The 134537-nt window shown below is 57.8% G+C and overlaps 2 protein-coding genes across 6 annotated transcripts; both read right to left on the reverse strand.

The window, feature by feature from the left end:
• Positions 1-9165: 9165 nt before the first annotated feature.
• MAFA (MAF bZIP transcription factor A) lies at positions 9166-12699 on the reverse strand. The gene has a single exon (XM_058565088.1). It carries the CDS (start codon positions 12648-12650, stop codon positions 11577-11579), a length of 1074 nt encoding a protein of 357 aa, XP_058421071.1. The 5' UTR covers positions 12651-12699; the 3' UTR covers positions 9166-11576.
• An 8727-nt stretch (positions 12700-21426) lies between these two features.
• On the reverse strand, positions 21427-121042 carry ZC3H3 (zinc finger CCCH-type containing 3). Of its 5 annotated transcripts, none has more exons than XM_058565045.1 (12): positions 120941-121042; positions 118194-119511; positions 116683-116879; positions 77784-77937; positions 49219-49406; positions 43202-43244; positions 42985-43126; positions 42787-42856; positions 40267-40398; positions 24895-25064; positions 23800-24197; positions 21427-21916 (listed from the first exon to the last, which is right to left on the reverse strand). In XM_058565045.1, the coding sequence occupies exons 1-12, from the start codon at positions 121026-121028 to the stop codon at positions 21592-21594; spliced, it is 3225 nt and encodes a 1074-aa protein (XP_058421028.1). In that variant the 5' UTR covers positions 121029-121042; the 3' UTR covers positions 21427-21591. The 5 variants fall into 5 exon arrangements, with proteins under 5 accessions (XP_058421028.1, XP_058421032.1, XP_058421033.1 ...); XM_058565049.1 differs by having other exon boundaries at positions 21643-21916; positions 23800-23866; positions 42968-43126; positions 120941-121041; XM_058565050.1 differs by having other exon boundaries at positions 21787-21916; positions 23800-23866; positions 120941-121041.
• Positions 121043-134537: the final 13495 nt, after the last annotated feature.

Below are 134537 nucleotides of genomic sequence, written 5' to 3' on the forward strand. Positions count from 1 at the left end.
CCCAAAAAGCCACCAAAATGACAGGGAAGGAATAGAGAGAGGTGCGGTCTGTGGGACAGAGAGCAGAGCAGAGCCGACAGAGAAGAGGATAGGGAAAAGGACACAGCAGTCAGTGTGTCTGTCCCAGCGAGCAGAAGAGGCTGCGATGGCTGACGGCTGACCCCTGGAGCCCTCAGAATCCAGAGGCTCAGCTGTGGGCCTGGTGGACAGGTGTCTGCAGTCAGAGCCACTGGCTCTCTCTCTGTGGCCTCTCCCAGCCACAGGGGACCAGAGATCTGCTGTCAGGGAAACTGGACCCAAGCCCAGCTCAGAGGAGGACTGGGAGGCCATGGCAAGAGCCTTGTGCCTACCCTCCCGCCATCTCTGTCAACACAAAGCGGTCAGTGTGCCCGTCTTGGCGAGCAGAAGAGACTGTGATGGGTGATGGCCATGGGGACCACCTGGGCCCAGGTGGTACCTGCAGGATGAAGGACCCCCCCAGTGGGCATGGAGCAGAGACCTGGTCAGTGGGGTTGTTGTCTGAGCCCCCACCAGTGTTCCAGGCCCTGGACCCGGCCGACTCTGGTGGCAGCAGGTGGAACACAGACTTCAGTCTTGGGGAGGGGCAGCGGTGGGCACGGGACTCAGAGGGACAGTGGCTCAGGGAGTCCTCAAGGGGCAGGGGAGGGTGGGGACAGAGAGGGAGGGTCTCAAGATGGCTTGAGCAACCCAGGCCTACCTGGAGGGAAATGGGAGCCGGAGACGGGCTGAGGGGAACAGGGGACTGCTGTGTGGGAAAAGGCTGCTGTGAGGACAAGGGACAGAGGCTGCAGGCAGGGGCTGGAGTGGCCAGCACAGGGTCAGCCATCTCTCCGCCCTTCTTCCCTTTGTTTTCCCCTTTCAATACCTATTTATTGAGTGCCTCCTTTGGGCCAGGTGCTGCCATGAGCTCTCAGGAACCATCAGGGAAGACACAGCCCCTGCCCTCCTGGAGCTGAGACAATGGAGTAGATAAACAAGTAAGGGTATTAGAAGGTGACAAGAGTCAGGAGAGAAGGGAGCATGGGGGAGGAGAGGAGCAATAGGGGCCCCATATGGTGATACAGGTTTTTGAAAGTGGGGGTGCAAGATTTGAGGAGGGCTTCTAAGAGAGGAGGGAAGGGGACAGATGTGAGAAGGCTCTGCTGTGTGAACCCTACTTTTGGAGTTGCCCCACAGCTTTCTACAGCATCTACCTACTCTCCACCCATCTGTCCATCCATCCACCTGTCCCGCCGTCCATCCATCCATCCACCCACCCACCTATCCATCTGTCCATCCATCCATCCATCCACTAATCCATCCGCCCACCCACCTATCCATCCATCCACCCACCTATCCATCCATCCATCCATCCATCTGTCCATCCATCCACCTATCCATCTATCCATCCATCCACCTATCCATCCATCCACCCATCTACCATCTATCCACTCACTCACCCACCCACCTATTCTCCCACCCATCCATCCATCCATGCATCCGTCCGTCCACTCATCCATCTGTCCATCCATCCATCCACCCACCCACCTATCCATCCATCCATCCATCCACCCACCCACCCACCATCCATTCGTCCATCCATTCCCCACCCATCCACTCATCTATCCATCCATCCATCTATTCTCCCATCTTTTCACCAGCCCATTTGTCCACCCATCATCAACCATCCATATATCCTTCTATCTAGCCACCATCCTCCCATCTTCCCACTCATCCTTCATCTTCCTATTCATCCATCCAGTTTTCTGTCTGTCCATCCAGCCAGTCCACTCATATTTATTGAATGTCTTCTTTATACCCTAGGTGGCCAATGCTGACCCTAGCTTCCAGCCGCTACCCCAGTACTGGTTTGGACTGTGGTGGTAGGAGTCTCGGGGTCTGGACCTGGCCCCTAGGCATGGATTGTGGGACAGTTGCTCAGGGCTAAAAGTCATGCTTTCCTGGATCATAATCTTGACTGGGCCCTAAGTGCCCTGTCCATGCCCCGGAGGTTCTGAACTCAGCTTAATTCAGCTCCCCAAACTCGGCAGAAGTGCTGAGGAATGGGAGCAGGCCTGTCGCCCGAGAATAACCCTGGTGCACAAGTCTGGGCAGGGACAGTGCAGGGACAGACCCAGAGTGGAGGTGGAGGCAATTCGAGGAGTGGAGGGCTGGGCAGCTCTGCGCACCCTCCTATGCCTCCTCCTTCCCTGCCCCCTCCTACCAAGACCAGGAGCCTGAGGTAAAGCTCCCACAGGTGATGGCTTCCACAAATGTGGCCAAGATTCTCAGGCCGTGGATTGAGGGGCAGCCCCCCAAACCCTGCACCAGTGCACCTGGAGAGACATGTCCTGCTCCATGCCCTCCCGTCCGTACAGAACCTCCTCTTCCAGGAAGCCTTCCCAGATTGACAAGGGACTTGCTTTTCTCATTTGTGCCTCACAGGGACCCTGTGTGGACAGGACGTGGGGAGTGGGCAGGGAGAGCTCAGTGTCATTTTTACAGATGAGGTGACTGAGCCCAGAGAAATCGGCTGGTGAGGGGCAGAGCTGGAGTGGAGAGGAGCCTGACTCCAGCCCAGTGAGATGCCCTGTCTGTCCACTGCCTTGGTGTGAGTGGGGTGGTAACTGGGGCGGGGAAGCCCTGGAAGCCAGGGTAGATGTCCCCCAACCAGACTAAGCCCCAGCCTCCGCTCACCCGGCGCTGCCATGACCCATCTCCGAGGCGTGGGCAGCCCCCACTGTGCTCCAGAGAAGGAGGCAGGTTCTGTCTCGCCCCCCCTAGGCAAAACTTTCCGCACCACCCCTGTGCTTCCTGAGCCCTCGGGGTGTCATGGTGCTGGCAGGGTGTCCCCAGCCACCCACAGAAGTGCCTGAGGGGCTGCCCTTTGAGGCACCCAGATCGGCCTCCTGCCTCAGCTCTGCTCCAGCCTGGGGGCTGGTGGGATGAGGACCAACCGAGCTGGTCACTGTGGTGGGGGAGGGGGAGGAGGAGGTGGGGAGGGGGGAGGAGGAAGCGGGGGGGGGGGGGGTTGGGGGGGTGGCACGCAGCTCTAGGGCCCAACTTAACCTCACGACACTCCTGGAGGACAGAATCTGTGTCACCTCCAGGCCACAGATGAGGAGACTGAGGCTAGACCGGGGCACACTTTGGCCCAGTCTCACCGCAAGCAGCGGGGCAGGGCATAAGGCTGCCCCTGGCATGGCACCCCGGGAACCCAGAGGGCTGAGGTGATCGTGGCCAGGGGACCCCGTGAGCACCTGACTTCAGTAGGAACAAGAGGGTGAGGGGCCAGGCCCACAGGTGTCTGGGTGCGCAACCCCACCCCCAGGCAGGGCACGGCTGTACCCCTGGCCCATTTCACCCCCGAGCACGCTGGGGTAGGTGCATTTACTTCCTCTGTTCCGGCTGGGAAACTGAGGGCTCGGGCTTGTCTACAGGGCAGGGGAGGGAGGGAGTTGCTGGCTCGCAGGCCTGGCCTGTCTCCTCCCTGCACCATGGCAGTGGCCTCCAGCTCAGTCTCCCACAATCTGTCTGCACAGAAGCAGGGGCCCCTGCACTGTTCCCACCCTTATTGGACCCCGTGACCTGCCCCATTTCCTCTCTGTCCTCTCCTGCCACCATCTCCCTGGGCCCCTCCGCTACAGCCACTTGGGCCCCACCTCCCCCTGCGTCCCACTCAGGCCAAACCATGCACCCCTGTACCTGGCACCTGCTGCTCCCTCCTCCTCCCTCCTCCCGCCTTCACTCCCCCGGCCCCTTCTCCCTCCCCCTGCACTCCCTGCCGCTTCTCCTTCCCTCTGCACTCCCGGCCCCTCCTCGCTCCCCCGACCCCTCCTCCCACCCCTTGCATCCCCTTCTTCCTGGTTTGTTCTGTCATTTACTGTTTGACTTGCCGACCAGTGGTCTCTCCAGCAGAGCTGAGATCCCGCGCCCGCCCGCAGTGCTGAGCGCTCACACCCACCCGCCCTGGAGTAACAGGTCCCAGCGCCATGCTTCCACCCTCCCGCAGAGCATCTCACACAGCCGACACACACGTCTGGAAGTGCCACCACTTGACACCCTCTGCCACTGGCATCCACAGAGTTTTGTGCCCCACCCTGGCAAGGCGCAGCCCCGGCCCTCAGCCACAGCAAATGAGGAAACCCTCAGGCCGGTGGGTGGCTCCCTGCTCTGACCAGCCTGCATTAGACAACGCCCCTCTGCCTTCTCCCACCTGCGGGAACCCCCAACCCACCAGCCACTGGCTCCCGTCTGGCCACCCACCCAAACCGTGGGGTCCCCCTGAGGACAGGGAGGTTACAGCTGTTTGTGGCCCCAGGCAGTGGGGGTGGAGCTCATCCATGTGTGTGCCTGGTGCCAGGTGGGGTCAGGAAAGGGCTGACATCGGGAGTGGGGTGGGAGTTAGCCAGGAGGGTGAGGCAGGAAGAACACATCTGGGAGAGGGAACAAAGGGCGCTAAAGCCACATGGGCAAGGGGGAGATCCCGCAGGAGTTTGGGCTTGAGGGCACTGGGGAGCCACAGGCAGTTCCTGCCTGGAGAGAGCAGCCCTCGGGGTTGAAGAGGATAAAGGAGAGGTGTCCAGAAGAAGCTGCGGTCTGGTCGGCAGGGCCTGGAGAGGAAGTCTGGGTGGGCCCAGCATGGCCGGTTGTGTTTAAAACCCCTCCTGTCTCAGGGCTATGCCCCCCAGGGCATCCGCTGCTCCCTGGGGCACCGTGGAGGACCCTTGAGGGGACCCACCTCTGCCCCTGGGCCGGCACAGCGGGAGAAGTGGTGCAGGAGCCCCCCATTAGAGGACCCCTGGATTGATGGGCCCACTGAGTGACCTCGGGGAAAGTCCTTGGTTTCCCGGAGCCCCAGCCTTTTGTCTGTAAAATGGGTCTTTGCCACCCCCAAGGCCATTCCCAGGAGGCCACCAGGTCACACAGGTCTGGCGTCTGGCACAAGCTGGACACTCCACCACGTCATTCCTCGCCCCTTTCTGAGGGCAGTGAGGGGAGGGCTCATGGGGGGGGAAGGGGAGGAGGAGAAAGGGTGAGTGCTCCCTGGCGTCGGGTGGGTGCTGTCTGGGGTTCCTCTGCGCTGCTCCCCTCCCCCCCACCGCGCCCACCCCAACCCCGTCCTCCTGCCGCAGGCTAATGGGCTATGACAGCTCGAGCCCTCAGCAGCTGAGCAGTGTCACTGCGAATTAGGCAGACGCTGAGTCCCCAATAGCAAACGACTCGTCACTGCTCTGCTGGTGCAGGGCCGTGAGTGCGCGTGCGCACGCGTGTGAGTGTGTGTGCACGTGAGTGTGTGTGCACACGTGTGCGAGCCGTGAAAGTGTGAGCCTTGTGAACGGGCACGTGTGTTGTGAGTGTGTGCGAGCCTGCGCGCTCTCCTCCCCTCCTCTCTGCATCCCCCCCAAACCCCTCACCTGACCACACCCCTCTGCCTCTGTCCCCCCACCTCCTCACCCTCCCGAGTCCAGCCTCCCACCTCTAGCCCTGTCCCCTCATTTAGCAAAACTTCTCCTGGAATGACCTGAGCTCACTGTCCCACTTCCTGGGCGCTGGCGCTGTCGGGTCACCAGGCGCAAACCCAGGACCCACCTCCACTCCTCCCCTCCACACTCACCCAATTTGGGCCCCGCTCCCCAGCCCTCCCTGGCTGGTCCCCAGAGAGGTGTCCTGTGGTCTGGGGCACAGGGCTGCGTCCTCACCCTCTCCCCATGGACCAAGGGGACACTGGCTTCTCTGCCTGATGACACTGCAGTCTGCACCCTCACCTTCCTTCCCGCTCAGAGCTCCTCCCTGCGGCTCTCCCTCCTCACCCCTCCCTCCCCCAGGTCCCACTCTGGAGGCTGCCTCCCTCCAGCATGGGACCCTGGTGGAGGGCTCTGTCTGCAAGTTCCCGGTGTCCCCACCTCCTAGGGGAGCCCTCGGCACACAGTAGGTGCTTACCCAATAGCTCTGAGTGAACGAGTGAGTCCCCTCCTGCCAGGCGGACTCTCCCTGGGCCCAGGCAGGGAGGTGGGGGTGAGGGTCCCTGTGGGGCCAGGCTGGGCTGGCCGTGAACCTGGGGGGCAGAGCCCCCAGGGCTCCCTTCCCTGCACCCTAGCAGGGCTTCCCTGGCCCGTGGCTGGACTCTGTGGCCTCAGGAACTGCTGACCATGCAGCTGGGCCCAGGGAGGTGACAGGGCTGGTCCTGCAGTCAGAGCAGCAAGCAAGGCTGAGGGCTGGGCATGGGGAGAGCTGTGCACCTCCCCAGGACTGGTGGCCCTTCCTGTCCCCCAACTGTACCCTTAACTTCTGGGGACAACCCAGCCTGTCACCTTCATGGCTGGCTCAAAGCTCCCACTTGTCTGCTTCCCAGAGTGATTGGAGGAGAGGAGACCCAGGCTCCGCTAGGTCTCAGTGATGCCCACTCTGTCCCAAGTCCCCAGGCCCTGGGCCAGAGAGTTGAATGGCCACGGCCAGGGGATGGCTTGACCCTTTCTTGGGGCCCAGGAGGCCGTGTCAGCCCCAGGCTGCCAGCCCTGCCTGGTGGGCAGGTCCTACAGCCCCGGCCCCAGCCCATTCCCCACAGGCCTGTCTGTAGGGCAGAATGTGTCACAGCTCCCTGCGCCCTCACAGGCCAGCACAGCACAGCAGTGGCTGAGGGCGGCACCTCCCTGGGGTGGCCGAGGTCAGAGTCCATGAGGCCACAGAGCTGGGACATGGGGTGAAAGGACTGGGACAGACAAAACCCACGGGGTCCCTGTGTGTGTCTGTGTGCAGGTTAGGTGTGTGCTGTCATATGCATGTGGATCTGTGTACTCCTCTGCATGCCCAGCCCTGTGTGTGTGGGGGAGCGGGGGGTGTCTGTGTGGTTGCACGTGTCTCAGCCCATGCGTCTGGCCGTGTCTACATGCACCTATGTGTCTGTGTGTGTCACTCGGTCTCCGCGTGTCTGTGTGTGTGCACCCATCCTCGAGAGGGAAGGCCGGGGAAGAGGACACCTTGGCCTTGCACTGGCCCCACCCTCAGAGCTGGTCATAAACAGGAGGGGAGGGGGCCCTGCAGACAGCCACCCTCTGTGGAGTAGGGGCTGGTGTGGCAGGGGAGAGAAGCTGGGGGCTGCAGGCTGCAGAGGGAGGTGGGGTGCCCTCAATACAGAGCAGCCTGGGGGCCCACTGAGGGCCAGCAGCTGGGGAAGGGGGCCGGGTCTTGGCTTGGTCACTTGGACTCCAGGTTCGGAGTTTTTCCTGGAGCCCTTAACCAACTGGGGGACGAGGGAGCAGCTGTGCTGTGTGCATGTGTTTGGGGGTGTAGAGACCCTCGCAGACTCAGAAGGTGAAGCCCAGCTGCGTGCTCTGTGTGTGGGGTGGGGGCCTGGAATGAGGCTGTCCCCAGAGACTGCTGGTGAGCCAGGCAGGGGTGGAGCAGGGGTGGGGCGGAGTGTGGGGTGCTGGGGGTGGTCTCAGCTCAGGCAGCTGCCCCAGGCTGGGAGCCGGGCGGTTGGTGCAGGGGTGGCCCTGGCCCAGCACCTGGGCATTGGAGGGGTACTGAGTTCAGCTGCGGGGGGTGCAGGCGTGGGAAAGGGCGCCGTGCAGGGCACAAGCGTGTGGAAACGCGTCGAGGGCACACATGTTCAGTGTGCATTGTGTGCGTGATGAGTGTGCTTGTGTCAAGCATGCGTCTGCAGCCCTGTCCTCCCTCGGACCCACTCTTCACAGGTCCACACACACAGCGCCCTGCCCCCACCACGAGGTCCTCATGCCACCCTCTAGGCTGCCCCAAATCTGCTGCGGAGCCCCCGCCCGCCCTGTCACATGCAAAGCTGAACCCCATCTCCTCCTTTCCTTCCCGGCGGGCGGGCGGGCAGGCACTCGGCCGTCTCACCAACTTACTGGTGGGTTTAGTTTCTATCTCCCTCTGGAGCTTGGGCCAGGGCTGTCCTTTTGGTCCCTGCTGTGGTCCCCACTGGGCCTGGCACAGAGAAAGGACTCAGACTGAATGAAGTAACAAAGGAATGAATGAATGAACCCCCTCTGAGAGGCGGAGGGCAGGTTCAGGGGAGGCCCAGGGTGGCTGGGGGCCCCAAGGCCACCATGTGCAGATTCCATCAGCAAGATGTTCCCCAGAGCCTCCTCGGGAAGGAAGAGGATGGACCCTGGGAGCTGACAGGGCCAAAGGCACTGGGGGACAGCCCCTCCTGAGTGACCGAAGCCCCCACCAAGAGTGTCATCATGCCCCCTGAACATCCAGGCAAGGGAGTCAGCTGCCCCTCCCAGAGTGGGCACAGGGCTCAGGGACCTGGGTGCTGAGCAGAAGCTGGTCCCGCAACCTGGACACTGTGGCCACCCCTGCCCCAGGCCCAGGACACTTGGCTGCCCTGCCAGCTCACCACCAGCTCTCTATGGATCAGGGGCTCCGAGCCCAGCATCCCGGTGCTCACTGCCTCCACACACCTCCAGGGACAGAGTGTACTTCACACACACATACACACACACACACACACACACCCGCGCACACACACACAGAGGCAGATACAGACAGTCGCATGGAGCACCCATTTGTTCACACTTCCTCGGCCCCTGCCCTAGCGGCCCCAGGCCCAGTGAGGTGGTTTCTGAGGCCCCAATTATCGCTCAGTCCCTCCCACCCAGGAACCTCCCTCTGCTGCCCCACTGCTGGTCCCCAGCCCCAGTCTGACTGCAGCAGTCCCTCCCCAGGGAGGACTGGTGGGGTGGGAGCCCTGCCCTGTGGGGGCGAGCGGAGGCTCATGCCCCCTGCACCCGCCAGGGCAGCCCTGCCAGAGGAGGGGCCGGCAGAGCCCAGCTGCCAGGGTGGAGCGTGTGGGGGCATCAGCTCTGCCGGCCGGGAAACAGGAGAACTCAGAGCCAGAGGCGCTTCCACAAATCCGCTGTTTTCCTGCAGGATCCCCAAATGCCCCAAATGCTTTTTGGAGAAGATCTGTCTCTAAACACAAAAATTAGTGCTCCTCCTGCCTCCCCCCCGTAGCTGCCGTGTTCTCCATGTTCATTTATCTGCTCTGTTTCATCCTGGGGGAACCGGATGAAAGAGGGAAGCGGGCCGGTGAGGAAGGAAAGAGAAAATAGAAGAAAGTGAAATCAACCCCTCGCCGCAGAGAAATCCCACGGCCTGGAGCAGACTGGATGGCAGGATGGCGGCTTGGGGGTGGCCCCGCTTCCCGAGCTCCCTCCCGGGCCCCAGCTCCCGGTCCATGCCCCAGAGTGCTGGGCTCTGGGAGACCTGGGGCACCAGAGGGAGGGGGGGAGCACAGCTCCCTGCCCACCATCCCTTCCCCAAAAAGACAGTCTCTGAGCCAGGCTGCCCGGCCCTCAGTCCTGCGTCCTCTGTCAGGAACAAGGCTCCTGAGCCTCCCCCCAGGTGGCCACAGCGAAAACTAAGGTGTCGTCAGAAACAAGCCAGCGGACCGCCAGCACATGCACCCAGGCTCTGTGGAAGGATGCCAGGCCGGTGGCGATCCTCGTGGTCTGAGCAGTGGTGGTCGGAGTGGTGGGGGCCCGCCGTCCTGAGGTTGGCTGGGACTTGCTGGGCCAGGATCCCTCTTGTCACACTGCAGCCTCCCGAATTAGTCCCTTTAACTCATCCTCCACCCCCACATTTCTGCTTGTCTCTGCACCTGCATTCGGCTGCAGAGACGCCAGGCAGCTCGCTCCCCTCCTGGGGGCTGGAGGTCTCAGCCCCAGGATTGGGGAGTTTTGCTCAAACCCCCTCCGAGACCCAACCTTCTGGCCATAAGTTTTACTCTAAAGCAAAGGAGAGGGGGCACTAAACAAACTCAGGGGATGCAGTCATGGGGAACTGCAGCTGTCCCAGCCCCAGGAACCTCTGCTGTCCCCAGATAGAGAAGCTGCACAGCCCTCTCCGCCAAGAAGAGCCGGGGGAGCCCTGACGAGGCCGGCCGAGCTCTTCTCAGCAAATGTGCAAACGATGGACCTTCACCGGACTCCAGCCCGTCATGAAGGGCAGTGACAGTCAGCTAGATCCTGCGACCACCTGGGCCCCTGTCAGGCGACGTATCCAGAGATGCCGCCCCTCCCGGGTGCCCCAAAGTCCAGAGACAGAGGCCACCCCTTCACATGGGAGACTGCGGGCTCAGAGGAGCTGGAGACAGTGTTTGCCACCAGGATGCAACGGCGCTGCACGTGGGGTCACCACCATGGACAGCCTCATGCCCTGTGCCCCCCATCCTGCCTTGGTGGGAGCCTGGGGCCACCCTGTGCCGCCCCTCCTCCCCGAGGAGCAGCCCTGGAAGGTAGCAGGGGTGCCCGCGGGGTCCGGCCAGCTGACAGCGGCCTCGTCTACAACGCTGGCCAGTTCTCCCGGTTGGCCCAGGAGGGTCCCGCAGAGCAAAGGAAGAGCCCAGTTGAGGGACCTCCTTTTCTTTCTATTCAGGGAGAAATATGGTAAAAACGAAAGCCACAGAAAAACCAGCCAGGTTCCAGTGACTTTTGCATCTAAACGGATTTATTTTGTTTACGTTTTTTTTCTTTCCTCAATTTTGCAGCAAATGAAAAAAGAACCCAACAAAACCCAACACAACAAAACTTTCAACAAGCTGCTGTCTCCTGCTCAGAGCGCTTAGCAGGAGCAGGGAGGGGGAATGCAGCCCTGCTGGAGCCTGGGGCCCTGGTGGGCTCGCAGCGGCCGGAGCACCGGCCTCTCACTGGCTTTCCCGGCTAGTCCAAAAAGCACTCAGGCTTTGAAAAAAGATTGCACAAACAAAACGAAACAATTTAAATTAAATTAAAAACACTTTCTTCACCCACCCCCATGCCAGGAGGTTCAAGCCAAAACCTCCTCTTAAATTTTTTTTTCTTTTTCTGCTAGAAATATTGTGCATTGCTTTTTTTTTCTTTCACTTTTCTTGAAGGTTAAAATAAGATATATTTCCCGGGGAGTCATAAATACGATCTGGTGCATAGAGAAATAGCAGCACGGGAGTCCCAACCGGCCCCCCCCTCCCCCCACGAGTACAGTAGAGCAGCAGGACTGAACTCAGCATAGATAATGTTCCTGGGCTTCGATCTCGGGGGGACGCCGGTGGCAGGGTGGGGGGCAGGCGGGCAGGAGGGCGGGCAGGGGCCGGGACATGCTGGGACACGCGACGTCCGAGGGCGACCCCGGCCAGGAAGGAGGGAGTTTCCTCCGGGGTTTTCTTTTCTAATCGCCGAGCAAAATAAATATAAATGCTTCGAAAATAAGACGGCTTTAAAAAGGAGGAGTAAAAACGGGCAAGGAAGGGAGGCAGAAAGAAAGGAAACCCAGGAGGGCGGGACGCGTCGGAGTCGGGAACCGCGTCCGACGTATGTACAAGCGGAGGCCGCAAGAAAGTTCGACCCGGCCCAGCTTTCCTGGAAGTCCCGCGCCCCGCGCAGAGGAGCCGCAGCGGCGGCAGGACGGGCTCGGGCCGGAGCGCGGAGACCGCGCCGCGGGAAGGGTCTCCAGTCTGGCGCCGGCAGACGCGGCAGCGGGGCGCGCAGGGCCGGCCCGGGCTTACGGCCTCGTCCTGGGCCGCGGAGTCCGAGCCTCCTCCCGGCGGCGGCGCGGGCTCGGTGCGGCGCTCACAGGAAGAAGTCGGGCGCGCCCTTGGCCCCGCCGGGGCCGACCTGCGGCGGCGAGGACTCCCGCGGGAAGCCGGCCCCGCCCGCGCCCCCGGGGCCACCCCGGCCCGCCAGCTTCTCGTATTTCTCCTTATACAGGTCCCGCTCCTTGGCCAGGCGCCCCACCTCCAGCTTCAGCTGCTCCACCTGGCTCTGGAGCTGGCACTTCTCGCTCTCCAGAATGTGCCGCTGCTGCACCCGCTTGAAGCGGCACGACTGCGCGTAGCCGCGGTTCTTGAGCGTGCGCCGCTTCTGCTTCAGCCGGATGACCTCCTCCTTACTGCAGCCGCGGAGCTGCCGGTTCAGCTCCCGCACCGACATGGACACCAGCTGGTCGTCGGAGAAGCGCTCCTCCAGGCGCACGTGGTGGCCCGCGCCGCCGCCGCCGTGGCCCGCGCCGCCGTGGTGGCCCCCGCCGCCGTGGTGGTGGTGGTGGTGGTGGTGGGCGGCATGGTGGTGGTGGGGGGCGTGGTGCGAGCCATGGTGGTGGCCGGCGCCCATGTCGTCCGCGCCGCCGCCGCCCGCAAAGCCCTGGCCCCGGAAGGCCTCGTAAGCCGCGGCGGCCGCCGGGTGGTGCGCGCCGTGATGCCCCGCGTGGTGGCCGCTGCCGATGAGCGCCTCCACCGCGTCCTCAGGCGTCAGGTTGAGCGCCTCCGGGTTCAGGTGGTGCTGGTAGCCGCTCATCCAGTACAAATCCTCCAGCGCCGGCTTCCCCGAGGCGCCCCCGATGGCACCGGGGCCCCCGCTCGCCGGCCCCGGGGGGACCCCGGTCTGCGCCGCGCCGCCGCCGCTCCCCGCGCCGCCGCCGCCGGTGCCCGGGCTGGGCGCGCAGAAGCTGGGCGAGGAGGGCACAGAGGAGCAGGGCGTGCTGAGCGGCGTCGAGGACAGCGAGCCGGGCGGCAGGCGGTGGCAGAAGCGCTCGGCCTCGGGCGGCTCCTTCTTCACCTCGAACTTCATCAGGTCGAAGTCGTTGACGTACTCTATGGCCAGCGGGCTGCTGGGCAGCTCGGCGCCCATCGCCAGCTCTGCGGCCATCGCCCGGGGCCCCGCCGCCGCGCCCGGCCGAGCCCCGACGGGAGGCGGGGGGGGGAGTGCGGGCCTCTCCCCCCCCTTCGCTCCCCACGGGGGGCGCCGGTTCCCGGCCGCTGCGCGCGGAGAAAAGTTTCGCGCAGTCAACTCAGCGGCGGCCGCTGGAGACGCCGCCGGTCGGGCCTCTCGGGCGGCCCCCGGCCGCACCCCGGCGCGAGCAGGCCGTTCGCTCCTCCCTATACCCGCGCCGGCGGCCGGAGGGGTGGCCGGGCGGGTGGCGACTGCTCGGGCGCCCCCAGCCCCGCCCGCGTCCGGCCGGCCCCGCCTCCACCGCCGAGCGCCGCGCCTTGCGGTCCCCTTTATAGAGCCGGGCGCTCGGGCCCGCCTCCCCGGGAGGGGCGTGCGCCCTCGGGCCAATCGGAGCCCCAGAGCCGCCGCCCTCATTTGCCTATCCCCATGGCAACCCGGAGCCCAGCTGTCAATCTCCTGCAAGGAACAGCTGTGGGAAGGGGTGGTGACCGGCCGCCTGCTAGAGGAGGGGGTAGGGCCCTCTGGTGGCCGCCGCGGGGGACTGCACAGGCAGCGGAAGAGGGGCGCGCCGGAGGCTGGGGGACTCGGAGCGCGGGGGTCGCGGGAGGCTCCGAGCACGGGAGGCGCGAGGGGCATCAGGAGCGAGGGGAGCTAGGGGCGCGGGGGGCAGAGGGGGTTCGGAGCGCGGGGCCCAGCCTGTGACCTCTGGGACCTCGCGTCTTCGACGGGGCGGCCGGAGAGTCTCGGGGGCAGAGGGGGCACCTGGGTGCCTTGGACTCCCGCCACGCCGCAGGCCCTGACCCCGCAGCTCCTTCCCCGGCTCTTCCCGCTCTTCACGGCCGGCGGGTAGGCCTCGTCCAGCCCCGCTAGCGTGGCGGCGCCGGGACCTTCCGGCCTCCAGACAAGGGTGACACTGCGCGGCCCGGCCGGGCGCTGCGCGGAGAGCGCCGGTTATTTTTAGCCCCGCGGTTCGGGCCGGTTCAGGAATTTAGTCAACAAAGTTGCTGGCACCTCCGTGCGGCGGGATCCACTGCGGGACGCGCGGCTCCGGAGGGAGACGCGCGCGCCGGTGGAGGGAGACGCCAGGCACCCGAGGGGCGCGGGGCAGGTGGGCATGAGGTGCAGGGTCGGAGGGACCCCGGGGTGGGAGGGGCGCGGGCTAGCTCGGGCCAGAGGGCGGCCAGGCCGGGCACCGCATTAGGAATCCCCAGCCCCAGCTGCCCGCCAGCCCGGGTCTGGCTGCCTGGCGGGGATTCGGGGCGCCATGCTCGGTCTGGCCGGCTGGTGGGGATTCAGGGCGCCCCCCCATGCATGGGGGTTGGAGGTGGGAAGCCTCCAGTGCGAGGAGAAGGCGCGAGGGCTCGGGCCGCACGGAGCGGAGGCGAGTCTGGTCGCCCAGGGCTCGATGACTAGGAAAAGGAGCTGTGGGTGCGCCTGGAGCAGGCAGAGGTCCCTGACACCGTACCTCTGGGGTCAGCGGAGGTGGGAGGGGCCGCACCTCTCTGCGGCATGACGCAGAGCGGTTCCCCTTCCCGAAGTTCTCTATACTGTTGTTACATGACTTTTACAATTACAAAATTCAATCTTAAATGTAATCATCTATGCATAGACAGAAAAATCGGGAAGGACACGGCCAAGAAGCCACCAGTCACCTAGCCATGTGCTGGGGCAATTATCTACCTGGACTTTTTCTCCCTGGCATGAATGTTTATTATTTTATAATAACAAAAATGGCATACAATTGGCAGTGAAATCCCACTTTCTAAGATGTCGTGGGGGTGGCCTCGCCCCACTGTGCCAGGTGGGCACCACTCACCCCTTCCTGCTGGCCCCCACGTTCCTCTGAGCGGGCCAGGTAGAGCATGAGGACTCGCCCCCACAGGGATGGCCCAGCAGGTGGCAGAACCAAGGCCCTGGCCGGGTGTTTGGGCTCCAGGCCCCGTGGGTTGCCTGATGCGTTTCCAGGTTTGGGGCTCCGTTTAAAGGCCCCAGTGTTCAGAGGGAGGCCCACAGCTCAGAGGACTGATGCGGCCCCGTGAGAGCTGGTGGTGTGTCTGCCCGTCTGAGGGGGAGAAAGTGCTTACATGGAGCTGCTGTGCCCGGCCTGGGCACCTGGCCTCTGCCCCTCGCACTGTGGCTCAAGCCAGGGCTCTGGACCAAGCAGGGGTTTGGTCCCAAGCCCAGGAGGGGGCTGGGCTGGAGCAGGAGCCCAACCCCAGGCTCGTGCTGGCAGGAGGCAGGGTCCAGCATGGGCCCTCCTCACAGCTCCTGGCCTCAGGCTGAGGGGCACCGGCCCACAGCCATGTCTGGGCACTGTGGCACCTCCAGTCCCGCCCCAGCGCCTCACCTTGTCCTGAGAGGTGCAGGAAGGCAGCTGAGGCCGGGGCAGCCTTGCAGATCAGCCCTGACCTGCCACCCTGAACCTCCTCCAAGCCCATGCTCAGCCACCACCAAGCCGGGGGACAGTTCCTCCCACATCCAGCCCCAAAATGTGATGTTTAAGGAGGCTAGGCCCTGCCCAGCCCAGAGCCAGCCACCCCTTCATTTGATCACATACACAGATTCATTCGCCCTCCCACATAGCATTCATTCATTTCCTCACTCATTCATTCATTCACTTCACTGGGGCAGAGGGACAGCTTGTCACAGCCTGCTGCGTGTGGTGACCAGCAACTGCATTCAGAACTGGGGGAGAGACACAGGAACTTTCAGGGCTCAAGGGCCCCCCACCCCAGAGCAACCTGGGAAGGAGGGGGCTGCCTGGGGCTGAGCAGGGCATCCACGTGCCTGATGGACTTCGGCAACGGGCAAGCTCCCATGGCCCTGGACTTGGCCTCGGGGTCAGACTGGCTTTCTAGAAGTTCTTGGGCCATCAGACCTGCCCTCAGCTCTTGGCCACCCCCTGGGGGTCCCAGGATACTCCCGGGCGCTTGCCAACCTCTCCATCTGCTACCTGGCCTCCATGTGGTCTCTGCTGAGCCCTCTTCTCGCCTGTTAGTCACAGCCCGGTGGGTGGGAAAGGGGCTTGGAGACCTGGGACACAGGCTTTGGAGGGCTCCCCAGCCCGACCATCCAGCAGGCCCCTGGCGGTGCCCTGCAGAGCGGGTGTGGCGGGCTCTCCTAGCCCAGGGAAGGTGCTGGCCTTCCCCGGCTCAAGTAGCAGGCGTCGAGCTCACTCCTTTCTCCTCAGAAACTCCTGTTTGCCACGTGCTGGCTGGGGGAAGTCCGAGGAGGCATCACAGCCGGATCTGGGGCACAGAGGGCATGAGGGCCCAGGTCTACCCTCCTATCTGCCAGGAGTGGGCAGTAGAAGGACCACATAAAAAGCAGACAGGTGTGCTGTGTGCGCTTGGCCACGGCTGGCCTCCAAAGCCACACTGTCCTCTCAGCTCATCAACTGTCTGTTTTGTAGCCGGGAGAGGAACAAGCCAATTCTGTGCTGCCCTGGAAAAGGCTCTTTTTCTTCTCGTCTAGCACCAGCACGCCCTCCTACGGCCTTTCACCCACCCACCAATCAGTGCTCTGAACCCACAGAATTCCACAGGGACCACCCATGTGGCTTGTCATGAAATATACCCTACCAATCTTTATTGAGCACCCACTATGTGCCAGGCTGCCTGCCCCGGGGGCACCTTCCATTAGGAAGGTGGCCCCAGGATCCTTGGTTGAAAACAAGTCTGCTGAAGCCCGATGGCATAATGTGGCATTTTGTTACGTTTGTGGGCTCTGTGGCTGACGGGTTGGTCCTGGGTGTGGTAGGATGGCTCGTCTCTGACCTTGACAGCTGGGAGGACTTGAAGGCCGGAGCGACTGGACAGCTGATGGCTGGTGCCATTGGCAGCGTTTTTAGGCCCACACCTGGCAGATGATGGTGGCTGTTGGCTGGAACGGCTCCATGCAGCGTGTCCACACGGTTGCTCACATGTGCTGGTTGGGCTTCCTGTGAGCATGGCGGCTGGTTCCCACAATGAGCGTCCAGGCGAGCCAGGAGGATGCGCCTGGCATTTTTGTGCGTCCCTTGGTGCTCGGTCTGCCCACGTCCAAGGGGAGGGCACAAACACCACCTCCTGTAGGTCACGTGGGGGAAGAACACTACACTATTGCAGCATCTTTGGAAAATACAGTCTGCCAGAGTGGGAGTCAGGGGGCAGAAAACAAACCATAACATAAAAAATAAGTAAATTATACAATGGGTCAGTTTCCTATTGCTACATCAAATTACCACAAGTCTAGCAACTTAAAACTATACACATTTGAGCCAGCCTTGATGGCCTAGCAGTTAAAAGTTCTGCACGCTCTGCTTCAGCGGCCCAGGTTTGATTCCCGGCACAGAACCATACCACTCGTCTGTCAGTAGCTAGGATGTGGCGGCTCACATAGAAGAACTAGAAAGACCTACAACTAGAATATACAACTATGTGCTGGGGCTTTGGGGAGGAAAAAGAAGAGAGGGAGATGGGCAACAGATGTTAGCTCAGAGCGAATCTTTCCCAGCAAAACCAAAAAAAAACACACATTTATCATCTCAGTGTCTGGTCAGGAGTCCCGCAGGGCTTGGGTGGGGCTTCTGCTCAGGGTCTCAAGGTGTTAGGGTCTCATCTGGAGGTTCCTCTGAGGTAGGACGCCTCCAAGCTCCCTCAGGTTCTTGGCAGGACCATTTCCTTGAGTCTGAGGAGCGGAGGCCCCGGCTTCTTGCGGCTGAGGGCTGGAGGCTGCCCTTGGCTTGTCACCATGGCTGCCCTAACAGGGCCGCTGACTGCATCCGGCCAGCGAGGAGAGCCTCTGGAGCGAGTAGCCGACTCTTATTATGTTACATTATTATCTTATTTTATTATCTTACAATATATTATCTTACTATCTCATAAGGTGACGGAATCATGCCAGCTTCCATGGTTGAAACAGGTCCCTGGTCCTGCCCACCCTCCCAGAGAGTAGGCCACTCAAGGGTGGGAGTATGGGGCGGGACCATGGGCTTGTCCCCAGTACAGCACCTGAGAAGGTGAAAGATCAGCGGGGAGCAGGAGGGGCCCTCAGAACCGCTGGGGCAGGTCAGGTGGAGGGGCCTGGCTGCTGTGGGGAGGGGTCAGGAGCTCGAGGTGGCCACACTGAGGTGGGACACCCACCGTGAGGGCCCCATGGCCACCTCTTCGGGACCATGGGACCACCCACGGATGGGCGCTCCGCTCTCAGCGGTTCCGCCACACGCGGGGACAGGCCCGGCGTCTGTTCTGCACCCATACAGCACATGGGTTTTCGGATCCGCTGTTAGCGCTCCGTCAGCAAATGCTGTGCTTCGCGAGGAGAGTGCAGCGTGTGGATGGCTTACTTTTGTCCCTGGGATGCAGCTACTGAGCTGGGGCGTGTGGTCACCCAGCCAGCCAGCTGCATGGAAGATAGGATGGGAAGCCGCAAAAATTCTTGCCCCACAGACGGCAAGCCCCACGCTCTGGAGTCAAAGGTCAAAGGTGCCGCAAACACCCCCACCCCTCCCCTGTGCTGCTGAAGGCCTCCCCTCAGCCCCACTCCCTCCCGCCAGGGATTTCTTCCTGTGCTCACTGGCCAATGTCCTCTCCACTTAGGGGGCTCATTTGCACTTAAAACGGGGAGCCAAGTATGCCAGGCACCAGTCTGGGGGGTGCATGCAGCCACCACGAGCGGGTGGAGAGCAGGAGGCGTTGCCTCTTTGGGGAAGGGCTCCAGGCTGCGGGGAGCACCCACTGTCCCACGGACACTCTCCCTTCTGGCTCCTCCCAGCTCCCAGGTGAGGCCAGGCTGCCCACCTGCCACGTCCTCAGCCAACGCCTGCTCCAGACCCACACCCAGAAGCCATCTGTGCACCCCCCGCCCAGGCCCATTGGTCCCCCCCTGCCAGGGCACCTCCAGTCTGCCCACTGCTCCCGCCTCAGGCACTTCACCTCTCCCTGAGACTAACGGCCCCAACAGACGCCCAAAGAGCCCCCAGCCTGGAGCTCAGATGGTGGACCATGGTTCTGTGGTCTCCCCCAAATGAAGCCTGCCTGCCGGTCCAAGGCCGCCCCTTGCCTCTAGCCTGGAGGGTCAGTGAAGGGCCCGCTCCTCCCTGCTGCATGGTCTCGGCCCATGCCACTCTGCTCATCACATGACTTCAGGTCTCTCCCCATCCTCATGGGTCCTTGTGGGGCTGTCATCTGAGAAGCTGCATGACCTGCCACACCCGGGCAGTGCAGGGGAGGGCACAGGCGCCAGGCAAGGATGGCGGGATCCAGGAGAGGGGGCTGTCCTTCCCGGGGCAGGGGAGTCGTGCTCTTGGCAAAGGCCTAGGCAGGAAAGAGCCTCCATGGAGGAGCCTGGAATCCACGTCACCCTCGGCCAACACCTCACTTAGTCTGGGTTGGTGCAGGCTGATGGCGACCTGCACCTTCATCCCCAAGGGTCTTCGTTGGCTGCCCCTTGGCGAGGAGCCCAGAGGGACACTCAACCCAGAGGAACTGCCCCCTTCCCCTGCCCAGGAGCAGGGAGTCTGACCAGACCATGCCCAAGGCTGACAATGTCCCCAAATGGGTCACAGGGAGTGATGGGGGCACTGGGCCCAGGCCCATGAGCACAGGGTAGCCAATGGCCTGGGCATCTCCTGCTTCCTGGAGCGCATAGCTCTTCCTGAGCCCTCCATGCTGGCCCTTGGCAGTCACACGGTGGGCTGCACCACGGGGCAGTGGCCTGAATCCAAGCCACTGCCACACTCCCCTTCCCACCGGGCAGCGCGGGGCCTGTGTGGGCCATGTGGCTCTGTGAGCACTCGGAAAGCCCTGGCCGCGCTGGAGGAGGGGCAGAGCAGCTCCCTAGTGAGTGTGGGGCCGGAGGGGCAGACCCTGGAGAGCAGCAGCTGTCCTAGCGAGCAGGGGTCCAGCAAGCAGTGGTCCAGCTGCCCACCTTGTGTCCAGCCAGCGCCCACCTCGCAGCCTGGGGTGCAAGCATGTGTCCCTTCATTTACTGTGGAGGAAGAACAGGGAGACAGGGAGGAGAGAAGGGTCTGAGCTGGCCGAAGCTTGGATCAGGCTGGACCAACAACCGTGTCTCTGTCCACCGTCCTTTCTGTCCAGGGAGAGGAGGGAGAATCTATTCCCCCGCCTCTCCCGTCGTCAAACATTTGCCCTTCTCGGGGAGCTCACGGTGGCCGTCAAGAGGGAGCCTGGGGCCTGCTCCCCCCTCGACTGACTTGGCCTTGGCTTCAGCCCCAGGGACACCCCACAGTTGCAGGCTGCAGTCCCCAGCTCCGTGGTCTCCCCTTTGATAGCCCCCAGCCCGGGATCCACAGCCCCACTACCCGTCCCAGGACCCGGGCTGAGGCTGGCACAGGGGGACCCAGAGGGGTGGCTGGGCGAGGATATGTGGCTTGCAAACATTGGCCCTGGGTGTGCCTGGCCAGAGCAGCCCTGGGGCCAGGCCCACAGTGGGGGCTCGCTAAGTTCATTGACAGGGTGGGCCCTTTCTTGCCAGGTCTAACTCCAGAATCACCATCCTGCCGAACCAGCTGCAGCAGGAGCCATGGGCACACGCTAGGCCCAGGGACAGTGGCGTGGGGTCTCAGGCAGTGGTACCAGCAACGATCACCACGACACGACTGCAATCACCTGCTCCGCCTGATTGGGTGTCTGCCATCACGGAAGCCAGGGAAGACCCTCACTGCGAATCAGCCCCAGTTCCCATCACCTTCGGGCTGGTGCAGGAACGTCCCATCTCACACACAGGGGCTGGGGGAGGACAGGACTCCACGAATCCTCACCATGGCCTCATGGGCGTGGAGCGTCCACCCTGCCCGAGCGTGGGCTGGGCCACAGGGCCTGCTTTGGTCAACGGGACCCTCACAGCTGTGGTGTGGGCAGAGGCCTGAGCTGTATCCACACAGGTGGCCCTCATACACTTCGGCCTGCACTGGACAGTGCTTCCCCTTCAACTGGGGCCCAGAAGGGGCAGGCGAAGGACTAGTGGTTGTGCAGCAGAGCCCCCTCCAGGCTGAGGCGCAGAGCTGCAGGCCGGGGAACGAGAGGCCCATAGCGCATGGATACTGTTATGCAGCGACACTGGGGCAGTAGCTGACTGATACAGAGATGGAGATGCAGGGCGGCCACCCCAGGAAGGAGGGTGCTGGCACACGCTCCCTTCTCTGGAGGTGAGGGGGTAAGTACCCTGAATGGCCCTCTGTCCCTCCAAGCCTTGGCTTTGGCCTCCCTGGGTCCCTCTGGAACTGGAGACACCTCCAGCATGGGAGTGTGCGAACCCCCTCCCTCAGGCTGCCTGGCCTGCCCTCTGTCCGCCACCCTGGCCCTGAGACACCGGGAAGAGAGGCTCCAGAGAGGACCTCAGCTTGGGGAACCCGGGCCCCAGCCTATCATGTCGAACATGCCCAGGGCCCTGACCTAGGCCTCTCCACCACAAATCATGCCAGCTTGGCCATGGGGGTGAGGCTGCCCTCACCCTCTGAGTCTCTCAGGGAGGCAGGGAAGTGGGCTGACATTCCTGCCCAGGGGCAGCAGGAGACTATGCCTTGGCCCGACCCAGCCCGTTCAGATCCAGGGCCAAGTGGGAGGATAATGTAGGGGCCACTGGAGGGGGCTCTGTAGCTCCCAGGGGTCTGTGGCCTGCCCCTCGCCTCCCCTGGGGCACCGCTTGATCTCAGGCCTCCAGGTCCCCCCGGGGGGGCACCTCTGGGGCCTGTGGGCAGTGTGTGTCCACCTGGGCGGTGGCGTGGTGGCAGTTAGGACAGCCAAGCAGACACACGACAGAACTTTTATTGCTGAACACAAAACCGCCAGGGATGCCTGGCCGGCGGCTTCTTCCCTGGGCAGGAGTCCTGAGGGAGGGCTGGGGGGCGCATCACACTGCCACTGCCATATTCACAGCAGGGACGGGCCTGGAGTTGAGCCCTGCCTGGCCCCCCTCAGGGCGGAGGGTTGGGGATGCATCCTGGAAGTGAGGCTGAGGATCCAGGGGCGGGGAGGTGGGCTGTGTGGAGGGGCCGACTGGGGAGGGCCCAGCCCAAGGGAGAAAGCAGGGCCCTGGGCACGCACTGGTCACAGAAGGCTGAGAACCAGGCGGGCAGAGCAACGGCCGTGTGGCCCCCATTGGGGGCTCGGTGGCAGGCGGTCCCTCCTCTGGGACAGTGGTGGGCGGAGCCTCCTTCCTCTCCAGGGATGAGGGGCTGAGGTAGGCACGAGCTGGCCCCCTGGGCCCTCACAGACGGGGTTTGATGTGTAGAGGTTTCCCTGTTCCGAGAGGAGCAAAGGTCAGGCACCAGAAGCCCCCCAGCCAGGAACACCCCCACCCCCACAGCTTCTGGGTCAGGATTGGGGGGACTCCATCAGCCCAGGCCTGCACAGTGGGGGCTGCTAGAAATGGGAGAGAGCAGCTTTGGTCAGGCCGCCATCTTCCAGCCCACCGCCCACCTGCCCTGGGGTCCAGCCACCTAGCGGGGCACAGGCCTGGCTGGTGGGGCTGAGAGGGAAGGGAGGGGGAGCAATAGCCTGTGGGCTGGGTAGCCCCTGGGCAGTGGGCAGGTCACAGGTGGGAGCCACAACAGCCTCAGGTGGAGCTATAAATACCAGGTGCACACCACCGGCAGGCAGCACACTCGCACTTGCAACAAAGCTGCCAGACGCACACGTGGCAGCCGCACTGTGCCTTCAACGTGAAAAGCCAGGGTGTGTGAGAGAAATGGCTGTGTGGTGGTGGGAGGGCCTGGGCAGGAGGGGCGGGAGGGAGAGGCTGCAGCACGTGGCCTGGAAGGGCTTCCCACAGCAGATCAGGGGCCTGCGGACGAGAGTCTCATCCAAGGGGGCTCCCTCCCTGTGCGCCTCACTCACTGGGCGCCATGCCTCTCCCCTGCTGTGACTGCTCCAGGACACCTGCTGCCGGGTCCCCACTGATCACAGATGCCTCCGTGTGGCTGCCATAGGCACGGCACTGTCCACATGCCCCCTGCAAGCCTGCCTCTCCTCCTGGGTCCCCCACTTCAGGGCTGAGGACCCCAGGCACCTGCTCAGCCAAGCCAGAGCTCGGAAGTCAGGCCCACCCAGCCGGGTCCCAGGCCTGCAGACCTCAGCAGGCTCTGCCCCAAGCTCTCAGCAGGCTTGGCCCCTACCAGTTGGCTGCCTGGGCAGGTGTAGCCGGGTCTCCTGCCCTGGGGCTGGCCCAGGACCACCTCCACCTGCCCTCCAGCTCCCAACCCTGGCCAGGCAGAGCGAGGCCTGGGCAGAAAAGGAAGGCTGATGGGGGTCCCCGGTCAGGGTACATCTCTGCAGCCTCTCCTGGGCCTTGCCCACCCTGCCTGCATCCTCTGATTCTAGGGTTGGCTGATGGCTTCCTGATCTTATGGAAAAAAAAAAAAAGAGGTGGCTGCTTCAGGGCCCCCAAGTGCTCCCTCCCAAGCAGTGAGCCCAGAGGCCCACCCAGATGCAGGGGCCGGTGCCCTGGCCGGGCGGGTGGAGGGCCTGGCCGAGCTCCGCGCCCTGGCAGTGGGGGCTGTAAACAGGCGACGTAGGCTGGCCTGCTGCGCAGGCGTCTGAGTGTGCTCAGCGGAGCTGTTTGAGAAGGCTGCAGCAAGCATCTTCCATTAACGTTACGACCGTGAAATATGACAATAAAATGATAGCCGTATGGTCGCAAATTTGCAGCCCGCCGAGCTGCGTGGGGTTTATCGTCACTCAGACGCGCGGAGAGCTGTAAAATGTTTACAGAAAGGGTCGTTTGCAGCCATAAAATCCTCCTTTCTCTCCTAAACAAGGCTGAGTGGAGCCATTTACCAAGCCCCAAATGTTCATCAGGGGAGAGGGAACATCTGTTCTTCCCAGGAGCGAGCTGTGATCTTCCAGAACAAATTAACAAAAATGGGTGCTTCCTAATTAAATCAGCCCTTGGCTAGGGTGGTCTGTGCAGGCGGCTGCTGTGCTCGCACCTCAGCGGGCCCTGCCCCTGTGGCTGGCAGGTGCACACTTGCCAGCTAGAGACACGGCACAACAGCGCCCAGACCACATCGGGCCCTCTGGACCCATCCAGGGCCCACCTGGAGATTCTGACTTGGGTCTGAGGTGGGCATTGAAAAAGAGTCCCCGTCGTGCCGGGCTGGGCTCTTGGGGGCCAGGCTGTCTACCTGAGTCCTTGTGGGCGGTGCTCCTGGAAGTCCGGGCCCTGGGCTGGCCTCCTGGGCTCGGTGAGGACTGCAGGGAGATGAAGGAAGGCAGCTTGGAGAGGCTGCCGGAGCCCGTCACCATCACCGCAGAGGCAGCCTCTTCCTGGAGAGACAGCTCCTCCTGGTCCAAGGACAGGGAGGGGGAAGTGGGGGAGGCGGAGGAGGAGGAGGAGGAGTGGGGGGAAGAAGGGGAGGAAGAGGAGTGGGAGGGGGAGGAGGAGGAGGCCTTTGATGACAAGGGAGAGGCTGAGGCCACAGCTAACCCCCGTGGGGAGGAGAAAGGGGAGGCTGAGCCAGCGGCCACGGAGGTGGGGGAGCTGGGCATCTGTCTGGCGGGGCGCTGGGCGGCTGAGGACTTCCTGTGGGAAAGGAAGGGGAGCAGAAGTGTGAGGGGGTGGCTGCTCAGCAGGACATGGATCTGGAGGGTGCTGGCCGACCACCTGCGTGGCGCCTGTCCCAGCAGCAGGGCTCCTGGTCCCTCCCTACCCATTCCTACCCCAGGAGCCATTGGACATCACCGGATATCCAGGTCCAAAGCTGGCCCTCGGCCCCAAGGTCAGGCTGGTGACATTATGAGACCTACAGCCTGAGGCAGCTGGGGTCAGCCCAGCCGCAAGCCCCAGCTCAGTGACCCTGTCCTCACCTTCCAGAGCCTTGTGCTCCTTGTCCACATGGGCTCCTACCCTCACAGGGCAGGGAGGCACATGGGCCCAGCCACGAGCATCACCTGGACCCTCCTCTCTCCTGGGGGTGGGAGTGGGTGGCTGAGAAGTCCCCATCTTCCTCCATGGGGTGGGGGCTGGGCAGCCCCACTCAGGCTGGTCTGGGCCACGGATGCCCTCGACTCTGTCCAGCCTGGGGACCCGTGGTGGGGCACCTCTTGAGGTCACTTGACCCTCAACTTTGGACTGAAGTTTCTTTTTGCGTCTGAAGCCTAAAGAGCTGGGTGGGTGCATAGAGGCTCCCCCTAGAGGTCCTGAATGTCCCCAGAGCAGGGAGGGGCTGCTTCCTGACTACCCCTAGAGCTTACATATGCAACCCTGCTGTCCCCGTCACCTGGGCCCGTGGCTCCTGGGGGCTGCGTCGCTGGGCTCTGGGGCCACGGATGCAGCTGCCCGCCGGCTGAGGCGCTTCTGGTTGCGGTGGAGCAGCTGGCACTGGGCACCCCGGGGGCAGGCACCCCTGCGGGAGAAGTCGGGGCACAGCAGCGTGTGCTTCTTCTTGCACTGGAAGGAGAAGGGGCACAGCTGGGAGAGTGGTGGAGCCCCCTGCACTGTGTGTGGCCTGCTCCACCCACGTGGGCTCTGGCCGAGGCTTCCTGTTGGAGGCCAGACGCCCCCAGGCCAGAGTGGCCCCACTTGGCCCGCACCCCCACCCATTCCAAAAGATGCCCCCTGAGCAATCCGAGGCATGAGGGTACCGCCCAGCTCAGCCCTGGGCCTGGACTGAGGGCAAGGACTGGGCTGGCCTGGGGGGTCCCGCCAGGCTGGTGTGGGAATTCCCAGGGTGCTAATCCCTCCTCCTGACCACAGCCCACCCATTCTGGCAGAAGATGGGGGTGCTGCTGAAGGCCTGGGGGGACCTCACAGGGCGGGGTTCAGGCTTCAAGCCCAGGGGTGTGGCAGGTCGGCCGAGGCCAGGCAGCAGGGGTCCAGACTGGCCGCACACCCGATCCACTGCACCTGTCACGGTGGCTAATTATACCCAGCCGGGGGTGGGCGGGGGGAGTGGGAGCATCTGGCAGGTACTCTGGGCAATGCGCAGCCTCAGCTCCACCCGCCAGGCACTGGCCCGGCCCACAGGGAACCAGGAAGCCTCTGCCCAAGGCCTGCCCTTCCTTGGCCACTGCCCCGGTGGTGGGAAATGCAGGGCCCAACTCTGCAGCCCTGCTGTGCACCCACTTCTTGCCTGAGGCCCTTCCAAGGGAGAGCTGTCTTGTTCTCCCCCACTCCCCCTGCAACTGGCCTAGTGGGCATGACCGGGAGGAGAGAGCAGAGTGTAGTGAGCCGGGGGCACCCTGACTGCCCCTCATGTTGGGCCAGGTGACAGGCAGCTGGGGACCCGCTGGAGAGACCCAGACCCAGACAAGAACTACCGCAGAGTCCCTGCCAAACTCACCCAGAGTCGAGTGTAAAGCCAGCCCTGGTGCCGGAGCGGCTGTGGTGCTCGCCGGCTCTAGGGGGGTGCACTGACACAATGAAATACAGCCATGTGCCACATAGCAACGTTTCGGTCAACGATGGATGGGGCATACGACCATGGTCCCCTAAGATTAGTGCCATCCAGCCTAGGTGTGTAGCAGGCTGTACCACCTAGGTGTGTGTAAGTGCATTCTGATGTTCGCACAACGACAGAATCGCCTCACGACCCACTTCTCAGACCACGTCCCTGTCATAAATCAACACATACTGTATGCTGCAACAGCCTTGAGACCACTTCCTCCTGGGCCCCATAACCTCCCTCTTGGGAATCTGTCCTCTGAGTCCAGAACCCAGGATAAAGAGCCTGGCTGAGGACCTCATGGAGCATGCCACCCATTCTTTGAGAAGGATCTGGGCGCTGGCCCCATTCTTGTCCCCACACCTGGCCCCTGGCTGCCACCAAGGGACTAGAAACCCCTCACACTGGTGCTTGGGATCTGGCAGGCAGATGGGAGCAGGCTGGAGCCAGCAGGGCTGGCCGGGCAGGCACCAGTGCCCCTGAACACCCACTGCGCCTCCATGCCAGCTTGTTCCTGCAGTGGGGCTGGACCCACCCCTGCCCCCAAGCAGAAGACAGGCTCAGGCCAATGGGTGCTCACTCACTCATTCACACATTCATTCCTTCCACATGGAGTCAAAGCCCCTCTGCACTGGGCCTGGCTGGTGATGCAGGGTCCTGAAACCCAGCGGCCCCATCCTTGTGGGGCCCACACCAAGAGTGGGAGACCTACAGCGACACTGAGGCACCACGGCAGGGTTGGGCAGTGGGTGCCAGCTACAGGGGCCAGGCAGGCGAGGTCTTCTGGGGAATGAGGGCAGTTTGGGTAGGCAGAGGGGACAGGAAGGACCTCTAGGTGGAGAGGGCCCGGCACGAGATAAGAGATGACCCACTGCTGGCAGATCCTCCAACAGCCAGCTCTGGACGCCTGGCTGCACGCAGAGAGGTGGTCAGAGGGCACCTGGACCTGTGCTGTCCCCTGCAGTGACCATGAGCCACACAGCTGCTAGAGGTGCAACGTGCTGGAGGAGGCCAGACTTGACAAAAAGGGAAGAATGTAAAAGGCCGCATTTATGTTTCCTCCTTGATTACATGTTGAAATTTGTGATATACTGAAATGTTGAAATATGTGATAAATAAAATTCACTTCACCTGTGGGGTTTTTTTTGTTTGTTTTTGCTTTTTTAAGGTGGCTACTATAAAATTTAAAATCCTACATGTGGTTCATACCTGGCTGACCTCCTACTGGACAGTGCTGGTATGAACCAACCTTCTTCCCAAGAACAACAAAAAATCTAGGACTGAATGTAAAGAATTTTCTCAAATTATCCAAGAGCTATCAAGAAAGTAAAATGATGGAAGAAAATCTACTCAGAAACATACTGGATGCAAAGGGAGTCTCAAATTTCAAAGGCTTGAGCTCTTCATTGAGACCAAGCTCACTGATGAAAGAGCAAAACCAACCAACCAACCCCAAAACCCCAGGAACCCCTCCAAAGATCTGGAGATTAAGACAGTCATGACTAAATAATTCATGGGTCTAACAAGAAATAATGGAAATTAGATAATATTTAGAACCAAACGATAACAGGAAAATGACGTGTCCAATGTGCAGAGCGAGGCCCTCAGCCCTGCAGGCTCCAGCAGACAGGACCAGCCTCCCAAGTCGGGGACACAGCCAAGAAAGCAGGCGGAAGGAAAAAAGATAGAAACACAGATTAATGAAATAACCAAAATACAACAAAACCAAGAGAGCAAAAAGTTGGTTCTTTGAAAACATTAACAAAGGTTTCCAATAAGATTCATCAGGAAATGGAGAGAAAAGAGACACCGAAACGGCACCAGGAGTGGTCAAAGTGCCACTGCTCTTGTCTGCAGAAAGCAAAAGGGTATCAGGAGGAGGCAGGGAACCCACATTAGTGAAGGAATTCGAACACACAGATGGAATCAACAAATTCTAGCAAAAGTGACTAGAGGAGAAATGAAACCTGAACGAATATTCCTATGAACATAGAGGAACTTGAATCAGTAGTTAAATAAAGCAAGCTCCAGCCCAGGGTTTTACTGGTGGATCCACCAAATATTTAAGAGACATGTCGTTCCAGCCTTACATGGACTGGCCCACAGAAGAGGGAAGCAGAGGGCACTTCTCAACTAGTTTACGGGGCCAGAACAACCCTGAAATCAAAACCCGACCAGTACTAGACGACAAAGGAACATTGAGGCCAATGTCATTCATGAACAAAGATTCAAAATCCTACACAAACTACAAACAGAGTCCTACAACGGATAAAAACACTAGTATGTCAGGTTGAGTTTATCTCAGGAATGCAAGGTTAGTTTAACACTAGAAAATCAAGTAACAGAAATTAGCATACTAAGAGACTAAAGGAGAGGAATTACATGATCACCTCAATAGTCACGAAAGAAGTGTTTAATAAAACTCACCACAATTCAAAGCTGTCCAGGTCAGTGACCGAAGGGAACTTCCTTAGCTTAATATAAAGGGTTTCTTAAAAGAACCTTCCAGAAGGCATCACTTGAGAGAGGAAAGGCTGGAAGCCCACTACTATCACAGTCAACATTGTCCTGGGGTCACAGCCAGGGCAGGAAGACAAGAAAAAGAAAGAAATGCAACTGAACTCAAAAGAAGAAAAAAATGGTTATTATTTGCAAAAGATATGATTATTTATGTAGAAAAACCCAAGAGAATCCATGGTTAAATTATAACAATTACTAACATTGTTTAGCAAGGTTGCTGGAAACAAAAATCAACAAAAAAATTGTATGTCTATAAACCAACGAACAGTGAGAAAATAAAATTTAAAAATATATTATTTATAGTAATAAGAAAAGTGACAGAAATAAATCTAACAAAGATAAGTAAGAACTTTATTAAAAGACATCAAAGGAGAGACCTGTCTCATTAGAGACGGATGCCTCCTTCTCGGGCAGCAAGACTCACCAGAGACACAGGTACCAATTCTCACCAAAATGAGGCCCAGATTCAGGACAATCTCAATCAAAACTCCAACTTTTTAAAAAATGTACATTGAATTTAAAATATATTTCTGGAAGAATAAAGGACAAGAATAGCTAAAAGAGCCGTGAAGAAGGTGAAGGAATTTGCTTTATTATTATGAATTACTGTGAAGCTTAAGTCATCCAGAGAGGATGGAACCGGCTGAAGGACAAGCTGAGCGATGAAAGAACAGAGAGCCACGTCTACGCAAACGCGACTCGCAGGGGAGCTGACACAGACTCACGGCAAACCAGCTTTTCTACGTGAGGTGCTGGGGCAAGAAGAAACCGGAGCTCTGCCTCAGCCCAGGCACAGCATCACCTCCCGCTGATTAGAGGCGGGAGTCCTGAATGTGGACGGCCAGACTGCAGGGCTTCTGGAAGACACCAGAGCACGGCCTGCAGGAGGGAAGGATTCCTCACAAAGACACAAAAGGCACAAACTGCAAAAGAAGACTGAAGAGATTATTTCCATTAAAATTAAGAACTTTTGTTTTTCAAAATATACCATAAAGTGGTGAAAAAACAAACCACAAACTGAAAGAAGGTATTTGCCACTTATATGACTGACAACATTCATATTCAGAATATTTTATATTTGTATATTTTTACGTTCATATTTATATTCATAAATTTCCTGTGAGTCAGTAAGAGAAAACCGACCCAATGGAGAAATGTCTCCACCCTCACTTAAACACCACCCGCCCAGGTATTCTTCACAGGAGAAGGCACACAGGGCTTAAACACTGGGAGGGTGTTTGGCTTCATTTAAATCAGAGAAAGGCAAATTTCAAAACACAGTGAGGTAACTTTTAATCCTTCTAATGGTCAAAAAGGAAAAAAGAGGTTGAACGTCACCAAGTGCTGGCAATGAAGCCAGTCCACAAGCATGATGGGCACAAGCCACCTGGAAATCGTCTGAATTTTCTATCACAGCAGATTGTCACACTCCACACCTGCGGCGCGTGCCTCACTACACACTTTAAAGCCCTGGTCCCTACGGGGGGGTGGGCGGAGCCTGTGGCACAGACTGTTCCCAAGGTGCTAGCCTGCCCTCCACTAAGCACGTTCCGCAGGGGTGAGGCCATGAGGGGCCTGGACCAACTGCACCACCCACCTGTGCTTGCCCCCACAGCCACTGGGGCTCCTGGGGTCCCCACTTCCATCCTAGGGCTCTTACCCACTGGCTACCTCCTCCAGGCCAGGTGGTCTGCCAGGACAGGGCTGAGTGGTGACTATGGCAGAGCTGGCGTGGGGGGCTCAGGGACTCAGGCGGGCCTCTCCATGGTACTCTCTTCCTTGGCCAAGAACAGGGTGGAATCTTCCATCTGGCTTGTCCACAGTAGCCTCCAATGCTCATGCACCCAGGGGCCACTGGCCTTTCCATTCCACATGGGTCCTGCCAACTCATCTCCACCCTCAGCCTCCTACACGGCCATCTCCCTCCCAACTCCTCCCTCCTGGGGGCTAGGTCCGACCTCCAGTGCCAGCAACACCTCTGCTGGGGTGGCCCATCAGCATCCCCTGTCCCTAGTGATTCACCAGCCTCCTCCCCACCCTCCAAAACCAAAGCTGCCCCCTTTTCCACCTTGGAGGACGTTCTGGACTCTCCTCCCGCTCCGCCCCTGCCCTCCTCACTCCTCCTCCCCTCTGCATGCCTCTCGAATGCATCTACTTCTCTCCACTCACGGTGGCTACCCTAGGTCAAGGCCTGCCTCATTCACTCAACCATTCACCCCAAAATTGGTAACCAAATGCAACATCATATCCTGGCACAGAAAACAGAAATTAGTGGAAAACCGGGTAAAATCTAAATAAAGCCTGGTGTTAAGTTGGTAGTAACGTACCAGTGTTAATTCTTTGGTTTTGACAGATGGCTAGTTATGGTTATGTAAGATACTAACAGTAGGGGAGATAGGGTGAAGGATATATGGGAACTCTGCACTATCTTTGCAACTTCTCAGTAAATCTACAATTATTACAAAATAAAGTTTCTTTTTTTTTTTGTCAGGAAGATTGGCCCTGCTAACATCTGCGCCCATCTTCCTCTGTTTTGTATGTGGGATGGCACCACAGCATGGCTTGATGAGCAGTGTGTAGGTCTGTGCCCAGGATCTGAACCTGCGAACCCCGAGCCGCCGAAGCAGAGTGCACAAACTTAACCACTATGCCACCAGACTGGCCCTTTAAACACAATTAATGACGAGCACTCTCTACGCTGGGCCCTGAGTCGTGAACAAGCACCCAGAGGAGGTGGCGAGGTGGGTGGGACGGGACCAGGAACCAGGGACCAGGGACCACCTACCCCCACACCGCCCCCAACTCAAGGTGCTGGGCTGGATTCATTCTAAGGGCATCAGAGGCCACTGGAGAGCAGGATCCAGTGCCCTGCAGGATAGGATCTGACCCGAAGGGTGGATCCCTCATCTGAAAAGGATAATTAGACGGGCAAGCCTCTGACAAGACAGCCCAGAGAAAAGAGAGGAAATGCAAATTAAATACAGATGGAAAAGGTTAAACGCTTGAAATACAAGAGAGAATGTCATATAGTCAGCCCTCTGTACACGTGGGTTCTGTATCCGAGGAGTCAAACACCCGCGGGTCATAAGGCCTACAATGGTTTGTACTGAACATGTGCAACAGACTTTTTTTCTTGTCATTATTCCCTAAACAATACAGTGTAACAACTACTCAGACAGCATTATATCGTGTTAGGTATTATAAGTAATCTAGAGATGATGTAAAGTACAGGAATACCTTGCTTTATTGTGCTTCTCAGATGTTGCGTTTTTTACAAATTGAAGGTTTGTGGTAACTGTGTTGAGTGTCTATTTTTCCAACAGCGTTTGCTGACTTCGTTTCTCTGTGTCACATTTTGGTAATTCTCGCCATATTTCAAACTTTTTCATTATCGTATTTGTTGTGGTAATCTGTGATAAGTAATCTTTGATGTTACTACTGTAATTATTCGGGGGTGCCACAAACTGCGATATAAGATGGTAAGCTTAATCAATAAATATTGTGTGTTTTGACTGTTCTCCCATCTCTCTCCCTCTCCTTGGGCCTCCCTATTCCCTGAGACACAACAATATTGAAATCAGGCCAATTAATAACCCTACAATGGTCTCTAAGTGTTCAAGAGAATGGAAGAGTCGCATGTCTCTCACTTTAAATCAAAAGCTAGAAATGGTTAAGCTTAGTGAGTAGGCATGTCGAAAGCTGAGATAGGCTGAAAGGTGGACCTCGCACCAGTTAGCCAAATTGTGAATGCAAAGGAAAAGTTCTTGAAGGAAATTAAAAGTGCTACTCCAGTGAACACACGAGTGACAATAAAGCAAAACAGCTTTATTGCTGATATGGAGACAGTCTAAGTGGTCTGGATGGAAGATCAAACCAGCCACAACATTCCTTTAAGCCAAAGCCTAATCCAGAGCAAGGCCTCAACTCTCTCCAATTCTGTAAAGGCTGAGAGAGGGGAGGAAGCTGCAGAAGAAAAGTTCGAAGCTAACAGGGCTTGGTTCATGAGGTTTAAGGAAAGAAGCCATCTCCATAACATCCAAGTGCAAGGCGAAGCAGCAAGTGCTGATGTGGAAGCTATAGCTTCCAGAAGATCTAGCTAAGACAATTAATGAAGGTGACTACACTAAACAGATTTTCAATGTAGATGAAATAGCCTTCTGTGCAAAGAAGATGCCATCTAGGACTTGCACAGGTAGAGACGAGAAGTCAATGCCTGGCTTCAAAAGACAGGCTGACTCTCATGTTAGGGGCTAATGTAGCTGGTGACTTTAAGTTGAAGCCAGTGCTCATTCACCATTCCAAAAATCCTAGGGCTCTTAAGAATTATGCTAAATCTACTCTGCCTGTGCTCTATAACTGGAACAACGAAGCCTGGATGACAGCACATCTATTTACAACATGGTTTACTGAACATTTTAAGCCCATTGCTGAGACCTACTGCTCAGAAAAAAAGATTCCTTTCAAAATATTGCGGCTCATTGACCACGGACCTGGTCACCCAAGAGCTTTGAAGGAAATGTACAACAAGATTAATGTTGTTTTCATGCATGCTAACAAAACATCCATTCTGTGGCCCATGGATCAAGGAATAATTTAGACTTTCAAGCCTTATTATTTAAGAAATACATTTTGTAAGGCCTTAGCTGCCATAGATAGTGACTCCTCTGATAGATCTGGGCAAAGTAAATTGAAAACCTCTTGGAAAGGATTTACCATCCTAGATGCCATTAAGAACATTTGTGATTCACGGGAAGAGGTCAAAATATCACCATTAATAGGAGTTTGGAAGAAGTTGATACCAACCCCCTCATGGATGACTTTGAGGGATTCAAGACTTCAGTGGAGGAAGGAAGTGCACAGGTGGTAGAAATAGCAAGTGAACTACAAGTAGAAGTGGAGCCTGAAGAGGTGACTGAATTGCCATAATCTCATGATAAAACTTTAACGGATGAGGAGTTGTTTCTTATGGATGAGCAAAGAAAGTGGTTTCTTGAGATGGAATCTACTCCTGGGGAAGATGCTGTGAAGACTGCTGAAATGATAACAAAGAACTTAGAATATTACATAAAACAATTGATAAAGCAGTGACAGGGTTTGAGAGGACTGACTCTAATTTTAAAAGAAGTTCTATCGTGGGTAAAATGCTATCAAACAGCATCACATGCTACAGAGAATCATTCATGAAAGGAAGAGTCAATCAGTGTGGCAAACCTCATTGCTGTCTTATTTTTAAAAATTGCCACAGCCACCCCAGCCTTCAGCATCACCATCCTGATCAGTCAGCAGCCATCAACACTGAGGCAAGACCCTCCACCCGCAAACAAATTACAACTCACTGAAGGCTCAGGTGATGGTTAGCATTTTTTAGCAATAAAGTTTTTTTCATTTTTGCTTGAGGAAGATTCACCCTAAGCTAACATCTGGGCCCATCTTTCTCTATTTCGTATGTAGGTCACCGCTTCAGCATGGCTGACAACTGGTGTAGGTCTGTGCCTGGGATCCAAATCTGCAAACCTGGGCTGCTGAAGCAGAGTGCGCCAAACTTAACCACTACAGCATGGGGCTGGCCCCAATGAATTTTTTTTTAATTAAAGTACATACATTGTTTTTTTAGACACAATGCCATTGTACACCTAATAGACTACAGTATAGTGTAAACATAACTTTTATATGCGCTATGAAACCAAAAAATTCATGTGACTCACTTTATTGCAATATTTGCTTTATTGCAGTGATCTGGAACTGAACTCACAATATCTCTGAGGTACGCCTGTATATGGGAGGATGAGCATAGGTTATATGCAAATACTAAGCCATTCTATATAAGGGACTGGAGCATCCATGGATTTTGGTATCCGCAGGAGGTCCTGGAACCAATCCCCTGTGGATACTGAGGGACGACTGTACACACCTGTACACCAATACATTGAAAACTTAGATAAAACAGATCAATATCCGGGGAAAATAAGCCAAAGTTGGCATAAAAGGAAACAGAAGAAACTTCTGCTTCCTGGAAGATGGAGTAGACAGATTTTTCCCTATTCCTCCACTAAGCACACTAAAACCCTGGGCATTACATATATGACAACCATAAGAAGACTGAAAGGTAGGGGGCCGGCCCCATGGCTTAGCAGTTAAGTGCACGTGCTCCACTGCTGGCAGCCCAGGTTCGGATCCCTGGTGCGCACCAATGCACTGCTTGTCTGGCCATGCTGAGGCAGCGTCCCACATACAACAACTAGAAGGATGTGCAACTGTGACATACAACTATCTACTGGGGCTTTGGGGAGAAAAAGGGAAAAAAAGGAGGAGGATTGGCAATAGACGTTAGCTCAGGGCTGGTCTTCCTCACAAAAAAAAAAAAAAAAAATGAAGACTGAAAGGTAGAGAGAAGGCAGACCACCAGGGACCTGAGGACCCAAGGAGTGATGTGGTAGTGGGTCCCTGGGACTTTCTTCTGCGTCATCCCTGACTTGGAGATGAAGAGCTGGCAACCTGGAAGTGTCAATGGGTGCAGACAAGGGGCAGCCCAGCCAAACAGAAAACTTTTAGACAAGAACTGCCCTACTCTGGCCAGACACCTCAAAACACTGTGGCCCCACCCCACCCAGGCCAGCAAAGGCTGAGTGGGGAGCTTTGACCCCTGGTGTCCCTCCCTGCCCTGCTGCAGTAGTGCCAGAGGAGACCCCCGGGAGCAGGAACACAGGACCCCTCCCCTCCTGGCCAGGGAGGCTCCAATAGAGGTTCAGTGGGAAGTAAGTACTGCCACTCGCCCAGGAGTAACAGGGAGACCCCCTCCTCAGGTGGCAGTGGAAGCCAAGTGCGGAACCTAGATTTCTACCCCCACACGGCGGTAATATGCTGGCACCTCCACTCCCCTCCAACCCCCTGCTGGGGAGGTGTCTAAGGAAACCAGCTGAATAAGATACAGACTCTTACAACATGACAGCCAAAGTGTCCAGGTTTCAACAGAAAATGACTCATCATACAAGAATAAGGAAGACCTCAAAGTGAATGGAAAAAGACAACACACGCCAACACGAGACGGCAGAGGCGTTGGAGTTATCTGACAAAGGTTTAAAGTAGCATCATAAACATGTCTCAACAAGCAATTACAAACATGATTGAAACAATGAAAACAAGGAAAGTCTCAGCAAAGAAAAAGAAGATAGAAAATGGCAATTTTAGAACTGAAAAATACAACTGAAATAAAAAAACTCAGTGTAGGGGCTCACGAGCAGAATGGAAGGGACAGAAAAAAGAATCAGTGAAATAGAAGATAGAATAATAGAAATTAACCAATCTGAGCAACAGAGAGAAAACAGATTTTAAAAAACGAAGAGCCTCAAGGACCTGTGGGATACAACAAAAGACCTAACATTTGTGTAATCAGAGTCTCAGAAGGAGAGGAGGAAGAACTCAAAGAAATAACAGCTGAAAGCATCTCAAACTTGGTAAAAAACATAAGCCCACAGATTCAAGAAGTTGAGCAAACCCCAAACAGGAAAACCCAAAGAAATCCACCAAAAAAAAAAAATGCATCATAGTCAAACTTGTGAAAGCAAAAGACAAAGAAATAATCCTCCAAGCAACCAGAGAGAAATGACACTTTATCCAGGGGGAAAACGTTCAACTGACAGTAGATTTCTCAGTAGACACCATGGAGGCCAGAGAAGTAGCATAACATTTCCCCAGTGCCGAAAGGGAAGAACTGCTAACCCAGAATCCTATGTTCAGCAAAAATATCCTTCAGGAATGTAGGGAAAATCAAGACATTCTCAGATAAAGGAAAACTAAGAGAATTTGTCACCAGGTGCTGTCAGAGAAACGCAAGATAAAACCACGGGGTGAGACCACCATATACCCTCCAGCAAGGCTGCTGTCATTAAGACAGACGACAACATGTGCTGGCAGGGACGTGACAGAATGAAACGCTCACTCACCCCTGGTGGGAATGTGAGAAAACAGGCAGTTGAACCTCAGCTGTCATCTGACCCAGCAATTCCACTCCCGGTATCTACCCAAGAGAAACAAGAACCTATGTCCACACGGACTCGTACACACATGTTCACATCAGGATTATTCAAAGCAGCCCCACACTGGAAACAAGCCAATGCCCACCCACCGATGAAGGATGAACAGAAGGTGGTCCCTCCACCCAAAGGTGCTGCATCCAGCCACAAAAAGAAATGTAGTCCTGATAGAGAGCCATCAGGAAAACTCTCAAAAACATGTTAAACGAAAGAAGCCAGACACAAAAGTCTGTGTATTGTAGGATTCCGACATGAAATGCCCAGAAAAGACAAATTTATAGAGACAGAAGACAGGTTAGTGTTGCCTGGCCAGGGGTGGGGGCAGAGATGGGACTGACTACAAAAGCAGTCGATAGAATGTTTTGGGGTGATAGAAATGTCCTAAACTGGATTGTGGTGACGACTCAACTCTGTAAATTTACTACAAACCACTGACTTGTACACCTGCAATGGATGAAGTGGCCACACGTAAACTGCACCTCAATAAAGCTGGCTCTTTTTTGTGTGTGTGTGTGAGCAAGATCAGCTCTGTGCTAACATCTGCCAATCCTCCTCTTTTTTTGCTGAGGAAGACTGGCCCTGGGCTAACATCCATGCCCATCTTCCTCCACTTTATATGGGACGCCGCCACAGCATGGTTTGCCAAGCGGTGCGTCGGTGTACACCCGGGATGCGAACCGGCGAATCCCGGGCCACCACAGAGCAGTGTGCCCACTTAACCACTTGCGCCACCGGGCCAGCCCCAAGCTGGCTCTTTTTTTAATTGGCACCACCAATTCCAAGAGGAGAGAATGGAGAGTTTCATGGGTTGTCTGGGGGGAAAGGGCTCACTATACGGAGAAAAGCTAAGTGAGGTCCCACCTCACACCACAGACGACTAAGTGACTGACACCAGTTGACTCCGTGGGGCCTTCCTCACTTCCCAGGGCCTGCTCAGAAGGCTGTACACTGCTGCACTAACCCCCATAATTGTCACAATCCCACTCTGCGGCAAGTACTACCATTATCCCAATTTTACATAAGAGGAAACCGAGGTCCAGAGGGGGGAAGTAACTTGCGTGGAGTTATGGCTAAAAGTGGCAGGGATGGGGTTGGACTGGGGTCTGAGCCCCCACCCCAGAGCCTCCTCCCAAGCCCACCTTGCCACAGCCTGTGAAGCCACGCTGGAGAAGATGATGGAGGGGCCCGTGGCCTTGGGTGGGGTCAGGTCCTGGAACAAGACCCACAGGGCAAAAAGTGGAAGGACTCTGCACCCCATAGAAACAGGAAGGACTTCGGCCTAAGGAAAGATACCACAGGCAAAGTTAAGAGGTGGTGACAGACAGGGAAAACGCTGTCTGTGATTCTGAACCAAACAACGCTATCCAGAGGACACGGGAGCTTCTGCGACACAGGTCGGAGCGGGGACAGGAGCGGCCATGGAGAGGAGGGGATCCCAGCGACTCGGCTCACTGCTGGGAGCCCCCACAGCACGCAGAGTGCCCTGACCATATGCAGGGATGGAGAAATAAGGAAGTCGATGGAGGACACGGGAGGGCTGGGCTGCAGTGGGGTGTTGGTGTGCACTTGCCATCTCGATACAGAGGTGGCTATGGGATAAGTCACATGCGTGCACACGGACACCTCCCGGCTCTGCGCACCGGCAGGGGCTGGGGGAGTGACACCCCAGCTGCAGTGAGCACCCAGCACCAGACAACGAGTTTTAAACACAACGACAAGAAGCCAGGGCTCCCGGGAGGAGGGGCCCTTCCAGGGCTGGAGCAGGGCAGGAGCGAGGTGGATGCAGCACGCTGCAGTGCCAGAAAGCAAGGATGCATCCCAAATGCAAATTGGGGGCCACGGGAGCGCTCCCCTGGATGGTGAGAGTAATGGATGTAACCCACTGAGGACAGCAGGAACCCGGAGTCCACACGGATACAATACATAAATGGGAAGAAGAGAAAGCCCTTCCATAGAAAGCACCACTAACAAATGTGGAGGACGATGGTGGCCGAGTGTGGCAGCCGAGGAACCCAGTGGCTATTAAAACCAGCAGGTGACAGTGGGCTTTTCCAGAGTCTCAAAAACTCTCCCACAACACGTGCATTAATTAGAAAGGAGACAAATGGAGCAACTCAGCTGACATCACAACAAGTGATCGAGGGGGTCCGCCACTAGCACGAGGAGTGACAGGGCCTAGGACCCTCGCTGGGCCGCGGGGAGAGAGCACCGCCGCTGTGACGGCTGGGCAGCACACTGCCCGAGGTGACGGGCATCCCACAGAAGGGAGGCCTGGTCCTCAACGTGTCCTGAGAGTGGGAGGAATGGAGGGGCTGTTCCCGAGGGAAGGAGATGAGAGGGGCCAGGGGCCAGGCGCCTGGTGGAGGCTGACCTCTGGGCCACAGGGCCTGGAGCTGCCGTGTGGTCCCCAAAAAGGAGCAGGAGCAGAGCTTTAACCCCAGTCTAAATTATTCACAAGAAAAGGGAACGCACCTCTTTAACAAGCCATCGCTTTATGAAACAAGGTTAACAATTCCACTTGATTCAGTGGAATATTATGAACTCTCTGGGGCCCATTTGAGGACTTCTACTCCAGGCGCAAGGTGATGACTCAGCACTTTTTATATTATTTAGAGAATAAAATTAACCCTCGCCGGCCCAGGCTGCTGCCTCTCTTGCCGCTGGATCTGGCCTGCTCAGCGCTTTCCCCCATATATAATTACAAGCTGCTATCCATCATGTGGCAGCCACGCAGCGCCGACACGCCGAAAGGAATGCAGTAAGCACTTCCACTAATAGAAGCAGAACGTAAACATAGCTTTGATATTTTCATTTAAATTGGAATATTTTACAATAATCACCCACAGCCTCTGTGGGGGTCCTGCCCCCACAAGCTGGGTCCAGTCTGGAGTCGCCCCGGGGCGCCGCCTGCCCGGGAAGGGCCTCCCTGCCCGTGTTCCAGGTGTCCTTCAAGGTGACCTACCAGCTCCGGTCAGGTCCTCAGGTCTGCCGAGCCTGGCCCGGCCCAGGCCTCAGCCTTGCGGCAGGAGGGAGAGGATGCACGGAAGGGCTCGACCAACTGCAGGGGGCTGTGCACAGGCAGGGAGGGGTGCAGTCATGCTTCGACTGTGATTCCTACAGCGTGAACCCTGGGCACAAGGGGGGTGCCCTGCATTGACACCTGCTCCTCTTGCTCAAAGCCCAGCCCTGCGGCCCCAGGCGCCTGCAGTGGAGGGCCTGGTGTCCTGGACTTCACTGGGGGTCCCAGGGCAGGCCCTAGACTGCAAGCCCCTGAGGCAGAGGGGTCACTCACAAGGGTTTGGGGACAGGGTAGTGGCGGGCCTTGCTGTAGGCCCCTGGGCTGGTGAGTAGGCTCCCTCTCGGGGCACCACGGACTGAAGAGGCCCATCCGGGGTCCCCAACCCAGGGCCTTATCTGCCCATGCAGCCTCCCACTGGCCCGGCCCCGCCCTGCCAAGTCCTCTCTGAAGCAAGAGGGACGGTGATAAGAACGAAGGAGCCAGTCTGCTCAGCTGTCGGGAGTTTCCCACCACAGCAGCCCTCACGCTGACAGGTGAGGATGACAGGCGGCAATTACACGCCCGCTGCCAAGAGGAGGCAAAGCATAGTCGCCCGCCAGGCGGTTCCGATTCCCAGTGTGCGCCCCGCCCTCTCACCTTCGCACCCAGCGGGCAGTAGCCTTTGAGGAAGTCTGCGCAGACCTCCGCCTTCCGGGACACGTAGACGTGGCTGTAGGGACAGTTGCTGTTGCTGCAGATCCCCTTCAGGAAGTAGGAGCACACAGGCATCTGTGGGCAAGGCAGTGGCCAAGGGTGAGGCCAGCAGACCCTGCTGCCCCGTGCGCAAGCCCCCGGCCCCCCAACCCTCCCATCAGGCATCTGCACCCCACTACAGGTGAGAACACCAGGACTCCAAGGACCCGCCTGGGGTTCCACGCCAGGCATGAGCCACACAGGTTGTGGTTGGAGACTCTCACCAAGGTCCTGCCCCGAGGGAGAAATGAACACACAGGGCTGCCAGCAGGAGCCAAGGGCAGCTGAGGCCAGGCTGGGTGGGGCTACCTATCCCGAGGTCAGACCCCCAGCTTCCCCTGAAAGCATGGTCACCCAGGCAGGGCACATCTGTCCTCGCACGGTCCAGATGAGGACATCGAGGCAGGGCTGGCTGCCCCTGGCCCAGATGCGCTGTCACCCATCAGTCGCCTGCTCTGAGCCTGCCCAGTTTCCAGGCCATGGGGCGACGGCAGGATGGGCGAGGGGTTGGCATCTAGAACAGCAGAGCTGGGGGGAGGCAGAGCATAGGGGCTCTAGGTGGGGCGACAGCCTACAGGGCCTTGAAAGCCAGCAGATTTCCCAGCTGCCTGATGCGTGGGCACCAGTGTCCGTGGGCTGGAGACCTGACTTCGCCTGGGGGATCCTGGGCGGTGGACTTCAGGAGGGCAGGGAGACGCCCTGGAGCAGCCCAGATCTTTGCACTGACAGCAGGCTGGCTCCGTGGAGGCCTGGCAGGCGGCTGGGGGAGACCTGGTGGGGACATGGAGTGGACAGCCTGGGCAGGACTGTGTGGCCCCCAGCAGTCCCTGGCCCCCAGGCTGGGAGCGGAAGAAATGCATCCCAGCTCCTCCCTGTTGGGGGAAACTGAGGCCTGAGGGCCAGTGGGGGGGGGGGTCTCTGATCTCACTCACCCTGACTATTCTCCAGGGCCCCTCGGGGTGAGCCCTGCACCTCCCGCAGGCCAGCCTCCTGGGCTTTTGGGGCCCATCGCAGGGAATGGGAGGTGCCACGAGCTTGCCTTCCCAGTCCTGTTACCCGTGCCAGGGCCTATGTTAGAGCTCGTCCCTCCTCCTGGCTCCTCTGTCAGACCCACCCCACCTGTGCCCTCTGCAGCCCCTGGTCCCCGCTAGCCAGCACTGCAGGGCCAGGCTCCTCACTGTACCCCCACACTGCACCTCTGCCTGCCTGCCAGGGAACCCAGACCGGGGCTTCAAAAAGCTACTTTTCTGGGGTGAGGTCAGGGAGGGAGAGAGAAAGCAAAGAAACAAAGGGTGATTTAATGTGGAAGAGTTTATTTTTAATTGTCTTTTAACTGCAGCAGAAAGGGGAGAGGGGCTGGCCCGTTTGGGGCTGGCGGTGGTGCGGCTGCAGACAATTCCCTTAATGTGGCTTTTGATATAGAGCCCAAATTAGCTCTAATAAAAAAGGATAATAAAGCCCAGTCTTACAGCAAACGGAGCTCCTCCTAGCTGTCAGCGTGCCGTTATCAAGAGGAAACTGCGTTCTCATTTCAATTAACCTTGTTTGCACCCACCACGTCCACACAAATAACAATAACATTAATTCAGGGCGCTGGTGCGGGGCGTCCACATTAGACAGCTCGGAATGTGCACCGGCTTTGGAGCTGGGAGCTAATGAACCTGAAACTCGACGTGAATTTCCAAACTGCTCACAACAGAGTTTTGGAGCTCTATTAGGGAGAAAAATGCTGATTCTTTTCAAGTTCCTCAAGGGGAAAAGCTGTTGTAGCAGCAGTGCGCCTCTGCTGATCCACCTCCCCTCACCCCGCTAGCCCCCACTCCTGGCCAGCGTTGACCCTTGACCTCAGAGCCCCCAGCTCTGCCCTTCCCAGCACGCTGGCTTTCCCCGCACTGTGCGGGTCTGTGTGAGGGGGTCCACTCGTGCTCACCACAGCCAGTGGGGAGGGGGCCAGGAATGGAGGGGCCCAGCTGTGCACCTCCCTTTCCTCCTCCACTGCTGGCCTGCCCGAGGAGCCTCCAGCCTTCCAACACACCCAGTCTCACACAGCTGCCCCCGCCAATCCCAGGCCTGGACAACAGGTGAGGCCTTGGCTGGACCCCAGCCTGGGCCTGCATACTGGCAGCCCAGGGGCACCTGTGGGCCACTGCCCTGGGCATGTGGTGAGCTGTGAAGGTGAAGACCTCCCGTGTGGCTGGGGTAAGAGGTGGCCAAACAGAACAGACCCTGTGAGGGGATGGAGGAGCAGAGCCTTCAGGTCACACACCCAGCTCCTCATGGACACCAAGGGTTAGGGGTCTGTGTGTCCTGAGCCTAAGGAAAACTTTGGGGGCACCACCTGCTGGGAGGCTGGGTGCCTGGCATGCGGCCTCAGGGGAACACGCCTGGGGGAGCCCAGCCCACCCGGCCCAAGCTGGCGCTCACCTTCTCCTTGGAGACGTGGTGGGAGAAGGGGCAGGTCCCATCTGTCTTCTTGCACGTGCCCCGGACAAACCTGTGCAAACGGGGAAGAGGGTTTGAGGGGGCCCGGTGAGACCAGGGGCAGGGGACCGCGCAGACCTCCCGCCAGCCCCACCCCAGAAGCCCCAGCAGGGCTGGGGCGCACCTGGTGCACACAGCCACCTTCTCGGGGTCGTGGATGTAGGGGCAGCCCTCGCCACGCTTGCACCGGCCGAAGCGGTTGTAGTACATGCAGTACTCCTCCTTCCGGCGCTTCTTCTGCCTCGCCTGCCGGACAATGGCCAGGCTGCGCTGGAGAGCCCGGCTGGGGACGGGGCAGAGGTCCGTGAGCCCAAGGCCGGACTGGGAGCCCCCACCCGCCCAACCCCAAGGGACATACCTGGCTAGGGAGCGGCTGCAGCTGCTGGCAGGGTCCAACCGGCCTGTGGGGTGAAAGGCTGGGTCACGCCAGGCCCAGCATCCTGGGCTCTGCCCGCTGCCCACTAATCCCCGGTGCTCAACTCAGGCGTGGCTGCACCCTCCAGGAAACTGCCTGCCCTCCTCTCGGGCTGGGTCGTGTGTCTTCCTGGGCCCCTGCCAGACCCCTCTAGGGACACAGTGTTGAGGGAGCTGCTGGGCCATTATTTTTGCCCCACAGTGGAGAGACCGAGGTGAGGTGGCGGGAATGGGCCACGCGGGACGAGGGCTCAGGAACCAGGGCTGGGATGGCTCCCCAAGGCCACACTGGCCGTGGGCAGCAGGCTCGCATCAAGGCAGGTGGTCGCAGGAGCAGCAAGGGCTGGGGCCTCCCCACCACTTCCCTCCACCTGAAGCAGAACCCAGGAAAATGGGACCTAAGTGGGGTCTGGGAAAGTCACCTGGCTTTGCAGTAGCCAAGAATGGTTTTCACATATTTAAAGGGTTGTAAAATAAAACCAAAGAAAAGAATGAGGCAGCAGCCTGAAGCCCTCACCCCCAGGCTCAGTGGGGCTGTGTCGACCTTGGCCTGCAGAGGCCTCGGACAAGCGCATCTCGCTCTGAGGTCCTGTGGGCCCTGGAGGCTGCCCACTCCTCACAATTCTGGAGACGCCTTATGAGACGTTCCTCAAAACCCCAAGTACAATGACCAAGCAAGGCCCCTCTGAGATCACCAAGTGTGGCCCAAAGGGAAGCTGTTCACAAAGCGGACAGTGAGAACAGGAAGGGAGCAGGTGGGCCCTCACAGCCAGGGCTGTCGGGGTTCGGGTAGGGCCGGGTTGGGGGAGGCAGGAGACACAGGGCAGGTGGGCGGCACTGTCCTGTGTGGGTGTGAGCTCGCCCTGCAGGAGGAGCATCCCGATTGGTTGACAGCCCCCTGCCTGCCTTTCAGACACGAGGTCACCCCCACCCAGGGCAGAGGAGGGCAGGGCAGGGCAAGAGCCTGCTCAGGATGGCCACGAAGGCTCCCTCCGTTCTTCAAACACACACTTGACCCTTCGCAGACCAGATCCAATTTCCCACAGGCAACTGCTGAAATGGATCCGGCAGTAAGAGGCAGAAGTGACATCACTCGGAAATTCTAGGGACCTGAGGCAATGACAAAGCATCCCAGGTTTAAAAAGGGACGTCCCCAAGCTGCCAGGCCCTGAGCCGCCCCCATCAGAGCCACATGGTGGCCTGGGCTGGCAGCCCTCTGCCATTGCAAGCCCCTCCCTCCCTCTCCCCAGGGCGACCATTCCCAGGGTCCACTCAGCTTGGTCTCATCTCCTGAATTCCAGACCCGGTCACACAAGCGTTCTGACACTTCACACGGCCTGTCCAAACCCAAACTCCCTCGTGCCCTACAGACCGGAAACTCAGACGCCCCTTCTCCACATCCCACCTGCTGCTAAGCCCTGACAGCTCCCTGGACACTCCGCAGGCCCACTCCAGTGCCCTTGCTGCCCTGCTAGAGCTGCCCCTCTGGCCAGTGTCTGCCCTTCCCCGAGCTTCAGTCTCAAGTGTAAAAAGGGCAGCTCCAGACCCCCTATGGGAGGCAAGTGCTCTGCACAGTGGCCCAGGCAGCTGGGACATGAGCAGGGCTGGTTACGGTATTATGATGTGGTGGCGGAGGGGTGGAGACACATGACCCAGAGGGCTCTGGGTGTCGGAGAGACAGAGGGAGGGGCTCAGGGTGTGAAGAGCCGGTGGAGGGGGGGGGTCTCAGGATGGCCCCAGGCCACAATAAAGTCCCGGTTCCCAAACCGGGGACACTGGTCCTGGGGATGGCAGTGGAGGCCAGTCCAGGTGGCCCGTGGTGCCCGTGCACCCGCCAACCCCCGGGTGACAGTGCAATTTCATAGCTGTTAGTGAGCACGGCTTCCCAGGCTGTCAACCAGGCTGCCGGTGACACTGTGGTGCCATCTGCTCCCACCAGGGACCGCTGTTGTCATGTGTCCGCCTGTCAGACCCTGGCCCCTAGGTCTGGCCTCTGAGGGGGTGGGGATGGGGGGCAGGTTTACTCCAGTAAATCTTTCCACTTCTTGCTCTTAAAAAACGCCAGTGTGGAGCTCATAGTAGGAGTTTTGACGAGAACAAGAGGCACCTTTTCAAATGCATGCAGTGTTAAAAAATGCACATAAAGTAGCTGGCTTAAAAAATGGCCACAGGGGCACTGAGAGGTGCTAACAAGTTCAGCTGAAAACCCTCGGCAGTCTTGGAGTAGGGGCAGTCTTGGAGTAGGAGGCAGGAGGCGCCGAGCCTTCCAGAGAATTTGCACTTCCCAGGATCTTCTCAAAATAGACACAGCCGGCTCCCCGCAACCCATGCCCCCATTAGTCCTTGGCCCAGGCAGCGGCTCACCCCTGACAGGCTGGGGAGCCCAAGTCAGAAGCTCGGGGGCTCTCAGGTCAGAGGGACCAGCCCCCGCCAGCCCCGACTTCCCCATGGCACCCCGGCCAGCCTGGCCTTTCCCAGGAAATCGGGCCCCTGGTCTGCTGAGCTCAAAAGCCCACCAGGCCCAGCCTCGGCACGTGGTCACCCTTGGGAGGAAGACTGACACCGTAGGTGCTGGGCTCCCACGGCAGAGGGCGCCCCAGGAAGAGGCATCCGGGAGGGAGGGAGGCAGTGGGGTGGGGCCTTGGCTCCAGATAGGCTGGCAGGGCCCTCAGGTGCCGTAGGCAGGTCACAGATGAGGAGATGAGGCACAAAGACCCATGACCTGTCTGCGGGTATGTGGTGGCCGGTCAGTAGCAGGGAGGAGACTGCCCACCATGGCCCCTGTCTGCCTCACTCTGAGGCCACGGGCCTCAGAACAAGCCCAGGAGCCAGGCTTGCAACCCGGGTTAAGTGAGGTGGCTCAAGCAGGTGTCCTCGGGGCTTCCGCTCCACTGCAGGGACTGCAGGCTCTTGGGGCCACAAGACACGCTAGACCCAGCAGGACACCTGTGAGGGCCCAGCCTGGGTGCACCCGGGTCTCAGGCCAAAGCATGCGGGGAGGGGTCCCGGGGCTGGGCAGGCCTTGGGCCCGGGGTTCAGGGAGGCTGAGGTCTGCCCATAAGAAGGCCTCGCCCCTGGGGCTCGGGGGCCGGGCGAGGACACGGCTCTGCGGTTCTCTTCCCCACAAAGCCTGGGACGGCTCGGGGACCCCAACCAGCGCTGACACTGTCCTAGAGAAGCATGAGCAGCCAGGAGGAGAGGAGGGAACAGGAGGGGCCAGGAGGGGTGGAGGTGGAGCCCCTGCCCCCTCCCAAGGAGAGCTGCACTTTCTTGCTGAAGTCAATGTTCCGCTGACACCAAAGAGAAAATTTATTTCTTTAATTATTATTCATCTAAGTGGGCCACTGGTCAGCAGTCATTCCCACAGCTGGGAGCAACCCACCTTCCTCACAGCAAGAAGCCGGCCACCCATATAGGGGTCCAGGCAGCTGGAGCTGTGCCCACACCTGCTGGCCGGGCAGAAGGAGGGGGGCCTCAGGGGGCTCTGGCTGTGCCTTGTGCCCCAAGACAGACTGCCCTGTAGTCTGTGCTCCAAATCCCATCTCCTGGCCCCTGCCCTGAGGTGGGGAGGCTGAGCCCCAGGACTGCCCCTCAGCGGCCACCAAGACTGGTCAGCAGGACACAGGCTGCTGTAGCCTGCAGGGGCAGGTCAGCAGGGAGGCGCCTTTGACCCCGCCCGCCCACCCTGCCCCTGGAGGCCACTGTCCTCTTCACTTTGTTGCTGGAAGGCTGGGGTGCTGCAGGAAGGTGGGGATGGCAGGACAGCTCTGGCGCATTCTGCGTGTGTAAGTGGGGAGGCGGGATTCTGCAGAGCTCAGCACTTGGAGGGGAGCTGACAGCGTGCCATGCTCCCCAGCGAGAAGTGTGGTGGCCCCTCCCCGGGCCTGCCGGAGGGGCCTGCTCCTAACTTGGGCCCCTCCCGCCTGCTGTGAGGACCACCCCTAAGGGGGCAGCCTGGGCTCTCCTCCGACTCAGAGCCCAGCAGGCGGCTCTCATGTGGCCTCCATGCAGATGTTTGTGAGGAGGCGCGGGTCCAAACTCGCCTCTTCCTCTCGGCCTACAGGCCCCTCTCCTCCTGCCATGGATGCCACTCGAGGCTCGGGGTAGTGGGTGCAGCCCCACCCCATGGGTCCACTCGGCCCATTTGGGATCAGGGTGGAGGTGGCCCTCATGCAGTGCAGAAGATGTGGGCAGCAGGACCCCAGCGACGGCCATGATGGCTCCTGGGTCCTGCACACAGATGGTACGAGTGCCAGGAGGGCCAGTCTCCCATCTGGCCAGGGGGTAGTTCCTAAGATCTGGTGTGAATCACTGGGGCTCCAGGGGGCATGGCCCTGTGACCTTTGGCTGAGGAAACACTGGCAGAGTGGGTATCCCATCGGCCTGCCAGTGAACTCCATCCAGCTCCCAAGTGAGGACAGCAGAGCGCAGAGCTTGGGTCCTGCCTGCCAGTCAGCTGTGGTGTTAGGTGAAGGAGAACAACAGATGGAGCGAGGCCAGCTGATGCCTTTGTGCCCTTCGCCAAGAAGGCCCAGGGGGAGGCTGGGGCCAGCAGGTATGACCCAAAGAGAGGCCACCCTGAGGCCTAGCCACAGAGGGCCAACCAGGACATCACTCTGCAGAGTGGCTGCCCATGAGCCCTCTGTGGCTCTGTCCACCCTGCACACCAGCCTGGTTGGGGCCGGCTCTCCAATGGGCCTGGAACAGTGGTAACAGCTGGCTGAGAGGGGCTCTGCTTCATCCAGATAGAGGCAGTGATAGAGGAGGGGTCTGAGACCCCAGCCCTCCGCAACGCCAACAGCTGCATGTGGGGCCCCTCAGACCATGAGCACCGATGCCATGAGCCTGCCAAGCTCTGGGGATTGGAGGCAACCAGCATGGGGCCTGCTGGGAGTGGAGGGAGGGCCATCCTCTGACCATGGCAGCACTCGCTCTGGGCTGAGTCTTACAAAAGCCCTGCGAGGACACCCAGCCAGTGCTCGACACCTGCCCTTCCACTGAGTGAGCACTCGGTGTCCTCAAGGCCAAGGCAGAAAGGCCCTGAGAGATGACACAGCCCAATCCCTCGAGGAAGGGATGGGGAAATTGAGGCACACAGTGATGGAGCAGAGCCATGGTTTCCCGGGCCCCAGAGTGCCTCTGCAGGGGAGCCCAGTGTACCTTGCCTGGAAGAAGGCAGCCAGGTGCCCCCGAGTCCCACAGACAGAGGCCCTGGGAGCACAGCTGGGCAGGGGCTTCCAGGAGGGGCGCTGGGGCTGCCTCTGGCTCATAGACAGCCCCTGGCGCCCCCCTCCTTCCTCCTGCCCCTTTGGGCGGGCCGGGTGGGGGCTGGGGGTAGCTGGGCCTCTGCGATCCCCACACTGCCTTCAACCTTGGAAGTGGGTAAAATTGGACTGAAGCCAAAATATTTTTCTAGTTAATTTGTACAATAAGCAAATCCAAAGCATTTCCTTCTCCTTGGCCTGTTTCCCCAGGCTGCGGGGGCGCACGTGGTGGCGGCGGCTGCCTCCAGATACAGTTGGGAGGCGTTGCCAATGCGATTACGGGGCCCTACAGCCCCAGGTGTTCGCTCACCCGGGCATGTTTACTGTACCTGGCTCAGCTCCTTTGTCTAGGAGCAAAACAGGGGAAATCAGGGGCCGCTCAGCCAAGCGTGAGTCACCCCCCTCTGGGCCTTCCCTGTGGGACACAGAGGCTGCAAGCCCTCCCCACTGGCACCCTGCCTGCTCCGGCGCCCCGTCAGCCTTGTTAGGCTCTGCGAGCACTGGAGAATATGATGGATTCCCAGGCTGGGCCGTGGCCCACTGGGAAGCACTCACTTGGACCGGCTCCCTGGGAGCGCCAGGCCCCGCCTGCCTAGACCTGGGGCAAGCCTTGAGCACGTGCACTATGACACACACACGTAGGGAGGCAGGGGCCCGGCCCAAGGGCTTCTTGGCCCCCACCACCAAGGAGTCTCACCTGTGCGCAGGAGCGGCCTACTACCCCCGTCGACGCTGGGTCGGCCGTAGGTCTTGGACAGTTTGTTGGCCGACACCTTGTAGAGGACCCCACCAATGCAGCGGTAGCCTTTATTCCGCCACCGAGGGGAGCCGGGCTGGCCTTTGCCACTGCCAGCAGTGGGGCGCAGGCGGTTCAGCACCAGGGACCTGCGGAGACAGGAAAACGCCTATCAGCCCAGCCCCAGGGCCCGTAGTCAGGAGACCTCTGTCCCCTGCCCCCACACCCTGCAGGCACAGGAGGTGGCACTGCCAACCCCACCGACCAGGCTGGGACCACATGAGCCCCGGAAGGATGTGGGGAAGGGATAAGCCTCCCCCTCCACATGCATATCCCTGGGGACATGACCACCTGGGCCCTGGCCTCCTGCCAGGGAGCTCCATCGTGAAGGGAATGCCCTCGGCACCTGCACTGAGGTGGCACCTGTACTATGCCGTCACCACTGCCCAGGAACATCTTTCCCAGGGGGCTGCCCGCCACCTGGCCTCGGGACATGGATGCTGTGGGGTTAGCTCCACCACGTGGAGAGCCCAGCACTGAGAGTGGGAGGCGACGGCCTCATAGACCTCCACCTGTTTGGGGGAAGCTGTTTGGAGGAAGACTGGAATTGCCTCAAGGTCAAAGGCTGGAAGAGGCCTGGGACAGCGTCTGGGGTTAGCCGAGCAGACGACCCAGGCCAGGAGGGCAGACCTGGGGCCGCCTGCCCACTTTCTCCCTCCCTATTCCTCTCCCGCCAGGCCCTGGGCCCCATCCTGCCAGATGCCCACACTCCCAGGGAAGCCCACAGGCAGAGTGGGTTGGGAGGAGGCCCCTGATGCCCCCACTTAGAGAGATACTCCCCTGCAGACACTATGGCTGCAGTGGGCAGCAGCCACAGGCCCCCAGGCTCAGGGGTGCCAGGCCAGCACCAACCGTGGGCCTGCAGCCGTACTGGCTGACCCACTCCCCACAGCTGTCACATGGGCAGGCTGCCACGGAAACAAGGCGACAGCGCCCTCCTACCCAGGGTGCCCGGTGTGGAGACCAGCCCGCCATGACTTCAGAAGGGCATGGGCCTTTCCCCCTGAGGATACAATTCAGCAGTAATTTGTTTCTGCAGTGGAGCTCAATTCCACATTAGCTCGGACTCTGCTCCTAACACTATTCCACCCAGTATATACACTGTGCCCCACTGGCATATGTGGGCAGACGAGTGTTGGCTGTCCTGTGCACATCGCCTCTACCTGAAGGTGGCCCCCAAGCAGCAGGAGGGCAGGGCTCGAGGAGCACAGGCCCCACTGAGGCACTGCTGCCAGCCGTGCTCACCCCCAGCAGGGAAACTGGCTTAAGTGGCGATCCGGGCCCTGTTGGGGCCTGTCCTGGGGGCGTAGTGCAGGCACTGCCCCTTCCGGGTTTCCACTGTGCTCACAATGAGGCCTCCACGGCCCTGCAGCCCCCTTCCCTGCAGAGCACATGGACCCCCCACTCCTCCTGGGGCAGCAGCAGACCCTTTCCTGGCCACCCAGGGGTCTGATGAGTGCAGAGGGGACGGGCAGGCCTCGGCGTCCTACCACACAGGCTAACCAAGGTGGGGAGAGTGCTCTTGCCCAGAAGTGAGGTGCTGGGGGTCAAGCAGTCCTGCTCTTAGGCGCAGCCACAGCCCGACCACTCAGCCCCGCAGCCCCTCTGGGCCTCGGTCTCTCCATCTACAAGTTGGGGGTAATTCTCGCCAATCTGGAGCCTCTGAGGGCCTGTTAGAGGAATGTGTGCAAGTGAGCTGGGCGCTCAGGGGACCCAGAGCTGTGGTGTAAGTACAAACGCCAGGAGGGCAGTGCCGTGGAGGCCTCTGAGGCCCGAAAGCACTTAACCAAGTTCCCTTAATTAAAATTCAAGTTCACAAACACCAATCTTGGAGGGAACAAGTCCCACCAAGGGGCCCTGGCTGCCCGGCCCAGGCTGTCCATGCCCGACAGGCTCCAGCTGCCCCCACATAGGGCAGGCCTGGGCAAGAGAGGGTGGGGTGGGATAGGCATCCTCTCGGGGAGGAAGCCAGACCTCCAGGCTCTCCTGTGCCCAGAAGGCACCTATCCAGTCGCCTCGGCTCGCACTGGAGCCAGGGCGCAGTGTGAGGAGGGCAAGGCCGGCCTGAGTCTTCTCCTCCCACCAGCCCCTCACTGCAGAACCCTGTCAGCCTCAGAGGTGGCTCTGGATCCTCCGCAGGAGCTGTGGTCACTGTCTACAGGGAGCAGCTCGGCCTGAGTCCTAATCCCCACAATCGAGAGGGGGCCCAGGCCAGCAGCCAGCACAACTCTCTCAGCCTGAGGCTGACAGGCCCCCAACAGCCCCGGCCCCTAGCCCCACACTGTCCAGAGCCCTCAGTGGTCTCACTGCCCACGAGGCACCTGTCCCTTCATATGCCAGCCTGGGCCAGGGGCAGTGTCAAGAGGCCTCCACTCCACAGCCCTAGAGGGTGAGGGGACCAAGAGTAAGCCCATCCTGTGCACACAGGGCTCCTCACCCCCCATAGCACCAGCCACTCGCCAAGATCTGGTCCTCACCACGGACTGGCCACTCAGAGCCAGATCCCTCCTGACACGCTTTGCGGCAAGATAATGGGGCTGCCGCTTGACGACGACACTACTCTTAGCTGCCTCCTCCCTTGAAGGGGACCCTGTTCTCCTGGGCCACCACTACCACCCCTACCCCCCGTCCATAGCACTGGCCGCCACAAAGCATGAGGGACAAGTGGGCAACCGAGGTGTGCCTGCCTCCCTGCCTGGGCCCAGTGTCAGGATGCCCTCGGGAAGGTGGCAGAGAGGAAGCAGGGCCCCAGATGCCCCATGGGCATGTGCTCCTGGCTGAGGGCAGACAGGGACAGATGCCCCACCAGGGGCGGCTACACTAGTGAAGCCACTGGATCAAAGCAACACGAGGTGGCCACAGGCAGGGCCTTAGGTCAGAAGCTGGAAGCTTCAGGGCAGAGCATGTTCCAGACCTGCGAGCAGCCCCATTGCGGCCCATCCCGCCCCAAGAGGGCCTGCACTCCACAGCTCTGTGCATGAAGGAACCCGTCTGGGCTGTTAACGGCCCGCCCTGAAGAGTGGGGCCCCAGGGACGCCCTCCCTGCTCCCAGGCTGGGCACTGTGGCTGGCCACACCTGCCCCTCCTAAGGAGAACTGAGCTCCATTAATTACTGCCTTTTATGATTTGTTCTTACAGTGAAAAGGCACATCTCAGGTGACACTTCTTTCCTGGGACGTTGCTGATTATTCACACCATTAGTCTTACACAGGAACATGACCAATTGATCTATCCCCTTCTCCTACCCCAAAAACCAAGCCCCTGGGTTTTGTTGGCAATTACAGGACAATTGCAGGCCATCTGGGAGGAGTGAAGGCATAGCAGCCCTTCTGCTCTGATGCCCCAGCTCTGTGCTTAGGTCTGTGCACATGCATGTGCCTGAGGGACCCCACGTGCCCAAGGGTGCAGGGCTGCGACTCCTGGGAACAGCCCTGGGGCCCACAGCCTCCAGGGGCACATGAAGAGCCTGGGAGAAGCTGCATTCCGGATGGTGTCACAGGGCTGCTCAGAGGAGCTGGACGCACCCACAGAACTTGGGGAGGGCTGGCAGCTGCATGGGACCACCACTGCCCTTCCCTCACCCCTGCTGGTCCCAATCACCCAACTGCGGGGTGGGCTCAGGGAGCCCCACCCCAAATGCCATGTAGCTTTTCATGCCGTGGGTGTCACAGCTCTCCAGTAAATTGTTACCCTAATGGAGAGGACAGCCTTTGGAAACGAACTGTATTGAAAAGAGGGGATGAAATTAATGAGATAATAGCAGGGCCAAGGACCCGGAGAACGCTCCTGCCCTCGTGGCAAGGGCCCTGTAATTCCTTTTCTACAACAGGAGGCTCAGATCTAAAGGCTTCTCCCATCCGTCCAGCAGGCCCACACCACCAGGAAATTTCATTAACGCTGGAAAATAGGAAAGGTATTAAGCGTGGATAATGAAGGCCAGGGAGGGAACCGTGCCTTAAGATAGTCCTCTCTCTCGTCTTTGTAATGGGAGGCATGAACTTCCCCTTCAAATCCATTTCTAATCCATTTGAAATACTACAGCAAATTATCTTTCCTTCAGCCCGAAAGCGGCCAGCCAATTTACTCCGAATAGAAGTGACAATGCCCCAGGATTTATCACCATAACCTTGACTACACCAGGGTGAGAGCTAGGCCTTCCCTCGCCCCCCAGGGGGGCACGAAGGACGGTGGGGGAGATAACATTTTAAATGAAAAGTGGTGGTAATGGGGAGAAAGACACATACACCACAAAAGTAGGTTTAAAAAGAAAAGCTGTCCACGTGTCCACTGCCTGGGGAACAGCTGGAAAGTTCCAGGCCCGAGGATGGCCACGCTGGCCAAGGGGCTCTGCTGACCGCAGCCCCTGTGACCTGCTGTGCCGGGTGGGGAGGATGATAGTGGGGGCCAAGGCCCAGGGAAAAGGAACCCAAGACAGGGGGCGTCACGGTCTGGGCAAGACAGAGGGAGGCTCTCCTGGAGAGGACACGGATAGCATATTGTGTCCCCTGCTAGGCCTGCAGGGCACGCCGAGGGCAGAGGCTGAGAGTGCCCAGTCTGCCAGGGTTCCCCTGCCCTCTAAAGGTCTTGAGGGCTGATCCTGGACACCCATGCTCCCTGCTCCCTGAATGCCCCATGGCCACTGCCCAGAGCAGGTCTGTGCAACCCCCAACACCATGTGCAGGGTGCCCCTGCCCGCTAGGTCAGCTTCTCAGGCTGCACAGCTGAGATGGGCCCAGCCAAGGTGTCCGTAGCTACGCAGCCTGGCAGCCAGGGGCACAGGTGTGCATGCGAGGAGCGGACAGGCAAACGGGCTCCTGAACACATGCACACGTGACCACACGCACCTCACTGGCTCTATATGACAGTATCTGACAAACAGCAGACCTTCCTGAGGGCTGCCTGCCCCCCCACAGTGAGTGCTGCATTCTCAGCGGGCCTGCCTCCTGTGCACCCCAGACCCTGGGCTGAGGACAAGCAGCCCGCCTAGGTCACGTCGGGGGATGGCCTGGGGTGTGGCTCGCTCCTGACCAAGGGCAGACTCAGGTGCAGGTGGGCGAGGAGCAGGGGAGGTGGCCTCGCCCTAGACACCCTGGAAGCAGCCCCAGCCTCCCACACACCCCAGGCGGGACGAGTCTCAAACTGGGAGCTGTGCCCATCCTGCCTGGGCCTCCTCACCAGGTACAACACACCTCAAACACACACTGCCTCAGGCCACCCCGTGCAGCTCTCTGGCTTGCCCTCGGCTGTCACTGCTCAGGTGGGACTGCGGGATCATACTGGAGCTGAGGTGATCCCTCCCCAGCAGGCCCCGTCGTCAGACATCAGGGAAACTGCCTGACCTGAGCCAGCCTGCCTTCTCGCCCCCACATGCAGGCTGGGTGCCTGCCCTCCTTCGCAGCTCCCTGGTGGGGTCCCCGCACCCCACCCCCCATCCTGCCAGTTGGTCTGAAAACTGCACAGTGATCCAGTTTCCTCCCTGCTCCACTTAGCACCCTGCAGTGGATCCCCACTTTTCTCATGATGACAGTCTGTCAGAGACCCTGCAGCTGGGCTCTCAGGCCCTCACCAGCCACTGCCCCACATACCCTCCCTTCAGCCAAAACTCCAACCATATTGTAAAGTTCTTCCTCGAAAGCACTGCGGCCCCTTCTTGCACTGGGCCTTTGCATATGCTATCCCTCTGCCTGTTACCCAGGTCATCCCTGCGACCAAGCTCAGATGACCAGTCCTCAGGAAGCCTTCCATGACCCCTGTTGGCTTGCTGTCACAGGTCCCTGGCCCTGGCACAGTGCGGTGTCACACCTTGGAGCACCCTGCAGCAGTTCACTGCTGTGCCCTTGGCCCGGACACCGTGCTGGTGTGTGGAGGCTCCGTCAACCTGTGCTGGGTGAATGCACACCAGGAGGGAGGGGCTGGGGCCCCACACACGGGTGGTCCTCTGGTGGGGAGTTCAGGTGAGAGAGACAGAGAGGAGACCTGCAGTGAGTGGGGAGCCAGAGACAGGGCAGCAGCAGCTCCCTGAGGACAAAGGGGGCAGCGGGGTCAGAGAAGGCGGGTTCTGACCGCACACATGGCACTGCTGTGGAGGGAAGACACAGGTAGGGGCGGGGGTGGACTGAGGCCGGGAGGCTTCGACCATCATCCAGGGCTGGGCAGGCAGAGGTGAGGAGGTGGAAGGCCAAGGCCGCCGGTGGGAAGATGCAGAATGGCAGGTGCGGCTGCTGGCAGAGGGGCTCAGTCGGGCTCCAGGCTGGAACTCGGCCTCCCACCTGTCGGCTGGGGCAGAGTCAGGGTGTGCCCGGGGACCCAGCAGCCTCCAGACCACGCCGCCCAGGCTGGTGGTGACCGTGCAGGAGCTGGGCAGGCCGGCTGAGAAGCAGAGAAAACAACCGGGGAAGCATTTTTCAGGAAATGGAGCGCTATTCTGCGAAGCTTTGAGGCAAGCAGGGAGTGCGCCGTCAGCAGAAGAGTGCCCAGGGGAGGCGGCTCTGCACGGCTAATCCCAAGTAGGTCAGGCTCAGCCGCCACCGTGACAGGCTGCAAACTGCTTAAGTGGGCTTTCCACGGAAACGCTGACGGGCGCTGCCTCAGCTCGGCTCTGGGGGCGCGAGCGTGCACCCACCCGGCCTTCGAGGGGCCTTCCTGTTCCCCCGCTGCCGCCTGAGCAGATCCCAGCTCCCCTCTCATACACACTCCCAGCTCGAGGACAGTACAGGGCGGGCCTCTCACCTTGGGAGGCCCCCCAGGCCATGCTGAGCAGTGTGCAGGGCAGGTGCTAAATCTGGGGGAGGGAGACAAGTCCCTCAGGAGACGGGCCTGAGCAGGGCCAGCAGGGTGGGAGGTGAGAGGGACGGCCAGAGCGCAGGCGTGATGTAGAGGTGACTAGAGTGGGCTCCACAGGGGCCTCAGAAACAGGGCTCAGTGGCCAGGGACCCAGTGGACGACGCAGGCCGCACGACGATTGTGGCCACCTGATCTCATAGGACCTCCTCCAACCACACAACCTGCTCCTCCCGAATGTGGCCCACAACCAGCTCTGGGGGGCCCAGGCTCCCAACAAGTCGAGGCTGGGGCACCATGCCCAGCAGCAGCCGTCCACCCTGCAGCAGCCTCGCTCTCTGCACCCACCTCCCTACCTGGGCTCCGGCCGCCTTGGGGCAGAGGCAGGCTGACAGCTCGGCTTTCCAGGACACATCTTCTCACTGCAGACACGTGGGCTACGGGCCTGGGTGGGAGCTAAGGCCTGGGGAGCCATATGGGGCTGTGTGACCTTGAGATGCAGCAGCCTCGCTGCGGCAGGGTTGCAGCAAGAGCAGGACGACCCTGGAGAGGAGCTGGCCCAGGGCCAGCTGAGTACCTGAGGCTGAGTACCTGAGAGTGTGGGTGGAGGGACGGGGTGGGGGTGTGGGCAGGGGGCTGGCTCCCATGGTCCCAGGCTGACCCAGCAGGCCACATGAAGGCTTCATCACCAAGGGACGCCCCGCCCCACCACTCCCCGATAATGAACCACAAATAATTCAGGGTATCCAGCCAGCGGCGTGCTGGTGGGCGACACTAATTGTGCCACCTCCATTACAAACGCTGTGGTTCCATCACAAGTGGCCGGGCTGCTTTATGTGCTCACATCTATTCAATCGGTATTTCGATCAATGGATGCATTACAAGCTTTCCCTTTTAGAGCCTAATAAACAACAAGATGGAAAGTAAAATTCTCCATAAAATGACACTTTTAAAAATCCATTTCAGCTGAAGCCATTGGTGTTTTCTATATCAGCTGCAAAAAACAGGTATTACTGGGCTTTAATGGCCCCACTCTGGAGTGCAGAGTTCAGCCTGTGGGGCAGAGGGGCTGCGCGCCCAGGACTGGGTGGCCATGTGCAGCTGCCCTTGGTGGGACTGGCGGATGCAGCCCAGGGTGGGGCCCTGGATCCTCTGTGCCCACGTGTCACCCTCCAGGCTGGCTGTGAGCCAGGACCCCCTTGCCCCGTGACAGCTGGTGGGGGTCAGGGCCAGCCCTTCCTCTGCCCTCTCGCCCCCAGGTGTCTCTTTCTATCTCCCTCTCCCCATCTGTCCTTCTCTACCTTCCTCTCTGTCTCTCTCTTGCCCCCCACCCCCTGCTCACCATGCACGTCGAGTCCAGGCCGACCATTCCTCCAGCCCTGAACCGTGAGCTCCTGAGGGCAGCCGGTCCATCTCAGCCCTCGCCCCCAGAACCACGTCTGGCAGAGCTCCACGCTAGGGATGAGCTGATGGAGGGACGACTCAGGCAGCAGAATGGCTGTTGCAGCTCCTGCCTGGAGTTCTCTGGGAAGACCTCGGGAGGTCGAGGCCCCATCTGGCTCACTGGCACCTGGGTGACAGTCCCTGCAGGAGCCACGTGCGAGCTGCCTGGCCTGGCCTGTCCCACATCCTCTCAACAACAGCACAGGCCTGAGGACGCCTACAGGGCACTGTCCCTGACCCCCAGGCTTCAGGTTCGGGCTGAGCTTCTAGCCTCCCTCCATGTCCCACCCGGAGCCCAGAACCCAGACTCTGCACCCCTGAGCCCCGGGGACACTTCCTCGGGCTCCCTCCTCAAAGCTGGACCTGCCAAGACAGCTTCCACCTGCAGCCTGTGCCCCTGGGCAAGAGCAGGGCCAGGTTGGGCCGCCCCAACCCCGCCCTGCTGCCTGCGCACTGTCCACACACACAGCAGCGCTCCTCTGTGCCCTCCCTCAGGGGACTCTGACCCTCATCACCAGGGATGCGTGGACTCAGTCCAGAGAGTGCCCCTGGCTGAGCCCTGGAGGCTGACACCTGCCACCCTCCCCTCTGGGGGATGGGCCTCACGATGCCCTGTTGAAGAGCCCGGCTGTCCTGATCTCTGGCATCAGGGGACTTGCGCCCCTTCACACCCCTCCTCATATGCTTGGTGAGCCCATCTCGGGGCCTCTGCCTGTGCACTCTGTGCCCTCAGCTGAGGTGCCCGCCCCAGGCCTGGCCCTACTCCCCATGCTGCGGCCGGCCCTTCTCAGGAGTCTCTGCTTGCAGGCCCGGGCTCACTGAGCCCCTAGTGCTCACCCACTGCTCCAGGTCAGGGGGCCCTGGCCGCTTGCACCCCCGTTTCTCCAGCTCTGTCTGTGTGGTGCCCCTCCACCTGGAGCAGCATGCTGTCTTCAGCTCCAGCTCACACACCAATCACCCCCACCCCTCTGGTGACCCCCTAGGACATCCATGCTTGTGTGTATATGTCATGAAGGGCCCCCAGTACCTGCAAGAGGCTGAGCTGAGGCACACCGGAGGGCAGCCCAAGCAGGAAGGCATGTAACAAAGTGCAAACATAAGACACAGAAGGCCACGAGCCCTGGCCCTTGGCGACCCCGCGTGTCACTGCTACCTAAGGCGATTCACAAAGGAGGGATGTGGAGGAGCCAGGCACTCCCCGCCCCTGCAAACCCCGGTGGAACGGCCCCTCCGAGGATCACACAGTGAGAGCAGCCCGGCTCCCCTGGAAAGGGGCTGGTGGCCTCAGCAAGATGCACGGATGGTGGCACCCATGCAAACATCAGAGAAAGGCCCAGGAGCTCAACAGCCAAAGCTCCTGCGAGTCAGAGGGTGAACTGGTAGTGAACTGCGAAGTGAACAGACACCAACATCGACGGCCTCCCAGACACCAGCAAGGCCTGGCAGGAATGTACAAGGAAGAGCAGTACAGACTCAAACACTGAGGGTAACGCCATAGCAGGCATGCCCCGCTGACGCAGAAGCCATGGAACACCATCCTGCGAGCCTGAGAGCAGGAGGGAGGTGCAGCAGCCTGGTCCTTCCAGGTTCCCATGCAGTGGGAGGGATGCAGGGAGAATAAGTGCAGTTGGGTTGGTTTAGGGGCTGGTTGGCTGGGGACGGCTGAGAAATTGAGCCTGGCTACACGGGAAAGACAGGCCCAGCAGGTGCTGGTGAGGCCACGGGCGACTGGAGCACCCTCATACTACTGCGCGAGCGAAGACTCAGACAGCCAGCACAGGGACTGGCCTCAGCTACTACAACCCAGCATCCATCTACCCTCTGAGGCAGCAGTTCCACAGAAACGAGGGTTTCTAGTCACGTGGTGACAACTCCACCAAGATGGAGGGCAGCAAGGACTAGAAACAACCCAGATGCCCATCAAGAGCAAAATGAATGAATGTGGTGTATTGGTGCAGTAGAATGTGACACAGCAAGGGAAAGGACCAGCCACTGCTACACACAGCACTGGAGACGAATCTGAGAAACAATGGCAGCTCGGTGAGCTTGGGCCGCCATCAAGCACCACAGACAGGGCGCTGCAATCACAGAGACTGATTTTCTCACTGTTCTGGAGGCTGGACGTCCAAGATCAAGGTGCCAGCAGGGTTGGTTCCTGGTGAGGCCTCTCCCCCTGCCTTGCAGACGGTGCCCTCTTGCTAGGTCCTCACATGGCCTTTCCTCTGAGCCTTTCAGAGAGCGCTTGTGTCTCTCCCTCTTCTTATAAGAACACCAATCCTATGGGATTAGGGCCCCACCCTAACGACCTCATTTAACCTTAATTACCTCTGTAAAGGCCCCACCTCCAAATACCACCACACTGGGGGTCAGGGCTTCAGCCTATGAATTTGTTTGGATGATTCAGTCTATAACGAATGGTGAGCAAAAATCAGACGCCAAACAGTACCTACTATACGATTCCATTTCTATGAAGCTCAAGACTGTGACAGAGTAGTCTAGACTCATGGAGGCCAAGGAGCGGTAACCTGTGGGTGGGGTGGGGACGTGATGGGAGTGGGCATGAGGGAGCCTTCCAGGGGCAGGAAATGGACAGATCCTGACCTGGGTGGTAGGCACACAAGATAAAAATCCACAGAACTGACCAGTGAAGATACAAACCAACCACGAATGTTTTGCACAGGGAAATCAAAGAGGAACTCTGTGCAGAAAGACAAGTTCAGAACCCAGCATGTGTACAAGACAAAGGCCACGTGCTTACAGAATGAAAAACATCTGCATATTTAATAAATGAGACAACCAGGTAACCATTTAGCAAAATTAAATTTGAACTTTAACTTTACACCATGTCCCCAAATAAGTTTCAGGTCGATTAAAGTCTTAAACGTAAAACTGGAAACCACAGCACTAGAAGAGAATATAATTGAACTCACATCATCTTGGGGTGGGGCAGGCTGTTCTAAGCAAATCAATACAGTGGGTCTTAAGAGAATGACAGAATCTAAGTACACAGACAAGTGAAAAATTCTGTTAAAAATCCTCACAAACAAAACTGAAAGGCAAAATTGAAATTGAGAAAAAATGTATAGTCTAGGAGAAAAGGGTGACATTCTGAATACTTGAAGAGTCTTGCAGACCTGTAAGAAACAGGCCAGAGGCAAATGCACAGCAAACATTAAAAATGTTGAACTTGGGAGCCTGGCCCTGTGGCATAGTGGTTAAGTTTGCACGCTCTGCTTTGGTAGCCCAGGGTTCGCAGGTCTGGATCCCGGGCATGGACCTGCACACTGCTCATCAACCCATGCTGTGGCAGCATCCCACATACAAAAATAGAGGAAGACTGGCACAGATGTTAGCTCAGACACAATCTTCTTCAGCAAAAAGAGGAAGATTGGCAATAGATGTTAGCTCAAGGCCAATTTTCCTCATCAAAAAAAAAAAAATGTTGACCTTGACAAAGAATAAGAGTATAACTGAACTTAAAACCAGATAGCATTCTCCTCTACTAAAGTATCAAAAAGCTTCTGCAGTGGCGGCTGACATTGAAAGGGCACGAGAAGATGCACACCAGTGCTGCAGTAGGTGCCACCTGGCTCTCTCTAAAGCCCTGCTGGCTCCCTACAACCAGAACCAGGACAGGCCTGTGCTAGACAAAGAAACCTCAATGGGGGAGACAAAAGGCAACGATGAAGAAGAGCAATACCAACTGCCACACCTGATGTGGGACCCGACTGGTGGTCAAGTTGTGTCTACCTAACCAGCAAGCCAAATGTCGCCTCCTCCAAGAAGCCATCCAGGCTGCACACACCAGAGGGCAAAGGCCATCTGTGGCAGAGAGGAGGTGGAGGCAGCACGGGTCAGAGCTAGGTCTGGCACCAACTCCTGCCAAGTCCACTCTCTGCCCTAACACTTCTGTTGATGACACGCAGCAGGGACCTCACTAGCACCTGCCAGCACCTACTGGGCAGAGAATGGCCAAGGTGGAAAGTACTCAGCCAGGGTCCGGCCCAAGGAGGTGCTGGGAGGGGTGGGTGCAGGCGGTGCAAGGTGCCAAATTCTTCATGGAGCCCCAGAGGACAGACGGGTGCAGCTAACCCTTCCAGGGCCAGGCGCCTGAGCCATGCAGGGCAGGGCAGGCTGCCCAGCCCCGCCTGCCCCACCCCCCACCCCGTGCCCCAAGGCAGGGCCAGGGAGGAGACAAGGGGCTGGGGCGGGGCTGACAGGTAGGCAGGTCTGGGGAGGAGCCTGGAGTGCCTCTCAGCCCCGTCCCTGCCCCGCCCCCAGACGAGCCAGCTCCCAGGGGACAAAGCCCAGGCCATAATTTATGCTCCCACGCCTATGCTTTATGGCTTTCTTAATTCGGCTTCTGCTACTATTAATGTAGTTAATGCTGAGATTATATCTATTTTCTGGCATCAGGCAGTGATTTATTCAAGCCATTTTTCCGGTGGAGGCTCCCACGCTGTTAAATCAAGCGCCTTGCCAATTAAGTGCTGACTTGGGAAGTGGACGCAATCTTAACAGACATCTAACCGCAAATTAAACCAGGGCTCCTTACTCCGGGGAGTGGGCGGGGCAGACACGGAAACCTTGCTGACTTCGAGGAAAATAAAAACGCTCTGCACCTGCCTGCTGGCTCTCCTGCCGGCCCAGAGCCCGGCTTAGCAGGAGCTGGGGTCAGGGTCCCACCTGGCCATGGTGACTGCTCTTTGAGCGGGGGCCACCGGCTGGAAAAAGGGCAGGCAGGGGGCACTGGGCCTGTGCCCAACACAGAAAGGTCTCTGTAACTGCAGTGCCCACCCACCCAGGACAAATATTTACAATGCAACACTCCTCAGACATGCCCATGATTCCTGAACCGTCCCCCAGTTTGCACATGAAGTGGCCGGAGAGAAGAGTGCCAGATGGGAGAAGATGAGATGTGGATGGCCCCCTAACAGTGGATGGGCTGCATTTTGGATCAGCAACCCTGATCCTGGTCAGAACAAGCTGGGAGGGAAAGAAGGTGTGAGGAGGGGCTTCCCTGACTCCCATCTCGAAGGACCCACACAGCAACACTGGCGGGGTGGGGGAGGCAAGTATAGAAAGAAGGCCAGGAGTAGGGAGGGAGGGGTGAGGTTAACTGCCAGAGCCATGGCAGGGGAAGGGCACCCCCTCCACCAAGGGCCTGGCACCTCCTTGGTGCCCCTGTGCCCCATGGCAGCCTCTTGCCCAGAGAACCTTGTAGAGGAACGGGGGAGGGCAGAGGGCGGATGCCAGTGCTGCATGGTGGGGCCCTGGTACGAGGTGGTGGCCAGGCCTCCTGAAGCCTGCCAGAGGCTTGAGAGAGCACTTGCTTGTGGGAGCCCTTTGGCCACGGTCCTCAGCGGTTGTGAGTCCCCCGAGACCCCACAGCCCACATGGGAAGCCCGTTCTGCTGTGCTCCCCAGACCCTTGGAGCAACACCTCCCCTAACATGTCTCAGGAGGCCCTGGGCTAGCCCTGAGAGGGGAATCGTGTTTGGGTTAAGATCAGGCTGGAGGCCTGACATATGCGAAGAGTTAAACATGATATCAATTACTTGAAAGACACTTTACTACCCCCTCTAAAAGCAGGATAAAAGTGGTATTTAAAATGGTGTTTGATTGTGTAAGGCACCCAGGTAACGCTGGGTGACAAGGACGTTTTATTTCTTCCTGTCAGGGGCAGTATTTTCAGCTTCCTCTGCTTCCCATTTCCAGGGACATCTGGGGGCACCAACGCAGACACACAAGGGCCCACGGTGCTGGCGAGGTGTGGCCAGGGGGCCCGGGCACAACCTGAGGGCAATCCTCTACGGGTTCCACGGGGAGAAATCTAATGGGAACTTCCGAGGCTCCCCTCCCAACAGTCCTGCTGTTTTCAGAATAAAGCTTCCCTCGGGCAAACCAAAGGGACGTTCTCTCTAGGTCTGTCGTGAAACACTCACCTGGCTGACAGTCTCCTCCGTGAGCCACTGCAGTGTGACTGCTGGCCAACTGTGGCGGGGCCACGCTGTGGCTGTGCTTTTGCCGTGGTGGTGGCAGCATCTTATGGGGCCCTGCAAGGTCCTGTCCCATTAGGGTTTGTCCACAAGGAGCCAGGCCTGGGCGAGGCACGTGCCTACCTGACCCCTCCTGCTGCTCCCCCACCACGGGCTGGCCTGAAGGCCACTGCGCAAGTCTTGGCCACATAAGTCAACTCCGGAAAGACAGAGAAGCCGTCTGTATATCACACAGATCAAGACGCAGTGTGCTACAGCAGGTGAGATAGGCCTGGCCCAGGCGAGGAGGAGAGCAAGCCTGCCAGCAGACCTGTCCCAGGGCCAGACTGGCCCAGGGCTCAGGGTCCACGCACAGGGATGAGCAGTGGCCTGGGAAAGCACTGACCTGTTGGGGCTGCTGCAAGGAGGGGACGGCAGGAGGGCTGGCTGGGCTGCAGGGTTGCTGCCAGAGGGGACAGGCACAGCGGGCATTCTAGAAAGGAGCAGTGGAGAGAAACGCCTCACAGCCACCACTGCCCCAGGCCTGTGTGCACTCAGGCCCTCAGGCCCTCAGCCCTTCAGCCCCAGAGCCCTGCAGACCCACTCCTCCTCACTTCCCTCCTTTGCTGGGAAGCCTGAGGCCTCCCTGTTCCCAGCACCCAGAGCACAGTCAGGGTGCTAGGGAGCAGCTCCCCACATGGAGACCAGAAGAGTGCCAGGTGATGGGAGCGGGACACACACGTCATGGAGAATGAGAGGGACAGAGATGAAAAATAAGAAAGACACAGACGTGTGGAGGCAGCGACAGAAAAAGCAGAGCAGAGGAAAAGAGCAAGCCGAAGGCCAGGGGGCTTGAGAGACACACACGGACCTGCGAGACGAGCAGGGCCGGGGAGCAGGCTGGACAACAGAGACCATCCCAGAAGGGACTTGTGGCCGAGCCCAGGGCAGGGAGGCAGAGCGTGCTGGCCTCCTCAGGAGGCTGCTGTGCCCCAAAGCCCCCACCTTGGCCCCAGCCCTGCCAGGTACCTCCTACCTACCAGCACAGCCCACAGGGACTCAGACACCAGGGACGTGCCCCAGGCCAGGAAGCTCTCAGCCAGCTCACTGTGGGCCCAGAGAGGGGGGTGATCGCTCTACGTGACACGCAGGTCCTGGCCTGAGATGGAGCAAACGTGAGGCTCCAGTGTCTGCCACCACCCTCCCCTCCCACAAGGAGCTCAGCGTTGGGCCAGCTCCGGGGCCGAGACCCTACCCCAGCCTGTCCTGGGGCCCCTCCCCTCCCACAGCACCCTCAGATGTAGCACGGGTACCGCCTCTCAGGTGGTCTCACCACAAACACTCCAACTACAACCCCTGTGACCCCAGGCCTCACGCCAGCAGTCCCCATGGCCAGGGAGGAAGCAGTGGCACAAACACCACATTGGGGCGTGACTGTCACAGGCGCCGAGTGACCACTGGGGAGGACAGGCCAGAGGCTCAAACCAACAGGGAGGTGGCACGTCAGTCCCACCCAGGCCATACACCCATGCCAGACACCAGCGCCCCTGATGTCAATGCCCTCCAACTGATGCCAATGACCCCCCAGTGCCAGTGCCCGAAAAGGACAAGGAGGAGGCAGCTAGGAAGACAGCACAGGTCAGCCCCTGCATGGAAGCATAGGGGCCGTGTGGCACTGGGGTGGCCCAGCCAAGTGTAGCCTCCCCTGGGGGCTCCAGACCCTTAGTCCTGACCCTCTGCAGTGCTGACCACTGTCCTCCATCATCACACAGGGCCATCCTAAAGATGTCCACACTGGTGGGGACAGGGACCAAATGAGTGAACAGACCCCAGACTCAGAGGGACTGGCTGGCTGGGCTCCCCAAGCCTGATGCCAGAGGGGTGCTGTGGGGGGCTTCAACTTGCCACCCCACACCGGATGGGTGTTTGACAGTGAGCAGAGACTGCTCGTGGAAACTGCAAAGGAGGAAGAAGGCAGTAGAGCCCATCTCGGCCTGTGTACCAGCTGGACCCTGGCGCCCAGGGAGCTCTCTCCTCAGGATCCCACGTCCCAGGCCCAGCTCTGCTAGTGAGCAGCTGGGCTCAAACAGTGCAAGAAAAGTACCCTCCTTTCTGGACGAGGTTCTGGAGGGAGATCAGTGTCCCTCACAGTGTCCCGGCCTCAGCGCCAATCAAGGCCGGCTGTGCCCTGCTAAGGCTGGTTCTCCTCCCTTACCTCCCCGAAACCATCGAGGGGGTGAGGGGTGAAGGCCCCACGTCCCGCCCAAGCCCTGGCCCCTCTCCACACCCTGCCGAGGAACGCGGGCAGGTGTTCCGGCCTCAGGAGGACGCGCTCAGCCCTGCTGCCACGGGGCTGCTGACAGCTGAAAGGCCCGCTTGCCTCAAACACACAGAGAAATAAATAAATAAGCCCGGCGCGCTTTGAACCGACTTCCAAATTAAGAGTTGCATCCTTGCTGTCAGGCCCCCGCCGGCAGTTTCTGTGGCACCTCCCGTGCAGAAACGCACCTCAGCCCATTTATTAGAATGATGAAGGCAAAGGGGCCTACAACCGCACTCCTTCCTTAATGAGCAGCCGAAGGGATCGGTAAGCATAATTTCAGAGACCAGTAATATTTTATATAATCGTCGAGTGGTTTAAATTGAAAACCCCCAACTGAATCAATATTTACTGCATTGAAACGAAATGAATAGTAATAAGTCACTAAGCTCCCTGTCCTGTTTCATAAAATAAAAAATTATAAAAATGAGCACAGGCGCTGGGAGGCCATCACATTAACTTTTACGGCACTTGGGGAGCCGTAACCGCCTGTTCTCATAAAATAAAATTTTAAAAAACCTGCCGAGGAGAGCTGCTCAGCACCATGCGGGGAAGCGGGCCAGGCGGGGGCCCAGGTCACTCCGACGGGCGCTCCCCCAGACCCCTGCCTGGTGCCCAGAGGAGGCCCCACCCTCGTCTCTGGCCAAAGCCTCAACACCAAGAGCTCTGGGCCACACATTCCCTGTCACCCTCAGGCCTGCTCTGATTTCTTTACCAATTTCCTCAAATTCCACCCTAGCAGCGGGACAGGCAGGGGCCCCTGACAGACGCTCTGGCCAGCTCCCCATGGGCAGAGAAAAGGCTGTTCTCTGTCCATGAACAGCTTTGCTGTTCCCTGTGAGTGAGCACAGGGCAGGGGCCTGCACTCCCGCGTGCAGGCCCACGGAAGCCTAGAAAGGCCAGGGTTCCCCTCTGGGCTCCAGGTCCCCCAGGGAGACCCGGGCCTGCAGGGTTCCCAGGGTGGAGGGAGGCTTCTGGGCTCAGGACACAGTGATGCTGCCAGAGACCAGAGCCAAGAGAGAGCGTGTCTCTATGTGACACAGGGCAAGGTGGGGGGGGGGTGTCTTTGATCTTGCATCCTGAACACTAGAGCTAAGGCTGGCGACACGGCAGCCACAGGGGCACAAGCCTCCCCGAAGGGCCAAGCTGCTCCTGTACCCACCACACACTCCTGGGCAGGAAATAGGCCCCCATTCAACGAGGTAAGGCCGACTCAGCAAGGGAAGGTAGAGGGCACAGAGCCTTAAACCAATTAAATGCACTGTAGCTCAGGAACAAAAGACAAACCACCAATTTAAAAACAGGCAAAGGACCTGACCAGCTCTTTCACAAAAGTAGACAACGAATGGCCTTAAGGCCGTGAGTAAGTGTTGAACCTCACTGGTCACCAGGAAGATGCAAATTAAAACCACAGCGAGATGCCACCACACGTCAAAAATGTGAAAATTGAGAAGACGGTAGGTTACACCAAGTGTTGTAAGGGGAAGAGAAAGGGCACGGCCACTTTGGGAAAAGGTTTGGTGGTTTCACGTGAAGTTAAACATATGTCTTCCTGTGTCCCCGCAATCCCGCTCCTAGGTATGTACCGAAGGGAAATGAAAACATGGGTCTACACAGGGAGTAGCCTTCACTCATAATTACCTTAAGTGGAAATAAATGTCCACGGAGAGGAGGATTAACAAACAATTGTGGAACAAACAATGGAAGGCTATTGGCAATAAAAACAGGTGAACTCCTGACGCACATGGACAGAAACCACAGTCAAGGCAGCGCGGGGAGGCTGGAGCGCAAGCACAGTGTGTAACTCCGCTCCTGTCACGCTCTAGAGCAAGCAAAACAAACCTGCAGTGGAAACAGTCACAACAGCGCTCCTCAGTGGGTTGAGATGCCGACTGGGAAGGGGCGTCCTCTACCTGGACAGAGGTGTGGGTCACACAGGGACACGCTTTTGTCAAAACTCAGCCAACTGTATACTTTGATTTATGCATCTCACTCGGTGTAAATTTTACCTAAAACAGAACTGTAAACAAACGGTGAGCACTAGTGACTGAACATACCACGGACGAGGGCCCGGTGTCTCCCCGTTGGGGAAGAGTCACCAACGCAGCGCGGGGAGGCGGAAAGAAGCAGCAGCGCTGGACCGGAACCGCTGGTGTCAGCACCAACTTGAGGTCTTCAGTCCAGGGAGAGCTGTGTGCACGCAGACACTCGGCTTGTGACCTGGGAAGGCCTGGAAGCAAAGCGTGCCCCCTGCCAGGACCGCCCCCTCCACATGCTCCTGTCTCTCTCTGGCACTGGTGACACCCAGGGCTATGAGACCCTCAGCTAGGGGTGCTGAGAGCCACTGCACTACAAGGAGCCAGAGAGGTGGCCTGGGCTGGGGGAAGGAACGTTCCAGGTGAGCCCGGAAGCCCACTGCACAGGTGAGGGACGCTCAGAGAACGACGGCACCACGTAGAAAGGACGCAAGGCCAGCCCAAAGGGGCCTCCACAGGCCAGGGCAGGGACAAACTGAGGGTCGCAATGAATCACAATGTTAGCAGACTCTAGCCTGTCAGGTAAAATGAGAATCTGGAGTCCACACCATGATAAATATGTAAACGAATATACAAAGCAACCAACACAGAGGAACGAGGGGCTGGCAATCACGAGTGGGTGAAGTCCAGGAAGGACCAGGGTGCTCACACAGGCCCCGTGAACATCTCCACATTCACCTGCAGTGACCCGTACCACAGAGAAACCTGCTGGGCCACATCAGTGGGCGGTCAGGCTCACATTGCACCAGGCAGCCAGACCCAGCCCACTCAGGCTGCACGGAGGCGGTCGCCCAGTGCTTTCACCGCCTTCCTGCCCAACGGCAATCTGAACCTCATCACGCACAAGGAGGGATCCGAGGAGCCCAGGGATGCTGCACAAGGCAGCTCCTCTCTCCCAAAAGTCAGGGTCATGAGAGCTGACCAAGGCTGAGGGGCAGTTCCACACTCAATGAGGCTGAAGACACACGACCCCCTGAACGCCAGCTCTGCTCCAGGCAGCACTCCCTGATCTGGGGACCACACTGCAGTGCCCAGTCAAGGGCACCAAGCCTCTAACTTCGTCCCAAACGGTCGTATATGAACAGAAGGGGAAAAGGATGCAGCAGATGTGGCCACGTATAAACAACCAGTGAATTAGGTGAAGAATACGTAGCAGTTCTGTGTACTATTTTTGCAACTTTTCTGTAAGCACAAAAGCGTATCAAAATAAAGTTACCCCCAAAAATCAAATGCAAGAAACTAATTAGGAGAGGGACAGGGAGTGAGCCCAAGAGCCCCATGGCGACTGGCTGCCCTCCTCCCCTGCCCCCTGCCCTGATTCTCCTCCATGCATCCCTCCACCATAGCAGCCCCCTAGTTCACTGTCTGGGCAGCTCCTCCGGGGGCTGTGAGCAGTGGTCAGCAGCAACAGGGCAGCGCCCCCTGCAATGTGCCAACATAAAGTGGGAAGGGGGACAGCCTATGGTCCACTCGGCCATAAGCCACAGAGCAGGTCTGCCTCGAGGAGGCTGCAGCCCAGCTGTGACCATCTGCAGGGCCGGACAGAGACAGATGCAGTGTTGGGTCAGCAGGGCCCTGGGCAGCCGGGTACCCCCAGAGCAGGAGCTGGGCCTGAGTCACTCACTACGTGTCTGCACTGCCGCATCCAGGCCACTCAGCAGGCTCACGGGTCTCGTGCTCGTTATCCCAGGCTAGCCCCTGTAGCCTGAGGCCTGGCCAAATCTCTGTACTTGAACCTGCTCTGCCTTTTGCCCGGGCTTCTCGGGGTCTCCTCTGTGCTGTATGTGCTGCTTCCTCTGCAGGGAGACTCCTCTGTGCCTGGCTACCTCCCACGTGCCGCAGACACATAGCTTTGACCTCTGGGCATGCTGGCCCGGGAACAGTTCCACAGTTGCCCGCTCGGGGTCTGTCCCACACTGGGCTGCAGCTTCCTGGCAGGCAGGGACCTGACACAGGGCAGGCCATCCACAGACACTTGGGGAGAGAACGGACATGTGATAGGGCAGGTGCTGCCCCTCCCATGCCACCCAGGGCAACTGTGCACTGGCTCCTCTTCCCCAGGCCTGGCAGTAGGCAGGAGTCGCTGCAGCCACCCACCTGGGGGCCGTCTGCCTGCTCTGCCAGGGACTGACCTGAGCTGCAACACCCAGGGACCAGGGAGAGAAAACGCTCAGGTCCCGCCCAGTTAAGACCACAACCCAAACAAGCCCGAGTTCTAGCCCAGGTGGAAGGCCCATCTCCAGAGTGCACAGTGCCCGGAGCGCCCCTCGGGGCGGTCAGAAGCCCCTTGCACCGAGTGTCACTGCGTAGCCAGAGCTTCTGATGTAGGTGTCAATAGCCTCTACTGCCTGGTCCACACCAGGTGGGCAGCTTACCTCACCTTCCCCACTGCCCTATGAGGGGACTGCTGACCCTGAGGTGAGGAAATGGAAGCCAGGGAGGGCTGGCGTGGCCCAGATCACCCTGGCAGGCCCGGCCTCCGGGCCTGTGCCCAGCACCCTCCCTGGAGCCTGGCAGCTGCTCCCTATGCTACCTGGGTCTGGCCACCCTGAGCAGTACTAGGAACCCCAAACGTGGATAGTGATGTTCCTACCCAGCCTCTCTGGTGTCTCCAGTTGTCATCGGGCAGAAGAGTGAGCAGCGGCCCCTCTGCAGGGCAGGCCCATTCCTGGGGTCAGACACACACATAGCCCGGGCAAGCACATGCAGGCACACACCCAGCGCCATCGAGTCCGGTGACGAAAGCCCCATGCACAGCTGAGAACAGGCACAGCGGGGCCCCATGGAACACGTCAGAGGACTCCTGCTCCCCGGCCACTCTCCTCCCAGGGAAGAAGCCCTCTCCCTTCCCCAGGCACACCCAGGTGGGCAGAAGCCCAGATGCGTCCAGGCCAGGCCGCCCCAGGCTCTGACACAAAACCAGGACAGCCCTGACTGTCCACTGCAGACGGAACAGGCTGGGCCTCAAGTGGGCATCCTGGCCCCGCACCCCAGCCAGCGTCCATGTGAAAGCGGCCAGCACATCTTCCTCACTGGAAATGGACACGTCTTTGTAACAGAACCGCTCCTCCGTCGGTCACACTCGCTTCAGCACTTGCACAGGCGGTGTGAGCTGTGTTTGGCCTTGCGTCCTTCTCAGGCTGTTGGTACGAGCTACTCAAAGGCAGAGCCAGCACAGGGCAGCCAGGGGCACAAGGGTGGACAGAGGCAGGCGCAGCAGACGGCTTCCCAGGCTCCAAGTCAGAGGGAAGGTGGGAGGCAGGCAGGCACCCCCAGGAACATGCCAGCTAGGTCAAGGTTGGCTACTGCATGTGTCCTGGGGCCACACGCAGTGGTCACAGCAAAGGAGGGACGTAGCGCCTGCCCCTCGCCTGGGAAGGGGGCCGCCAGGAAGAAGGGCTGGAGCCCCCATCCTGACACTCCCCCCACACCCTCGTTGGTCCAGCAGCAGGGCCCAGGTCCCACCTTCACCAGCACCCTCTGGGTGGCCCCTGCCCTCAGAGCAGACATTCCTTCCCCAGGCCCACGAGAGAGGCCCTTGCAACGTGGCCTGAGATGACCCCGCCGGCCCCACCCCCAAGGGGTCTTCTCTGGGCTCCCCCTCAGATCCATCCGCCCTATGGAGTCTCAGCACTTCCCAGCACTCACGCCTCCATAAGAGTACCTGCTTTGCTTGTCTGCTTGCTTCCTGACCCCTCTCTGCTAGGACAGCACTGTGGGCGGAGCGTGTGCCTGGCACTGGACGGCCGTACCCAGGTTCGTGCAGGGAGAGCCCTGCCACCCAGCACCAGGTACCCTCCTAGCCCCGTAACAGGTCCCGGCCTGGGCTGAGCTGGGAGGGGCCTCTGTGCACACTGCCAGGCCGGGGCTGTCAGCAGAGACAGAGAAGGGGGGCCGCCCCGTGACTTGGCGGTTGGGTATGCGCGCTCCGCTGCTGGCGGCCCGGGTTCGGATCCCGGGTGCGCGCCGACGTGCCGCTTCTCCGGCCGTGCTGGGGCCGTGTCCCATGTGCAGCAACTGGAAGGATGTGCAGCTATGACATGCAACTATCTACTGGGGCTTTGGGGGGAAAATAAATAAATAAATAAATAAAATCTTTAAAAAAAAAAAAAAGAGAGAGAGAAGGGTTCAGGATCTGGCCACAATGGCAGCGACGTGGAAGAGAGCACTGCTTTCACAGAAGGATTCACCCTGAGTTCCTCGAACTGCCACACCCTTCAGAGCAGGTCAGGAGGCTGCGGGAACCCCAGCTCCACTGGCCTGGTCAGGGCAGGTCTGAGGATGAGCAGGGCACTCCCTGCTATGGAATGAATTTTGTGTCCCCCCCCAATTCATATGCTGAAGCTCTAACCCCAGGGGGATTGTATTTGGAGGTGGGGCCTTTTGGAGGTGATTAGGATTAGATGAGGTCGTGAGGGTGGGGCCCCATGACGAGACTAGTGCCCTTATAAGAGACTCCAGAGCTTGTGCGCTCTCCACCATGTGAAGACACAGTGAGAAAGTGGCCGTCTGCAGCTTGGAAGAGGAACCCACCAACCATGCCGGCACCGCGATCTCAGACTTTCAGCCTCCAGAACTGGGACAAACAAACATCTGTTGTTGAAGCCACCTGATCTGCAGCATTCTGTTACGGCGGCCCCAGCTGCCTGACACTCCACGAACTAGGAGGCAGAGAGGAGGCAGTGCCAGGCACAGCTGGCCGCCTGAGGGGCTGTGCTGGTGCACTTGCTCATTAGGGAGACTCGTGGCACCCCAAGTGTGGGGGGTGAGGGGAGCACGTGAGGACCGTGGCCACCCCCGAGGGGATGCCGCCCAGCCTCGGGCTAAATTCCTCTTGAATGAGACGTCACTTTAGAGAAGCGTTTCAGAGCCTTCAAAATCGCACCCCAAACCTCAAACTGCCCAGAGATTACTTAAGATTTACTGCACAGACACAAAAATAAAAGAAAATAAGGCAGCCCAGGGAGAGGCAGCCCCTATGACAGCACCATTTGTAGTCAGGATGGAACAGCCTCCAAACTCATCTGCTTAAGCACAGCAGCTTCTGTTTATTTCGCACTTTCACGTCAAATGAATTTGGAAAGAGAAAAAAGTGACAGGCTGTTTAGGGATATAAGTCACATTTCAGCTTCAGTTCAGATTAATGAACTTACTAGAAGCTGGCAAGGGCACAGGCAAACTCACAAATCTCAGAACAAAAACAATAAATCCTTGCTCAGGAGGCTCGGCCCTGGGGAGTGCTCCACAGAACCCTCTGCTGCCCACTCGGGGTACCCTGGGCCTGCATGGACCCCTGAGCCCCAGGGCTGGTTCTGGACAGCAGTGGTGTGGAGTCCTCAGGGCCTAGCCGGGCCTCCCGTGGGTCCTGGACTTGATCCACCCACAGCCTCCAGGGCCATCAGCCGCTGCCCCTGTGCCCAGGCGGCCCTGCAGCCAGGCGTCTGCTAGCCAGGGTGCAATACAGACATGCTGCTGCAGATGCCACCCCCTCGAAGGTGAGAGTCCTTCCCGAGAGGGGCCCACTATCCCCCCACCCTGTGTCTCTCCTGCCCCGGCCTCCACACACACTCACCTGTCCAGGGCAGCAGCCACTTCACCTGCCTGTGGCTCTCAACGGGCAGGACCATCCCCAGACACCCCGGCTCGCAGTGCCCACAGGGTCCAGGAGCTGCTGCCCAGTAGTTTCCCACCTTCTGTCTGCCCCAACTCAGATGAGCACTGAGGAGCTGACAGAACCCAATGGGCTAACTGACCTACTTCCAGTTGACCCTGCTCTCAGATATTTCTGGAGTCGGGGCCTCACCACAGGCACCTCCCTTCATCTCCAGGCCAGAGAGAGCTGGTGGGGGAAGGGGATGCCTGGATCCCCCACTGTGAACGGGGGCTGTCACGTGGCCCCTCAGCTTCCACATGTTGGGCCAAAACTAACATGAGGCTGAGAGGAGGTATCTGTCTAAATCAGGAGAGAGAGACATTAAAGCCACCTCACGAGGCAGAAGCGCACCCTAGCCCCCGGACGGCAGCTACCAGGGGGTCCCACCACCACACGTCTTAGGCACAGTGCTGCACGTGGGCTTCCAGAGGGAGAAACAGGCCAAGAACCCTGCAGTCTCTGCCCTCTCCCCAGATGCCAGGGACCGGCCTGGTGATGGGGGCCTCCTGCCCTCTAGCAGAGCAGGGAGGGGACAGGAGTGCTTGCTGCTTTCCACCCAACCCAGGGCCGAGTAGGGAGCAGCGCAAGGGGTGGGCATTGTAGAGCATTCGAAGGCGACATGCCTTTCCCGAGAGGCGCCAGCTCTGTAGTGAGAGCAGGAAAGGTAAGGGGCCCTGACATGGAGTGACGGCTACAGTCAGTGGGGAAAGGGTTCCCCGTCCGCACCCTGGGCAGGGCCCCGTCCCATCCCTCTCAGGACAGGGGTGGCAGTGGACCTGCTGTCTCTGAAGTGCTTCTAACCTTAGACCCTTCATGGTGCAGGATTGAGTGCAGCGACCTCCTACAGCCATGAGGGGGTGCGTCATCCCTTGGCCCATGGAGAGCTAAGGCCACCAGTCACTAGGTGCAGGACTGCGCTGACCCCAAGTTCCGACCCTGCCCCTGCTTGGGACGCCTGGCCGCTCCAGGCTGTTCTCCAGGCAGCAGTCCTGTGGGCCTCTGAGGTCCTGCCCAGAGCCCTAAGACCTTCCCACTTGCCAGGGTCACTCGGTGTGTACCGCCTGCCTGCCGGGGCTCCCCCAGGATGGCAGCACCCTGCAACACACACAGCTTCCTCTCTGTAGGGACCACAACATCACTCAGAGTGTCTGCAGGAGGGTGGGGTCCAGGGCCACTCCATGCCTGCCTCACCTCCTGCCTGTGTCCACCAGCCCCCAACTCTGCCCACTGAGAATTCTAGGACTGCTGCAGCCTGCCTGCTGGCCCCTCCAGGGGTGTCCTCCCTCTGAGGAGGATCCAGATCAGGAGGCCCAAGAAGAGCCCTCAGTCCCTGGGCTCAGGCCAGCTGCCTGGCAGGACAGCCCTGCTTTCTCATTACCACAGCAGCCCTTAGCCCACCCCGGCCTGGGTCCAGCTGCCAGCCCAACCCCTCCTTGTGCCCAGGGAGAGCTGAGGAACCTGAAGCTGTGCAGGGCAGAGGTCAACGCTGTGGCCCAAGTCAGTTGGCCCCAGAGCTTCCTTGGGGCCTGACAACTACACGCAGACAGCCCCTGGCTCTGATGAAGCTGAAGGCAGCAGGTGAGTGGGCACCAGACTGGCTGCCAGCCCCAGAAACAGGCCCTTTCTGCTGCCTCAACAAGCTGAGCCCACGAGTACGCAGCCGACAGCGGGCGGGGCAGCTGGCTGATGGCCCCTCAGCTGAGAAGGCAGTGCCACCAGGGCACAGGTGACCTTGGGCCAAGGAAGCCCAGCCCCCTTACAGCCCCATTTCCCAGGGCCTCCTGAGCCGCTCAGCCCTCGGCACCCACCCTACCTCACCCCACCCCACAAGCCCAAGTCCAGGGGCCAGGCCCCCCAAAAGTCTACGGCTCTGTGTTTAGGGTGTGTCCCAGACGCTTGTGGTGAGGCAGTCAGGGCAGAGGGAGGCCCCACTGAGCACAGCCCCCAGACAAGCCCTCAGCTAATGCATGGGCATCCTGAGGGTGGGCTTAGCCATGCCTCCATGCACAGGGAGGGTGCTGAAGCCTGGAGCGCCCAGGAACCTGCCCTCAGAGCCCTCACCATCAAGCACAAGCCAGGGATGCAGGACTCAAGCCATCTGGTGCCTGGCATGGCCCTGGGGCAGGGGCTGCGCAGAGCCATCTGGGGACAGCACCCTCCCTGCTACCGCCCACCGAGCCCACAGTTGGGCCCCTGTGCCAGGGTTCCCAGACAGCCACGGCCCTCCCTGCATGGCAGCTGGGCACCACCTTCGCCGGGACGGGAAGCTTTGGAAGAGCGGTGGCTGTGCCGGGCTGGCAGCTGGGTCTGGGCCTGTCCACTCCCAGCACTGCCCACGGCACCCACCCCGTCCACCTGACCTGATATTGGACCTGGCGCACCTGCCCACACGCCACACAGACGCTCTCTCAGCCCCCACCCGCTCCTCCTCTCCCAAGCTGAGGTGAGGGGACATTCTCTGTCCCTTGGCTGCCTGGGCTGCTCTCTGCCTAATGGGCTCGACACTCTGGCTGAAGGTGCAAGGCGGCTCGTGGCAGATCCAGGGCCTCCCTCCTCCAGGAGCCCTGCCCCACCGGGCCTGGCACCGGTTTCTGCTCAGTGACCCCATCAGGGCCCAGCACACTTAACACCAGTGTGGACCCACTCACCACCACTGGACCCAAACCTGGTGCCTCCTTGGCGCTCAGAGGCTGGGAGGGATAGGCCTGTGTTGCCCTGACAAAAGTCATCCCCAGCCCCCAGCCAAGCCCCATGGGAGAAGCGGGGCCTGGCCAGGGCTGCCAACGTGGGGCCTGAATGTCGACTGCAGGAGGGGGAGGCGGGAGCAAGAATCAATAAATCTGAACCTCATTCATGATGATCTGGGGCTCTTATTAAGTAAATTAATTTAAGTTAATTTAGCTCGATCATGACTTGCGATCACAGTGATTTAGTGAGGGGGAAATTGCATTAGGAAAGGCCATGCTCACCAGATAGGAGAACGGAAGAAAATTAGACCCACTTAGCACTGTGAATTAATATGGAAATAGCAGGTGTAAATTTAACCTTATCGAGAGAGTGAAAATTATCTTCATAAATTTGTAGAAATAGCCCCCAAGATGCTTATAAATCTATTTAAAACAAAAATATTACAAAAAGTGCAGTAAAATTAATTTAAAATATACTTCCAGCTATTGCCTCCAGAAAAGTCAGCAGTAGGGCCAAGTTTAGCGCTGCCTAGCGGTAAGGGAGGAGGGCAGCAGGTGCCGCTGACTGCCTGGGCAGGCTGACCGCCTGGCACACTCCCATGGCCCCAGAGCCAGGTAGCCACTGTCTAGAGGGTGGTGGGGCCTGAGGGGGGGCTGGCAGGACAACCCCTGCCTGGGGCTATAGGGGCTCTGCCCTGTGGTCCAGTCCCTCAGGGCACAATGGCCCCTGCCCCGCAGCCTCCATCTGGAGGTCATGTGCCCCGGAGTGCCCACCTGGAAGCCCAGACTGGACCAGGAGGCTCCCACACTGCTTCCCTAGCAGGCAGGCTCCCAGAGGCAGGGCTGCAGGACAGAGGGAAGGGGTCTGCCACCGCCCGATTGCCGCCACCCACCCACCAGGGCTGTCACCCATTCCCCTGCCTCATCGAAGGAAGGGTCCCCACACTGGGCCTCCTGAGGCCTCAGGCTGAGCAGCCTCACAAGAGAGGGGCCCCCAACTTCCATCCTCCTAACACTGCCACCCCAACTGCTGCACATCTTCCTGCTTCTGGGCCCAGGGCACCCAGAAAAGAAGGTGGAGCTCCCCCATCCTGCATGCTCTCAGCCAGAAGCAGCCTAAAATGAACAAGGCCCCCGAGCTTGGGGTGCCGGCCGGACCTGTGTGCAAGCGGTGTGGGGAGGGCTGCAGCCTCACCTACCACCCTTAACAATCCATATATTGATGGCAAGATGGGCCCACAAGCTTCCAGAAGGGGCAGCTCAGGGCCCAGCTTCTCTCATCAGATGTTTCCCCCTGAGGGATGCCCAGGCACGGCTCAGGGTGTGGCCCCAACTGTCTGAGCAGCGGCTGCTCCTACAGCCGTCCCACACCAGCTAACGGCTTGCTAATAACAGGGGAGGGCGTGTGTCTGTGTTTGCATGCGGCACACAGGGGCTGGCCATATATGTGATACAGAAATTGCTGAACAGAAAAATTAGCCCATTCTCCAGCCAACAAACTGTAGACCAAGCACTTGCACGTGGCCAGTCAGGCCCCAGGCCCATGGGAGCCTCGACAAGGGCCTCCTACCTGGACAAGGAGAGCCGCCGCGCCCGCCAGGAGGGCAGGGACAAGGGGGTCGGGGGCGTGTTGAGAGGAGACACCGAGGTCTTCTTGACGATGCGGTAGCGGGTCTTGATCACTTTGCTGGCAGGAGGGGTCCGCAGGGTGTGCAGACTGGATGCTGCAGAGGAAACCCAGATGTACGCAGTCAGTGGAGGTCGGTGGGGATTCCCTCTAGCCTTCACTCCAGCGCCCCCACCAGCACACACACATCCCCAGAGAGTCCGCTAGCCTGGGGCTCCAGGAGTCAGCCAGTATGGCCTCCAGGAGAAGTGGGCACAGGCCCGGAGTCTCGAGATGAAGGGCACCGGGGATGCTGAGTGACACGGGCGGGTGAGCAGGAGCTGAGCTTCCCAGGGCAGGCTGATGGGGAACATCACAGGCCGGTGCCTCCCCAACGAATAGTACCAATGCCCCCAGACTTAGGGCTGGCCCCAACTCCCCAGAACTCCAGGTGGGCAGTGAGGAGGGGCCTGTGGGTGGGTCAGGAAGCTAGGGGTGAGCGCTCCACACCCACTCTGTGGGCACCCCCCACTGCGTGCCCATGTAGATTTGCCTACTTAATCATCTCTGTTTTCATAGCATTGTGCAGGGTGATACACACCACACTCCCATTCTTGCTGAGTGTCTTATGCAATTAGCAGGATCTGTTTTGCCCGAGTTCCCTTCCACTTGATGGCCAGCAATTTCTCCATAGCTTCGAGGAAGGCATCTAATTGCCCGACTTTTCATAATATACAGCTCTAACTGCCCAGATAATTAAAGCCACTGCAGCGCTAGAACGCAGGCGCACGGACCCAGCGGCTGGCAGCCCCTCGGGAACGCTCCCCTCACGGCCCTGGCTGCCAGGGACCCAGGCTCCCCACAGGATCCTCCTCGTGGTCCCACCCAACCTGCCTGCATGGTGCCTGAGGGCTCTGCTTGGAAGGCGACCTGCCGCAGTGACCCCAGCAGCAGGGGGCTTCTCGGGGTTCCCACCCAGAGAGACACCTAAACCAGGAACTGACCACGACGCCCACAGCTGGGCAGCATGTGGGGGAGGATGGGCAGAGACGAGAGGTCGTGTGTGCCAGACCAGGGTGTCAGGAAAAGGCACACGTGCTCGCACCACCGGAGCTTCAGCAAGAGGACCGGCCCAGGGCCTCTGGGCAAGAACAGGCTGACCCTCTGCTGAAGGCTGCCCGGCGTTCAGTACGGCCCAGGAGAGGGAACAGGGCAGGTGCACAGTGGCACTAGACCCACAGGACCCCACACTCAAGCTGCTCGGTGCCCTGGCTGTGGCCAGTCACCTCACTCTGCTGACGGCACAGACCAGTGCTCTGACCTGTGCCTGCTCCCCTAGGCCCCAAGGAGGCATCCTCCCAGCACCCACAAACTCCTGACCCAGACTGGGAACCTCGCCATTACCAGCCCACAAGGAGCTGTTACTGGTCCACGCACAGCAACAGTAACTAACAGTTAACTAAAAATCATCTTGCAGAACCCTGAACCCAACAGACCTCCAGCCCATGGGTAGGTCCTCCCCAAATCAGCAGCTCGGCCCAGATATCTCCTCTCAGGCTCGTCCAGCCCACCAGAACCCACTGTACCCTGGGGGATGCCTGTTCAGGAGCAGGCAGGACAAGCCTGCCCCACAGGAGCCACTGCACCCACACAGCCAGCACTGCGCTTCGTTGTCCAGATGTTGGAAGAGCCCCTCCCTCAGGGGTCTTACCACCCGTCCTTGGGGTGCCAAAGCCTCTACCAGGGCTCCCATCCACCCGCACGAAGGCCAGGACACAGCATGGCCTCAGAGCACTCCCGAGAGCCCCCACCCCAGAGGGTCTGTACCTGCTGCCAGACCAAGGGGGACATGCAGGCTCCGTGCACCTGCCTGGCATCAGGGTGGACGTGGGGCTGTGCAGCCCAGGGAGTGCTGGGAGCAGGGGACACCTGTGAAAGGCAGGGACCCACAGCACCTGCCCACCAAGGGGGGCTACAGCACGTCCAGGCAACAGGACAGGTCTCCTCCCACCCTCTCCCTCTCTCTCTGTCTGTCTCTGTCTCTGTCCCTCTCCCTCCCTCCCTCCAAGGGCAGCACCTCCAAGCAGTCAGGGAAACCACGGGGTGCTGTCGCATCAGCCAGGATGCGTGCTCCTGCTGAGTGACCAACGGGAGTGCCTCTTTAGTTTTGGGCACTCCACCCTTGGGATGTAGAGCAGAGCCTAGCATACAGTAGGCGTCAATAAATAAATGTTTGTTGAATGGAATTTTCAAGGTCTTACAAGCAAAGAGAAACCAACAAAAATCAATAATAGCTTGTTCCAACTAAGAGCTCCAAAACACGAGAATTCCTTTCAGTTATCGCCAAGCCAGAAGCTGACCTCATGGCCTCAGAGCCCGTCCCAGGTTCCCTGCTCCCGGGGGCCCCTGTAACTGGACAGCCCACCTGCCCATCCCCCTTCACCAGGGCCCGCCCACCCACAGCCCCATTCTCACCCATCTGTTCCCTGCTCATGGGCCTCTGCAGCCTGGGTCCCTGCTCCGGGCACCACTGTGCAGGGTGGGAAGGTCGGCTGGGCCATGGTGGGGCTGAATCCCCTCTTCACCAACCTCGTCACCTTCATGCTGAGCACAGGGAGCCCCCGGGCCCGGCCTAGCCCCACTCCTATCACTCAGATGCACATCGCCTTCTCCTGCCCCACTCCCTAGTCTGGCAGACACCACCTCCTCCAGGAAGCCCCCAGCCACAAGACTGGGCTCTGCATTCTAGAAACACAGTGCCCAGGCTAAGCAAGCGCCTCTGGGCCTGGCCCTCATTCCTGCTTGTTAACAGGCATCGGTATTTATAACACATTTCTGTGGGATGTGGGCCTATTGTGAAGTCTGTTTTTTCATTAACTGCATTTTACTTATTATTGCCCAATCAGAACTGCTGAGAAAATGCACAGTCATAAAGCAGACTCCCTTTTAGTACAGCGGACCCCCTATTAAAAGTCTGGTCTCTAGTCACTTCCCGCACGTCATCACCTCTTAGACTCCACCCCTGAAGTCCTGAGAGACAGAAGGAGGGCACACCAGCCCACACCCCACCCCCCACAGACCACCTTCAGTCCCCATTGGCAGCTCAGACAGGGCGATGAAAGCGCTCCTGACAGTGGCCCCACAGAGCAGCATCCAGGGCGCCTGTGCCGAGGCACAGAAAGCTCAGCCGGGCGGACAGACGGGAGTGTGGCCCCCAAGAGCCGCAGGAGCGTGCCCTCCTAAGACCATGCGTGACACACAGGGACCAGAGTTGGAGGAGGGAGGAGGGCCCCTCCCCAGGCCTCACTTCAGGTACAAAGGCAGAGTGGCAGGATGGGCAGACCTGGAGGCACCGCCGCCCGCTCCCCAAGCCACAGGCGCCCAGGCCGCGCCCCGCCCTGCAGTGCTGGGAGGGCTGCCCCAGCAGCAGCCCACCAGGCAGTGTTCTCACCCATTCCTCCCGGCTGGCTGAGGGTTCGTGTAGATAATCATGTTATTTAGATAGGATGTTGGTTTAATTCCCTTCATTACAGACTCCCAGGGTTGTAATTTTTTCTCCGCACGATGTGTTCCCCGTGGCACATTTCACTCAAATTAAACCCTTTGTGCCTTTACTGCCAACGATGCCCAGGCGCCGCGTTATCAGGCCCACACACACAGCCCTCTCCGCCCCACTGTGCAGAGGTCACTTCTAATGACTAATCGATCTCATTAGCTTTCCTAATTAAAAACTTTACTACCGCAATGGAAGACAAACTACAAAAAAACTGCTGGCGTCATATTTGAATGGGATATGAACCCATCCATCAGCAGGGCCCTTGCTCCCACACACAGTGCTGGCCCGGGGGCTAGGGCCGCCTCTCCTTGCTCCACACTCCTCGGCTGTGGGTGGGGTGGGGGACCCTGGAGTGCACTGGGAGCCTTCCTGTGTGCCCAGCTCGGGTGCTGCATGCACAGGTGCACTGTCGGCGAGGGAGGCCCCTGAGACCCCGAGAGGCTGGGACTGGCCTTAGGGTAGCAGAGCCCATGCAGTCTGCCTCCTACCCCATCACGTCATGTCCTCTGTGCCCCAGCTGCAGAAGCAGGGAGCACTCCAGCCCCTCTTGGGGCCTGTGCAATGTAGGATGGCTGGGTCCCCAGAGCACCTGGCGGATGACAGAGAAGTGGAGGGCTGTGCCCCCGTCCTGGCTCTGTCTGCAGCAACTCCCGTCCCTGGCTCCCCCTGGCCTCCGCCTCCTCAGCCACCACAGACGGCAGAGCCAATCAGACGGAGGTCACGGCTCTCGCTCTGTTCTATTGTGGAGCGGGAGTTGAGAGGGGGTTCAGATTTTTATGGAACTTCAAAGGGAAATAACTAGGAAGAAGATGAGTTGCTAATTTCACAATTGTTTAATGAATAAGGGGAAGATGAAACCAGAACTACTACTCTGTGCAAAGAACTCCCTGAAGCCACCAACCAGGAGAGAGAAGGTTGCTCCCAAAACGAGCCTGACAAGCCCAAGGGCCAAGTGAGTGTCCCCAGTGGCCATCCAGCTGTCAGTCCAGCTCCCAGCATGGCGATGGAGGCACGACAGGCTCTGTCAGGAGAGACCCAGGGTGGGGCGGGCAGTGAAGCGGACCTCCCCCATCACCAAGGAGCAGGGACCAGAAGGCCCGCCACCTGGGACAAGCCTTGACCATGCCCCAGGCCCTACAGCTTCCCATCCACCAGCCTCTGGGCCTCACCCGGCAACAGGCCACAGATGGGCACCGAGGCCTCCAGAAACACGCAGACTGAGCAACAGCTGAGGAGGCCACAAGAAGACGGCAGAACTGTCCACAGCCGAGCTCCCCATCCTGTTCCGGAAGCCTCTTCCGCAGCCTCTGAGGACCAGGCAGGCACGAGGAGACAGCTGGGTGCTGCTGGTAAAGGCACAGCCCAAGGGCGAGGCTGCCTCGGCCCTCTCTCCAGCAGGGGGAGGGACAGCCGAGCCAAGGCCAGTGACAGTGCCTGAACACGAAATTCACTGAAATCAGCCACACAAGGCGGCTGCGCCAGCGGAGCAGGATTGGGCAGAGCCCACAGACGGAGACTGCAATCTGCCTGTTGGGCACCCCAGAAACCAACCCACGCTGCTGAAGGAGGGCACCAAGCCAGGCCCGCAGGCCCCGCGGGTCGGGGAGCAGGAGGGGTCAGCAAGGGCGCCCAACCTCTCAGGGCCACTGCAATGTGGCGTGGGTGAGGGACCCCTTAGGCTGAGGGCAGGGAACGAGGCCGGCAGGGACGGCTGAGGGGCCAAGGGCCTTCTGCCGGTCCAGGCTTTCCCGTCCCCAGTTCGGTATGATTCAACTTTCTCTGAATATTGCCTAATCTGCTTTTTATCAACAGCTACCTTGACACTTCTTCAATATCTCCAAACTGCCCACACCCTTCACCAGCTAAAGACAGCTCTAAATGGTCGCAGCGTGGCTCAGCATTTTCAGAAGCCCCATTGATTTCTGCTCTTCTGCCCCATAACCATTCTTCCTTCCCGGTAGGCTCGGGTACCTGCTGGCCCGTCATCTAGCCTCAGCTGTCAGTGCCCCCCCAGCACCTGCCTCTCCTCAGGCCGGGATGGCCCCCAACACCAGGCAGGCACCAGGGCCCCCACCTGACCAGGGCCCGTGGGCACTGCCAGCTGAGCCAACCTTCACACACCCAAACTCGCTCTGCCCAATTTCCACAGTCTGAAAGGTCTTTTTTTCAGTCTTATTCCAGTTTTTGATGAGGCACCAATTCTGGACCTGCCCAGGATGCGGCCCTGGTGATCTCAGCCATGGGAGTGGCCGTTCTGGCAGAAAGCAGGTAAGAGGGGACAGAGGCGGGAGGGAGCCAAGTCGCGGGCACCGGCCTGGCTCCGTGCCTGGCACAGATGCAGCATGGCGCCTCCCGGTGGGGCTGCTCATGCCCCCTGGGCAATCAGGACAAAGAGGGCCTGGAGAGAGGACAGGAGGCCCCTGTGAGTCCCCGGGAACCTGAGAGCTGATGGGGTGGGGGCATGCCCATAGTTCCCAAGGGCCAGCCCACAGCGCCCTTACCTCCCGCCCTCCACTGCAAGGCCTCTTCCTCGGGCACTGTCGCTGACCACCCCGCAGCCTCAGGAGGCAAGCCCTGACAGCACTCCCATCCTCCCTCAGCACTCCCATTCTCCCTCGAGAGCAGACCTCTCAGATTAACCGTCAGGTTAGAGTTGTGATTACAATGGACAGTATTCAGCAGTGCAGTGCACCCTGAGGGCGGGGCCCACAGGAAGTGCCCCCAGCAGAGACACTGCCAGCTTGGAGGAGCAGGAGGGGCCCGGGTGGGGTCCAGGCAGAAGGTACAGCATGGCCACAGGCCCTAGGACAGGGAGAAGCAGGGGAGAGCTCTAGGCAGCCGGTGCCCCGGCTTCTCCTGGCAGAAGTGGGGAGGCAGGCTGGGGGGCTGCTGGGAGCCCAGGGAGGGGCTGGCCAGCACAGGGTCTGGGCCTGTCCACACTGCCTCGAGGCTGGCAGCAGGCTCACACCCGCGGGGAAGGCCTCACCTTGCTCCCAGACTCTGTACCACGACAGGAGGAGGACGGGGACAGGCTGCGGCGAGCAGGACAGGCAGGTCCAGACAGCGGGTGGTGAGTGAGAAGCCCACAGAGCCTGAGCTGGGGAAGGGTCCCCAAAGAGCCAGTGGGAGGGACTCAACCTGGGCAGGCCCCTCCAGGGCCTCACCTTCCCACCCCATCTGACGACAAAGCCAGCCCTGCGGCTGAGCTGTTGGTGCTGGGTGGTGAGGGCAGGCGAGGTGTGGGTCAGCCCAGAGGCTCCTGGTCTTCTCGTTGGCAGCAGGTGCCCGCAGGGGCTGCTCTCCCCCTGGCTGCAGATGGGCTGCACGCTGGACACGAAGCCGTGTGCCAGAGCCGAACACGCAGTCCCGGCAGCGCGGCTCCACCAGGCAGCCGCTCCCAACAACAGCTGAGCCACACTCCTGGACAAATGGCCACAGAAAGATAAACGGGACAGAGAGGCCCACAGCAGCTACTGTTGCTCTCACATCTGAAACCCTGACGCACATCTGAGCTGTCTGCACAGCCCCAGGCCTGGCGAAACCGCAGTGCCCACTACTGGAGCCGGAGCTAAAGCCACGTCAGCAAGACATTCTGTCTCCCAACGAAGGTGTCGCAGGCAAAGCGCTGCTCCGGGGGCGGGGGAAGCTCTGCTGGCAGCAGCACAGAGGCCCTACATCTCGCAGCCCAGGGCCAGGGTCTGGAAAACCTCCTAGAAGGCCCAGTGGCCCAGCAGCACCTCCAGCCACAGCGCAGCCCGGCCCAGGTGAGGGGCTGTGGAATGGGCCCTACCCCTGCTCAGCCTCAGCCCACACAGTGAGGGGAGCCTGCCCTCTCTGTACACTGCCCGTCCATTAGAGCAGTTCCAAAAGTCGGCCAGATCTGAGCTGTGCCCTCATTGACCCCTACAGTCCTGGAAACGGTGAAGTAAGAGCTGAATTCACCGTGAAAAGGGCCCAGGCAGTCTGAGGAGGGGCGGGCAGTCCCCAGGGGCCACCAGGAGAGGCTGCATGGACGCATGCCATTCGCAGGAAGCAGCTGGCAGGAAGGCCAAGTGGGGTGTGGGTTCCGGTACTCAGGTGCTGCAGATGTGGGTCCCCAGGAGCACTCTCCCTGTGTCTCCACTCCGCTCCTTCCCCCGGGCTCAGGCCTGTTTCTCTCGTCTCTACAGCAGCCGCCAAGGCAAAATTGGCCTGGAGTCCACCGCCCACCCCAGGCACACTCTCTGTTGGCCCCCCGGCCCTGCCCCAACAACTCTGCACCTCACAGTCTCTGATTACAGCTGCGCCATATGGCCGGGCCTGCTCTGCCCAAGACACATGTGCACACACACACTCACAGAGGCATGCACACACGCTGGCACAGATGCATGCACATACACCATGTGTGGTCATTTACCGCTCACGTGGCCTGCCTACCAGGCCGTTATCAGGGCACCGCCTTCTGTCCGTCATCTTGCCCTGGTGGCCGGAACCTCTCCCAGCTGTGAGACTTTCCTCTTGGTCTCTTGTGACCTCTGACCTTAAAATCTACCTTCTCTACCCCTAGTGTGGTGATGCCAGCTTCACTGTGGACAGCGCTGGCATGCAGAACTTGGCCAACCTGTTACTCTCCACTTTCTGGGTCCAGAGGACCAGCTGGGACTTGCATGTTGGCACCACACCACCACGACCTCCAGGTCCTTCAGTTCTGCGTTGAGCCAGGCTAGACGCGTCTACATGCATGGCTGGGGACCCCAGACGTTCCCCTGTCCCCATACTGCTGGGGAATTAGCAGCTGGAATGGGATCCAGCCTTGGTACCTGGGGGAAGGGCACCAACAGCCCAAGTTCTGCCCACACTGGTGAGGTAGGGCCATGAGGCCACGCTACCTGTCCCCCTTAGAGTAGGCAGTAGGGTCCCACCAGGAGGCTGAGGGACAACCTGGCCATCTCTCTCCACTGGGTTGGACTATCCCTCTCCCTCCCTGTCCCCTAACCCCACCATGTGGGGAAGCTTCAGCAAAGGGCCCCAGGTGGGCAGGTGAGCTACTCAGAGGGGCGAACGCTCAACCCCAGGAAGTCCACTGGGCTCTCCTCACAGACCAGGGCACTCAGCCTGCTCCCCAGCCAGTGCGTAGGGGTATGGGCAAGGCCCACCAGGGCAGGGGCCCGCTTCACTGGGGACATCACTGTATGGGACCAAGGTTGATGTGGATGCCCACTGGGCGAACTGGGCTCCATTCGGAAGAGGAAGAAGAGGAAGGAGAGGAAGGAGCTTGTGCTCAACTCAGAAGACACAGCCCCTCAGGATTTCTGCCTCTTTGGCCCAGTGGGCAGCCAACCCTCTAGAAGAAACAGACAATCAGCCTGAGCCCACCACATGGCTCTCTGCCTGGTCTGGGCTCACCCTGCCCAGGATCTGTGGCCAGTTCTTGAGCGAGACGCTTGCTAAGGGAGGCTGCATGGACAGAGCAACTCCCAGAGGGGTGCTCCCCAGAGGACTCGGCTGGGTGGGCAGCAGACACTCAGAGAGGGTGTCCTGATCCTGGGGCTCTGAGCCTTGTCCAGGAGTCCCCAGGAGGGAGGTGGTGGATAGGTGACAGCAGCCCCTACCCTGGCCCCACAACACATCTCACTTCATCCTCCCTCCGCCCCAGAGGTGAGCTGGATGAGTATCCCCAGTGTACAAGGGAAATGGGGTCAGGTGGGATGACATGCCCAAGAGCCCACCATGCTGAAGGGCCAGGGCCAGGAGCGAAGCCAGGCAGAGGCCCAGAGCCCGGGAGGCCATTATCAGGGGACCGCCTTCTGTCCATCATCTCGCCCTGGTGGCTGGAACCTCTCCTAGTTGTGAGGCTTTCCTCTTGGTCTCTTGAATGACCTGTGACCTTAAAATCTACATTCTCTATCCCTAGTGCGGTGACGCCAGCTTCACTGTGGACAGTGCTGGCATGGTGAACTCGGCCAACCTGTTACTCTCCACCTTTCTGGGTCCTGATGTTAAAAAATAGCGCATAGTCGGATTTAGTTTTTCTCCCAGCCTGCTATCTTCGCCTTTTACTTAGAGCATGTGGTCCGTGCACACTTAGTGCGGTGAGTGGGACGCTCGGGTCTACATCTACATCTCACTACACGTGTGAAGTGCTCTCAAGTGCTGCCCAGGGCCTACCAGGTGGTGTCTGAACCTCCCAGCCCTGGAGACCTGGGGCCCCAGGAGCAGGGAAGGAGAGCCAGAGCCCCCAGCAAGGGACCTCGTCCACAATCTCCCGCCCACTTATCTAGGCCTATCTGCAGCCAGGCTCAGCCACAGTATCTGCCACTGTACGAGGTGCCTGCTCTTGTGTGATGAGGCCCCACCATCCCGTAGACACACACCCCTCACTTGGACTCTGGGGGGCTCAGGGAACTTCCCCGGCCCCTCCAATGCCCCAGACTTAGCAAACGCCCCCAGGCTCCCCCACAAGGAGACATGAGGGTCAGGTCTAGGCCTGGGCCCTCCTGCCACTACTCCGAGACCCCTGCCAGGCCGTTCCCAGCTGCTCTTCCCTAAGAGACACAGAGAAGAACTGCAGTTGACATGCCCCCCACACACTGCCTCGAAGCACACTATCACGGTGGTCAGCAGTATGGCCCCCTGGGGCTCAGGGAGGGGATGCGCGAGATTAGCGCCAATGAGTACCACTTCCTGCCCATCATCTAGATGCCAGCTCTCTGCAGGTGGCCACGATGGCAGGTACTAGCCGGCTGTGGGGCCCCTGCACTGCCTGCAAGGAGGCGAATGGAAGCTGATGGAAACAGGTGCCATTAGGGGCTCGTCTTCTCCCAGAGCCCACACCTTCAGGCCCCTCCACTGTTTGGAGGGGAGGACCCAGGGAGGGTTGGCTCTGGCCAGCTCTAATGGAACATCCTTGTCAGGAGAAGTGGGGAACCTCTGTCCCCTCCTCCCATCCACAAAGAACCCACAATGAATGCCACACAGCAGCGGTGATGGGGCACGTCGGCCCCTCAGTGCACAGATGGGAAGACTGAGGTCTAGGGAAGGAAAGTGACCTGCCCACGATGTCCAGTAGGACAGAGCCCAGGCTGAGCCAGGTGGGTGCTGGACCAAGGGGCCTCTGCCCAGGGGTCTCTCAGGAAGGATGGAAGAGGGGCCTGACTCCCTCTGACACTAGCATGGAAAACAGCAGCAGGAGGCACACACCACTCCATCTTGCAGGCTGCTAGAAACATGCCTGCAGACCTCCATGTGCGCCCCAGACGTCCACCTGCCCCTACAGACCTCTATCTGTACTCTCACACAGGTGCACTGGTCACCTGGCACCAGCCCTGGGCCCACTGCATTTGGTGACCTGGCACCCAGCCACCCCTGGCTGGTCCCAGCCCAGGCTCCAAAGGTGTAGAGAGCATGCAAGTGACAGGGCTCGGCCCTTCTGCTCCCATGCGTGAGAACGCAATCGTGATATTATAACAAACCCCCACCCCGTGAGCAGTTACTCATGTGCCACATTTCTCCAAATGAGCCACACTGGTGGCGGAGGCAGGAGGCGGGAATGCCCCGTCCCCACGGTCGCACAGCAGGAGCTGCCAGGGCCAGCACTCTAACAAGCTTCAGACGTGGGATGACTGGAACTGCAAAGTATGAATTTTTATGAGTCTAATAAATCACTCCACTTTTCTCACACTTGATGGTTCCTAGCACTTCAGAGGCCGGAAAAGCCCTACTGCAATCAGACAGCTTGGCCCTTGTCTCCGGCAGGGGCCACAGCGAGGTGACAGGGCAGCCGGAGGCCCCTCCCAGGCACCCAGGAGGCCCCAGCTCTGTGCCCCAAGGCCCCCGGAGGCCAGCGCTCCTGCAGGCCCCTCCGCAATAGCTCGGGCCGCTTGGCCTCCTCCCCTCCGCTCACAGGCCAGCCACAGAAAGGCCCTGCCAGAGTCCCTCACGCAGGTGGCCACAGGGGCATGCCTCTGAGTTCCCGGCCAGAATCAGCACGGGGCAGGTGTCAGGAAGATGGCTGGACACATGCTTGTGCGAGAGTGCACACACACACGTGTGTACTCACACTCAGGCACACGCACACACAGTGTGCATACCTCCTCAACAGAGGCTCGGGAGGACCCCAGGACCTGGGAGAAGAGGGGTCTAATCAGGGTCCCGGCCCAGGCCGATCCCGCTCAGCAACTCCTCGAGAGAATGAGGGCAGCGGCCCACACGACAGGACAGGCACTGCCGTTTCCCAACTGCACCCCGTGGCCCACAGGTGCTCCTCAGGGCCTTCCCGCAGCACCGGTATCTGAGCCAGGGATCGGCCTCTGACAAACATCTACGGATAGGCAAATCACAGCCACAGCTCGATGGCCATACGTCATCGAGCAGCCATCGGCACTGCAGCCTGAGGAGCGTGGGCAGCTTGGTGATGACAGACAAGCCTCTCAGCCACCTGTCCCCCAGCGGGCCGTGTTCTCTGTTGTCCCCCACTACCTGATGTTTAATGACAACACTGTCAGCTCAAGACGCAGCACCGAAGCCGATGCTGACTGTCAGGGCCCTATTAGAGGAAAGATTGAGACTCCACTCTTCCTAAGCTCACTCAAGCAACACAAGCCGCTAGTTCCTATAATTATTGTGTGCAAGCCATCGATCGTGCGCCGACACCTGACCCGCCTGTATGAAATGGGAGTAGTTTGCTCCGTGACAGTCGCTATAGATTATGGGGGTGGGTCTTCTGTCCCCTTTTAACCATCGCTCTACAGAACAGAAGAGGGGAAAGCGAGCACCTCCCACCACTCGCCTCGCCTGCAGGCATTTGGCCCAGGGGTCAGGGAGCCCCAGCACATCCTCGAAGTCAGGAGGCGCACCCTGGAAGGCGGAGCTGACGGCGCGGAGAGCAGCTAGGGATCCCGGCAGAGGGCAAACACACCAGTCAGGGCACACTGGAGCAGGCGGAAGGCGCACCCCCAGGCCATGAGCTCCAAGTGAGGGTGGGGACTCGGTGCCATGCAGACAGCTCACCCTCCCGAGACCCTCCTTCACAGAGAAGGGCCAAGAGCTACTCAGCGGAGCGTGCTGGTGAGCAGTGTCCACCATGTCCACCTTGACCCAGGTTTGTCCAGATGCAAAGCTGGTGCTAGCCTCCTCCCCTAGGCAGCCCCTACTAGCTTGGGGCCACATCCTGTCGGTCCCGAAACCCCAAGGCCTACCATATCCCCAGTACCCTGTCTCACCTCGGCCAGAGCAGCTAAGAGAGGATGTCCCAGCACTCGGCGTTCCTTAACCTGTCTGCTTTCATTCCGGCCCTGGTCACTTCACATCCGTCTCTTACACAGGACAAAGGCTAAACCCACAGCCTGGCTGGGCCCCAGCACCCTGGCAGACATGAAGGGGGTCCAGGACAGCACATGGGTTGTACATGGATTGACACGTGCGCTCCAGGGCCATGCAGGTGAGGGCATGCAGGTGCTTGTGCAGGGCGTGGCCAGCGTCTGTCAGCTCCGGCCTCGAGGAGACAGAGCCCACGACCTCGGGGGCCTGTGCCCTCCTGTGCTCAGAGCCCAGCCCTGACCCTCGGGACCCCTCAGCCCTCCTGCGGCCAACTGGCTGCTCCTGCTGGCTTGCGGCCCTCTGGATCCAGAACACTAGGACCAACCCCAGTCCCACTCACTGGATTCACACCAACAGTTTGTGATGCTCGGCAGTCAGTGGTCTACAGCCAGACACCAAGCCAGGTCAGCCATCTCACAGCCTTTTGCTTTTGTGGCCTGTGGTCCACCTACTACTTACATGGAATCAAGTGACCAGGGACATGAAAAAGCTTAAAAACACAACAGTGAAAATAAAGAGTTTTAAAAGCAACTGCAGACAACAAAAGAGGCCAGAGAAGGAACTGGACCTCCACGCTCAATGAAAGCTATGGGCCAGAGGGCCGAAGAAACGACATTCCCAGGGTGGGCACCAACCCTAGCAGTTCCTTCAAACATTCTGGAAGGAATTCGCTCATTCATTCCTTCAACAGATATCTGGTGAGCCCCGCTGTGTGCTGAGCCCATCCCAGGCACTGGGGAAACGGCAGAGAGCATGGCGAGCCCCACCTCCAGCTCTTCCCAGGAAGGGAGGATCCCCCTGGGTGCACATCAGACAAGGCAGTGGCAGCAGTCCTGAACACCCAAAGGGTCCTCACCAGCATCTGGCTTCGGCAAGGCCTTCTCACCCGAGGCCCAGGTGCTGGAGGGCCACCACCACAGGAAGCACATAAACTCCTCTGGAGATGGCTCTGCTCTGTGCCGGGCATCTAGAGGCCAAGATGACCCCATAGTCCTGCCTGCTCGATGCCAAGTGCTCTCCCTCCACCCCACTGCAGGTCTCCCTGCCTGGCAGGGCCCGGTGCTGGTAGCCCCGTCCTCCCTGCGACTCAGGCAGGACCAACCACAGAGGAAGGGGCTGCCCGCCATGGCGCCCCCTCCCTGGGACAGTGCTCGGCCCAGCTCCCCGCACATGCCAGGGGACAGGACGTGAAGCTAGCCTAGCGGGAGAGGCCCTGGTGCAGGCTGAGACCTCACCCCGAGCCCTCCCCACCTACGCTAAGGCTGAGGCTGACAAGCCCAGGTCAGTACAGTGGCCCAAGCCCTCGGCCCTCTGACTGCCTAGGCAGGACCAGGCGCCAGCCAACACCTAAACCCACCCTGGGCCTGCTGGCATGTGGTCTCTGCCCTCACAAGATAGCCAGGCCTCTGCAATCTCTGTGCCCCCTTCCATCTGAAGGCCTGGCCCAGAGATGGTCAGGAGGGCCAGAGAAGATGGTTTGGAAGGTGCAGGGGTGTTTGCTCCCCCAGCCAGACTGAATCCCAGAAGGCCAGAGGCCCTGGAGAGCAACGGGAGCTCCCAAGTACACCAGAGAGAGGCGAGGGGCTGTGTCCACACTCCACCAACAGTACCAGGGCCCACACACAAGCGGGGCCAGCCCAGCCGAGGGACAGGACCTGGCCTGTGAAGCGAAGGCCCACCCACCTTGCCCTGGCAGCTTCTGCTGGGGGGACTTCTGGATGAGTGGGAAAGTGCTGGAAAGCACACACCACTCCCAGGTGGGCAGACACCCACATTCCAAGCTGTGAGAGACGGGAAAGGGGCATGTCCCTGTACTGGCCACAGGCCTGACAACCACTGATACTGTGGGGGGAGGGGGAGTGCAGAACACACCCTGTCCTCCCCATGGGTGCTAACAGTGATCTAACAGTGGAGCCAATGCAGCCACACCAGCCACCAGCCTGCCAGGCTGTGACAGGACGGGCACCAACAGAGCCTGCGTGCTCCCTGCTGACCCCCAGGGCACCCTATCCTCTCCCACAGGGGTGGAAGCACATAGAGGCGAGGCTCTCCCCAGCAGACACAGCAGGCCCACCTCCGCCCCCCAGGGTGGACAGTACAGCCCCACAGATGTATAATGGACACTGGGCCTCAGCTGCCCCAGAGAACCACAGCTCCAGGAGCGCCACCCAGCCAGGCCCCAGGGCCCTCCCTGCAGCCTGACATCACACAGGCAGGGCCTGGCTGGATTTCACGGGGCTGGGTGGCTGCCAGGTGGCCTGTGGTCCCAGCTCCACCATGTGGCCCAAAACTGGCAGCTCTTGCAAGGTCAGAACATCCTGCTCACCACAGCCTGGCCTTCTGGCGGGATCCCTCCCCCGCTTCCTCTGAGTCAGGGCCAGAGACAGAAGCTTTCAAGAGAAGTAACCCCTCTGTAAACAGCGGCAGCTGCTGAGAGAAAACTACGTGTCCCCCTCACTCAGCCCAGGCTGCCCCGACTCTCCTGGCCATTCACCGGTTTCCCTCTAGGCCACCCCTGGCTTTTCTTGTGGCCGGAGGGGCAGGGCTGCAGCACAGGGGCAGTGAGTGGGCCATGGGGGGAGCCCCCAGGTGCTGGGTGTACCCTGGCCTCACTCACCCTGAGAGCCTCCTCGGGGGCCAGAGACTGGCCTGCCAAGGTAGCTGGAGATGGCAATGTGGAAGCCACACTTTCAGGAACGTTCTAGTTCACATTACAGCTTCAAGGAGGCGTTTCTATGCTTGCTCGTGCTCTCTCACACGTGCACCGGAGGACTGCCAGGCAGAGAAGAGGCACCGAGGGGGCAGAACAGACCTGGCCCGAGAAGGTGACAAGGGCCTCTCCTACCCTCAGCCCAATGCAGACAACGGGGCAGGGGCACGGCTGGCCTCTACTGGAGTTGCACTGGTGGCACCAGGCTGGCACGTGGCCTGGAGAATGGCCCATCTTCCCCTCTTTCAGGTCCTCAGCCCCAGCACAAGGTGCAGCTGCCAAGCCAGCAGCAACGCCTGCCTCAGTGATACCTCCCAGGCACACAGCCAGTGAACGGGCCCTGCCGGGGCCAGTGTAAACCAGGGAGCAGTCGGGACAGTGAGAAAGGGAACTCAACGCAGCCCAACCTGCCTGTGGGGGCTGGGGCTCTCCTGAAGATGAGGGGGCCTCGCCTTCTGTGGGCGAGAAAGATGCGAGTGGTGGGGATGCAGCGGGGAGGGAAGAGGGTATGGGGGGGGGGGAGAGGGGAGAGGAGAGGGGGAGAGGGGAGGAGGAGGGGAGAGGCGAGGGAGCGTGTGGAGATCTGAGGAGGGGCTCTGGGCACGGGGCCAGCATCGGCAGGGAGGGTGGGTAGGACAGGCAGTGGCCTAGTTCAGAGGCTGCCCAACCTCAGGCCCCTCAGCCTGGGGGGCTGCCCTCAGACTGCTGCAGGGACAGGCTGGTGGATTCGCTGCTACATGCTGCCCCCCAAACAGGCCCCCTAACAGCTACAGCTCCACTAATTAGTCTCCACAGCCTTCTCACAGGAGCTGGGGTCCTGACCTCTTACACAGGGGCTGCCACACCCAATGCGCACACACATGCCCGGGGGCCGGTGGGGAGAAGGGAGCTCTGAGAAACTTTTCAACAGAAGGAACAGAAGGAACAGAAGAGACTCCTCAGAGAGGGCCCGGACCGCCCTGCTCGGTGCTGACACTCTTAGGTTACAGGGCCCGCCCACACACCCACCGCACTGCAGTCTGGAGGGGCAGCTGGGGTGCCTGAACAGAGCAGGACCCAGGAGCCACGGGGAAGGCCAGGCATGGCAGTGGCCTGGGGTCCAGCCTGCGTCCCATCTCAACATTCCAGACCTCCATGCGGGTGCAGACTGAACAGTGATGCAACACACAGCATAAGTGATTTGCTGGACAGCCATGGGCTTCAGCGGGGCTCACCCCAGACACACTGGGAGTTGGTGGGGCCATGGGCAGGTGGCAGTGAACCCCCAGATCTCCCATCTCAAGTGGAGCATCGGCACACAGCAAGCTTCCTTTTCTTATTCTCCCCAGATTCTGAGGCAGGCCGGGGCTGGGGAGTTAGGGTTCCCACCGCACCCCAGCCTGCCTTTCCACCTCTTACAGACACAGTGAGGTAAGCTCCCTTCCCCAGACACCCCAGGCCCCTGGCCAGCAATGCATCCCCTGGGGTGGGGTGATGGGGAGGTAGGAGGTCCACAGCAAACACCACTGCCAGACCCTGCCTGGCTGAAGCTGGTGGGTCTCTTGTCCTGTGGGGGAGGGGCCCATGGAGAGGCAGCTCATACAGCCACTTTGGGGCCTGCTCACTCCTCACCCCAGACTCAGGCCTGAGTGGGGAGCTGCTCATCCCTGCCCTCATCCTCCTGCCCCACAATCCCCTACTTTAACACGAGGGCCCTGCCCTGTCCCCACCCCTGTAATCAGAGATAGATGAAGTCACTGGCCAGCCACCAGAGAGAGATGAAGCCAGTGGCCAGCCACCAGGTTTATCCCCACGCTGTCCCCCCTGCACATGCACAGGGCCACCTCCACACAGCTGTAAGTGAGCGGATGGGTCAGCCCCACGAGGCGGCAGGCTCTCAGCCTCCGCTGCAAACAGCTGGCCTGGGAGGAGGGAAACAGCACACCTCCTGGCAGCGTTCAGGGGTCTGTGTTCAGGCCCTGGGAGGGGAGGGTGGCAGATGGGCAGGCAGGTGAGCAGCACAGAGCGCAGCCACCCCACACTCACCAGCGGCAGCACCGGGCACTGCAGTTCGGAGCTGCGGCCACAGATCCTGTGGGAGGCTTCTACGGAGGGGGGTCAGGCTGGAGGAGACGTGCTCACCCTGCGTGTGTCCCTGAGGTCTCTCCAGTGCTAACCAGGTGACCGGTCCCCCCAGCCACCTTCCCTCGGGGGTGCAGTCCACCCTGAAATACACTGTAATGACCCCTGTCTCAGCAGAGCCCAAACCTCTGCAGATGCCATGAGTTCCTACAACACCCACCACCCCCTGGCCATGGCTGCACACGGCACCTCAAGGGACCCACGGGTGACTCTCCCTGACTGAAGTCCTATCTCCTTTGGCTCATTAAACCTTCCTGCCCTGATCTCCACAGGAGCCTGTCCCAGCCCAGCCTTCAGCTCGCCGCACTCGCGTGTCTCCTCTAGGGACGACGGCCGCAGAGGTGCAGGCAGGCAGCCGTCAAGGCATGGACCATCATCCTCAAAGTCCAGACACTGCGGGGCACGGGCCTGGCAGTGAGAGGGACGTAGGGATGTTCTTCCCTTGGCTGTGTGCCCTGCCCAGAGGGGCCCAGGACTAAGGCCTCTGCTCCCCAGCACCAAGCAGGACAGACCTGCAGGAGGCACTCGGGGCACCGCTGGCCAGGATGACCAGAAATCAGTTACACGTGGTCACCCAGTCACCCCAGCATTTCCCACGTCTGCTCCCCAGGCCCAGCGCTCTGGTGGACAGAGCAAACAATGTACCCTGCCTGGGCCTGGCCCCGTCACCCACTCTGCACACCTCCCCCTGCCCACGACGATTCAGGGCCAGGTGGGCACCTCGGACCCTGCAAGCAGCCTCCCTGCAGCGCCCCAGCACGTGGGCTGGGGTGGGGTGCACTGCTATGGAGGCACCCCTGAAACAGGCCATCTTTCACTCTACAAGACATCTCAGGTCGAACAGGCTGGCGCCCCTCCCAGCGCCCTGTCGGGAAGGCGGTCTATGTCCGGCACAGGGACTTCCCATGGGGAGAAACGCCCACACTGCTGAAGACACATGCTGCCTTACAGGACAATCTGCTGCCACGGGATGTAGGTTTGCTTGCTCTCACAAGGGCTGTGGGGGGCCCACCACCCCTGCCCAGCTCAGGCAGGCCCTTTGCTGCCAGCCACTGTGCGCCCACAGCCCTTCCCAAAGCCTCCTCCTCAGCAGGCTGGGCTCGAGGGCCATGGCCACTTTCACACCTCGCACCACAGGCTGCTAGACTCCACCGCAGGAGCTGGAGCTGTCACATGCTCCCACTCGCACCCCGCCACTTAATCACTCCACCGCTGATGCAGAAAGGGCAATTAGGAGAAAAGCTGCCAGAGCCCATCACAGACTCATGCAGCTCGGGATACACTGTGAAAAGGAAGCACAACAGCTCTGGAGTTCATTTAGAAAGCGCGGAGCCCTGCAGAATGACAACAAACGGGCTGGCGGGTGCTGGAAGCAGGGATAGGGCTATGTCCAGAGGGTGGCCCAGATGACCTGCCTGGACACGTGGCTCTCCCGGGCAGAGCCAGTCATGGGGAGGGCCAGCCCTGGAATGGGAGCCCAGGCCCCCGTCCATTCCAGGCTGATGCACCAAGGGTACTGGGCAGCCCCAAGTCTCTCGGCAGTCTCCCCCTCCACAGGCAGGCAGGAGAGGCATAAGAGGCAGCATATCTCTTAGGTCCCTACCACCCAAACACTTTAACAAGCCGGGAGGGGACAAGTGTGCCCAGGACAAGACCCCCAGCCCAGCAGCCCAGCACCACACCCTGCAGACGCCCCACAGCATCCTGGCTCCCTCGGCACATTCCCCCAGAGCAGGATGGCTGACACAGAGCAGGCCCAGGGCTGCTCCCTCAGCCTCTCCCTGAGCACAGCTATAGCAGGTAGGGACAGGCCACGGGGCAAAGGCAGACAGTGGCCTTTGCCTGGCCCCGAGAGAGCACTGGCCCTGGAACCCACAGAGGCCTCTCCGAGCACAGCTCCTTCGGGTGAGCTGTGTTTCCTGCACTGGTAGCTGTGTGGCCCGGGGGTTCAGCCCCCCCAAGGGCACAGAGAAGGCAGTGGGGAGGGCAACAGCTCGCTTCCATGCACACAACCCCCACAGCAAGGGAACCTACCAGCCTCCCTGAGCTGGACACCTTGTCCCGATGGTACACAGACCACCCAGCAGTGGGAGCAAGTGTGCAGACCCCACTGGGCCCTGGGCCAGGGACACCAGAAGGGCCTGGGGCTTATCTCTGAGGCCAGGGCTCCTTCCTGCCAGGCCTGGGAGACAGACACTCAGGCAAACCAACAAGTAACTGGACACTCAATGATTAGAAGTGACTGGATTTACAGCCGTTGTGTGCAGCTAGAGATTTCCTTTGCAAATTTCATCAATTCTATGCATTTAGACCAAATCTTCAAATTGGAAGGCTACCTATGTGAGCGCTGAGAGCCCCAGGCCACATAGGATGATACCAGCAGAGTCCAGAGGGGCCAGGGTGTCTTCTCAGGCTCCTCTTAGCCTGGCCCCCTCCCAGCCTGGGCTCCGCCTGGAAAAGGCTCCACCTGTGCACCAACCCCCCACACTGGAAAAGGTGCCAGCCTCCTGCCGGGAGCAAGGGCCCTTGACAGGAAACGGGTCATTGTCAGTAGACTTGGGGGAAGCTACTACCACCTCCACTGGACATGAGTGAGGATGAGAAAGCAGGAAGGCCACAAAGAACAGAGGGCTCCACGGACATAGGATCACACAATCTATCTAGAAGCTCTGACAGCTGAGGAGGCACAGTTCCTCTGCAGAGGGACACATGGCCCCGGCCCTTTCCAGGACAGTCCAGCCCACAGCCCTCACGTCCCACCCTCAGCAGATCCGCCTGCAGGACCCCAACAGGACAGGAAGCAGAGGGTCTGAGCTCGGACCCTGGGGGGGAGGCCCATCCTTGGTGTCTGTCCTGAGGGGGCTACATCTGTGTCAACATGCTCCCATGAGGACATGGGCAGGGGGGCCAACGGAAGGGACACAGCCTTGGGGACTCCAAGCAAGCACACCACCGCCCACCCGCCTGCCGGCTCCTGGGCAGTGAGCCTTTCTTGCCCTTGTGTCCCAGAGCCCACAACCCTTCCCGCCACCCTACAAGGAGAGGCAGGGCCTCAGGTACACAGTGGTGAGGGGCCAAGCCAGGCTCTCAGCAGGGAGAGGCTGGTGTCACCAGACCCTGCTCTGTTCTTTCTCTGGCTGCCAGCAGCTCCCACCCGCCATGGACTGCGAGAGCAAGAATGAGCTGCTTGGGAAGCCCAAGACCCACCTGCCCTGGCCACACGCCCCAGGAGGGGGAAACCCTCTACCCTCCCCGGCCTGCTCAGTGCCAGCAGAGCCCTCTCGGTGTTCAAGCGGGCCTTGCCCTCCCGGGCTAAGAGGAGTATCCCCTGAAGCAGTCAGCTCTTGTCAGGGCCTGGGTTAGAACCAGAGACGCTGTCCCACTCCCTCAGCAGCCTGGCCCACTATCCATGGCCGCCCTGGGAAGTCCAAGCCTCTCCCTGGGTGACCCCGAGGGGCCTGCCAGCACGAGCACCACCACCCCAGCTGTCACCTAACCCCACTCAGCAACTCCACGCCTGCTCCTGGGTGAGGTGCACCCCCAGTCTCCTCATCCAGCCTCCATTGCCTACACTCTACCTCAGGCCTGCCCCGCTTCACTACAGAAGGCTCTGCGTCCTGACTGGGCATGGCTGCCAGAGGCCTCTCCCAGGGCCTGCAGCTGGGGCAGGGAGAAGCCTGCAGGTGCAAGGCTACCGCCCAGGAGGCCCACAAGCTGCACCATCAACACTACGCCCCAGAGACCTCTCAGAGGCCACAGGTCAGTGAGCCACCCCTGTCCCCAATACACAGGTCACCGGGACGCTTGGAGCCGCCCCCTCCTCCTCCATCAATCACACACTGGGCACTCCAGTGCACCCATCCTGCAGATGGGAAAGTGGGCCTCTAGATGCAGGGCTGATCTTAGTGGGCTCCCACTGCCCCACCCTCACCCCTCCTCCTGCACAAACCCTGCTCTATCAGACCAACTTGTTGGCATAGTGAGCACTCCTGGCAGTGCTGTCAGGGGAGAGCTGGGGCCAGCAGCCCTCCTGAGTGCCCCACAAGCCCATCCAGGGCCCACAGGGCTGCAGGCTGCCTCCACCTGCCCCAGCACAGAGCCCCTCCCTGGGCAGGACACAGCCCACTGGCCCTAGAGGCTGCACTCAGTCCAGCCCCTCAGGCAGCCTACCTGGGCATTCTCACTCTGGGGGCACACACTGCCCACACTGCTCTTGACTCTGCAGGTCTGTCTGTCTCCCTGAGGGGCTGCAAATCCTGTCTAGGGGAAGATGACATCATCCAGCCTCGAATTATCTCCGTACTTCCATATCCAATGTCTACCACTCCATATAAAATAACCAGACATACGAGGAAATCAGACTTGACCCAAAACTAAGAAGAAAAAACCAGACAATGGAATGAACAGGGATCCAGATAACTGAGTGGTCTGACGTGGACTTTACAAATGATTAACAGTTCAGGGGCTCAAAGAAAGGAATGCAGATTTTAGCAGAGACCTAGAAACTATTTTAAAAAATAAATGGAAATTTTAGAATTTAAAAATAACTGAAACTAAGACCTCAATGGATGGGTTTAGTAGCAGATTATACAAAGCTGAATAGACAATAAGTAAACTAGAAACAGGTTAGAAGAAACTTCAGATTTAAACATTGAGCAAAAAAAATTATAGAAGATACAGAAAGAACATAGGAGACATATAGGATATGGTGAAAAGGTTTACTATAAACGCAGCTGAGATCCCAGAAGGAGAGGTGAGAAGGGAGCAAGAGTAATACTTAAAGATACAGTGGCTGAGAATTTTCCAAAATTGATGGAAACCATCAAGCCACAGATTCAAGAGATATCACAAACCCTAAGCAGGATAAATGAAAAGTACACAAAGCATACACAGCACCACAGCTGAGAACCAAAGACAGACGCAAGTCTCAGCGGCAGCCAGAAGGGGAAGCCAAGGTACCTCCTGAGACGGCGGCTGCCCTCCCCACCGCAGCAGTGAAGTCGGAAGGCAGCAGGCCGTCCTCTTCCCAGCGCAGAAGGAAAACGCCCGCCAGCCCCAAAGGCTTTACACGGCACAAACACTCTTCAGAGATTAAAGCAAAAACAAAGATTTTTCAGATAAACTGAAATCTACTACAAGAAATGGTCCCCAGTAGACCTGCAACATTAAAGGGAATATTAAGAGGTGTTCTTCCAGCACAAGTAGAGGAAGGGATGAAGAGAAATTGAAGAAGAAATACATAGGTAAATTAAGTAAATGCTGACTGTATAAAATGTTTTGTGAAGTCTAAAATATACGGAGAGGGCCGGCCCGGTGGCTTAGCAGTTGAGTGCATGCGCTCCGCTACTGGTGGCCCGGGTTCGGATCCCGGGGGCGCACCGACACGCCGCTTCTCCAGCCATGCTGAGGCTGCATCCCACATGCAGCGGCTGGAAGGATGTGCAGCTGTGACATGCAACTATCTACTGGGGCTTCGGGGAAGAAAAAAAAAAAGGAGGAGGATTGGCAACAGATGTTAGCTCAGAGCCGGTCTTCCTCAGCAAAAAGAGGAGGATTAGCATGGATGTTAGCTCAGGGCTGATCTCCCTCACAAAAAATAAATAAATAAAAAAAATATACGGAGAATTGAAATTATGATTGTTCTAGCACGTGAGAGGGAAGAGAGGGAGATAGAGCTTAAGTACTCCAAGTTCTTATTCTAACTGGGAAGTGATCAGATGGTAAATTCTAAGTACCCATAACAGTAAGTCAAGAATGTACATTATAACCTCTGGGGAAACCACTGAAAGAAGAAAAAAAATGTATAATAAGCTAATCAAGGAGAAAATGGAATAAAAAAAGGTATTCAAAAGAAAAAGAAACATAGAACAGGTAGAACAAAGAAAAAGCACAGGATCAGATGGGAGACTTAAACCCCAATACATTAGTAATTACATTAAGTGTGAACAGACTAAATCTATTTTTAGAAAGACAATTTCAGTCTGTACTTGAAAACCAACAATTTGCTGTATACAAGAAAAATATAAACAGATAGTAGTCCCCCCTTATCCGTGGTTTTGCTTTCCACAGTTTCAGTTACCTGAGATCAACCGAGGTCCAAAAATATTAAATGGACAATTCCAGAAATAAACAACTCATAACTTTTAAATTGCACACTGTTCTGAGTAGCATGATGAAATCTCGTGCCGTCCCGCTCCGTCCCTCGAGGGGTGGGAATCCTCCCTTTGTCCAGTGGATCCACGCTGTAGACATTGCCCACCCATGAGTCACTAAGTAACTGTCTCAGTTATCAGATCCACTGTCGTGCTATCACAGTGCTTGTGTTCAAATCACCCTTATTTTACTTAATAATGGCCCCAAAGCACAAGAGCAGTGATGCTGGCAATTTGGATCTGCCAAAGAGAAGCCGTAAAGTGCTTCCTTTAAGCGAAAAGGTAGAAGTTCTCAGACCTAATAAGGAAAGGAAAAAAACTCCTATGTAGAGATGCTAAGATCTACAGTAACTTTTATTACAGTATATTGTTATAATTGTTCTATTTTATTATTAGTTATTGTTGTTAATCTCTTACTGTGCCTAATCTATAAATTAAACTTTATCATAGATATGTATGTAGAGTCACGAGCCTCGTAACAACGTTTCGGTCAACAATGGACTGCATATACGATGGTGGTCCCATAAGATTACTATCATAGAGACTAGGTATGCAACAGGCTGTACCCTCTGGGTTTGTGTAAGTACACTCTACGACGTTCGCACAACGACGAAATTGCCTAACAACGCATTTCTCAGTATGTATCCCTGTTGTTAAGCAATGCATGACTGTATAGGAAAAACCATAGTATGTAAAGGGCTCGGTAGTATCCATGGTTTCAGGCATCCACTGGGGGTCTCGGAACGTATCGCCGCAGACAAGGGGGGACTACTGTCATACAGAAATTACACAATTACATTTAATATTTGCATATATTGTATGCATGTGTATGTACATGTACACACATTTGGCAATACTAACTAAAAGAAAACTAGTGTAGCTATACTTATATCAGAGAAAGTAGACTTTAAAGCAAAAAGCATTACTGGAGATAAAAAGGACATCTCATAGCACTAAAAGAGTCAATCCACCAGAGAGAGACAACAATTCCAAACTGGTTTGCACTCAGTCAAGTGACCTCAAAATATTTAACGCAAAATTGACAACCAGAGAAATGAACAAATCCACAAGCACAGTGGAAGATTTAACACACCTCCCTCAGTGACTGTGGAACAGACAGACCCCCCCCGCCCCCAAATCAGTAAGTGTACAGAAGATCTGAACAACAGGATTAATACAATTTACTTTATAGGACCCCACACCCAACAAGTGAAATCCCATTCTTTTCAAGTGCACACAAGAGCTTTACCAAAATTGACCATAAGCTGGGCCATAAAAGAAGTCTCGGCAAACTTCAAAGGCCTGAGACCACCCAGACTGCGTCCACAGCAGAGTTAGGCTAGAGAGCAGTAATTACCAATAACTTCAGAAATCCCCACGAGTTTGGAAATGAAGCAACACCCTTCTAAATAAGCCATGGGTCAAAGGAAAATTTACAATGAAAATTAGAAAAAATTTTAGAAGAAAACAAAACTAACTTGCAGAATACAGCTAAAGCTATGCTTAGGGGGAAACTTATAACCTTACAATTGCATATTTTAGAAAAAAGAGAGACTGAAGGCCAATCGTCCAAACACCTGGTCCTGGCACCCCATCTGAGCTCAGGCCCACTGGCCTATGTGGTCAGCTCTGACTCTGAACAGCAGCCCCAGCCCCTGGCCTCTGCTCCCCAGCTGCCCGTCTCCCCACTTGCTGTCCCTTGGGGCACTGTCTCAGAGCCCAGAGTCAAGGACAAACACGCACCAGCCAGCCCCAGTGCCCAGGGCAGCAAGAGGGGTGGTGTGGCTCTGCAGCCTCTCCATCCTCTCCCCCGTCCTTCAAAAGCCAAGGCGACAACACAGTGTCGGGGCAGCAGCCTGAGCCAGTTCCAGACAATGAACCCCCACCCCACCCGGCACCTTCCTCCTTTAAAACAGAAGGAGTAAGGAAAGCCAGGCTAAAGAGAAACACATCTCCAGGCCCAAGCACAGCTGCCCAGAGCCCCATGCCGAGCAGAGGGACAGGGAAGAGTGGCTCAGGGCCGCAGTGCTGGCTCTCAGTCTCAGAGGAAGAGTGCAGTGCGTCACTGCCGGGCCAGCACATGGCCAGGCCAAGGTATGCCAGTTCCTTGGGAGCGATGGGAGCCTTGCCCTGCTTTTCTCACAGGGCCAGGCACCAAAGCCACAACCTTAGAGGGGTCCCTGCAAAGCCCCTCAGGCAGCTGAGCCCACAGGAGGGGACAGACCATGGGCCTGCTATCCTCCCCAAACTCAGCTTCTGTCCCTCTCCAGAGGCCTGAACCAGAAGGTCCACCATGGGGACACTGTGCCCCCATGGCCGGGCTGGTCTTCCTCCTCCACCCACCTGTCTTCAGCGGGAAAGAATTCTGCCCAGAATGCTCAGGCCTCACAGGCACTCCCTCCCAGGCAGCTCCCAGTGCCACTCCCTGGGACTCACATCCCTGAGCCAATGGCCTGGCTGCCGCTCTGGCTCTCAGCAGCCCTGAGGGGACAGCACTCGGCTAGGGAATGCTCTCGGGGCATCCCAAAGTCATGGGTGCCTAGGCCACCCCGCGCCAAGTGCTCATCCTTGCTCCTTCTCCGTTGCGTAAAACATCCCGGCCAGAGGGTAGTGAGGGGCCAGCTGGGTCATGCCCCCCCAGGCCTAGTACCCTGGTTCCAGCTCCAAATGCCACGGGGAACAACAGACAGCAGGCAGAGGAGGCCCCAGGGACCCACCAGGGTAGTGGCAGAGAGGCAGTGGCCCTGCTCCAGTCCGCCCCAGGGCCTAGAGTTTACATCCCCCCAGGCCCTTCGCGGCCAGATATGACCCCCTAGTCCTTGAGGCAGAGGTCTGTCATCGGCCCCAACATGCAGAGGAGGGAAAAGGAGGCTGAGAGGCCAGTGACCTGCTAAGGCCACTGGCCACTAACTGGATGCCCAAGCACCCTCAGCACAGCTCAGGGCCGCCCACCAATCAGGCACCACCCAGCCTGAGGGCACACACTGAAGCTGGCACTCGAGCCCTCCATGCCCTGGTCCGGTCTGCATGCATCTACAAGGAGCATGTCTGCTTAGCTCCTGGACACCCCGCTGGGATTCTGTCACCCAGGATGAAAACACAGCCGCCAGCCTGGCTGTCAGCCTATACCAGATTCTTAATAAGGGACAGGACGAGTCTCGTGTACTGGGAGTGAGCAGGGCCTTCAGGGGCAGACTGTGGCTCTGCACCCGCTCCAAGGAGGCCTCGCCTATCCAGACTCCACTGGTCATGCAGTAGCCCCTGCACCTGCCATCCCTGCCTGGTACCACTGAGCTCCTCTCGCCCTGTCCCCACTTCAATGGTGATGCCTGGCATTTGCACTGTGGCTGGCATGGAGCACAGCAGGTTGGCACAGCCCTGGAGGTGTGGTTCCACAGGCCACACAAAGGTGCAAAGGCCCACACTCAGGGGCAGACTGCTGCCCGCAGAGAGGAAGGCCCGGTGCCTCCCCAGCCTCACCTTCCGTTCCTGGGAAGTGGGTCACCATGAGCTCAGCGTCTGGAACAGCAGTCACTCAACAAACTTAACTTGGCTCCTTTCCCTCCCTTGGCTGCCTCCCCGCAAGCCCGGCGCCCAGGACAGGGCGCTGACAGCAGGCTCTGGCCACACAGAGACACAGCTTACTGGGCAGCCTGTCAGAGGGAGGTGGTGCTGGAAGACACTGCTAACACTCAGAACTGATGAAACCCAAGGGGCTGGCAGTCTTGGGATCAGCCTTCTTGGGGGCCAGGAGAAGAAGCAGGGTCAGACAGCTGCAGGGCCTCCTGCCTGGTGTGTTCACTCGTCAACGTGTGGGTGTCCCTTCATTCCAGGCAATTCCAGGTGAAGGAAAGCCACACCTGCTCAGACACCTGCTCTGCCCCTCTCGGCACTCACCGTGCACTCTGCACAGCATGCACCCTCACCCCGTCCCCAGGTTCCTCCACCCGCTGGCCCTCAGGAAGCCCTGCCCAGCCCAGCGCAACCTCCTTGCCTCCTGGCCAGCTGGCCAGTCTCCATCTTCTCTCTGGCACCAAGAGTCACATCTGTGCTGGCATCACCCCTTTTCGTCCCCATGCTGTTGGAGACCTCACCAGACTGGCCCATCAGCCACATGCCCAACACAGCGCCTGGGACTCAACAACGCTCAATGACCATTTGCTTACGGGAGCAGAGATGGCACAGAGGGAGGCGTGAGTAGCAGGAAGACAAGGCGCCTTGTGGGCAGGAGGCCCTGGCCAAGGCTGTTTCCTCCCCGACAGATCTTCCACTTCCCAGCCCCTGTCTGGACGGCTCCTCGGGCTGGCAGCCCCCCTGCCCCTGCCATGCCAACCTGGTGCTGGGCCAGAGACATGGAGAGGAAGCAGCACTTCCTCCCGCCAGGAGCTCGCCCCAGCATACCAGTGGACGCCCGTCAAGGAAAACCATTAGTCAGTTGGAAACATGGGGGTCCCCTGACCGAGACCCATGTCCACGGGGAGCTCTGGCCACATTCAGCTCTGCCCTGGGGGATCCCCTAGCATGGAGCATGCCAACGGCCCAGTGCCACAACAGTTGTCTACAAGCGAGGGTATTGTGGGGGGGTCGAAGGAGGCAGGAGAGTATGGTACCCAGCAGGAAGGAGGAGTGGGACCCAGGACCTGGATGGGAGTGCCCAGTACCATTCTGACAGCTGTGGAGAGAAGGTGCCAAATTCCAGGGACCTGGAAGGCCATGCCCCACCTCCAGGAGGTCGGAGCTCCCTGTCCTCTCACCACGCAGCCTCCTTTCCCCAGGGGGAGGGAGGGGTCAGGCCTGGAAGAGCTGGAGGAACAGACCACCCGAGAGGCCGGCCGCAGGAAGAGCACTGGGGGCAAAGGGGGAGGGCAGGGCCATGGGGTCAGCAGCCCGAGACAAAGTGGCTGTGCAGAGCAGAGCCTTCATCCTGCACCCCAGTGACCACTGATGGGCAGGCTCCTGCAAGCCTGCTGGGTTGAGAGGGATCCTCAGGGGGGCCGGGCTCAGTGGGCCAGGACACGGGGATGTGCCACTCTCGCCACACCCTCTCCATTTACTAGACACAAGGAGCAGCCCATGCTGTCCGCAACCTGGCCCAGGCCCACAAGAAGGGTGCTCCCCAGACCCAGGGGTGTGAGCTCCGGCCATCCTGAGAACATCACCGCTCCTTCCCTGCCCAGGAGTCGGGTGGTCAGACTCTGGGGCTTCAGCCTCACGGCATCACTTGGGTGCCTCAGCTACATGGAGGTCACAGCCCCATCAGGTCTCCGAGCCTGCCTGGGTGCCACACGAGCGCCACGCGTACACACACACATGCGCTCCCACACCAGTTCTTATGGAATAAGTAATTAGGACAGCCACGACAAACAAAATTGGAGGCCTCCGCCATGCCTGATAATTTATGCAGGGCTCACGACGCGCCGTGGCTGCCTTCCACAGCGCCTAATTCAGCATTTTCTTTTTCCCTGATGAAAGCAGGACTCTGGATTTAACTGCTCTCATGCCCTGTACAGTGTCTGCCGTAGTAAAACTGAACAACCCAACTGCACGGGAGCGAGCGATGATGGATCACAGACCCTCCGAGGCAGGAAACTCTGGTGACCACCCCATCTAGCATCCGTGAAGCCCCACTCTAAGCACCTGACTGCCCCACTCCTTTAATCCCCAGTTGCCCAGTAACCCCCAGGAGACAACCCTCAGCCCCGGTCACAGGTCATGGACATGGAAAGGGAGCAAGGCAATGCCAGCACCAAAGAGGAGGCTCCTGACCAGTGACTGCTGGCCCCTTGGGAAAGGCCCGGGACGTGAGCACCAGATGCCGTGCTGCTTCCCAGCACCCAATGGGAGAGGACGGGGACACCATGGGAAAGTCACCCGGCCCTGGCGTCCTCCCTGGCCATAACACAGCAAGCCCGCCTCCGTTCCCCCGCCTGCCCCCCTCCTCCTCAGCTGTGAGTAGGAGCCAGGGCCCTCCTGGGGCCATGGCAAGAACTGCTGTGTCCCTGTCCACAACATGGACCAGGAGAGGCATCCCTGGTCTCAACTGCAGGTCTCCTGCTCCCCCATGAGGCTGGGATCAGTGGTCTCTGATAACTCAGGAGAAGAGAGCCAGCAGGCATTGTGAGGAGGGCCATGGGGCCGGTGCCATGCCATGCCATGCTCCAGAGGCTGGCCCTGGGCAGGCACTGACGCCTCCACCACCAGGTTTCTCTGCTCCCGAGGCGCTGTGCCCTGGAGTTCGGGCACTAACGGACAGCCCACCCTCCATGACAATCAGCCTCCCAGCGAGCCGCCCAGCTCAAAGGGTCCACCTAGCAGCCTGGCTGCAGGGTAGGGCACAGTCACTCTAAGCTGGCGACCCCTCTACTCCTAATCATCCCAAAGTACCCTCAGTGAGCACCGGTGGTGAGAGAATGCTTCCTTCCTGTGGAGGCTTCGCTCTGCCCCCTCTACCCATTGACCCTCCCGCAACCCTGAGGCCAACACAGGCCATGCACAAGGCTGCCCAGTGCCAAGCAGGAGCTTCCCAGGCTGCCTCATGAGAGCAATGCTGCAGTGCTGCTGCCTGGCTCACCCCCTGCCCCTGCCTACTGGGCACACCTGGTCAGAAGCAAGGTGGGGCCTGGTCAGAGAAGGGCGGGGCATGCGAGAGGGGTGGGGCCTGGTCTGAGGAGCAGGGCCTGGGGAAAGGGGGCGGGGCAGACAGCCTGAGCTGAGTTTTTCCACGCACCGGGGACCACAGGACTTCAGAGCAGGAGGCAAAGTGAGGACAGGTTTAAAAGCTCCCGTGCCAGCTGTGCAAGGGGCTACTGGGGCAGAGAGCCAGTGAGCAGTGACTCCCTGTCGGTGCAGCCCCAGTCTCCCGAGCTGGGGCTTGCTCAGCGAGAGACCCACAAATGTCCCTGGACAATCTAAGCACATCCGGACAGGCTCCGGTGCCCAGGCAGCTGAGAAGAACTGCTCTGACCTCTACAGGAGCAGGAGGGCGCCCTAGGGAACAGGGACAGCCTCAAGGCAGGCCCTTCAAGACTGAAGGACCAAGCAGTGAGTCTCCCTGCAGTCAGCCCACAGATCCCCCACCCAGGGACTGGGGGGCCAGTGGGTGGGATCCACTGCCCAGTGAACGCCGTGTACCTGAGGGAACTCGGCCCCCCACAGGTCCCTGCTCTGTGGCTGGGGAGGGCAGGACAGCCACCCAGGGGTCTTGGTGGAGGGGTCTAGGTACTGAGGGAGCAGGCCAAAGGGGGGGTTCCAAGGGGACGTCACACAGGGAGGGACTCCCTGAGCACTTCTTTGGAGAAACTCAGACACAGAGAATGGGTGTCCCAGTTCCGGCAGACACACACACACAGGCGGGGTGGCAGGGTGGCCATCCCAGCAGTGGGCGACTCCAGCCAGAGGAGCTCCTCACTGGCACCACCATAGTGACCCAACGAGGCCCAGACAAGGGTCCACACCTACCTTTTCTGCCAATGACCTAGGGCAAGTGGCCACCCCACTTCTCATCTGTAAATAGGTGACAATAGTTCCTTCAGACCATGTGACTGGCATGGCAGAATAAGGCACGAGTAGGAAGCGCTCACCACATGCCCTGTGAGCTCTCAGCCAGAGGAAGGCCTGGGTCGTGTGAAAGGTTCAGCAGCTCTCAGGTCCACACCTGAGACCTGGGCCCTTCTTGTCAACCACAGCCCTACCCACGCTGCCCTGAGCAACCCCCAGGCCACACCCTCACCCACCATGCTGGCCACTCTGTGCAGCCTGGGGCTTTCAGGGCAGGATCCCGGGCTCAAGAGAGGCAGGGGAGGGAGAGGAGGGCAGGTTATCACCGCACGTCCAATGTCCTGGGCAGGTGAGGCAGAGGGGCCGCCCCACCCCAGTGAATTCTCACAGGTGATGACACCACCACCCACCCACCTGCCTGCCCACCTGTGGCTTTTCCTTGGCACATGACAGCAAACATTTCCAAGTGGTTGGTAGGAATCCCGTGACCTATTGCCACCATGAAGCCCCCGAGCCTGGGGCCGAGGGTGTCAGGTGGCCTCCACACTGTGGGCAGGTGCACTGGCCCTCCTTCCTGGCCTGCCCAGGTGTGTGGGCTGGGTAGCACCCTCTGTGCATACAGGGAGCCAGGCTCAGTGGCACACATCAAGCTTGTCACCTCAGGGCGGCCAGAGTCATGGCGCTGGGCCCAGCGTGGCCAGAGGAGGATGAGCCACAGAGCTGGCCCTATATCCCTGGGCACTGCATGGGAGCGAGAGCCATGGGGGCCGTGTGTAATGTGAGCACCGCACGCTAGGATTACTAATTGCCACAATTACACGGGTGGTAAATCGGAAACCCTTTCTGAGACCTAACAGGTTTTCTTCTCTTCTGCCTTCTCCAGTGTCTGTCCACCCTGAGACAGATCAAGTGGGGACTCTGTGCAGCTGAGATGTGGCAGCCCCCACCAGTCCTCAGCAAACGCACCTGCCCTAGGTCATCTCTCAATCCCCCAGCTGCCAATGGACCCATCCCCAGAGAAAAGAGAAGGAACGAAGGCTGGAGGCATGCTGACAGCAGAGGGGGAGACCCCACAGCCCTCTCAGCCCTCAGCTCCTGTGGGAGCACAGGGGGTCAAACGGCAACCAACGGGCGCTCCCCAGCCAAAGTCTGACTCTAGGCCCAGGGAACTGGGCGGGAGGGTCAGAAGGCAGGGGAGCGAGGAAAGGGAGGCTAGGGAGAGGCAGGGTGGGGAAGCAAGAGGAGGAGTCAGTCAGTCCCTGAGGCAGCAGCGGCCACACGCCTGCTGAACAATGCAGTTTTGAATTCAATTAAAGCGATTATCTGTTGTGCCAAATAAATTGTGTACAGCATATATCCTGCGGTACTTTACACCTCCGGGCTCATTACTCCCTAACTGTTTCCTCCTGTTTATGCGCTCTCAAATTAAATTGCTGATAATATGCGCCAAAATAAAAAATGAGCGCACCTTGTCCCAAGAAAATTGATTCTCCCTTTTCCTGAACCGGCGATTGCCAGGTTTTATATACTCTGTTCCTGGTGATCATTAGTAATTCAATTTTCTTTTTATTAGCACCCTTATCTGCTGAGCAATAGAGTGGCAGAGCTGACCTCTTTCGCACGGGTAAATGTTTAAAATCTTTTCCCTGATTAATTTTGCCAGTTAAGAAAAAGAGGAGAAATGGCCCGGCTCTTAGCCATCACAATGAATAAAGCTTAATGTTGATTGTGATGGAATTTCTAACGCCAGGGAAATTGATTGAAGGCAGCAATTACGCTGCAATAGTAACTCAAGGGAGATGGGATCGCTTTCTCCTGGCCGTAGCCTTTCAGTTATTTAAAACAATCCAATTTGCAAGGATAATTATGTATTAGTGTTTTATCTGCCACTTGAAATGAACAGGGGAGTTTCGATACTGGCCCAGCATTAGCAGGTTATTGCTGCAAATTACTTGATATCTGCTTTCTTTCACATAAAAAGGAAATTAGGCAATCAATTACCAGAAAAAGGTGAACTGAGGGATAAGAGGAGCAACTACGCCCTCTGCTGGCCGCCAGGGCTGACGTTGGGACCTTAGGCAGTGCTGTGGGCAGCTTCCTGAAGCCTCTGCACCTCTCCTTTCCTCCCTTCACAGTTTGGGAGCCCACAGGGGATCAGGTCCCTCCCCAACACTGCTTAAAGAGGACCGCTGCACCCAGGGCTAAACGTTTATATGGAGAAACCGAGAAGAGAAGCCTCAAAGCAGCCAGATGAAGAGGCAGCCCCTGCCCCCTGACCCCATCCACAAGGAGGCCCTGCCAGCTGGCTCCTAGCCCAGGGTCTGCACCTTCCAGGAAGCAAGAGAGCATGACCTTGGCGATGCAGGCACACACACGTGCACACACACACGTGCACACACACACTCACACACACCCCCAGCTGCTGGAGCCCACCAATGGAGGGCCAGAAGGGCTCACTCACTCACCCCAAGTGCCTATAGCATTAAATGAAAGCGTGTGTGAGGCAGCTAGCCAGGCTGGGTCATGCCCAGCCCAGGATCTGAGACAGGCAAAACAGGGAGGGAGAGAAGGAGAGGGGAAAAGGGACAGGGGAGATGGTCTCTGCAGAAGGAGGGGCCTGGGGGAGCCACACGCTGACTCCATCACAGCCCTCAGCCCAGGGAAATGCTCATCCTCACTCCCATCCCCACCACAGCTGCCTCTGCCCATCTCAGGATCTCAAGGTGGCTGTGTCCGGGGCTGCCTGCCCAGCATCTCATGCCTCTGTGCAAGCATCTTCCGTGAGCTCCCCGCCCACTGTCGATGAGGACCCCCTCCCTGGCCTGGCATTCAAGTCCTCACCCACAGGCTCATCCTGGCTCACTGCCCTCTCCAGGCCTGCTGGATGCTCCTGGTTCCCCCCAGCAACACGGCCTCCTCACATCCCTGAGCACACTCATGTAGGTCCCAGGCCCCTCCTCTGTCCCGCCCTGGCTTCCCAGCATAACCAGAACCAACCTCCTTTTCCTTTTCCTTACTGTGGCCTACACGACCCTTCCCCATCATCTAGTCCCACCTGCCCTCTGGCCTCAACCCCTCCCATCCTCCAGGATGCCAGCCACACAGGGCCTCTCTCTGCTCCTGGAACACAGCAAAGTTCATTCCCACCTGTGCCCTTCACCTGCAGAGATGTGCACTGGTCACTCCTCTCCTCACTCAGGTCTCAGCTCAGGCAATCACCTCCTCAGAGAAGCCCCCGACCACCTGCTAACACCAACCCCTGCCCCTCCTGGCAGCTCTCTTCTACTGCATTACCTCTTTTCTTCTCCTGCTTTTACCACCTGAAAGCATCTTTTTGACCTGTTTACAAGTACCCAGGTAGCTGTTGGTCTTCACCACCACAACGTGGCTTCAGCATCCACGGTACCCCCAGGAGCCAGCACACTGCCCTGCACAGAGGTGTTCAATATATTTTTATTGAATAGACGAGGGAGGTGTGGATGGTGGGGGATGAGGGCATGGATGGATAAACAGATAGATGGATGGAGAATGGACAGAACATAGAAGGATAGATGGATGGATAAACGGGGGATGGAGAATGGACAGAACATGGATGGATGGAAGACAGATGGATGGAGGATGGATGGATGCATGAGTAAATGGAGGGATAAATGGGTGGATGGATAGATGGTGGATGGATGGATGGAGAATGGATGGGTACAGGATGAATGGATGGAGGAAGGATGGATGGAGGAAGAATGGGTGGAGGAAGGATGGGTGGAGGACGAATGGATGCACGATGGATGGGGGGATGAATAAGTGGATAAATGGGTGGATAGAGCACATATGAATGAAGGATGGATGAGCGGAGGATGGATGGAGGGAGGATGGATAGGGGGATGGATAAGTGGATGAGTGAGTAGAAGCCTTCTCCAAGCCCTTCCCCCAACAGGACTCTCTCCTCTACTCTCCCTTCCACTTCCCTCCCAGGGCATTCTGTGCCGTAGTTATCACATCTGCCTATTAACTATGAGCTTATTAATACTCCTCCTAAGGCAGGGGCTGTGTCAGCCCCCTCAACACCGCAATCCCCCCACACATCCCCACAGTGGCTGGTCCAAAGCCTTTCTCCTCCTCCCACACAGCACTGCACCTGCCCTACCAGTGGGAGGCAGGCTCTGCCATCCCCAGCCTACACCCCACTCTGCTCTAGGCCTAACAAGGGAACCGTCCTGGGCACAAGCAAACCCTGGGCACAAGCAAACCCTGGGCACAAGCAAGCGATGGCTGAGCCTGCAGCACAGCTCTCAGGAGGATGCACATGGCCTTTCTCTCTCCCCAGTCCAGTCTACTTACCAAATCTACAAGCCCAGCTGCTACAGTCCACCTGGCAGCCAGCATGAGCATCCTAGAACATCTCTGCTTTGCCCTCATGCCAGCTCCAGGCCATGGCCCCAGGCCCTGCCTGGCTCTCTAGCTCCTCGGCAGCCCCTCAGCCAGCAGTTTCTGCAGCAAGGCCACCCCCAGGCTTTTCCTGTGCCTGGAGCAGCCCTCACCCTGGCCCCTTGAGCCACACCACAGCCCTCCAGCCCGGAGGAGGGAAAGAGAGCGCTCTGGACTGCCCGCCTGGCCACAAACCCCGGCTTCACGTGGAGGGTTCCAGGTGTTGCCTGCTCCTGCCCTGTCTGGAGAGGGGTCCTCAGTCTGCAGGTCCTCAGCCCACGAGAGAGAATGAACTTCTCTACCACGTGGCACTCTTTCTTCAGGAGTGCCCACTGCGTGGGATGGCAACAGTCTGTCTCAGGCATGTCTACCCCCAAACCGGGCTCCTTGGGGCCAGGGGTAGCACAGGCACAGCCAAACCACAGTCAAGAGCAGCTCTGCTGAACTCCTGGGAGAGAAGCTGACACACAGCAAGAGAATAGGCTGGAGAGGTCAAGGTGTGCCCACCTGGGACACCCACAACCCCTCAGTGCCCACTCCTGTATCAGGACCCTCAGTGCCCACCCCTGCATCAGGACGCTCAGTGCCCACCCCTGCATCAGGACCCTCAGTGCCCACCCCTGCATCAGGATGCTCAGTGCCCACCCGCATCAGGACCCTCAGTGCCCACCTGCATCAGGACACTCAGTGCCCACCTGCATCAGGACACTCAGTGCCCACCCCTGCATCAGGACAGGACCCTCAGTGCCCACCTGCATCAGGACCCTCAGTGCCCACCCCTGCATCAAGACCCTCAGTGCCCACTCCTGCATCAGGGCACAGTGCCCCAGGAAGGCAGGAGGGGGCCATGAGGCCCGGGGCTCTGTCTGCTGCGTCCCTGGCATGCCCAACACCTGGCCCAGCAGGTGGTCCACGAACACTTGCTTCCAGGCCCAGCGAGGAGGCCTGATGCCCAGCAGATGCTCACCGGCACTCCAGAAATCCAGTTCCCCAGAGGGCTCTGGTGCCAGGAAAGGCCCAAGAAGGCAGGACGGGAAGCAATGGCTCCCAAGCAAGCCAGACACAGGCCTAGAGAATTAAAGCAGGGACGCTGCTGCTCTGAGAGCAGCGGGCCAGGGCAGCCCTCCTAGCCGGCCATGTTCTGGGCCCAGATCACACTGTCTGCTTACACTCGGACTAGCTATGGAAGACAAACCTGGGCACAGAGGATCCACCAGGCTGGGGCCAGCTGGGGCCCCTGGCTGGGACATTCCTCCCTCAAGCCACCTCATATCATGTCCCCGCCATTCAAGTCTCCCTAAACTACTGCCTCCTCAAGGGGCCCTGCCTGGCCACCCCGTCTCTACTCGCCCCAACACACTCTCCTCATGGCAAGTCACTATGGAAACATCTCAGCAGCTGGCTGGCTAGAACGCAGGCCACAGGAGGGCAGAAGGGAGCCCCCCTGCCTTGTGCCTCCTGGACACCCAGCACCTGGACCAGGATGCAGAGAGGCCCATGGACACGCCCACCTCCCACAGCTGGCCAGTGTGGCGGCTCATCTGTGGGGACAGATCTCCATCTGCAACTTCTCCTCCACTCACCCAGACCTCTCTGCTGGCTATGACAACACTGCAACAGGGAAGAGTTGAATGGGAGCCGGGAGTCCCCACGGAGGCCCAAATGGCTACAAGCACCACCTCCTGGTCTCTCTCCCAGCTGCTCCAAGAGGCCACCAGAACCCCACCTGCCCTCAACCTCCCTGGAGGCTCAGCCATCCCCTGCTGGCCTCCCAAAACTAGGGGCACCTTCAACTCGTCCTCCCAGTCAGTCCTGGGGCAGCCTGGGCACTGGTCAATCCACTGCCTTCTCTCCACTCCCAGTCAGTCCTGCAGCAAAGGCCCAACCCCCAATCCAGCCACCTCACTGTGGCCACCAGGGACCACCATCGGGCTCCCTTTGCTCTGTCACCCGGGGACGAAGTCCACACTCACCACAGCACACAGAATGTGGCAGCCAAAGAAGGACGGGTGGGCAGTCAGCGCCCTCCAGCCTCACTTCCTCACATCTCCCTTGTGGCCCCAATTAGCCCTCTACCCGGGACCCCATGCCCCACCCTCATGTGGCCAGCTCCCATGCAGGCACTCAGCTCTGCCCAGGCACCTGCTCCTCCGGAGCCTTCTCCAAAGCCCCGCTGGCCCGGCCAAGGACAGTGCCCTCAGCTGGGATACCTGAACACCACGCCAGCGCCACCATTAGAGCACAAGACCCAAATGGGTCTTGGCCCAGGGCCAAGCCTGCTCAGCCCCAAAGCCCCGTCACCTCAGATTTCACATGCATCAGTCTGGGAAACCATCACCACCATCCCCCAGCTGCTCAAAGGGGAGAGAGAGGGGACACCACAGGACCAGGTGTGCCCAGATGAATCCTAGCTCTCCAGGACAGTGTCACGGGGAATCACTTCCCCATTCCCCACTCCCCAGAGCCCCAGAACCCCCACCACAGATCCCCAGCACGTGCCAGCCTGGCGGCAACTCCCCCAAAATACTGCTATCACCTCACCTCCTCAAGGGGGCCACGCCCCACAATGCTCCTCACCCTGCTGACTACACACCAGTGACTCAGAAAGTGGGCAAAGCCGACCTCTCCCAGGCCAGCTCACTCAGGCTTCCTGAGAAAAAGGCAGCAGCCATCAGGAAGGGAGGGGTAGAGCCAGTGGAAGACACAGGGAGAGACCCTGGGTGAGGCAGTGGCCTGGGGGGAAGCTCTGGGTAGCACAAGCCATGCCCCATCCTCCTCCAGGTCTTCATGACTGCCACCCTCTCACCCACTTTCCAGCTCCTTCTGCCAACAGGGCCGTGGCTGGGTCTATAGAGGGATACGCAGAGAATCTCCCCACCCAGAGTGTAGCGCACAGGGCCTCGGCCCTTCTCCTCCTCCACTTGCCAGCCCAGGCCACCCACTGCCCACCAGGCTGAGCACTTTGGGGCCAGGGCCCTAAGAGCTGGAGGTGGACAGTGAAGGTGGTTCCTAACAGGGGAGCAACGCCAGCACAGGCCCAGGGAGAGGCGGGACTTGCAGGCCCGGCTCAGCTCAGCTTGCTTCCCAGAGCCCCTCCTCCGATCGTACCTTCCTTGGTGGAGAGGTGGGCTCGGCCTGGAGGCGGGAAGCAAAGCCGGTGCCTGGTAACCTGCATGAGGCCCCTGTTGGGGGTCTTCTTCGGAGCAGGGCTGCTCTTCCCCCGGAGGGCCTGTCTGCGCCGCAAGCTGAACTGGCTCTTGGCAGTGGCACCAGGTGGGGGGCTGCTCTTCTTGTCCCCGGGAAGGCTGCGGAGACAAACAGCAGGCAGCTCCCAATAGGCCCCCCTGGAGGGCAGCTCCCTACCCCCTTGCCCACCGGGATCCCAGTGCCATGGGTCCCAGAATCATGCAATCGGCCCCAGGAGGCGGCGAGCCCCAGGGGGTTCCAGCCCCCACGGGCTCCGCCTTCCCAGCTAATCAGCCACAGCGGCTGTCTGACGGCTGCTCCCATGCCCGTCGGCAGCCAGGCTCCCAGCCACAACCTTGGAGGATCCGGGAGCCAGGGCAGGCGGAGAGCGACCCCACCCCTTGACCCCCAACCTGGTGTGTCCACAAGCATCTCCTCTATCTCCCCAGCCCAGACGAGCCCCAACGTGGGGCGGGGGGGCGGGGGGGCAAAGGAGCAGGGCGCCATTCCAGAGTAGGAGCTGCCACCAACCTCCCGAGCCCTCTCCGCAGGAGGGGCTCCTTCTCACAGCTCCCCTTTCCATACTTGCTGAGACCTAGGAGGCCGTGGCCAGAAAAAGTGAGAAAGTGAGGGGGGCGGGGAAGCCTGTGTAATCCAAGATGGCACCTGTCTGGGAGACCAGCGCCAAAGACCAAGGTCAGACAGGAGGAAGGACCTCCGGAGGGGGACTCGCAGGGAGGATGGCATGTGCCACCGCATCTGATGGCAGAGGCAGGCTCTCTGCCCTTGCCATTAGCAGCTCCCACGATTAAGTCCCTGACCCCAGACCAGGCACTGGGCCACGACGTCATCTTTGAGCCTCCTCACAACCTGCGAGGGTGGAGGGCTGGGAAAATGGCACACGTTCAGTGAGGTAGTGACTTATCCAGTCACCTGGCTGCCAAGGGGTCAGCCTTCCTCTCTGGTGGAAGAATGACCCCCTCCCGCAGACAAACTGCACCCTGGGTTTGCTAGCCCCGTGCCTGGCCCAGGCACAAAGCAGTCCATCCACAAATCCTGTGGTTGTGCCCCAGCCGCTTCTGATCTCTCACCAACAGGAGAACAGATGGGCTTCCTGGCACCCACCTCCACCTGTCCTCACCTGGCTGGGGGCCCCAAGCAAGCCCCTGGCCGTGCTGAGCCTCCCTTATTCATCCATAAGGCACAGCAGTAACCCCAGCCTCATTCCTACCAGGAATGTTAATGCCACCGCACCCAAAGTTCCACGCTCAGAGCCGACCTGGCAACGCAGCAGGTGATGCTTCATTTCCTCCTCCCACACCCCTGCAGGTGGGCCCTCTCACCAGCTCTGCATACCAAGGAGGAGCTTACTGGGGCCAGCCTCACCCCCGCCTGCCCAGACAGGATTCTGGGGTGGCGGCAGGGACACGTACCTAGCACTCCCCCGCCTCCGGATGATCTTGGTGCGGCTCTTCACTTTGTAAGCAGAGAGTGGGGTCTCACTGAAGAGGGGCTTCAAGCCGCTGGGTCCTACTGCTGGTCTGTCCCTTGGGGCGGACGTAGATGGGACTGGAGAAAGCTGGGAGACATGATCCTTGCTGCCAGCCTCCGACTGCCAACGGAAGGACGAGGAAGAGGAGGCAGAGGGGCTGGAGGCCTTCCACTTGTACTTGCTGGGGGAGGTCCCAGATGTGGAGGACACGGCCGACCTCCTGGGCTTGGCATCCGGGTTGGCTCTGAGCTGCAGCTTCTCCACTCGCTCTGCTGTGCCAAAGGGGGTCTTGCACACATTCTCTGAGGCAGATCTGGGACTGAGAGCCCTCCGAGTAACACGGGGACTCTTCACTGAGGCAGCCACCCATTTGTAGTTGTTTTTCCGGAACTTGTTGGTTCGACAGGACACAAGCAGTGAGGCCTCTGGGGTCTGCCTGGGTCCAGAAGCTGGTCTAACTGGATCTGCCACCAAGTCAGAGGGAGCCGGCTGATCTGGGTGGCTGGCATTCGCTCTTCCATCACCAAGGAGCTGTGCAACACAGCTGGCCACAGACTGAGAGCCCACCTTCTGACCAAGGGCCGTGCCACTGCATTGGGGCAGGGTAGAGGACAGGAAGTGTGCCTTGACCAAAACCGTGCTCTCACTGACTGTCCGCCGGGGCTCCAAGGGGCTGTCACTCACACTGCTCACAGACTTCACCACCCGGGGCTTGCCAGGCTCCTTCTGGCAGACCAGAAGGGGGTCCTCTGCACTGCAGCTCCCCTTGGCTCTTCCTGGCCTCAAGAGCTGCTTCTGCCTGCCAGGGGGCTCACCCTCACCTTCCTGAGGCCTGTGGTCGCTCCACGGAGAATCCTCACATTCTTCCAAGGAGCCCCGCGGGACCCCTGCCGCACTAGCCGAGCTCGGCTTTGAAGGTGGTTTGATTTTGATGACCATGTTCTGATCTGAACTCAGCTGGACCTGCCTCTCCAGGACACACTGCTGGGAGTCAGGAGGCTGGCTGCCCCCAGCCCCAAGGGGCGGCTGTGAGGCACAGTTGCCAGGTGGGTCCAAGGATCCTGGGGGCCGATTCACCAGGGAGTATTTCTTGCGCCATGCAGGCCCATGGTTTGGGGAGAAGCCCCTCCGGCTTGGACAGGGGTGGCGAGCACTGAAGGCCCTGCTGCTGTCGTAAGTGGGTGGCTGCCACAGGGAAGCGGCTGAGGTGCCTGGGGCAGGGGCACTGCCATGGAGGTTTTTGTAGTCATCGATCAGACCTGAGAAGACAGAATCACAGGCTCAGTTAATCAGAGGGTGAGAGTAAAATCAGCAACAAACCACTGACAAGACCTTGTCACCAGCTGACAACCCCCCCACCCCCAAACCCCATCTCACCCCTCAGCCCCTGCCGGGTCCTAGTGCAGAAGAGGCAGCCCCTAGTGCCTGAGAACCACTGAGGCCCCGAGGCCTGTCTGTTCCATGAGGCTTTTCCCATGAGTTCTACTTCAGTCTATTTCTGGCTGCTTATCCTGAAAATGCACCCTTTTGGCATAACATTCCCTATTTGCGGGAATATTATGCTGGGTCCACAATCCTTTCAGCGGAAGCGTCACTCAATATGAAAAGACCAGCAAGGCCTCATGCTGTAACGCCTGGGCAAGAAGGGGGTCAGTCAGCCAGGAGGCCCTCTGCTTGCCCACAGATGAAAAGGGTGCGAGACTGCAGCTTAATGATCTCCCTGCCTGGCACATAGGTCAATGAATGCAAGACAACTGACACCCCTGAGCACTCCACACCTGACAGGAATGTCACACCGTCCTCCCCTAAGGAGAGGAGGGGCCTGATCCTCCTGAGCCCAGTGCCGTGGACTGACATGACCCTTTCCAAGGAAGCCCTGGATGGCTGTTGGGTGGGGAGGCCTTGGCTAGAACAACCTAGGACGTTAGGACTCGACCAACAAACCAGTAGCCAGCCCCCCAGTTACAACACTCCCTCACCACAGGTCCTGCCCCCAGGCCCAAAGAGAGTCATGTCCAGACCTGGTGACACTTCAGGGCAGGTATGTCAGAAGTCCAAGAAGTGGCCTGAGGGCCGGGCCAGCCCACCTGGACTCTCCCCCATACACACTTTCCAAGTCCTTAGGTCTTCTCTTTGTGGGAATAACTTCAAAAAGGAATTTCTTTAAAAGGTAAGAAAGCCCAAGGTGGGTCTAAAATTTGAAAAGTGTAGAAACTGAGACCTGGGAAGCCTGGGCCTGGAGTATCAAGGGGGGTGTGACTGTACGTTGGGGAGGAGCGCAAAACCGGGCGTCCGGGGAATAAACACACCCCCTGATTCCGAGCGGCTCTGCTACGCCGCACTGCCGGGCGCCGGGAGCGAGGGGGCGCCGGGGACCGGCCCGCCCGTGAGGGGTAGGGGGGCGCCTCCCGCCGGTTACTAAGCGACGGCCCGCCGCCACCCGCCACAGCGCCGGAAGAGGCCGCACTGCCCGTCGGACGAAACCTGGGCCGGGGGCTGACCTCCGCCAGCCTGGAAGCCCCTCCGGGTCCCCCAGCCACTGCCCGACCCTACCCACTTCCCCGCCCGACCCGACTCGGCCGTCGAGAGCGCGGGCGGGCAGCGACCCCCTTCGGGGAGGCGGGCGGGGCCCGCCGTGAGGTGAGGGGAAAAAAAGGGACGCGCGACCCCAGCCCCAGCCCGACCCACCCTGCAGGAGGCGTATCTGCCGCCGTAATTGCTCCTTCTCCTCCATCTCCAGAGTCCGCGACGCCCGGGCAGGCCCCCGCGACGTCATCTCCACGCGACCGTTTCCCCGCGAGCGGGGCGGGGTGGTGCCGAGACTGCGCACTTCGGCCAGGCCCGGGCGTCGGCACAGCCGCGAGGGATGGGCCGTCGCCCCGGCAACGCCTGCGGGGAGGCGGGGCCACGCACGCGCCGAGCGAGAGGCGGGGGCGACCTCCCTACGGAGCGCCGGGTAGTGGACTCGCGGCTCTTGGGGAGGAGACGGTGGTGGGTGGTGGTCACCCGCCTAGGGCGGCTTGGGACGCCTCCTCTGCCCCGGGCTGTCCTTCCCTGCAGGCCTGGGTGAGAGGCTGAGACCAGGAACCCACCCCAGCGACAGCGCACTTCCTTCCCCAGTCTTCGCGGAGAATTACGGTCTGGGAGCTCCGCGGGGGCGACCTGGTGGGACGAGGGGCCACGAGGTTCAGTTAACGCTGTTCCGTGGGCCAGGGCAAGGAGAAGAAAGGCCCAAGAACTGGAGCCCCTGGGTAGACGTGTTAAATCTCTACGTGACAGATTTTGGTTTATCAGTGGAAACAAGTATAAAAACGGGTGTGTCAACCATTGTGCGTTGCTGGGGGATGTAAAATGGTGCAGCTGCTGTGGAAAACAGTCTGGCGGTTCCTCAAAATTAGAGTTAGAGTAGATTTACATAGACCCAGAATTACCATATGATGCAGCAATTCCATTTCTGGGTGTATACCCTGTTAAATAACAAATATTCAACAGAGTAATTTAAAAGATCAAATTGGCTCTATTGAATGATTCATGAATCGCGCAGCATCCCATCTAGCAAATAGAAAGGAGCTCCGTCTAGCTGCAGAAAAGGAAAAGTTTTTAGAGGCAGAGAGGAAGTGTAAAAAAGGAAATTATTAGCAAAGAATGCATTGTCTTAGGCAACGTCTCCCTTCTAGGGAGAACGGAAGGAGTCTATCAGTAAACTTCCTAGTTCTGATGAGGAAATTCCAGGTTGGCTGGTTAAAGGTCACATTTCTGAGGAAGGCTGAAACTGTAATTAGGTTAGGTATTAAGTCTTGGTCTGCTGCTGCAAGGCCTAACACAAGTGACTCCACTTTAGGCCTATTGTCTCCTTTTTAACAATCCTAAAGAAGTGAACGCAGGGACTCAAATATATTTGTACAGCAATGTTTGGTAAAATAATATTCACAATAACCAAAAGGTGGGAACAGCCCAAGTATCCAGGAGGATGAATGGATAAACAATGTTGGATATATGTACAATGGAATACAATTTAGTCTTGAAAAGGAATGTAGTACTGATCCGTGCTACAACATGAGTGAACCTCAAAACATGCTAAGTAAAATAAGCTGGTCACAAAAGGACAAATATTGTATGATTCCACTTACATGAAATATCTATAATAGGCAAATTTATAGAGACAGAAAGTAGATTACAGGTTACCAAGGGCTAGAGGGAGGAGGAATGGGGAATTAATACTTAATGGGTAGAGTGTCAACTCAAAAAGCAAATTTGTCTGTTATTTTACCCTCTAAATGAGTTTATTTGGGAATAGCCAAAAGAAATACAATTCGGGAGGCACATACTATGTCAAACTGTAGGCAAATCCAGAGAACAAAGGAGGGGAGCTGCTGTTATAGAGAAAAAGGCGGAGTAGGGAGCAGCTGTTGTAAAGGAAAGTCCATTGAGTGAAAGTAACAGTTCAGGGTGGTAACGGCTTCTCATTGGCTGAGCTGTGGCATTTCGCATTGGCTGGGCTGGTGCCCCTGGGAAGAGAAATCTTGCTTCCACAGTAAAGTAGTTTTACTTCCTGTTTAAGAGCATGGAGCAGGTCTCTTCCTACTGGGTGTAATTGATGATGTGATAGGGGTTCGGGCTCCCCTACAGGTCTGCCAGACTCCAGTGTAGTTAAGGTTTCTCTTTACTCATTTCACAAGATTTTCTGTTTGGAGTGATGAAAAAGTTTTGGAAATAGTGGCAATGGTTGCATAACATTGTGAATGTACTTAATGCCGCTGAACTGTAGACTTAAAAATGGTTATTTGACAACTTATATATTGTATATATTTTACCACAGTTTAAAAAGTGAACAGAATGTGTCCACCACTGACCTGCACAGTAGGAAATGTGAAAGGAAATTCTTCAGGTGGAAAGGAAATAATATAATATGGAAACTCAGATCTACATGAAGAAAGAGGACAGGAAATGGGAAATACGTTAGTAAACTTTTTTAAATTCTCACTTCTCATTTCCTCTAAAAGACAAATAGTTAACAGCGAAAATAATGAAATTGTATCATGGGGTAGAAGTGAAACATATGCAGACAATGAGGCAGGAGGTTCTCGTGCATTCTGTCTCCTGCAGGTGAGGATGCAGCCCACGGCCTGCCTCCCAAGTCAGCCCCTGGACCCGCCCCAGGGGTCAGTACTATCCGCTTCACATGCAGCAGTGCACACTGTGAGGGCTTCTCCTTCCGCAGTGGTGGCGTGCCAGGCTGGGAAAACCAGGCAGTAAAATGGCCTCTGCACTCAGGCTGTGGGATGTGGGGTGGAACCCCACTAGGAGTCCCTCCCAGCCCAGATGTATTTGGAAAGAGAGAGAATCTTTTCAGCACCATCTTTGCTTCCTTCTCCCATCCTGGCCCCATTCCAAGCACTGCCGAGTCCTGTCTATCCTCACTCTTAAGCCTCCTCCTCTCCCACTGCCGCTGTTCCAGCTGAACCCTAGCTGGAGTTTCTGTCTCTCCCCTTCCAGGAGTTCTCCACAAAGCAGCGAGTGGTACCCTGGGAAAGAGGCCATGTGGACAAGCTCACAGTGACTTATGTACTGGGCCTGGTGACCATGGGCCCAGCCTCAGCGCCTGAACCTGTGTAAGATACTTAGCCCTTGGGAAAACTCTGAGGACAGGGGAGGTCTCAGAGGAAGAGTGAGATGGAATTTCCCAGCAGGGATCTTGAAAAGCATTTATGCTTTGGACTTGCCCTGTCTTGCTTCTCTTGAGAATCCTGTAATCAGCACCTTATGAATGAGCCAGGGCTGGCCTGCTACAGGATAGACAGCACGTGCCCAGTTAGTACCACTGACCCTCCTGACAGCCAGCCATCTGCCAAACGTGAGGCCATCAATTGCCAGCTAACCACAAAGTTGATGAACCCAGGTGATACCACATGAAGCAGAGATGAACCATCTCAGCTGCACCCAGCCTAAATGCTGTAATTTAGGGCAAGTCACATAATTATGAGCAAATTAGTGGATGTTCTTTATGCCACTAAGTTTTGGGGTGATTTCTTTTTGTTTGTTTGTTTGTTTTCCTGAAGAAGATTTGCCCTGAGCTAACATCTGTGCCAATCTCCCTCTATTTTGCATGTGGGTCGCTGCCACAGCATGGCCACCAATGAGTGGTGTAGGTCCACGCCCAGGACCTAAACCTGGGCCGCCAAAGCAGAGCACACGGAACTTAACTGCTAGGCCATGGGGCCGGCCCCTGAGGTGATTTCTTGCACTGCACGAACTAAGGGATTCATGGGTCTGGCACTGAGCCTGTTGTCTTCTGTGCCGGACAAGCTCTCTGCTCCTGGACTCCAGTTGCCAGGTGGCAGGGAGGAGAGCCCAGCCACCTGCTGAGAGGAGGCAGGGATTGTGGACTTGTCTCCTGGGGTCATGAAACTGTGGGTGGGAGGTAAGTGCCGTCACAGTTTGCCTTCAGTGGTGATGAGAGGGGAGCAGAGGCTCACGTGCGCTATTTACTCAGGACACTGGCAGAGACTCTGAAGGGCGATTTGCAATATGTGCCAAGACCTTGAATATCTTTTGAGCAGTTTCACTTTTAGGAAGCCCCCCAAAGGAAATCATGAAACACGTGCAAGAACTTTTGAACAAAAATATCAAGGGCTGCACTCTTTATGAACACTGGACAAAAACGTTTAGCATGTTTATAGCCATTTACAGCATGCCAGGCCTTGTTCTAGTGTTAACATGTATGAACACATTTAATCCTCAGAATAGCCCTCTCGGGTGTCGTTTCCAGTCAGGGATGAGGAAACCAACATGCAGAGTGGGTCAATCTCCGCTCCCACACCTGGCAGGATAGCCACACCCTCCCCTGACTTCTGCACAACCTGGACTGTCTACTTCCTGGCCATCTCTCCTCCAGTGGTCTCTACTTGCTGATGGCCCAGTCTCCCTGCCATCTCTTTGCCTGTCGTCTTTGTCCCACAGGCTGCCCACATGCAGGTCTGGGGTAGACGAAGGGATTTCCGTTACAGACAATCCGAAAACCAAAGAGCCGAGGGTCAGACATTCCAGCTGTTGGAAGTCCATCAAGATGGGCATCTCCCTCTCTTCCTCACCCAGAGGTTTTCTCCCACCACGCCTCTGCTCTCCCCCACCTTCTCCTACACCCAGCTTCCAGCTCTTTTCTTATGCAGGGGGTTTCTCTGCGTGTAGCCGGATCGGCAGTCCTCTTTCCTGAGCTGCAAGCTGTTCCCCCTCACAACCCCACCCAGGTATGCCCTGGGCCTTGCCACACCCCACTTCTCTCCAGCCCCACCACCTAAGGTCACCCCGGTGCACCAGCCTCTCTGAAGGGGGTGGAGGGAGTAATTAAAGGGAATGTAATGTAGCTATACCAAACACACTTTTATCAAGGGGACATACACAAAATGCCAAATCTGTGCTGGGTGTTATCTGCTCCCCTCTCTCTATGCCCTGCCGAAGTATCTGCCTCCCCCCTACACCGACCCAGCCTGCATCCACTCTTGGGGGTATTTCCCCCCTCCTGCCATCTCCTTCCCTCTAGAAGGTCTATATGAGAGTCAGGTGACCTGACTCACCAGGCTCTCAGGTAGGAACAGGTGGTTGGCAGTGATAAATAAATGACAAGCAATAGGATATACTGGAGTACATGAGGAACCCATTTGATGTAAAACTAATTCTACCTGAACTTGTTCCAAAAAGGCCTGATGTGACTGTTGACCATGCATTGTATATCTGCTTATGCCCTTATATCTACAATGCCCTTATAGGTAAGGATGTAACTTCCCCCACATTGGCATTTCCTTGAGGATAAGCATCTCTCCCTAAACTAAGAATTGATTGCTGGCCTGCTGCGCTCACCCTGTGACCACCCAGCTTGAAACCACAGACCTGCTACCTGCTGTGCTCGTCAATTGCTATGTGAAGTGCTGTGCTGGCAAAGCAATCTCATGACTATTGTAAAAGGCACATTCCAATCATATGTGGTACATGCTCTTTGACGATATATAACCACTCCGTGTACCCCTACTTCTTTGGAGGGCTGCATTTCTTTGTGAAAGGGCTCTCCCAGGCTATATGCTCCTCAGATCTGGCTCATAATAAGCTCACCCCAGTTTTGATTTATAGATTTGTTGTGGATTATTTGCGTCGATGTTTCTTGGCGTAGTTGGCAGGATTTCAGAGAAACCCACTGGAGGCCACCTGGAATCTACACTGAACCAGTATTCAGTACAAATAGGGGCCCATTGAGCCCCCCAGATCACTGCATTCTTCAGGTGACCCTGTTGAGTTCTGAAACCTGTTCCTCCTTATTTTAAGTTAATGGGCCAGAGTTTATATGAACTGTTTCAAACCTTAAGACTAGATGTCTTAATGGGGTACTGGCAGATACCCTAGGTAAGAGGAACCTAGAGGGGAATTCCTAGGGAAAAGGAACCTAGCCCCCTAGGGGCTACTAGGGGGAACTTTGAAGTGAATGGGGCAGTCTGACCTTTTTAATTTGGCTTTAAATTGGAACAAATGTTGTTTATAAAGTCTGAGAAAACTGCTTGATAGAAAAATGAGAGACTGAACATGTTCAGCTCTGAAGAAAAGGGCCATTGCTCCTCCTGGCTGAAAGGCATTCTCAGGTGACTGAGAACATCAGCGGAGTGTTGGAGGGTCAAATACTCATGACATGTAGTGGTCCTATAGGGAATTCCACTATCGTTCACATTAATTAATTAAAGGCTCGTCCGGGAAAGCACTTATGAGGGTTGGTCACCCATGCTCTGAGCCCCCATGGTGGCTTTAGCTACCAGAAGGAGAAACTGAGGCACGTAAGAGTGTGTTTATGACCTTTCTTTAGGGAGTAACACTCACAAGCAGCACACTTCTGACCCACTACACTGTCCTTAGAAATTGTTCAGATAGCAAAGTGAAACTAAATGAAAAGCAGGAAATCGAGCTAAAAGCCTGACTAGTTCCAGAATAGGCAGCCTTCCTTTGGAACTCCAACTGGCTTCATGCTGTGACTTGCAAGTGCTTAACAAAAAGGGAACATTCCCATTCCAGATTCCTAAGACTGAAAGAAAGAAAGAAAAAAAAAATGGGAAAAGAAGCTTTTGCAGATGCAGACTGCTAAAATTTTTTAAACAGGCTATAAAAATCTTTGTTGTATCTGTCTGTTGTTTATGTGTGTGTCTATATACATGTGTTATAAATGTGTGATATTTTACCTCCAGATGGTATAATTTCTAAAGAGCTCTATTCAATTGGCTTAAAGTAAGTGCTTATAAAAATTATTTCTAAATGCAACTAACCTAAATGTCTTTCAAGTTAACGTGCTACGAAATAATCACTGGTAAATAAAAGCTTGTTTAAGTTTGTTGGTTTGATTAAAATAGGCATGTCCTGGGCCGGCCCCGTGGCTTAGCGGTTAAGTGCGCGCGCTCCGCTGCTGGCGGCCCGGGTTCGGATCCCGGGCGCGCACAGACGCACCGCTTCTCCAGCTATGCTGAGGCTGCGTCCCACATACAACAACTAGAAGGATGTGCAACCATGACATACAACTATCTACTGGGGTTTTGTGGGGAAAAAATAAATAAATAAAATTAATAAAATAGGCATATCCTCAGAGTTATGAGCATTAGATATGATGCAGACCTGTAACCTTTATTCTGCGTTTATTGGTCAAATAAGCTGATGTTATCTCTATTACAAAACTGGTTAACAAAAATAACTTAAAATGATGGCTAATTTTGTCTAATGTCCCATGAAGTCTTGTAGGAAATCTAAATAATTAATAGGAACAAGTAGCTAAATAGATGTGAAAAAGATGAGTGTTGTGTGAACTATTTTAAGAATAATTGTGTGTCATGGTGTATGTACTTAAAATAGCTTCCAGGAGGCTGGCCCGGTGGTGTGGCAGTTAAGGTCACATGCTTCATTTCGGTGGCCCAGGGTTTGCCAGTTTGGATCCTGGGTGCGGACCTGCTCATTGCTCATCAAGCCATACTGTGGTGGCACCCCACATAGAGCAACTAGAAGGATGTACAACTATGACATGCGACTATCTACTGGGGCTTTGGGGAGAAAAAATGACAAAAGGAGGAATATTGGCAACAGATGTTAGCTCAGGGCCAATCTTCCAATCAATCAATCAATCAATCAATAAAATAGCTTCCAAAATCTCTTTGGTAACTTGAAGCTTTGAAGTTTACTAGGTTAATTTAAATGATAAAAATTCATTAAATATCTAGATCATCTCTAAATAACATAAAATATTAGACATTAATTATTAAATATAAGTTTATCTACTTTTGGTTTCTTATTACAGAAAAACTAAAAGGTGTTTGGGTCTATTGGTAAACATGTTTTGTATTTTATTAAAAGATTGTACTATGAAGTAACATGTTTTTAGAAATTATAAAAGGTATTTATGAATTTGCCAAACCACAAAATGCTAATGTAAAAGACAGTTTACAATTGCTTACTTAGTTTTTACCTAGAAATGAAGGCTTCTAAGGGTTAAAAATTCTAATATATGTGATTAATGGTACTAAAAATTCAGGAAAATATGTTTGTATTCAAGGAAAGTAAGATATATGTTTTCAGTAAAGAAGGTGTAAATAATGGAAATATTTTTGTTTGTTTTGTTAAGAAAGATAAATTTGTCCCAAAGTCTAAGAAGAAAAAAAAAGGCATGGGACAAATTCTGAATGTAAAATGAAAGTTATAGGTTTGTTGAAGAAGAACCCTAAGGAAAGAGTTTTATGCATGGTCAAGTTGGCTAAGATTAAAATAAATTTAATTAAGTGAATAAATGTTAATATCAGAAGTAAGCTGGTACAAAAATTAGAATTTGGCTTTCTCTTTCTCTTAAAAGGGATAATTTTCTTAAACTCTTAGTCTGCTCTTGATAAAGAGGTTATAAAAGGTTTTTCTTTACCTTTGAGTAAGTGTACCTAAAAGAAAGAAAATCTGTGTTTTGTTAAAATAATTTCCTATGTTCAAAAAGACTGAGGTCTCTCTATTAAGGTTTTTTTTTTTTTTGACTGTTTCCATTGTCACTTTGTTTAAATGGATAACTAAACATTGTTTCACAGTGAGCCTTGTTTCACAGCGACAAGATAAGAGCCCTTTGATCTTGTTTGATGAAGTGTTTTAAAACCTTTTGATATTTTTGACAAGCTCCCAAAAATTCATATCCTAAATGAAGGCTTTTTTTTTTTACTTTTTCCTTTGGGAATTTTCAGAGGGCCCCTGGGACTTCTCAAAGAAATTTGTTCTTTCTTCCTATAAAGAGGGAGATACTAATTAGGCTTGTTTGGTATGCTAAATTGCATGGCAAGCATTGTCAAGTAAATGACGATAAACCTTCTTAGGTTAAATTGCATAGGTAAATATTATTCACCATTTTAACCCTGCTACTTTGCTTCCAACATCTCAAGAGGAAAGGACCCCGACTGCGTTCTATTATCTAATTCAGTTTACAGATGGGTCTTACTTAAACGATAAGCAAGGACATTATCAAGCTGGATATGCTGTCCAGCCTTGAGAATGCCTGCTACTTCCTATTAACTCTGCTAACCCAGTAAAAGATTTCCTTCTACAAGCTCAAGAAATCACCACAGAAGAAGAGAAACAGATGTGGCAGTCAAAAGGGGGAATTTTTGACACCTCGTCACAGATGTGGTTCAGGTCCAATAAGAAACCCATAGCACCTATTGGAGCACAATTGCCACTGCTCCAGCATATACAACAATTAACCCATTGGGCACCTGAAAAGGTAATTTTGTGGGGAAAACAATACCTTTGGAAACTTTCTCCCACAGCAGCCCATAAAGCCTACACTCATTATGTTATATGCCCAAAATATAATCTAGGGAAAATATTTCATGTATTACAAGGCCACTTTCCCCTTCCTAAGGTACCCTTTGAGGTATGGCAATTGGACTTTGTCCAAATGCCACCATCTCAAGGATATAAATATATCTTGTAATGATCTGTGTGTTCTCACGTTGGGTTGAGGCCTTTCCTTGCAGAAGAGCGATGGCTTTAGGTAAATTATTATTAGAATAATTCCTGTTTGGGGAATTCCTACTGAGATACATAGTGACCAAGGAATTCATTTCACTGGACAAATAATTAAATCTGTTTGTAACATTTGGCCAATAATGCAGCATTTGCACCGCACTTACCATCCCCAATCCTCAGAATTGGTGGGAAGAACTAACAGCACAATCAAAACTCAATTGGGAAAGCTTTCAGAAGCATTTAATCTCTCATGGCCCAAAGCTCTTCCATTAGTGCTCCTTAATCTTAGATCTACACTCTTTGGTAAACATCAGCTGTCTCCTGTTGAGATAATAACTGGACGGCCTACGCAATTAGACAAAGAAATGTGTGAACCAACTTTGCTTAAAGGAAATACCTTAATTATTGTCAAGGTCTCATTGAGACACTTAAAAAAAAAATGAAAAGTTGATAGCTGATTCTTTTCACAGAGAGCTCCCAGACCTTAAGGATCATGGACTATGACCTGGAGAACTTATTTATCAGGAGAGGCATCAAATAAAAGACTCTTTGCAGCCCTGTTGGAAAGGACCATACCAGGTACTTTTAACCAATTCATGCACTGTAGAATCAAAAGGCATAGACTCATGGATTCACATTTCTCATCTTAAAAAGGCTTCTCTACCTCAGGGGGTTTTGGTTCCTATTTCTGAAACCTGACTTCAACTGACCAATGCAAATATCTCCAAACCAGGATGAGAAGAAGATGGCATCTGTTGTAGACAGCTGTCCCAAGACCCCGGACGGGGCCTGTATTCTCAACCTCATATCTCCTCATTTAAACCTTTGTTATGCTTAAACTGTGTACCTATTTTATAACTGTTCCATTTAAGGTTTCAAAATACTATGATACTTAAGGAACGTTATTGATTTGGAACAGGTGGCTTCTAGTGAAATTCAGTGCTTATGTGGAACAAATCTCTGGCCTTGGCTATTGCCTGCATGGCTAAAACACTGCACCCTGAGCTTCCCTTGGATGCAGGGAAGGAGTCACACTGAGCTAACATCTGTTGACAATCTCCCTCTCTTTAAGACCAGACGGGCTCATTCAGTGTTCCACTGGTATGACCGCCTAGCGGCTATATTTGTCCCTTCCTTGGGGCTAGGGGATGTCATATCATATACAGAAGCCCTGACTAAATTTATTCAACAAACCCTTAATGATAGTCAAGCAGGAATAGCCTTATTAAATACTAAAATGTCTTTAATGAAAAAGGCTGTCCTTCAAAATAGAATGGCCTTAGATATTCTTGCAGCATCCAAAGGTGGTATGTATGCAATCATTCAAACTGAATGCTGTGTTTTTATACCTGACAAGTCTTCCACTGTCTCATCTCTGCTAAAGCACATGAGAAAACAGGTGAATGCCTTAAGCGATCCTACACCAAGTCTTTTTTTTTTTTTCCCCCAAAGCCCCAGTAGACAGTTGTATGTCATAGCTGCACGTCCTTCTAGTTGCTGTATGTGGGACTCGGCCTCAGCATGGCCGGAGAAGCGGTGCCTCGGTGCGCGCCCGGGATCCGAACCCGGGCCGCCAGCAGCGGAGCGCACGCACTTAACCGCTAAGCCACGGGGCCGGCCCTACACCAAGTCTTGATTTGTTTGGTGGGCTCCCTTCCGGTATCAGTTCCCTTTTTCAATCCAGATTGCAATTCCTATTTCTATTACTTCTTGGAATTCTTGTACTAGTCATAATATTCAAACTAATTGCTGTTTTCTTTACCCAGTGTTGTAAGATTGGCATGCAAACTAGAGTAATGATCGCTCGGTGACTTGAGATGGTCGATTGATCTTATAACCCTGGACAAATTTCCTTTTCTGATAAGGACTATGCCTAAGAACTCATTTTAACCTAATCTTTTCAAATATATTGAATTATTATTATTATTACTGTACTTGTTCTATAATTGTGATACTGGCTCAACACAAGGTTGACATAAGGGAAGCCATATTTTAGAAAAGAAACCATACTGTAACTTTGAATGACCTCTGATTACTAACCCAGCTGGATATGCACCCTCAAGGAAATATACATGCTCTGTAGATTTTATGGCCCCTCCCAGCTGTGATAAGTCAATAATTTTGTTCTTTTGAGTTCCTTAGGAACATAATGACCCCTGGGCAGAGAGTCTATGCTGATAGTCATCATCAATGACAACTGGAGGATCAGGGTATAGAGCGTTGCTCTGGTCTCTGATGCATATCCAGTAAAACAAAAGATTATCAGGAACTAAGACCAGATGCCTCCCCACCTGGAGATCAGCCCCCTATATAAATGGCCTGTAGTCTTTGTTCTGTAAGATGGTTCTTTCCAACATGAGTCGGCCATCTTCCCCCTTGCTAGCAAGCTGTAATAAAACTCTTTCTCTCCTACCACCTTGCCTTTTGACTACTGGCATGTCCTGCAGCAGGCAGATGACCCCCTTGGGCTTAACACTAGTACTGGGCAAACCCCAAGCTGTGTCCCCAGCTATGGAGAAACACCCTTGCCAGCAGTGCCTGGACACCAGCAGTAAGGGCTTCTTCCAGCTGGGGCAAAGTGAAATCAAGCTCAGAACACAGAAGCAGGAGCAAGGGGACTGCTTCGCTCTGCAGAGGCCCAGTTGGGGTGGGCCGAGTCCTGTGCCCTCTGCCAGCCAGCAGAAAGCCCAGTGAGCCAAGCAGGACACAGCAGAGCAGGCTTCAGGGCAGGGGACCCTAAAAGGACAGGATGGGGAGTGGTGAGCTGGAGGAGGCCCTGGGCAATGGGGACTTTTAACCACCTGCCGCTGCCCACAAGGAGGGCTCACTAGCCACCAGGTAACCCAGAGCTGACAGGGTAGTTTCTCTGGCTTACACCCCGCCCCCAGTTCTGCCGGCCCTTCCTGCCGCCCACGCCCCTCCTGACTCCTGGGGTGCCTCTGAACCGGAGACTGCTCTGGGGCCGCCCCAGGACGGTCATTCGCGGAGGGCTGCCTCCATGGCCCAGCCATCCGATGAACATCGACTGAGCGCCTGCTGAGCAGGGCCTGCTGACCAGCCCGTCGGAGCCACCGCACGAAGGGCACTCAGACGCCCATCCTGGCCGCGCCTGAAGGTCTGGGGCTAGCAAGCGGTCTGGGGGAGGGAGGGAGGCCCCGCGGGGGACTCAACCCCCAAAAGGAGAGGGCTCTGGGCCTTCCGTCCACGCTTCGCACCCTCTTGGCCATGACGCAGCAGCGGGGCTGGTTGCCCGTTTAATCTTGGCCACATAGGCTCTTTGGCGCATGGAACACTCCGGGGAATTGTTTGCCAGAGACAGGTTTCAGGTGGCGGAGGAGCGGGACAGAGACGTGGGCGCGGGCAGGATTGGGAGCCGGGTACGGGGCGCGGCTGCCAACTTCCCGGCACCGAGGGAAGTCCCGGGTGTCGGGGGGGGGGGGGGGGGGAGGACACGCGGGTCCCGGGCTGCGCCCACGCGCGTTCGGAGAGGCAGCGCCGCCCCCGTCGCGGACTCTACGGAGCCCGGCGCCCGCAAAGCCCGCCCGCGCGCCTGCCCGCGTCCCTGCGGCCCCGGGCCCCGCCCCGGGCCTTGTTCGCCCCCAAGGACCCACCGTCCCTTGGGCCCTGTTCTGGTCTTATTATTATTTTTGTGTGTGTGTGAGGAAGATCAGCCTTGAGCTAACATCCATGCCAATCCTCCTCTTTTTGCTGAGGAAGACTGGCCCTGAGCTAACATCTATTGCCAATCCTCCTCCTTTCCCCCCCTCCCCCACTTTTTCTCCCCAAAGCCCCAGTAGATAGTTGTATGTTATGGTTGCACATCCTGTTAGTTGCTGTATGTTGGACGCCGCCTCGGCATGGCGGGACAAGCGGTGCGTTGGTGCCAGCCCGAGATCCAAACCTGGGCTGCCAGTAGCAGAGCACGCGAACTTAACCGCTAAGCCGTGGGCCGGCCTCCTGCTCTGGCCTTCTTAGGGGCTGGGCGACCTGGGCAGGGGCTGTGGCCTGCCTCTGCCAGGGTCCCGGCGGTACATAGGCTGGGTGGAGCCTGGGGTCCCAGCCGCAGGAAGCTTCCTCTTCCTCAGAGCCCGCCCAGCTTTGCTGACCCCTCCCTGCACACAGCCAGAAGCCGCCTCCCAGGCTCCCAGTCCCTGGTCAGAGCTCACCGTCGCCATCGGGGACATGTTCCCCGGCTCTGGACCTCCAGGGCCCACCCAGACTTTGCCCAGGCTGTGTCACCCACTTCCAACAACAGAGTGGCTGTGAGGAA

The sequence above is a fragment of the Diceros bicornis genome, chromosome 21 (genome assembly GCF_020826845.1).
Source record: "Diceros bicornis minor isolate mBicDic1 chromosome 21, mDicBic1.mat.cur, whole genome shotgun sequence".
NCBI lineage: Eukaryota > Metazoa > Chordata > Mammalia > Perissodactyla > Rhinocerotidae > Diceros > Diceros bicornis.

Bases quoted from the DNA above. Each gene is read 5' to 3' on its own strand.
- MAFA (XM_058565088.1), bottom strand. From the start codon at position 12,650: ATGGCCGCAGAGCTGGCGATGGGCGCCGAGCTGCCCAGCAGCCCGCTG.
- ZC3H3 (XM_058565045.1), bottom strand. From the start codon at position 121,028: ATGACGTCGCGGGGGCCTGCCCGGGCGTCGCGGACTCTGGAGATGGAG. The intron at 43,245-49,218 runs GTGAGACTCCTT...TTCACCCCACAG, and splicing joins TAGGCCGCTCCTGCGCACAG to GCCGGTTGGACCCTGCCAGC. The intron at 43,127-43,201 runs GTATGTCCCTTG...CCCCGTCCCCAG, and splicing joins TGCAGCCGCTCCCTAGCCAG to CCGGGCTCTCCAGCGCAGCC.